Source organism: Pongo pygmaeus, chromosome 10 (genome assembly GCF_028885625.2).
Source record: "Pongo pygmaeus isolate AG05252 chromosome 10, NHGRI_mPonPyg2-v2.0_pri, whole genome shotgun sequence".
Taxonomy (NCBI): Eukaryota; Metazoa; Chordata; class Mammalia; order Primates; family Hominidae; genus Pongo; species Pongo pygmaeus.
The window spans coordinates 107,226,593-107,366,787 of NC_072383.2; the positions used below are offsets into that span (position 1 = coordinate 107,226,593).

Sequence of the window (140,195 nt, forward strand, 5' to 3'; positions counted from 1 at the left end):
CTCCAGAGTGGAAGAAAACAGGGGCTCCCCAGCTCACTGGGTCTGCTTGGACTGGGGGTGGCCAGCGCTGCTGGTCCCAGACCTGGAAGGCCAGAGGGCAAACAAATGTTAGAAATGTACTCCAGACTCCATGATTCTTCCTGAGAGGGTAGTGGCTGAAGGAATCCATGCCTCTGGCAGACATCCTCAATCACCTGGCCTCAAAGACCCCTGGGAAGGGGTCTTTAGGGGAGAGACCTTGGTGTTGTTTGAGGAGGCCAGGGGCCTGGCAATAGGAGTCCTGGGATATTTCGTGGAATTTAAGATCAGAAATAAAGCTGGACCTTAGGCATGGACTCGGGGAGCTACAGGGACCCAGAAGCCCTTTCTTCATCACTGTATACCTGCTCTGCCTGCATGGTCCCTGGCTTCCCCAACTCCCAGGCCCCCATAAAGGAAAACCCAGATCTGATGCCACTGACGGTGGCTCCAAGGGGCTCATAGGTCACCTGGAGTTGACTGTAGTCCGGGACAGTCTTATTCTGTGAGCAAAGTACTGCTGGGCAGATAATGCAATATGTGCTCCCATCCCAGATAATGTCTATATTTTCAACTATTCAGTCTTTCAGTAAGTACTGATTGACACATCATGCCAGATTCTGGGGATCCTGGTGAAGGAAACCAGTGCCTGTCCTCATGTGGCTTATATTCAATTCAGGGAAGGCAGTCAAAACTCCAATGAGATGATAGATCAGCTATCAGTGGTACTAAGGTGCTACGGGCACTATTTACGTATGGGGGTCAGGCGAAGTGCTGGGAAGGGCAGGCACTGGAGGTGGGGAAAGGATGGGCACTCCCAAGAGAACAGCACATGCGAAGCTCAGGGGTAGAAGGCCTCCTGAACACAAGAGAACATCAGGAGAGGGTGAGGGGCGGCAGGACAGGCAACTCGGGGCCTCCTAAGCCAGTGGTGAGGATTTAGTTTTTATTCTGAGTGGGATGGGAAACCATGGAGGGTTTGAAGCCTTAGATACAGGGGTCAATGAGCTTTTTCTTAAAGGGCTACACAGTAAATATTTTAGGCTTTGTGGCCATACGATCTCTGTTGCAGCTACTCAACTCTTCCAAGTATAGAGCAAAAGTAGCCACAGACAAGGCACGGTGTGTTCCAATAAGCTTTACTGATGGACACTGAAATTTGAATTTCATATCATTTTTACTTGTCGCTAAATATTGTTTTTTCCCCCAACCATTTAAAAATGTAAAAAACCTTCTTAGCTTGTGGGCTACACAGAAGCTTCCAGCAGGTTGGAGTTAGCCCATGGGCCTTAGCATGCCTTCCCCCGCCTTAATACCTGAAAAGGTGACTATGGCTGCAGCTCTGAGAACAGATTCCAGTGGGTGGGGGAAGCTGGATTAGGAAGCTGTGACTGTTAACCTTGTCAACTTGACTGGGCAATGGGGTGCCCAAATATCTGGTCACACGTTACCCTGGGTGTGTCTGTGAGGGTTTTCTGGATGAAATGAACACTTGAATCTGTGGGTTGAGTAAAGCAGGTTGCTCTCTCTGGTGTGGGTGGGTGGATCCATTCAGTTGAGGGCCTGAATAGAACAAAAAGGCTGAGTAATAAGGAATTCCTCGCAGGTGTGTGGCTCACGCCTGTAATTCCAGCACTTTGGGAGGCCGAGGTGGGTGGATCACCTGAGGTCAGGAGTTTAAGACCAGCCTGGCCAACATGGGGAAACCCCAACTCTACTAAAAATACAAAAATTAGCCAGGCGTGGTGGCACATGCCTGTAGTCCCAGCTACTTGGGATGCTGAGGCAGAACTGCTTGAACCCAGGGGGTGGAGGCTGCAGTGAGCCAAGATCGTGCCCCTGCATTCCAGCCTGGGTGACAGAGTGAGACTCCGTCTCAAAAAAAAAAAAAAAAAAAAAAAAGGAATTACTCCTGCCTGACTGCCTTCAAGCTGGGACATCAGTTTTTAACTGCTTTCCGACCTGAACTGAAAAACTCAGCTCTCCTGGGTCTCTCTGGTTTGTTGACTGCAGATCTTGGAGCTTAGCAGCCTCCATAATCATGTGAGTCAATTCCTTAAATACATCCCGATCTCTCTCTCTTCCCCCACGCAGACCCTGTCGGTTCTCTTCTTCTGCAAAACGCTAATAGAGAGGCTCTGTCCACGCAGAAATGATGGGAGCACAGGCTGGGCGAGTCACCGGGAAGGTGTGAGAAGTAGCTGGGATATGGACGCACTGTGAAACCAGAGCCTGGGTGTGGGATACGCGAGAAGAGATGGGAGTCGAGGAGGCTCAGAGGTGGAAGAGCATGAACTTCCTCCTGTAGACAAAAGGGATAATCACTTGTGTCTCCTTTAGAGACCTTGACAGAAAACATCACTCTAGAAGCAAAACAGGGAACAGGCGGTTGGAGGCAGAGAAACCAGCTACAAGGCTGTTCGGACACTAGACTGGTATCTACATAGGGAGGCACCTGGCAGGTGGCCAGATTCCCAGATGGAATCTCCACCTTGTGGTTTATGAGGCATTCTGGGCCACTGCCTCCTGAAGACACTGCTCAGGGTGATAACTCATTTTGCATTTGGGGAGCTGTAGATGGGGATGGTGATAAGCAGCCCAGGATTTTGTTCGCCAAGAGGTATTATTCCAACTTCCACAACCCAAATAGCATCTCTGCACGGAAATGAAGCTGCAACAGCTCCCTGTCATGGATGGGGCACTTCCCAGTTCTCAGACCTCATCACTAGAGCCCCCAAGCTTGGATGTTGTTGCCGAACTCCCTCAAGGCACTGAGCGTTAGCCTGAGCACCTCTCCTGGCTGGACCAGGGGTCACTTGCTCCATTACAGTTCTCTCCAGCCCGGTGACACTCTCACTATAAATGCAAGTTCTCACTCAGTGAATGCCAAGACGAATGCAACCCTACCTAGTGGGGGAAAGGAGATTAGGAAATGGGCAATGAGAGGCACAGGGCTCTTGGGAAGGGAGCCCTGCTGCTGGGGGCCTGAGAGGCACCCAGTGGAGAGGAGCCTAGACAAACTTGGCAACCAGCCCCCTGACCGCGTTCCGCAGCATTTCGGGGGCCAGGCACCGTGTGTGTGATCCCTTTCCACTGTAACCAGGCCTGCTCCCTGCTCTTCCCCTCGGAGACACATATGACTGCTCCTCTCTGGCAGCCCAAAGCTTTCTCTGCCCCTACAACTGCCTGCAGGCCTTTGAGCCACTTCTCCCCAGTTCTGCTCCAAACCCACCAGGAAGTCCTTCCCCAAAAGTCCACTTACTCTTTGAGATCGGTGTGAGGAAGCTACTCTAAGAACAAAACTAGCACCCAGTGGTGAGTGCCCAAGCTCAAGTGTGCAGATTTTTTCTGACAGCAGAATAGACCTGTCTACTTGCCTTCCAAGTTGAGTCCTGAAGTGGATAACTTCCTCCTCTGACTTCTGCCCTCAGGCTCCCTGGGCAATGGCCCTGATGTTGCTTTCTAGCCCCTCACCATGAAGCCTGTCAGGGAGCCGCATGCCTCACCCTCTATCTGCCCCTCACTAAACTCAGGATCCTAAAATCTGCCCTCTTACCCATTTTCGTTCACATGAATTAAACTCCAACTACAATGAATTTGAATGATCCCATCTGCCTCTCTAAACTCACGCCCCTCCACATTTCAGCCAATCCAACCAAGTCAGCAGCCACCTTATCCTCAAGGATCTTGGGATGCACAGTAATTCCCATCTCCCACCCAGCCCTCCTGACACTCGCCACAGGGGAACTTTCACCCGGCACACCACGGCCAGTGTCGCCTAGCGAACACACCCCCACCCCACCCCACCCCACCCCACGTCCCAAAGCTCGAAGTTGAGAATAAGCCATTTGCTGCTGGACTCGGTTCCCGCAGGAGGGACAAGGATGGCTGCCATCTGCACATCAGCTGCCTGGGACGTAACATTTCACACGTCACGTTTCAAACAGAGGCAGCAGCTGCAGCTGAGATGAAGCATATCAAAGTATACTTAGCCCTTACTATAATGGAAGAAAATGCATTTCCCAGTTCCGATGACCTTCATTTTCTGCCATATTAAAAGTCTTACATAATTTAATTTTTATGTAGCCAATCTGTCTTTTCCTTTGTGATGTATTCCATTGCTTTAGGGCTTACATTTTTTCTAGTCTGAAGTGTAGATTAAAAAGGACTTACTTTCTTCTAAATAGAAAAAGAAAAGGTTTTAACTGTGGACTCCATTAAGAATGTATATTGGTGTCCCTGCTGCCCCCACAGATAACCAAATGTTGCTGCACCATTTCAAACATCTCCACTGATTTATGCTTATCTTAATAATTATTATCACTAATACATTAATTTTAATAATGCCTTTCTGGGAATAAATACATTTATAGGAAATTTCTAAATTCAGAAAAATAGGATTAAATAGAAATTACACACAACTTTACCTCCCTATAGCAATAACAACATTTCTGGTATTTATTCTACACATAAGTATACATTGTATATGCACATATCCTTTAAAAAGTTTGTCACAAGCCATCTGTTTGGGGGTGGTTTTACATTTCTGTATTAGGAAACCTACACTTCTCACTAGAAGTTCTGGTCCAGAATGTTCTTATGAGGTCCAATGGACTTCACTTTCTTCTCCATTTTACTTCTGAATGGATAAGCCAACTAACATCATTTACTGCAGAGTGACTCCATGGGGTAGAGAGCTGATGAGAATTACTTTGTAAACACACTTTTACTTTTTATGCTGACATCAGCAACACAGTTCACTGTAAGGCACTTGGCATACACAGAAAAAAGTTGGTAGTGAAATCCACCACCCAGAAATAATATACTTTCATGTTTCAACCTAGGTAGGTATATATTTTAAACCCAAGTTGGAACTGACTTTATTTTACTATTTTTTTAATGTTTCCTATTCTATACTCTTTTTAAATGACTTTAAATAACGAAACAGTATTATAACATATGAATATGACAAGTAACTTACTGACCCCCTTCTGCAGAGTTGATTTTACTCTTCTAATTCCTGAATATACCTCCCACTAGTTCCCTGGGACAAAATTTCCAAAGGTGAGAATCTTGGGTCTTAAGAAAACGTTTAAGGCTTTTGATACACTTGCCAGACTGCCCTCTGGAAAGGCTGTCCACCCCGCACATACCCCCTTCTCACAGGAAAGGACTGCCACCCCTACATTCTTTGGCAAGGGACTTCTTTTTAACGAACAAAAGAGCACAAAGGGCACTGTCCAGCCTGGACATCAAGGGTTGCCCGTCTGAAGCAGGAAAGGCGTGCCCTTGACGGTGACTCACGTCCATGACCCACTGCCAGCACTGGGATACTTAATGTGCCCGCAGAAAGAGAAGGGGCCACTTAGAGTTAACAGATTCTTAAGAGCCAACAAAGAGTTTTTCTGGGTGTAGAATACCAAGTACAGCAAGGGAAGTGACCTTAAAAAAAAAAATGGAAGTTCCCCCCAGACGAGGTCTGGCTGGCTGTCTGGGGCCAGCATGCTGACCTTCAGGTCTTCTGGCAAAGAATCAAGGTGGCCTGAGTGAGAAAATAAGTTAGTCATAAACAGACCACCACGCGTCTCCCGGCTGACTGCGGGCACCTCGGGTCTACAGAGAGCCCTGCCAACTTCTACTTCCTGCAGCCACGAGTGGACCAAGAACATGGCAGCCATTCTTCTCATAGACTAAAGCAACTTTAAGATAAGGCATTTGAGGAAGGGGAGCTTTATGCTGACCATTCATCATATTCAGAAAAAGCAAACAGTGGGAAATTCTTGCTACAATCACTGAAATGTCACAAGACAATGTCATAATGCAAAAGGGAAGCCCTGCAATTCAACTGACCCTGGAAGCCTGCTGGAATAAAAGTCACAGCTGAGCCAAGAGAATTTTGCTTCTATTGAAGAAAAAGTGCTTTCAAAGACTGTCAGAAAATCAACTCATAGTATAATAGTAACAGTAGCGGCCACGCAGCAGGGGTTGATTGTGTGGCCACACAGGTATTCCTCTCATCTGAACTACATGGAATTATCATCCTCCTTTCAAGAAAAGGGACTCAGAAGCATTAGGAACCCCATCCCAGGACACACCGCTGGCAAAGGTCTGAGGCAGGATCCAAAGGCTCAGGTCTGTTGGAAGCCAAAACACAGTGCTTGGAGACCTCACTTGGAGACTGGCTTGGAGACCTCACTTGCACTTGAGCTGAGCCACCCACACGTGCTTCCCCTGTACTTACCCCCAGAGAGATGTATGGCACCGTGCTCGCCCACCAAAGTCAGAGAAGCTATGTCAGGCAGAGAGGTGGGGGCTGCCTCACAGACAGCCAAGGCGTGAAATAAACACAAACACCATTTTGTAATCAATGATTTTTATCTCTGAAAATGGAAGCAAGTGTTTTGACAGAACACTATGGCCACTCTATAAGAGCCGACCTAGGAGTAATTCACTGTCCTCTTCCGGGATGTCACGGCTTTAAAAAAAAAAAAAAAAAAAAAAAAAGACAAAACAGGAAAATAATCCACAATGCTTTGGGCGCCTACTCTGAGCTTGGCTGGGCATCCATTCATTAAATAAGTCATAAGCTACAAACTAAGATCAGGGTAACTTTCCCTTGCCCTCCTGCTTCTCTTCGAACCACATGCCCTACGGTGTTTCACCACCATCAACAACTTTACTTCATTAATTCAATATCAGAACGTTAAAACACTTCTGAATCTTAGACAAAAGGTCCTCAGCAGATTACATTGATAAAGAAACAAATACAGGTTTGAATATAAGTCACTGCCATTATTGTTTTCTTTACATCTCATGATCCACTTCAATATTAAACACACACATACACACACACAAAACCACATCAAACATTCAGATGCCCTGAAACTGTGGAGACAGCACTCCCAATATTGGCTGGATAAGAACATGGTCCTTTTTCTACACGGACATTACTCCAAGTCCGGCTGTCACCACACTCTGCCCTCACCCTGGCTCCCTGTATACAGACGTTTCCAGCCAGTCCCATGCCCACACCAGCACGAGCATGTGCAAGAATTCCCTTCGTGGTCCCAATGGCACTACACATTCCACGTTCAATCACAGACAGCCCTTCCAAAACAGAGGCTCCTTAAATCTTGTTTCCCAAAAATGCACTATAAGAAATTGGAAATGGGGCAAAGTTCCAGCTAACCGAGGAATGAACAGGCAACCAGAGCTCAGTCTCTGGCCCCCTCCGAGTCTGGGGAGCCTCTGTGCTTTGACGCAGCCTTGGTGCGAGATGGAGAGGCAGGGCAGGTTAGTTGTGCGGAGGGACATGTTTGTATGCATTAAAGCTACAGCAGAGGTCTGCGCTCCTGTTTCTGCTTCACTCTCTCATTCTCCTCGGTCTCAATACTCATTCAATCGCACCCTCTGGCCTTGTCTTAGCTTAATGTGGTTAGAGCTAAAAGGCAGGAAGGAAAGAAGGAATGGCTGGGGGAGCCCTGAGAGAGGTCGCAGCACATGTAAGGAAGAGGGTAGAGCAGGAGCTTTGCTGGTAGAAGGAGAGCCACTTCCTCCTCCAACACAGCATGGGGACAGCACGGGGAAACAGGATCACCCAGGGCAAATACCCCTCTCCACATGCCCACATTTTTAGTCCCCACCACTGTACTCAAGAGCTGGGCAGGCTGCTGAAAAGGGCAAGAAGGAACACTCAGCAGTACACGTCTTCCTGTCCTGGGCACCCTTGTCAAGTATTGACCAAAACCTGAAACATGATGTTTAAAGTGATGAATGCAATATGATCCTAGGTGTGTAACAAACTGCAGAAACACATGCTAGTTTGGGTTAGATTATAATCATCTGAAGCACAGGATAACCGAGAAGCAAAATTCCATTCTGGTACAAACACCCAATTTCTAGAAAAGAGAAAGGAAAGGAAGAAATACGATGTGAGCTTTTTTGATCAGAAGACTCCATGAAATGAGAGCGGTGGTAATATGAATCCACGTGATTTTTCAAGTCTTCCTGTTGTACAGTCATCAAAATGACCAGATTTGTGCTGCAAAGGAGCCAGCACCATGTGGCTACTGCTTTGATTGTTCTCAGGTGAATGTTTATACAAAATAATATCTTATCTTCATTTAGTTTATAAACATACACAGTGCTGTCCCTTTCAAATTAAGGAAAAAAAAAAACCACACACAAATACTGCAAAGTAGCAAAATACAAAGGAAAACAAAGCTACTTTTGGTTTTGGCAACATTAAAAAAGAAAGAAATATAAAAAGCAATGTGGCATTGGTCCCTATTCATTAAAAAAAAAGGGTACTTGGGCACAACACAATCAGAATTAGTTTGTTTTCTAAAATTCAGAGTATCCGGGATTTTAAAAGTAGCACTTTTTAAAAAGTTCAACAAGTCACATAACACTTAAAACATCAAAAAAGCTTTCTGATAAAAAGCTCAGCTTTTAAATCACGTTTTGTTTCTGCAAATTTGGGAGACAAATTGAGTTCTTACTGGAATGTGGCCTATCGCTGGTTGACAAATCTGAAATGGAATGTCTCCAAATGGCAGTGCCTCCCTTTCCGCCCTCCCTAGGACCACACCAACAACCAGCTCCCAAGCACAAGTTCTTGCTCCCATTTTTTTTGTAGGGGTGGGGGTGGGACCTTCAGGCTGCTATCTTTGCCATCTGCTGTTCTAACTTGGAAATACGCTCATCTTGATTGCAGATTGTGTCTTTTATAGATTTGATCTCTTTTAAAATCTCATCCAACTTGGCTTCATTTTGCTAAGAAAACAAACAAAAAAAGGAGGCAGTGATTAAAATGCAGTAAACAAAGTTCAACACTGTTCAAAACTTGTAAGATATAAAATGTAGTTTTCTATTTTGCAAACGGCAAGCCATAGTCACCAAGTTGAAAAGAGAAGTCAAAGCCCTACTGTGTCTGGGGCTTTGAAGGCAATGAGCACTGGCCGATCCATCTGAGATCCCGTGGCAAAACAACAGTGTGTCACAGTGTCATAGTGCCACTTCTGATCCCAAAGCCTGTGCATTTACTCAAACAAAGGGTCTCCTGGGTCACAGTTAGACTATAGGACAAAACAGGCTCCTTCAACAGTGTCCTACGTCCTAACCACCCCAATCATCCCATCAAGAGTAACTTCTATCTGACCAGAGAGAGGGATGACTCTCCCAGAGGCTACAGAGCTCCTGCCATCTGTGAGGGAGGCTCCTTCTTGGGAGGGAAACCCTTGCCCTGTGTGTCCACTCCTTCTCTCTTACTCAGGACCTGCTCTCCCGGCAAAAGCAGCACTCTCCAGTGGCCGCAGCGAGTCAAAGGCAGGCTTGATTCCCAATTCCCCACCCAAAGGGCTCTTGCCTAAATCCCCCTTGTTGCCAGCCCCACACTGCCAGATCCTTCTGTCATAGCCACTCAGCTACATCTGAACACGTGCCACTCCCTCCTTCCAGGGACCTCCTCTCCCTGGTGCCTATGACCCCACGCTCCCATGATATTTTATTTCTACCCAAATCAGAGAAGGGTTTAACTAGTTTGGCAAAAGACAGGAAAAACCCAAGAGGCTCCTGTTCACACTCAGAGATAGGAGGAGACTGATACCTATCCCAATCATGGTGGTTTGTGGCCACACTTGGCTCCTTTAATGGGGCTAAAGGAGCTTTAACTCCGTTAAAGAAGGCAAGTGTTGCCACAAAACACCACCAGCACGTGACCAAGGACCTTCTCCCACTTTTTCGTTTACTGAAAACCCCCGAGCACCCAGCTGGGACAGTACTCGCCAATGCCCTGGACCACAAGGGCTTTCTAGAGGATAAAGCCCGAACCAGCCAAGCACCCCTGCACTCCACTGGTCCTCACCACACTGGCCATGTCTGTGGTTTTCTTGGGGACGCTGATCAGGTCGCACTTCTTGTTTGCAGTGGGCTTGCTATCCAGAATGTTCTTCTTGACCACCTTGAGATCCCTGTTTTTGCCTGGAATGTACCCGTGCTTCAAGGAGATGAGGATTGGGTCTGCATTCTTGCCTTCGAACCACTCTTCCGCCTCCAGCGCGGCCTCTGGCCCCGCTGTGTCAGGATACAGGTCATCTTGGAAAAGGTCAGACTACAAGAGACATTTGGCACCCATGGGTAAGCAAGAAGAAAGGCCTGGGATTTTTGAATTTTATTTTTACATTTGTTTCAAATATGGATTGTCTAGAAAACTGAGCACTCACCTTCCTGGGAACAGTCATAATAATAGGTTCACACTTTCTCTCATGAAGTTTGAAGAATCTTCAGAGGGGAAATAAAGGCAAAGTTGCATTAAGCGAAATATGAGGCGGACTAACAGGATGAATAATGAGTTTTCTACAATGCTGTCTGAAATGTCAAGTGCTTCTTTACCCATCCCCACATCTGATCCACCCCGGGAATAGGCAGAATTTAGTGTTCCCGGTTGACAGATGAGAGAATGGAAGCCGAGAGTCACTATGCTAGGAAATGGCAGACTGGAGACAAGAACCATGAGTAGAGGTCTACGTATGATGATGACAAATGCCAATTATCTGGGGGGCAGACCAACTGTGGTGGAAATAATAGCAACACTGAAACTGACTCACTTGTGAAAAAATTACCATGTCAACATACAGGAGAGAACACACATCTGCTAGATTGTATCTACAACGCGGGTACAAGGTCTTCTGCCAGCTTGAGGTGGTTGAACATGTAAGTATAAATATGACTTTTAGAAAGCAAAAGAAAACAATCCTAGGATTATGATTTTCTCACCCTAGCAAACCACATCGTACATGACACTCAAGAAAAATGTGAAACTATCCAAAATGTGGAAAGAGAATGTAAAGCAACTTGCACTGTAATATTGGAAGAAGGGAGTAAAGAGCTCTGTAATGGGGAAAAAAGGTATAACATTTTTATTTGTATCCTACAAGAGAACTAAACAGACCAGAAACGACTTCTCTTATGATGACCCTGATAAGGTCAAGCCAATTTTCTTTTTCAGTCAAGACGGGAAACAACAAAAAAAGTCTCTAAAGCTCCTGGCAAGAGAGGTGGCCTTAGTGAGCATTCTGGCCAGATCAGCAGATCAAACGGCCCTTAGTGAGCATTCTGGCCAGATCAGCAGATCAAACGGCTAGTGTGCAAGGGGGGAGTTGAGTGTGGGCGTCAATGCTGCTGGGGAAATGTTTTCTGAATTCCAAGAGTTTAAGTCAGAGAAGACACTGTCACATCAAATATGCAAAACCATTTCTCCTGGAAACCTGCAGCCTTTGGCATCTGAAACTGGGCAGGAGTCCAATGAAGACAACCTGGCAGATACACTGCTCTAATGCATCCGGGGAACAAAAGCTGAGTAGAGCTCAGGGTGGTAAAGGTTTATAAAATCATCGTCCTCTTTAAAAGAAAGGTGGTGTCAAATGTGCCTGTTTACTATTTCAACCAAAAACTAAAAGAATCCCAGATAAACCAAAAACATTTTTTTTTTTTTTTTTTTGAGACTGGGTCTTGCTCTGTTGCCCAGGCTGGAGTGCAGTGGCACAAGCTCATTGAGGTCTTGACCTCCTGGGCTCAAGCAAATCCTCCCACCTCAGCCTCTGGAGTAACTGGGACCACAGGTACATACTACCACACCTGGCTAATTTTTTTTAATGTTTTGCAGAGACAGGGTCTCACTAGATTGTCCATACTGCTCTTGAACTCCCAGGCTCAAGTGATCCTCCCACCTTGGCCTCCCAAAGTGTTGGGATTACAGGGTGAATGAACCACCACTCCTGGCCCAAAAACATTTTTAAAGACTGATTTAATGAAAATTCTGTAGTTAGTACAGTGAATAAAAAGACTGACTTGGCTTTGACTTCCAGCTCTACTACCAAAACCCACGAGAGTGTGACAACCTGACCAAGCCTTAAGTTCTTCATCCATAAAATGGGGATAAAAGTTACACCTACCACATAGGATTGTTATAGAAAGTAAGAGGTAGCAAGTAGCATATTTAGCACAGTGCCTGGCATACAATAAATGCTCAAGGAACACTTCATAAATCGGAGACATTCCGAACAACTGTGTTTATAGTCTGTCGAACTTTTAGATGACAACAAATGTGTTTCGAAATACTGGATGTAATCATAAACTTGAATTCAGTCTATTTTGAACCACATTTTGATTAGTTTGGTTTAAACCACAATTTTCAATTATCTTTAACAGCTTTCCTTCATTATTCCAACTAAAAAAAAAAATCATGTAGAGAGTTTTGGTTTGTTTGTTCTTGTTTGTTTGTTTGAGATGGAGTCTCGCTCTGTTGCCCAGGCTGGAGTGCAGTGGCACCATCTCAGCTCACTGCAACCTCCGCCTCCTGTGTTCAAGTGATTCTCCTGCCTCTGCCTCCCAATTAGCTGGGATTACAGGCACCCACCACCACACACAGCTAATTTTTGTATTTTTAGTAGAGATTAATATAAAAAAGGGGCTTATAAAAATTCTTTTACTTTTATTTGGAAGACGTAAGTATCAATTCTTTAATTGTGAGACCAGAACAGCAAGCGTTTTAAAAGTCCATATAAACAGTGTTATGCAAATGTTTGTTATGACCTTATATGTGATGATGTAGTGCTAATTATTCTGTTGTTTGAAATGGCCAGTGGTCACTGAGTCTCAGAGCATATATTTGTTGACTAGCATGAGAAAAAAGCCTGTCCCTTAGGAAGCCTGCTAGCATTTAGAATATGAGTTTTTTAAAAATCAGAAGTAGTACAGAGAGGTAGAAATGATGTCATAGCTGAACTTCCTAAATCAAGCTAACCTACCGCCCCATTATAGGACCTTTGGTTCTATTTTAGGACCAGTGGGGCCCCAAATACAGTTTTGACTCTGGTTCTTCCACTCATAGGGTAGGAAAACCACCCACTTTTCCATCCCCGAGCCAGGCTCTCTCTACTTGCCCACCAGGGAACACTGACCACGGCCTCAGCTTGAAGATTAAAGATGCATGTTTCACTATTTCAGTAGGTGTGCAATACACCCCAGCTATGCTGTTTCATTGCTGCACTTCAGTTATATGGGCAGAAAATGAGGTATTAATTCCACAGTACACACAAGGATAGAAAGACTTGGGTTTCATAGAATTTCTTGTAGCTGTACTGCTCTGGTATCACCAGGCATTCAGGTGACGATAAAAAATGAGATGTGCCGGGTGTGGTGGTGGGCACCTGTAATCCCAGCTACTTGGAAGGCTAAGGCAGGAGAATTGCTTGAACCAGGGAGGTGGAGGTTGCAGTGAGCTGAGATCACACCACTGCACTCCTGCCTGGGCAACAGAGCAAGACTCCGTCTCAAAAAAAAAGAGTGAGATTTTTTTCTAATGAAGAAACTCAGTTTTAGTGATATCCTTAGAAAGTGCCATCTCATGGCAATGTGTACAATTCTACTACTTTCTTGCTCAGAATGGTCAGATATTTTTGAGATCTGAAGTATATGCTAGTCTAAGTACAAATAATTGTCACACAGTTACACCAACCTAGAATACTTGACAATCTCGATTCTTTACCTGGCAATCTCACATTTGTTAACATCAAGTCCCCTCTTGGGCATGTAACCCATCCCTCTCTGAGGCTCCTTGCTGCTGAATGTGTTGAGGTAGTGGACGTACGGGGATTCATCCGTGATCTCAAAATAGCGAATACTGCTGTCACCCTGTAAGAAACCAGAGACAAGTTTGTGTCTGACTGTTAACTGAAACATCTGGATTATGGGGTTGTCTCTCTCCTCTATAAACCCAGCATTAGTTGGGACCCCGCTTCAGTAGCTGACCTTTTCTTCCTCATAAAGAGGCTTGCCTAAAGCATATAACAGTTTCTTTTCCTCACAAAGTAACCCCTCACTTATCAAATGCTAGCATGCCTTTTAAGTGGTCTCCTCGGCCTCCTACCAAAGGATCTAATTTTACTCCCCTGAGCCTAGGCACCAGGCCAGGGTTAGGGGAAAAATGTTAATGCCTCTGCCAAACAGCTACATTGCAATTCAACTTTGAAAAACAAACAAACAAACAAAGACTAAGAGGATTGCTGAGAATGCAATTATTGATTTAAGTATTCATTTACTGGCACAATGCAATGCTGCTCACAGACCTAAGGGCACCAATACCAGGCATTGAGATGATGATAAAAAGTGAGATTTTTCTAATGAAGAAACTCAGTTTTAGTGAGTATCCTCAGAAAGTGCCATCTCATGGCAATGTGTACAATTCTACTACTTTCTTGCTCAGAATAGTCAGATATCTTTGAGTACTGCAGCATATGTTAGTCTAAGTACAAAGAATTGTCACACAGTTACACCAACCTGAACAATGACGGCAATCTTGTCTGGCAGAGAGGAGATATACATATATGTAAGAAAGAAGAAGACAAAAATAGCTAGGTGGTATCATGCCTCAACAGTGCTCCCAGTTCTCATGATTTCCATTTGTCTCAATGACTGAGATATCTAAAGCAATGGAAAAGAAGCTAAACCCTTACTAGTCATTTCTGCATGCCCAAAAGAATTTTCCATCTCATGTTACTAATATCTGAGTAACTGCTCATTTTGTTTGTTTTAATTCAGTCAAGGGCAACAATGGCAAGGTAAATGTACTTAACACCTGTTAACATCTGCAGTAAAATGGCTTTCAAGGAAACAGACAAGATCTCCATTTCTAAAACAATGACCTATAAAAATGTAAAGCAGGTCTGCAACATGCTCAATCAGCTATGAAAAGCAAACATCACCAGCTTTACCACCCAGCGAAGGGCTATCTAACAGGTCTAGGGACTACCTCAACAGCTCCACTGTTATTAATTCATTTATTTCAACTACAAAAAGTTCTAAGGGAAATTGAGCCTACAAGAAAAAAAAAGGGAATTATAAGGTTCCCATTACAAAAATGAAATAATAAAGCTACCCACAGTCTAGGTATGCTGAGCTCATAAGGCAGGAGGAAGGTTTTTAGAGTTCAGTGTGGAGTCTCCCTATAACTGTTATCACCCCTGAGCTTTAGTCAGGCCTCATATCTTCAAGCCCAGAGCCCTAGCACTGAACCCCAGGAACAAGAACCCTCTGGAGAGTCTCTGAGGCCCTCAAAAGTTTGCATCCACAAAGCACCATTCTCCTTCCAAGTCCATGGTATGTGTTACTAAATATACACATGCTCATCTAGGGTTATCCAACAAATTTCAGCATTAGATGTGGCCATCTGGCTGCCCATCCCTGACATAAGTACAGATAAATCTAAAATCACCAATCAGGTAGCACTGCTAGGTGAAGATGAAACACCAGTGTATCTTCCTTTTTTCACAAGAGCGCCCTGATTGGAGCATTTTCCCCAACACCCCAACCCAAACCCTGCTTCAGTCAAAAGTATGGAACATGGCGTGTTATCACTGCACAACTGGCAACCCGCACACAGTCCAGTCTCAAGACCTAAAAATACCAAATTATCTGTCCTTGGCTTATAACATACACACACAAATTAGAAAAATTAAACAGATACAACACATTGCCCGTCCTCTAAATCTCTGAAGGATAAATGTTTCCACTTACAGAATTTAACACCAAACATCAAAATTACTGTTTACCTTTCCACATAAGTAAATGATGCTGGTGTCAGGGTCATAGAAAGGCAGCAACACCCCATTGCTAGTGTCCATCTCATGAAGAGCAATTGGTTCCTGCATATTTTTCTGGGGGGAAGATAATAATAATACATATATGTGTGTGTATACATTTTTTTAAAAATAAATTTTTATAACCTTATTATATATTCTTCTATCCCAATTAAGCAAGCCATTTTCCTAGAATAATAGAAGTTTGAACTATGCACATACAATACTCATACATGGAAACAGCAACAGGGATGCTAAATGAGATCCAACTCACAAAATTTCACTGATTTGACAACATAATGCACGCATACATCAGCGTGATTTCATGACAATGATAAGAAAGCCCTTCTCCTTTGTTACTGTTTTCTTTTTTTTTTTTAAGACTGAGTCTCCCTCTGTCACCCAGGCTGGAGTGCAGTAGTGCTATCTTGGCTCACTGCAACCTCCGCCTCCCAGGTTCAAGCGATTTTCCTGCCTCAGCCTCGCGAGAGCTGGGATTATAGGCACATGCCACCACCCGTGGCTAATTTTTGTATTTTTAGTAGACACAGAGTTTCACCATGTTGGCCAGGCTGGTCTCCAACTCCTGGCCTCAAGTGATCCAGCCGCCTCAGCCTCCCAAAGTGCTGGGATTACAGGGATGGCCACTGCGCCCACCCTATTTTATTTTTTAAAAGTACTTTTTTAATTATAAAATATGTGTGCTTTTAAAAAGTTGAAAGATATAAAAAAGAACATAAAAATCATTCCATATTCCAAAATCCTACAGCCCAGTGGGTGGCAGAAGCTATTATCATTTTGATCTATTTCCTTCTGACACATGTACACACAGAGATTGAGATGATAGAATATATGTTGTATTTTTCCCCGCTTAAGCTAATTACGAACATCTTCCCAAGCATGACTATTTTGATTTAGACAACTGATCATATTATTTATGAAATATGAACTTATTTCCCAAATCCAAAACACTAGATTCTTCATTCTTTTTAAAAAATATAGTCAACAGCCTCTTCAGGAGTATCAAAAGTATGTCTTTGAAATACATTTACCAGTAAGTCTCCAACGAGGATAAGAACTTCACATCCAATCTAAGACAAGCAGGCATTTAGAAAACTACACTAAGAATCCCATAATCTACTTACTCACCGGAAGACCTGCTCAGAACAGAGAGAAACCTCAAGTGAAAGCAAGTGGAAAGGCTGGGGAGGGCGTACCGGATTCCAGAGAGCCAGCTGCCGCTCGCTCATGCGGCTGAACCCAGTGGTGAAGACATTGCCATCGGCCAGGAAGATGGCTCTCATGGGTCTTGCTCCTTCATGTGCTTTCTCCTTCTCCTGGAGAGCAAAAAGGCACATGCCACACATTGAACTGCAAGAAGACAAGGTGAGTGGGGAAACTCGGGCACAGATCCAACCTCACCAACTGCCATTCATGTTCACCTGGGTGTGGGAGGGAGGTCAGTGTTAACCATCCCCCTTCCCCAGATGAGGAAACAAGGAGATACTATGTGATCTGGTCAAGGTCCCTCCGTGAGGCAGCAAGAATGCCAGGATTTAACTCAGAAGCCTTGCTCTCTCCACCATATCCTGCTGCCAACCCAAGTCTATGTACTGCGAAAATAAAACACATGAAAGGACTCTGACAAATGTTTGTTTCTCAAGAGGATAATAACATAAGATTAGGCATGCCCTACCATTTCTACCAATATCATAGGGCAGAAAGAAGCCTTGTCTAGTTAACCCTTTCCTTGACCTCGGTAGTTTAATGAATGCACTAGGACCACCCTTGGAAGATGTCGGGTGGAGAAAACACTTAACACAGGGTTGGGCAAGTCCCCAGGGCTCAGTAAGCACCAGCTACTATCATTGCCCAACTCTTGAAAAGAAATGCTGCCAAAGAACAACCACATCTCAGGAAGGGCCTCAGAGTGTGGCAAATGAGGCCTTCTCAGACTTACTATGTGTAGTTTCAACACTGACTGAAGACCCAAATGTCCATCTTTTGTCAGGGTATGTGATTTTGTTGAGGTCCAGTTTGGGTGGCAGAAACTAAGACACTGAGCTGATGAGAGAACCTGTTGCTTTTCGCCCTGCACATTTATTTATTTATTTATTTATTTATTTTTGTATTTTTAGTAGAGACAGAGTTTCACCATGTTGGCCAGGCTGGTCTCAAACTCCTGACCTCAAATGATCCACCCACCTCGGCCTCCCAAAATGCTGGGATTACAAGTGTGAGCCACCATGCCCGGCCATCTGTTGCATCTTTAACAGCTATGTTTGGAAAAGGGTGAGGAATTCATTCATCAATATTCAATACTAAGCTGCAAAATCAGGAATGCAGCCAATTGGTTTAATTGATCAAGACTTATAAACTCTTAAGGACTCTAGTGAACTGATACAAACTACTTCTTTGTAGAAAAAGGCTACAAAGTGAGAGACTTGAGTAAAAGCTGGAAAATTTACAACTCTGGAGAGAAGCACAACTGGGGAGACAGAAGCCTTTATAAGCCTTCTCTTATTCACAGTTAGTGTCTACACACAACAGGGTCCCACTGACCAGTACTGCTGCCTGCCTGCCTGCCTTAAAAAGCAGAAAGCTCACACTCACTCAAGTGCTCCAACTACTGAGTTTTCATCCTAGGAATACTCACAGCAACAATCTCTTGTTTCCTGGGATCAATGACTCTCACTTTCTTGTCTTTGGAAGCTGTGCAGATCAGACTGCCATTCCGGTTCCAGCTCACATTGTAAATCATGTCTGAATGCATATCGTCCAAGTTTATAAGGGCTTCCCCTGTTCCCACATTCCAGATGATAATGGCATTATCACAGCCTAAAACAGGCAAAACCATCAGAGATTAGAAGATTAGAAACACCTATGTAACACACTCAGAAAACTACAGATACAGTGAGAATACATATATGTATATGCAGAGAGAGAGAGAGAGAAAAGATGCGGCTGATTGTCAGAGGCCCTACCAGAGGCCCTACTTACTAACAATGTTAAAAACTGAAGTGACAAAGAAAAAAGTTTGTATAAAAGAAATAAAAGTGTTAAAGTAAAAACACAACTTGTTAAGTTTGGGTTCATATGAAACAATCAACCAAACAAAAACAAAGAACCCCACCAAAACAGAACCTATTTTCTTTAAAGAGTTAACTGGGCTAGTAGACCCAAGTGACTTCAAGTTTCCCTTTCTAGTAAAACAAGCATCAGGGTGAATATAGCTTATTTCTCTGCCAAATAAACTAAAAATAAAAGGTTTAAATGACTGTTTAGGGCACTTAACAAAAACTCTCGGTGGCAGGTTATTCAAATCAGTGAGACTCTAAGACACAGCTTTGGGATATTAAAGATGGTACAACAGTGGAAGGGAAAAGCCAAGAGTAAGGCCTGTTTGCTCACAACAGATCTGTACCTTTAAATGAAGAGAAAAATAGGCCAAGACTACTCTGATCATAGTGAGAAGCCCAGACTGTAATCAAGTAGCTACATGGATTCAGAAACGGATTCTGAAAGAAGCCCACGATGTCAACTCATTCACCACCTCAGCTCACCAACTCCTTCCTTCCTTCAAGGGTCTGCCCCATGCCTCCAGGCCCCTTTAAAAAGAGGCAGCATGTGTTGCTCCTAGGATGTTAGTTCAAGGATGAAGCAAAATACGGGAAGGACATCCTAGAGGTGGATTCTTGCCAATAAAGCAATTTTGAAATCATTTAGAAAAAATAGCCACTAATATCCAGGATACTTAAGTTACCTAAGGGTTAGAAGTAGGAAACTGGCCAGGCATGGTGGCTCACGCCTGTAATCCCAGCACCCTGGGAGGCCGAAGCCAGCAGATCGCCTGAGGTCAGGAGTTGGAGACCAGCCTGATCAACATGGAGAAACCCTGTCTCTACTAAAAATACAAAATTAGCCAGGTGTGGTGGCGCATGCCTGTAGTCCCAGCTACTTGGGAGGCTGAGGCAGGAGAATCGCTTGAACCCAGGAGGCGGAGGTTGCGGTGAGCCGAGATCATGCCATTGTGCTCCAGCCTGGGCAACAAGAGCAAAACTCCAGCTCAAAAAAAAAAAAAAAAGAAAAAAAGAAGCAGGAAACTGGAGAAAAAAAATACACAGCAGTATCAAAAGTTGAAGCTAAACTCTGGGATGGACAATTGAACCTTCCTCTGCCTTCTTCCTCATAGGCAAACAGGTAACTTCAGCCCCGGCAGCTGGATCACATAGTCGAAAACTATGCACAACACGACAATCACCCATGCTCCTTCACATGTGAAAGGGAGAATGCAGACCAGTCTGCTGCTGCTTCCCTATGTTGGGCCTTGATGAGAAAGGTAGCAGGGAATTTTCCACGAAGGAATTCCAGCTCTGGAATTTTTTTCCTCTGCTTAATCAGACTGAGGTTCTGAGAGAACATCAAAAATGATTCCCAGGTATAGTCGATGGTGATTATAAAAAACATGGCATCTTTTTTGAAAAGTGGGCCTTCGTTTCAATAGGTACTTGGCATTATAATTTTTTGTTTCACTCACTGTGAATCATAAACATTCTGTATTCCCAGTTAAAAACTGAACTGCCTCTCCTTTTTACTGGTGAAGGGAAGACCTTTAAAAATCCTATCTCTAACATTAGCATCACTTTTTAAATAAACCACTTTTATTAAGGCATAACTTACATACAATGCACCTACTTTAAGTATATATTTGCTAAGTTTCAACAAATGTATAAACTCATGTAGCCACCACTATGATCAAGATATAGAATATTTCCATCACCCCACAAAGTTCCCCCATGCTCTCTGTATTGCTTTCATAAAAAAAAATGAAATCTCCAATTTTAGATAAAGGAAAAGATTTCTGTACAACACCAGTGTCCAGAAATAGGGGACTTATCAAGTAAAATGAGGTATATCCAGAAAATGGATTAGTATGAAGTCATTAAAAATAGGAAGAGAGCTTAATAGCACGTGAAAAGGGTCATAGCCCACCACCAAGTGCAGTTAGCAGCCCATGTGTAAAGTGTATGAACCCATCTCTTGTGTAAAATAATTTATGTACGTGCACAGAAATATCTTTCGGAAAGAAACATCAAAAAAGTAATAATGATCTTCTCTCTGAGTGGTGGGATTAAAAGTGATTCTTTCCTTTTGTTTATATATGTTCTCTATAGTATACATGTACTAATTGTATAGCAGGGGAAAATGAAAGTTTTCTTTAAAAAGGAAGGAGCGTATTTGCCTCATAGGGGTCTCCCAAAGCTGGCAGCAACACCACAGAGGGAACACAGGGCTTCTGGCTCCCAACAAAGTATACCTTCTACCATATCAGAAATAACCAAAACTATGGTTCATGGAGGGCCCTGGCAGGAACCATGAAACCTGCTAAAATTATAGCAGGAAATTCATAGCTTTCCTCAGGTTGTCGAAGTGGCCTTGAAACACACACATGTGCACACACACAAGTATGTGTGTGGGCTGGGGGAGCAGTGCACCCCAATACTCTTCACCATGGTTTCCTAATAATCTGCTTTAAAACTATATAACACACAACCAAAACACATTTGCTTCCCCCCACTCAGAGAGCCACAAGAGCGGAAGACAAGGGGAGGACCGCTGAGCTCAGCTCCCACCTGCGCTAAGAAGCACATTGCGGGCCGTTGGATGCCAAGCTACGATGCCGACTCTCTTTGAGTGGCCTTCCAAAATCACCACAGGTTCAGTCAGGGAAAGGGTGAGTCCATTTTCTGGGATCTGCCATACCTGTTGGAGAAGGAAGAAAGATGATCCACATGAAAGCTATTGCCTTTCATTATCACATTTACAGTGACCATCCACTATAAAGATTTGCTCTATATAAACAGAACATACAGTGATATTTGGATGAAAGGCAGAATGTTGTGAAATGACCGTGTTAGGCTGTTTTTTGTTTTTTTGTTCTTTTGTTTTTTGAGACGGAGTCTCACACTGTTGCCCAAACTGGAGTGCAGTGGCGCGATCTCGGCTCACTGCAACCTCCGTCTCCCAGGTTGAAGCAATTCTCCTGCCTCAGCCTCCCAAGTATCAGCTGTTTTTAAAATGTAATATGTTCTCGGAGATCAGGATACCAACAAGGACTACAAAACATTTCCTCTCAGCTTTTATTTAATATTATTTGGGATTTTATTCTAAATTCCTTGTTAAGTTCAAAACTCTCCAGTTAGAAGCATGCAAAAAATTGAAAGAAAACTACAAAATGATTGAAACACTCAAGAAAAGGAATGGGATGAAGACACTTAGCTAAGTCTGTGGTTCTTGATGGGATGACATGGTTTTTAAAACATATTTTCTATAATTTTACACTTGGAAAACAAAAATACACTTAATATTTTTATAACATGTATTATAGAAAATATTACAAAAGAAAAAGATGAATTAGACCTCATCAAAATTAAAAGCTTTTGTGCTTCAAAGGACACTATCAAGAAAGTGAAAAAACAACCCGCAGAATGGGAGAAAATAACTTACAAATCATACATTTGATAAGAGACCTATAGCCAGAATATATAAAGAACTCTTAGAATTCAACCAAAGGACAAATAACCCAATTTAAAAATAGGCCAGTCATCTAAATAGACATTTCAAGGAAGACATATAAATGGTGAAAAGGCACATGAAAAGATGTTTGGCATTATTAGTAATTGCAGAAATGCAAATCAAAACCACAAGCTCTCTCTTCATGCCCATTAGGATGGCTAGAATCAAAAAGACAGATAACAAGTGTTCACAAGCATGTGAAAAAATCAGAGCCTGCACACATGGCTGGTAAGAATGTAAAATGGTACAGCCACCATTTGGTGGCAGACTTTGGAAAACAGCCCGGCAGTTCCTCAAATGATTAAACAGAGTTATCATATGACCCAGTAATTCCACTCCTAGGGATATACCCAAGAGGATGGAAACTATGTGTCCATGCAAAAACTTGTACAAGAATGTTCATAGAAGCATTATTTGTAATAGCCCAAAGGCGGAAACAACCCAAATATCCATCTATTGATAAATGGCTAAACAGAATGTGACATATTCATACGCTGGAATATTATTTGGCCATAAAAAGAATGAAGTACTGATACATGCTACAACATGAGCAAACTCTAAAAACATTACACAAAGTGAAAGAAGCCAGACATAGAAGACCGCATATTGCAGGATTCCATGTATGTGAAATGTCCAGAATAGGCAAATCCGTAAAGACAGAAAGTAGAATAGTGGTTGCTTAGTGTTGGGGAGAGTGGAGGGAGGCAGGTGGAGGGGTGATAGCTAAAGGATTTGGGTTTCTATATGAGGTGATGAAAATTTTCTATAATTGTCTGTGGTGATGGTTGTGAATATTCTAAAACTCAGTGAATTGTACATTTTAAATGAGTGAATTCTATGCGAATTATATCTCAATAAAACTTGTTATTTAAGAAAATCCTCTTGACTAGTGAAGACATGCAGAAGACTCACCATATCTTAATTGGGGACATGCCTGGGCACAGGGGGAAAAAGGGACAGGGAAAGTATGAGTGGAAGGAATGAAAGACTTTATGTTTAACAATGAACAACAAAGGTTTCAAAAGGTTAAGAAACAAACAACCTCTAAGAAAAGGGCTGAGTTACAGGTAAGCTGAGTAGCATCAAGAACCCCACAGAAGACAAGATACTAAATAATATTTAAGTTTATGAAAAAGCTAAAGTTTAAAATCATTATCTTCTACATGAAGATTAAAACAAGTAAATTTACCACCAGAAAATGATTTTGAGGAACTAGCTCATGAAAAATTTAAGAACTTGTCAGTGAAAAATCATGTTCAACACTAGAACACGTGAGAAACAGAATTTTCCTTTGTGGGAACTTTAAAGAAGGAGACAAACAATTGTCTGTTTTCAATTGCTAGTGGAAGGCAGAGATCTAGACTGGATGAGTGTTTAGGGTTCAGCTCAGTTCTACTGTCCTGCAAAAAATGAGAACAAAAAGTTTGCCATTCTGAAGAGTGGGAAAAAGTCATGAGTTGAGTGATTTGTTCATTTTTACAGCTAAATTCTGCCCAGGCTAAATATAACCCCTTATGCAAATCATAACAAAAATAAACCTGCATTTTGAGGGCCCAAGCTTAGAACATCACCTAATTTCCCCAGAGCTCCACCATCATTCACCAAATTTTAAGCAAGGCAGGTGTGAACAAGCATAGAAGGAAAAGGATGACCTAGCCTGCCCTCTCCCTCCCTCTGCGGAAGAGACCTCTCCTCCAGCACTGCATGTTAGCTTTCATCCTGATATGCACTATTTTTATTCAAGAATTTATGATTAGTGAAACAATTCCACATTGAACTTGACTATCTGAATATAAAGCAGGACTGACACTTTGAACAGAACAAACAGAAAACAGTGACTACTAATTTGATCAAAGCATGAAGTCAACAGAAAAACAATTATGAAATGGGACTTCAGTGACTCAACAGGAAAAGCATTTTGCAAGATGCACTGTGACCCCACTTAGAACTGACAGAGTGGTAATACCACCTTCAATCTCCAGATGGCACCCCAACCATGGCCTGCTGGGTTTCCTTGCAAGGACTGAAAACACTTCTGTGTCTCACTCTGAGCATAGCTAGTGCATTTTCCAAACACTAATGAGACGTGGTTATAATCAGCATTTCCAACCTTAAAATATGAGGGCAGAAGCAGAGCTCATAATGGGGACTTAAACTTTTCATTTCTCTAGCTTCTCCCCATCATCTTTTCCTGGATTAAAAGAAAATTTTAATGATGAAGCAAAACATTTATTAATTTTTAAAATAAGGACTCTGTGTGTTCCTTCTTTACCTCACCTCCAGCTGGTTTAACGGTTCCCTCAGCTGGGTTTATTCACATAAGACAAGCACCTAATCCATTTTACTACCTTGGTTAACTCTTTCTTGTAACACATTTATTGAGTTACAATAAATTGTATTGTAACCCATCTAGTACTGGGTAACTAAATACATGCCCTGCTCTTGAGAAGTTGATGGTCTAACAGAAAGCAGAGACTTCTATCAGACTGAAAATCAAAGACAACAAATCCAAGTGGTGTGATACAGACAGTTAGAGAGTGAGCACCAGAGTCAGGCAGAGTCTGGTTCAAATCCTGCCTGGGCCACTACCTGTGATGATCCTGGCAAACATCACTGCATAGAGAAAATATTAGTACCTATGCCTGCGAGGTGTGCTAAGAGAATTAAGGAATTAATTAACCCTCAGCACAGAGCCAAACACACACACAGTGCCTCCAGAATGCAGAGACAGTACACAGCAGGGCTGAGATTATGGGCTCTGGCCAGACTGATGTGACTGAATTCCTGTTTCAGTCACATAGTGGTGTGACCTTGAGGACATTCACCTAACCTTTCCAGGACTTAATATTGAACCTGCCCTCTGTGAGGCGGTTTGAAGACTAACATGGTAACATGAAACTGACACATTTAGAAGAATGCCTGGCATAAGGCAGACACTGAGTGTTAGTTGGTATTATTGCACAGTGCAACCAATGCTATGCTGGCATAAGCCGACCGCACTACTACGAAATTAGCTTCCTGCTAACCAAGCTTGGTCCACCCAGGAGGGCTCCCTGAGGAGGTGACCTCTAAGGATGAACAAGACTTAGGTGAAAGTAGAGCAGAATATGAGGAGAAATTGAATATCCAGTCTCAAAATAAAACATGCAGATGTGTAGAGCAATTTTCTAAAAAGTGCATGCAGCATTTAAACAATGCCATAAAGAAGCTGGCTCAGGAGCTGCTAGGGAAAAAGCACCAGAGTGAAAAAGCTAATACTATAAGCACAAGGACTGCAATGCGAGAAGAAAGTGAGTGAAAAAGTCTGAAATGAAATGAGAAGACAACAGAATTCTTGTGTCCACTGGTAAAGAGGGGGTGGTGTTCTCTATGGTGGACTGTGGAAAGATCTTGGGGGTTGGGGGCGGTCTGTAGGTCTTTCCACACTCAGCATACACATGCTCTGGCTGGCGCCCACAGGCCCTGCTCACAGGCCTGTCATTATGTGGCTCTCTGCCCTCTTCAGGATTGTCTGCTACTCTGGGTGATGGCCTGCCCGGTTTGGACTGATGTTCCTGCAGCTCAGGGACAACAACAAACAGAAGCACCACTTGGTACATGTTTGGTCCTCTTGTGTGTAACATGGGATGCTGGCCTGGGTGTCAGAAGACACAGGCTCCTGTCGGAGCTGGGACACTAATTGGTCATGTTAGCATTAAGAAGGGATTTCACTTCTGGGAGCCTGAATTTCCTTAATACTGGGGACAGCTGTGCTTACTCAGGGGTTATTAGAAGGGTTAAATGAGCTCAAACATTTTGCATGCCCCAAAGCACTACCCTAATAGGAAATACTGCAAGTAGGGAGAAGAGCATGGGGCTTTCTTTGGAGCTAGACAGATCTGGGTCTGGCTGAGCCTTTTATCAGCTGTGTGACCCTTGACAAAACTGCCACTCTCTGAGCCTGTTTCCTAAGTTGTAAAATAGGCCACACTCATGGCTTACTGTGCTGATACAATAACTAAACATAATCATGCACATAAAGGCTTAGAATAGCGCATGGCAAAAAAAAAAAAAAAAAAAAAAAGAGCCTACCATATTTTCATGACGACTTTTCTTGCTGTTAATATGACCACTATGATGCCATATATATTTCTAGGTCTGAACATCAGAATTTCTTAGAATGAGTCTTGTCTTCAAATTAATTCAGCACTGTACCCAATTAATTAATACTAATTTACACCCAAGATATCGTTATGTGTGAAAGCTCTGGTTTATACCTAGGCCAATTACCACAGTAAGGACAGATCTGATCTCTGTGCAGGCTTGTTAGCTTTTCTTTGTTCTATGGCTACAGACTGGTACTGTAATACCAACCAGCTTTCTCAAAACTGTATGCAGTGAGTGCAGAGGAAAACAGACACAAAACACCCAGAGTAGGCATCTCAGTGCAGCAGAGAGTACAAGTTATCCCTACTCCCTCTTTTTTATTCTCTTAATTTAAATAATGCTGTGTGTTCCTAACATTTTCTGTTTGGACAACACATTACTATGGCAATGTTTTGTTTTGTTTTGTTTTGAAAGGACAAAAATGAAATCAGAGGAGCTGCGGTGGCTCAGGCCTGTTGTCCTGGTGCATAAGGAAGCGAGGCTCGGCGTTCGAGGCCAGCCTGTGCAACATAGAAACCTCTCATCTGTATAACCAAAAAAATGACATCAGTTCCAAGGGCTCCTACATGAAAAAGTGAATCCATCAGTAAAATCCCGTTGTGGTTCTGGAAAAAAACAGCTTTAAGCACATGTTCAGAACTACTGTACCATGGGCATCCTTTTCACATGTGAAAGCCTGGATATGGAAAAAGGACAACTCAAGAGAACAATCCCAACAAGAAAAAAGGAAAACTAAGACACTTGGGTTTTTCTCACGTGCTAATTTTACAGTACAATTAGTTAAATAGTTTTATTTTTCAAATACTGCTTTCCAGACACTGCTTCCCTATTTTAGTCACCCATCATCAACTTGCTACTGGGCTAGGACTAGAGTTACAGCCATAAAAAGGGTTACACCCCCAAAAGACCCTATTTTTCTATTGCTAAGGAAACCAATTCCAAAGGGGAAATGAAGAAAAGACATGAGACAGGAAAAAGCTTAAAGATGTGGTAGCAGCTGCAGACCAGCACAGCGTCCTACAGATGCCCACAAAGGCCTGCGTGTAGGGCATCAGGGCATTCCCAAATGAACCATGACGTGCAGAGCGGCACCGAGTTCGGGAAAACCAAGAACCGAGTGTTGGGTTCCGATCTGCCAGGGTTATAATATCCTCTGGCAAATGGCCCAGATGCAATCTGTACAAAATGGAATTAAGACAAAGCCCTCCCTGCTGAATGCCTGAGAGGAACCAAAACATCACTTCCATTTTTATTTCAGGGCAAAAACTACATTAGAAAGCATTAAAGCTCTTTTAAAATTTGTCTAGCAGGTTTTCCAGTCTTTGTCAAATGCCTTCCCACCCGCCAAAAAAAAAACTATATTAGGAAAATTTATAATGGAAGCAAAAATGGATTAGATAGGGTATTTTTGTTGATTTCTACAGAAGAATAAACTGATTTGAGAGAAGGGGGAAGCATCCTTTAAACTTAAAAATTTGGACTATTCTATAGCTGGAGACAATTAAGGCTATCATTTTGCAAGATCTTTCCATCTCCCAGACTCTGGAAGGAACAATTATGCAATCCCATTGTCCGAATTAGCCATTTTTTGCATTTGTATTTGATTACCACCCTGCAGATAAGGAACAATGTTGAATCAACATCATTCACTAAACTTAAGTTGGCTGCTCTTTGTATTATTTAAAGCCCTATTATTTTCTTGGAGCTAAAATTTCCCCCAAGTAAAATACTTAGGTAGCCACAATCTTAAAACTCTCTTTGAGAAGATATTGCTGAGGAAAAGAACTCACAGAGCCAACACTCTGCAAAAGCTAGGAGTGAAGTGTAGTTTCTGGGAGTAGGATTTACACAACTGCTGTGTGATAGTATAAAATGCTGTTTCACAAAGTAGTACATGAAAGGTAAACTGTGTCAATATAATTTAATTTTAGGCTGTGTAAAGAAGCCATGTCTAAAAAGTGGGGGAATGTATCTTAAAATTGGTATTCCCTCTCCTAAAACTGCAAAGTAGCTGTCACTAAATCAATGCCCACAAAATTAACAAATCAATGCTTAGGACTTCATGGATTTATACCATAAGTAATACAAAAAGCAGCTTTTTAAAAATTACTTTTATTCTGTTACAGTTCATTTGATAATCTGGTTCTACTGTATTTTTCTACGAAATGTCTATTAAAGGTACTCTTGCTGCTAGGAATCCACTATAGGTATACATCAAAATCCCCATTACAAAAAATAACAGCCCATTATACGTTTACAGCTTCCTTTTGACTCTCTCGATAGGCATAATTATTATTATCATACCTCCATATTATATGTAAGGCAATTGGGGCTGAGAGCGTTTAAGCGAAGCGACCTGCAAATGCTCAGAACTCCTACTCTCAGGCTCTCCTTGATATCCTTCTTCTACTAAAACTAGGCCTTATTATACTATTTACTATTTGTAGCTCATGAGCTACTACCAATAGCCTAGGCTTGAGAAACTACACAGAGCTTTTCTGTTAAAAAAAAAAAAAAAAAAAAAAGGTGGGGGGTGGCAGGGGGTGTTGTCTGAAACCATTTGATCTATAATACAGTGTTCTTTTACCTTCAGAAGAGCAAGGTGGAAAATAAGGTATTAAGAAGCAGGTAGGCTAGGAGAAGATCAAACATTTCTTTAAACTTTCATTTCAACTGCTAAGCTATACAAGCTTCAATTACTCCAATAATAACATGATACGGGGGATATTAAGTGATTAAAGCGTGATTTAAATATCAGTTCTATACTTAAAAGATTTTTTTAAAATTAGAAAGATTTATCCCAAAGCATTATTTAATTTACAAAATGTGCACTCCAGCAATGCCAATAAAAGGGCGACATTGAGGATTCTGGGAAGATGAGAGAATCTCAGTGGCAGCATTGTTTGGGGGTTTTTCCAGAGTCCCTTCGTAAAAATACAGAGCTAGCAGAAAACAAAACAAAACAAAAATCCAGGGACAACATTTACACAAACTAGGTGATATCCCCAAAATTTAAGCGGGTGGGAGCAAACACCAACAGCCACACGACCTGCATGTGATCAGCCTCGGGAGTGTGTGGGAGGGGACAGCAAGGGGACACCTGACAGACCTGAGGGCAGCAGGCCGGTGTGAGATCAGCAGCAGAAACTGGGAACAATTTTGCCTTTTCCAACAGAAGCTGGGCACACAGGTACTGAATTTAAAAGGTCTGAACAGGCAGGCACAATCTAGACCCCAGCACTCTCAAAATCACCCAGAGAGGGCTCCCTTCCAGGATGGGCCCACAAAGGAGACACTCCAGGAAATGAAATCGAATTTCAGCAGGATAGAAATAAGAGGGATAAAAGCATAAGAGAGGCTACATAAAACCCAGGCTAGGAAATATCAGAAAGCAAGGCACCATGTTTTTGAACACTATCTGAAGATGTCAGAGAGGGAGCTCTGTGAAATTAGAGCAGCTATCTGAACCAAGCCACCATTTAAAAAGCTTGGGAAAATTAAATCCACATAAAAATAAGCAAGAAAAAAAAATCAAGGTTGAACTCCAAAAATTACTGTCAGAAAAAAAGAGAGTAAGACACAGAATAACATCCCTTTAGACAATATAAGAATGCTAAAAAGACATGCTCAAAAGAGATAAAAACATTATAGTGATTCAAAATAAGAAAACAATATATAAAACATTATAAATCAGAACTTGAAAAACTCAAAAAATAAAGTGACAGAAATCAAGAAAAAAATTAGAAATAAATGAAGGCAAACCAAGAAAGAACACAAGAGCAAATAAACACAACAAATAATGCCCCCAAAAGAAATAAAAGGAAAGGAGCAAAATAATAATAATAATTAATAATAATAATAATAAAGTCTTAAAAAAATAACAAAAAAAATGGTTTGGGGCCTGGCATGGTGGCTCACATGTGTAATCCCAACACTTTGGAAGGCCAAAGTGGGAGGAATGCTTAAGGCCACAAGTTAGAGGCCAGCCTGGACAACATTGTGAGAAACCTCGTCTCTACAAAAAAATAGAAAATTAGCTGGGCATGGTGGTGAGTGCCTGTGGTTGCAGCTACTCGGAAGGTTGAGGTGGGAGCACTGCTTGGGCCCAGGAGGTCAAGGCATGATCATGCCACTGTACTCCAGCCTGGGTGACAGAGCAAGACCTTGTCTCAAAAAAAGAAAGAAAAGAAAGAAAAGGAGGGGAGGAGAGGAAAAGAAAAGAGGTTTGGAGAGAAACTGACAACGACTAAAGAGAAGTAAAGAAGACAAAGCATATGGATAACAGGAGCTTCTGATAAAGAAAACCAAAGCAAAGGAACAGGAAAAAAAAATTAAAAACTGTAATTCAAGAAAAAACAAAAGACTGGAAACTATATATTGAAAGAGCATACCATGGTATCTAGAGATACCAACTCAGAATGACCAACAATCTTCTAGTAAAATTAACTATATTTGAAGAAAAAAAGTCTTACGAACATTTAGGCAAAAAGAGCATACGATTTATAAAGGAAAGGAAATTAGATAATAATCTGACTTTAACAGCAACAACTATGCCAAAAGAAAATGGAATAAGGCATTTAGATACTCAAGGAAGAACTGTGAGTCAATAATTTTATTTATTTATTTATTTAGAGACAGGATTGGTCTCACTCTGTTAACCAGGCTGTAGTGCAGTGGCACAATCACGGCTCAATGCAGCCTTGATCTTCCAGGTCCAAGAGGTCCTCCCACCTCAGCCTCCCAAGCAGCCGGGACCACAGGCACTCACCACCACACCCAGCTAATTTTTTATTTTTTGTAGAGATGGGGTTTCACCATGTTGCCCAGGCTGGTCTTGAACTCCTGGGCTCAAACAGTCCACCTGCCTCGGCTTCCCAAACTGCTGGAATTACAGGTGTGAGGCACTGTCCCTGCCCAATAATTTTATATTCAGAAAAACTCACTTTCAAGTAAAAAGATCACAGATAAGTTATTATCAGTATACAAGAACTCAGAGAATATTGTTCCCACTCCTTCTTAAGGAATCCACCCAAGAACAAGCTTCAGATGATCCAAATGCCTGGTGTGAGATTGACACAATGATTGATGGAGTGTACTTCCATGTAGTTACTCACAGAACCAAGGGAGGAGAGACTGTTGAATGTAACAGCTATGTGGTCTTGAAAATACAGAATACATCATTTTTAAATGGAGGGAGAATAGACATAGCATGGGTTTTAAAAAGTTGTTTGGTTTTTTAACTAAAAGTCGTTTAGTTTTTTAACGATTTTCAGTATCATGGTATGGTGGTGGTATTAGTATTTTCACTCTGAGACTATTATATGTATAATGTGAAAAGACAAATGAGATAGATCAGGATATTCTAATTCTCCTTCTGTATCCCTAAGACCCTGCATTCTCTGTATGAAAGAAAGGAGATGCAGATGTAATTAATATTAAAGAGGTTAGGTAAATACAGGCATACCTCATTTTACTGCACTTCACAGATATTGTGGTGGTGTTTTTTGTTTTTTAAACGAACTGAAGCTTCGTATCAACCCTAAGGCAAGTCTATCTGCACCATTTTTCCAACAGCGTATGTTCACTGTCTCTGTCACATTTTGGCAATTCTTGCAGCATTTCAAAGTTTTTTGTTATTACTGTATCTGTTACAGTGATCAGTGATGTCTGATGTTACTACTGTAATTGTTTGGGGGCACTATGAACTGCACTCATATAAGACAGTGAACTTAATCGATAAACACTGTGTGTTTTCTCATTGCTCCACCACCTGCTCTCCCTGTATCCCTGTCTCTTCCTCTCCTTGGGCCTCCCTATTACCTGAGACATAACAACATTGAAATTAGGCCAATTAATAACCCTAAATGACCTTTAAGTGTCTGAGTGAAAGGAAGAGTTGCACATTTCTCACTTTAAATCAAAAATTAGAAATGATTAAGCTTAGTGAGGAAGCCATGTCGAAAGCTGAAACAGGCCAAAAGCTAAGCGCCTCTTAAGCCAGTTAGCCAAGTTGTGAATGCAAAAGAAAAGTTCAGGAAATTAAAAGTGCTACTCCAGTGGACACATGAATGATAAAAAAGCAAAAACAGCCTTTGTTTTAGTAGTCTGGATAGAAATACAAACCAGCCAGAAGATTCCCTTAAGCCAAAGCCTAATCCAGAGCAAAGTCCTAACTCTCTTCAATTCCATGGAGGCTGACAGAGGTGAAGAAGCTGCAGAAGAAAACTTGGAAACTAGCAGAGGTTAGTTCATGAGGTTAACGAAAGACACCATCTCCATTATACAAAAAGTACAAGGGAAAGCAGCAAGTGCTGATGCAGCAGCTGCAGCAAGTTATCCAGAAGGTCTGGATAAGATCATTGATGAAGGTGGCTACACTAAACAACACATTTTCAATGTAGATGAAACAGCCTTCTACTGAAAGAAGATGCCATCTAGAACTTTCATGGCTAGAGAGGAGAAGTCAATGCCTGGCTTCAAAGCTTCAAAAGATGAGCTGCCTGTCTTGTTAGAGGCTGACGCAGCTGGTGACTTTAAGTTGACGCCAATACTCATTTACCGCACCAAAAATCCTGGGGCCCTTAAGAATTATGCTAAACCTATTCTGTCTATGTTCTAGAAATGGAAAAACAAAGCATGAATGACAGCACATCTGTTTACTGCATGGTTTACTGAATATTTTAAGCCCACCATTGAGAACTACCGATCAGAAAAAAAAAAAGATTCCTTACAAAATATTACTGCTCATCAACAATGCACCTTATCACCCAAGACCTCTGATGAAAATGTACAAGGAGATTAACATTGTTTTCACCTGCTAACATCAATTTTGCTGCCCTTGGAACAAACAATCATTTTGACTTTCAGATCTTATTATTTAAGAAATACACTTCATAAGGCTACAGCTACCACTGATAGTGATTCCCCTGATGGATCTGGGCAAAGTGAATTAAAAACCTTCTGGGCTGGGCACGGTGGCTCACGCCTTTGGGAGGCCAAGGCGGGTGGATCGCGAGATCAGGAGATGGAGACTATCCTGGCTAACACGGTGAAACCCCATCTCTGTTAAAAACACAAAAAATTAGCCGGGCATGGTGGCACATGACTGTAGTCCCAGCTACTCGGGAGGCTGAGGCAGGAGAATCGCTTGAACCCAGGAGGCGGAGGTTGCAGTGAGCCGAGATTATACCACTGGCGCTCCAGCCTGGGCGACAGAGCGAGACTCCGTTTCAAAAAAAAAAAAAAAAAAAAACCTTCTGGAAAGGATTCACCATTTTAGGTGACAATAAAAAAATTCATGATTCGTGGAAGGAGTTCAAAATATCAACATTTGAGGAGTTCAAGACTTTGGTGGAAGAAGTAACTGTAGATATGGTGGAAATAGAGAACTAGAGAATAAAAAGTGGAGCCTGAAGATGTGAGTGAATTGCTGCAATCTCATGATAAAACTTGAACAGATGAGGAGTTGTTCCTTATGGATAAGCAAAGAAAATGGTTTCTTGAGATGGAATGTACTCCTGGTAACGATGCTGTGAACACTGTTGAAATGACAACAAAACATTTAGAATATTACTTACATAAACTTAGTTGATAAGGCAGCAAAAGGGTTTGAGAGGACTGATTCCAATTTTGAAAGAAGTTCTATGGTGGGTAAAATGCTATCAAACAGCATCACATGCTACAGAGAAAGCTTTTGTGAGAGGCCAAGTCAATCAACATGACAAACTCTACTGTCGTGGCCTCATCCAGCCCATCCTTCAGCAGCCACCACCCTCATCAGTCAGCAGCCATCAACACTGAGGGGAAACCCTCCACAGCAAAGATTACACTCTCTTTGGTAATACAGTATTTTTAAATTAATGTATATATATATATATATTTGTTTAGACATAATGCTACTGCATACTTAATAGATATAATTTTCCTTTAAAATAAACCAGGACTTCTGAAAGAAATGGCTTGGGCAGGGATGTCCAAAGTGAGCCTGAAACACCTCAACATATCACATAGCAAGGAATCTATCTATCAAAGACTACGAGGGTCATTTCAAAAGGATTCAGAAATCTTGAAGATGTTTCCATGGGAAAAGGCGAGAAAGTCAGCTTTGAGATAAGAATTATAATGGATTGAACCCATCAAATATGTTCAAATCCATAATTTCAAAATGAAAAGAACGGGGGAAAAAAAAACCCTAATTTGTCACCTTCTGAGGATGACAGAGAATCAATTCATTATCTTGAGAACTGGGTAAATAAAAGTTTATTTCCTAAATGAACTATACTATTTGGTAACTAAATAGTAAGTAAGTGAGGACATTATCTTATAAAATTTTACCAGCTAAAAATTGAAAACAAAATGACAGAATTTACTGTCACCATATTGCAACCCCTAGTGAATGACTGGATATAGGCACAGAATGCACAAATGGAAAAAGAATGAAACCCAGACATTGTGACATCATGTGCTTCCTAGCATATGGAAGAACATAACGTGAACAATACAGTCTTGCCAAAAGGACAGAACCTGAATCTGACCGCACTTCAGGTTCCAGCTGCCAATTTGCAGGAAATTCAGAGGACAGAGGAGCAAGTTGAACTGCAGCATGAGGGTACAATCAGCAAAATCCAGATGGTTGAAAAGCACAAGTCAAAGGTCAGGGCTTTTGAATAGATAAATTGTAGGGAAAAGAAAATGATGAAGGAGGAATCTTTATATTAAGACTTAAAAGACTATATATCAAGTTTTTAAAACTGGCAAGACCAATCTAGAGTCTAGAGGTATACACCTGAGTGATTACCACTACAAAGAAAGGCAAGGAAATGAGTATTACAAAAGTTAGGAGAGTGGTTACTTTGAGAGGGAGGAGGGGTGTTGTGACTGGGATGGGGCACATGGAGAAGTCTGAGGAGGTTGGGAAAGTTCTACTTTTTGACATGGAAGGTGGTTACATGGTGTTCGCTATGTCATAAATCACTTAACTCCCTGAGTCTGCTTAACTATTTTCACTTAACTATTTGGTGTGTTTTTCTGTTTTATAATACACACTGTTTTTTTTAAAAGGATAACGTGACCAGTAATGCTAGAGACAGGGAGAGCCAGAGATGGATCAAACCTGCTTCTTCAAAAGAGGTTCAGACTCTCCGTTTAAGATTCTGGCATCAGAGTTAGGTGTGGTGGCTCATGCCTGTAATCCCAGCACTTTGGGAGGCTGAGGCAGGCGGATCACTTGAGCTCAGGAGTTCGAGAACAGCCTGGCCAACATGATGAAACTCTGTTTCTACTAAAAACATAAAAATTAGCCAGGCATGGTGGCACAGGGCTGTAATCCCAGCTACTCAGGAGGCTGAGGCAGGAGAATCGCTTGAACCTGGGAGGTAGAGGTTGCAATGAGCTGAGATCACGCCATTGTACTCCAACCTGGGTGACAAAGTGAGACTCCATCCCCAAAAAAAAAAATTTTTGGCATCAGGTCTAAACAATATTCCTTTCTCTTAGCAAAATGTGTCCATAGCCATTAAAATGATCAATTTAGCAAGGCACATTAAACAGAACAATTCCCTTTCACAGCAGCTTATTTCCTTAATATGCTTTAGCTGCCAAAATTATGAGACCACAGGAGGAGACATTCCCAGCCAAAAGCCCATGAGGAAAAGCGGGTAAATGTTTAAATGACACAGTTCAGGAATTAATTTGTGTTTATGTAAAATAATTTTAATTAATAAAGCTTTCCAAACAATGTTTCAGTCCACAGCCAATAGACAGGAAAATAAAAGTAGCATGGTTCTCCAAGCTGTCTACCTGACATGTGCGAGACTGCTTACAAATTAATTAGAGACCATCTTCCCTTATTTCAGGGGCAGCAGTACTCCCATTTGTGCTTATGCCTAACCTTTTCAACCTATTTTGGGCTAGCATTAAAAACTGATCCAAACCAATAATCACATTTTCAAGTTAAAAATCATAACTAAGGACAAGAAATCACATTAAAAAGTATTCCAAAGCCTTGTTTCACACATAACCTACTTTTGGAAACTAAAGGAGGGAATGTAAAGTACTTAATTCACCTTTCACGTTTTTTGTTTGTATATCTTTATGAAAAGGACTTTCTTAACCAGGGTCCACTGGACAGAACACAGTTCTGCCATTAGCTTGGAAACAAGCAATTGCAAAAACTCTTTTACCACCTATGACACATCCCATTTTATCTGCATAACTTTGGCATCTTACGTCACCGTCTTGTACAGTCTGTGCCAGCAGTTTCAGTTTTTTCTCTCCTTTTGGGGCGAGGGGAAATTCATGTGGTCAAATGGCATTACAGAATTACTGAAAAGTCACTTTACTTTCCCTAAAAGCTTCCAACAGAGAACAAGTCAACTGTCAATAAGCACATACACAAACACACTCACAGAAAAGACTATAATCCCAGCACTTTGGGAGGCCAAGGCAGGCAGATCGCTTGAGGTCAGGAGTTCGAGACCAGCCTGGCCAACATGGTGAAACCTCGTCTCTATTAAAAACACAAAAATTAGCCAGATGCAGTAGCAGATTCCTGTAATCCCAGTTACTCAGGAGGCTGAGGCAGGAGAATTGCTTGAACCCGGGAGGTGGAGGTTACAGTGAGCCGAGATCATGCCACTGCACTCCAGCCTGAGTGACAGAGCCAGACTCCATCTCAAAAAAAAAAAAAAAAGACACTGCAGTACAACCTTTTGATTTAAGGGCTTGTTGAAAGGATTATCTGTAATTAAACTTAAACGTAGTAAATTACTGTAAAACCCAACAGACAGTCAAAACTGCTTTAACTTTCTGCTTTTCAAGCCTCTATACATACACACATACCCACACACATGGTTTTGAAAGCAGTAGGTGAGTCTCACCGGCCTGTGTGCACACAACACCCTGGGAGCTTACCATGACCGTGCAGTCCTCTGAACCGCTGGCAATCACCTGATCGTTATGTGGGCACCAGTCTATGTCCAGCACTGGTCCTGTGTGGCCACATACTGTAGGGTAGGATTTGTCAATTCGACCAGTCTGAAAGAAGAGAGAAACAAACCTATTATGTAACATCAACACCACAGACGTTATACATTTTCTTAGGCCCATTTCTCATTTATTACCTCCACCCAAAACTGTCAATTTTCTAGATATGATGACATCATATAGTCAATATGAACTTTCACTTCTAGAAAAAGCCACTACCAAGGACACGCCATCAAATTACAAGAATCCAAATCCCTAGAACCAAAAAGATGTAATCAACTGCACTAGCAGACACAGCAAAAGAGAATATGAAAGTCTTTTTACCAAAATACAATTCTAAATAGCCAAATTGTAAATTAAAAGGATGTTCCATGGCTTTAAAAAAAAAACAAAACCCCTAAACCTTGGTATTATTCAAAATGTTAATACAATAAGACAATATCCTCAAATATATAAATTACCAGTTCTGGAAATGAATGGCACTATTAAAATGTAAAGGCCGGGCGCGGTGGCTCACGCCTATAATCCCAGCACTTTGGGAGGCTGAGGCGGGTGGATCATGAGGTCAGGAGATCCTGGCCAACATGGTGAAACCCCGCCTCTACTAAAAATACAAAAATTAGCTGGTCGTGGTGGTGTGAGCCTGTAGTCCCAGCTACTCGGGAGGCTGAGGCAGGAGAATCGCTTGAACCTGGTAGGCAGAGGTTGCAGTGAGCTGAGATCGTGCCACTACACTCCAGCCTGGCGACAGAGCAAGACTCTGTCTCAAAAAAAATAAAAAAGAAACAAGAAAAAAAAAAAGAAAATTTAAAAAGTTAAAGTTAAAAAAAAAAAAAGAAAAGCTTTAGCTATCATTAGGGCCTAAAGAGCCTACTACATTTTAATGTCTCAGTCTCTCTGCTATCCTCAATCAACAGAAATGCCAGCCAGCCAATCTAGTTAACATCAACTTAGACCTCACCCATTAGCCAGTTCCACATCTGATTAAGAATAAAATGCTTAATGTTGGTCATAAATAGCTACCACAATTTGCTCATGTCACACATTTGAATCTAGCAAGCCAACCAGGGTTATCAGACCAATTTTGTGTCAACTAAGACAACTGCTATTGTTAACAACAGGTGCATGAAAGTGGTTTCCTTTTTAAAATAGCTTAATGCCAGTCCACGCTGAAGCTGTGTATGCTCTAAGAGCAGGTGCACAGAAAGGAATCACTGCAACGTATGGCTTAATCTATTTTTTGTTGTTTTTGCTCTTATATGGCAAATCATCCCAACACTGGAGCAGGCTTCTTAGCAATTTTTCAAGAACAGAAATTTCTACGATTTCTCCAATTTGACTTGACTGTGCAAATCTCCAGGGAAGCAGAACATTAACGTGTAAAGACCACAGACTCTGGAATCAGACAGGTAAGGGTTCAAATCCAGGCTCTACTGATTAAACAGGTGACTTCAGACAAGTCATGTAATCTCTCTAAGCTTCAGCTCATTCGTCATCTGTAAAATAGTTAACAATGATACTTAACTCCCACAATTACCGTAAGGATTAAATGAGAGAACACTTTTAGATAAATCATAATTCAGTATTATAATTATCTGTAAAATATGTAAAAAATTTAACCACAGTATCTGGAATAAAATATCCAATAAAAGCTGTCACATTATTAGTTCTTCTAGTACAATAATTTACTCCATCATTAAGAATTAACAAATGTGTTGTGAACTTTTATGGACCAGACATTGTGCTGAGTGCTGGAGATACAGACGTGAACAAGGCAGTCTGGTCCTGGCTAAATGTGGAGCCCCGTGAGAGGAGAGAGACATTTAAACAGCCAATTATGGTGCCACATAGGAACACAGAAGGAAGACATTCAAGCAGGTTTGTGGGGTCACAGTCTCTGGAGAGGTTTTCTTCTGGAAAAGGTAAGTTCTCAGTTGAGGCCTGAAGATGGCCCTGTTTACAGACCTAAGGCCTAGGTTTCTTCACGTTCCTCCACTTTCCCTTGCAACCCAGTTTGGATCTTCCAAAACGCATCACCAAAAAAGGACTTCAAAAAAGGAAATTCCAATGAACACCATATCATATAGAATCTGGGTGTCACAGGAAGGAGCCACACAGTTCATTTACAGGCGGCGAAGCATAAATGGCTGAGAACCAGAGTGTAGTCATGGTTCTGCCATCTTCTAGCTGTGAAGTCCTAGCCAAATTACTCCATCCTTCAACCTCAGTTCTTCGTCTATAAAACTAGAATGTTTAACAGTTTATTCCTTAAGAGCTGATGTGAGGACTAAATGAAACAATCAAGGTAAAGAACGTGGTACTGTCCCAGCACTTAAGTATTCAATAAACATTACCCAAAATTTAACAAATGCTGGAATCTACCACTTTCTGATGTTGTCTCTCCTTAAAGAATGACCAGCTACTAAGTCTAAGCCACGTGGTTTTGCTTATCTCACTGCATTCTCACAAAAATCATGCAGGTAAGATGGAGATTTCACTTGCATCCTTGAGTTACTACCCCAGGTAATATTGTTGCTTAAGCTGATGGTATTGGGATCACAGGTGTTCATCCTATTTTTCATAATTATTTAATAATTATTATATAATTATTAAAGTATAGATATAGTAACTCTTTTAAATGTGTGCTCTCTTTCTCCTTCCTTTCTTTCTCTCTCTCTCTTGTTCTTGTCTCACGTTGTCTAGGCTGGAATGCTGTGGCCATTCACAGGCACAATCATAGCCCACTGAAGCCTTGAACTGCTGGCCTCAAGAGATCCTCCTGCCTCAGCCTCCTACATAGCTGGAACTATAGGTGTGTGCCACCACGCGTGGCTTGAATGTGTGATATTTCATAACTTAAAACATACTAAGGCTGGAAGGCCAGAATGAAGTTTGACACACATTTAAATAGACAAACCAAAAGGAGAGAATTAAAAGAATGGAACAGAGGCAAAAATTAAAGAGATAATGGCTGAGAATTTTTCAGGTTCAATTAAATGCATAAGTCTTTAGATTTAAGAGGCACAAATCCCACCTCCGGCAGTATAAGTGAAAACAAATTCTTATCTATTCATATCCTAGTGCAATTTAGAACACCTAAAACAAAGAGAAGATCCCAGAAGCAACAACAGAGAAAGGACAGATTACCTACTGACAGAGTAATCAGACTGATTGTGAGCACACTTCTCAGAAGCAATCAGAGAAACAAAGAAATGGAAAATATCTTGGAAATGCTAAGAAAAGCCACCACCCTTGTATTCCATACCCAGAAAAACTATCATCCAAGAATGATGACAAGAAAAAAGCAAACAAAAGACACTGTAGACAAAAAGAGACAGAATTTACCATGGGTAAACCCTTGTTCAAAAAATTAAATTCTTAGATTTGGCTCAAAGAATTGCTATATTAATTTTGAAGAATTAAGTTTAAGGACTCATTTCAGGAAAAGAAAGTAAAGTAGAAAAACAGACTGGTATAGCAAAACAACAGTGAGCAAATAAATAAATAAAGCAAATACAAACAGGTACTATGTAAAACAGTACTAATAATACCTACTTGGAGTACAGATTTTACAAAGACAGAAAATATTAGACAACAATACCATTTAAGGTAAAAGGCACATGATCAGACTTAAAAATTGACTAATTTTAGACTTTAAATAAAGATGTCCAAATGCAGAGTAAATACGAAAAGGAAAGAGAGAGAATGTATAATTTCTGGGGGTGGGTGGGGGTGGAGGTGTACTAGAATAGCTAGAATTTAAAAACTGGCTTAATCCAATAGAAAGAGAAAATAAAAAGAAAAAAAGGACCAAAGAAAGTATGAATACAACTCAAGAAAAGCAGAGACAAATTTTTTAAGAAAAAAAGCATGAAAACTAGAAAGCACAAAGATGGTAGAAATAAAACCAACTATAAATCATGATTTGCAGTAAATGCAAGATTAAGCTCACTAGATAAGACAAGGCCTCTCAGATTAGATTAAATCCAGCTACAAAACATATTTTAAAAAAATAATGGCACCAAAAGGCAAATAAAGGAGGGGGGCATATTAAAAAGTATACCTGGTAGTTAATACCAGAACAAACAGACTTTAAGGTGAAATGCACTATTAGCAATTAATGTCACTACCTGACATCTAAAGAAACAATTCACTGGAAAGTTATATTGCCACTATAAACTGTAATTCATCTAACCATACAATTTCAAAATAATTAAGGCAAACGTTGACAGAACTTGAAGAAGAAAATGACAAAGTCGTAATCGTAAGAGATTTCAACAAAGATTTAAGAAATTAAACAGACAAAATTAATATGAATACAGAAGATTTTATAAAAATTAACAACTTTGATCTAATGAATATATATAACCTTGTACCTAACATTTAAAAATATACTTTTTTCAAACATACATTAAACATTAATTTGTTTTAAATTATCAATTAGGAGACCACAAAGCAAATCTCAAAAAATACCAAGGAGTCAATAGCAGGTAGAGCATGTTCTGAGTATAATGCAATACAATTAAAAATTAATAGAAAAATAAACCAAAAATCTCCAGTACATTTGAAAATATTTTAATTTACTAAATAATTCAGTTTTTAAAAAATCATAATGGATAACAGAATAAAAGTTAAAACTGAGCAATATACAACGTATCCAAATGTGCAAGATACAACTAAAACAGATCTTAGTGAAAAATGGACAGTCTTAAATGCATATAGTAGAAAAGACTGAAAATGAATGCATTGAGTTGCTACCTTGAGAAGTTAGAAAATGAACAGAGTACATCCAAAGAATGTAAAATTATTAGAAAAGACGCCAGGTGCAGTGGCTCATGCCTGTAATCCCAGCATTTTGGGAGGCCAAGGCAGGTGGATCACGAGGTTAGGATTTCGGGACCAGCCTGGCCAACATAATGAAACCCCGTCTCTACTAAAAATACAAAAACTTAGCCAGGCATGGTGGTGGGTGCCTGTAATTCCAGCTACTCAGGAGGCTGAGGCAGGAGAATTGCTTGAACCTGGGAGGCAGAGGTTGCAGTGAGCTGAGATCGCACCATTGCACTCCAGCCTGGGCAACAGTGCAAGACTCCGTCCCAAAAAAAAAAAAAAAAAAAAAAAAAAAAAAAAAAAAAGGAAGAAAAGAAGTCAGTGGAAAAAAATAAATATCAAAATAAATTTAAAAATCAACTAAACTGGATAGATCAGGAAAAGAGATAAGGCACAAATGAATACCAATAATTTTAAAAGGGACATAACTTACAAATAAAGTAGAAATTTACAGAGTATGAAAATACTAGGAATAACATTTGACAATATATATAAAATTGAATAGATGAAATACACAATCTCACAGAAGTAAAAGTAACATCAAAAGATTTTCAAGAATAAATAAATGTAAATTAGATCCATAACCATAAAAGATCAGTAGTTTAACTCTACCCATCACCACCTCCCAATAAATCAATCAATCAACAAACACCAAAAAACACTAGGCCCAGATGGTTTTACAGGTGAGTGTCACCAAATATTCAAGGAAGAGATCATTTCAAACAAAGCTTTCCAGAGAACAGAAAAAAGTGCCACTGAATTCATCATATAAGGAATGTAACACCTTGATACAAAGGACAGTATAAGGGAGAAAAATTGAAGCCTATATGACTTATAAATACTGATGCAAAGCTCCTCACAAACAGCAACAAAAGCAAACCAAATTCAGCAGTGTGAGTTGTTCTTTAAAAATGTAAATGAACAGACAAGTTACAAAGTGCAGGAAGAGGTATGCAACATACATACCCAACAAAATCAACAACCAAACAGAACGATGGGCAAATTACATGAGCAGAGAACTCACAGCGAAGAAAATCTGAAGACGCAATAGATGTGTGAAAAGATACTTCAATCTCACTGATAATTAGAGAACTGCAAATTAAAACAACATGGTCACATTTTATACTCATCAAAACTGGTGAAAATGTAAAAGTCTAAATATAAGTGCTGACAAGGATGTCAGGAAAGAGGAACTCATAAACTGTTTACAGAACACCTTGTTACAATTCCTTTCAAGAGCAATTTGGTAACAGGTAGAGGTGAGGATGTCCAGCCCAGCAATGCCACTTCTAGGTGGTCTGGGTGAGAGAGATGCTCCCATATTTTGTACAAGAGGAATATTTATTGCCGCATTGTTGGAAATAGTGGCAAAAGCAGAAGCAATTTCACTGTCCTCCAGTATGGGAATACATATTTACATAAAAGTTTAAGGCACACGAAATAAAAGTACATGTTACAGATAAACATATATGTAATAAAAATATGATACATATTTGAAGAAAAGATTACCTCTGGGGAAGGAGAAAATAAGTAAGAATGGTATTCTACCTGTATCTGTTATGCTTTATTACTTTTTTCAAAAAGGGGAGATATGAAACAAATATGGCAAAATATTAACATCTGTTTAATCTTGTGAATACGTGTGTCCTATTATTTTGATACATCTTATTTTGAAAAAAAGAATTTAAAATATAATAAAGTTAAGAAATACACCAATGCATTATTATTAAATTTGCATTAAAATTTTTTTTTACTCCCAAGGAAAAAAGCTTTTCTACCTGAATTGTTTTGTTTTACATCAGGGTCTTTGCATTCCTAGGCTCTGCTCAGGAAACCACATTTGGCATCCTTGATGGCCAAGTATAGTACTGAGCTCTCAACTTCCAAGAACACCAAATGCTTTTTTCCAATCTGGGCTAAGAAGCGCTTTTGTTCAAACACAAAGCAATTTTGAGGGGAATCTGGAAGTACTAGCACTAGTTGTTCTTAATTACATACTAAGAAGCTTCTTACTAAATGACTTCTTTTTTGAAGTTAAAATTAAATAACCCTGGCTAAAAGTTAATAGCTATTCACCAGTATTCTTCAGTCAAGATATCTGAGAACAATAATAAGCATTACTGCCATTCCCAGCTCAGCCCCAATAAATCCACAGCCTGAAAGTACTAGAGCTCAACATTTTCTCTGGAACCTGAATGTCACTGAAAGAGCAACTGCCACCTATTTCCGTCCTTTCTATCAAAACAAATAATAACAATGGCTAACACTTTTTAAGTACTTAAATTACAAGCTAGGAACTGTCTGAAGACCTTGATAACTTTGTCCTCATGACAACCTTTAAGATGTGGGAACTTTATTACCCTATTTTCCAAATAAAGAAACTGAGGCACAGAGAAAGTCAAGAAGTAAAGATCTAAAATATCACTGACCAACCATACTAGATTTGGATAGGGAAAGAAAATTTCCACTATGCCATGGGTTGTAAAAAAGGCACACAACTAACGTTAAAAATTATTGGCAATTGGCCATCAGAAACACAGAGTTAATAAAAAATGATATTCTACAAGCAGCTGCTTCCTCTGGTTGTGACATCATCATAAATCCTTAAATAAAACAGAGAAAGTAGTATTCTACTGTAGCACCAGAGAAAAGCAATTGACTAAATATCTGACAGTGATAAAAGAACAAAAATGTGAAGAGAGTATGGGGGTAGATGGCATTTTAAAGGTACACTGATTATTTGGCATGCTGGATGTTCACAAACACACAGTCAAGAATCAGCTATCCTGCTTTCAAGGGCTTATACCTCTAAGTATCTTCTTACTCATAATCAAATCAAAACAAAAGCACAACAACATATTTCACCAAATCAGCATACGTTATTAAAAATGCAAAGCTGGGCACTTACAAACTGCTGAGGGCTCCAGTTCATGGAGATTAAAGGAAACCATACTAATAACAGCCTTATATGGTAAAGATGAGGAAACATCATTCTGAAAGACATTTTGCACTAGGATCTAATGAGAACACAATTCTCATTCGTCTGCACGACACATACTCATTTATCATGTAGTGAATCAACCACAGAATCCATGTATAATTAGCTAGATTGTGAGGGGCCATTCAGAAAGACATCCACCACGTCATGGTGACAACACAGTTTACCTGAACCTCTAAGCAGCAAATTTAAATGAATGCAGAGGCTGAAAGGAAGATGTACAAGAATTAAAGCCAGCTTTTAGATATCTTTTTAAACTGAAAAATGAATTATTTAAGAAACTCTCACCAATCTTCTAAGGCTTAGAGATAGAAAAACTTTACTAACAGATCAGTCCACTATTTCACTAGGGATAAATCACCTCTGTTGCTTAATCTGGAATATTACTACTTTTCTGGCATGGAATTGAAGTAGTTTAGCTGAAAATGTAATAGCCATTTAGACTCCTTGCTTTAAATAAATTTTGATTCATTGATTACTTACTAGTCCCAATCACATGCCATAGGATAGCTTTTGTTATACCTTTCTAGCTAAAACTCCAAATGATTGGGATTACTAGCACGTCAACCCTACAAGTGGCAAAAATGGCCAGCACCAAGCTTCCCAAAGGCTCTGCTCCAGAGCCAGTTCATAAACTCGTGGGACACTGGTGAAATAGGTCAGGACACTGGCCCACAGACATTATTATCTGAAAGATCCAGTACAGCCTGCCCAGAGCCAAGCAACATGAGCCGAAAGGAAAATTCAGCTTCCAAAGCACGTATACAGCTGGCATAAGAGAGAGGTGTAATGGCACAATTTCCACGTGGCTGGCCAGAGCTGAGGGTGATGTCTTACGAGCATGTTCCAGCCAGCAACCTTCACCGTGGTGGAAACCGTCCCAGATACAAGCACTATCATTTGCTTTGGGGAAAACACTTAAAAATCTTGAAGTAGCTAAAACATAGCCGAGTTCCTGGAGACTGATACTTCAACTAAACTCACAGAGTTAGGCAACATTTCCTCCAATAGGCATTTTGCGGGGAGAAGGTGAATGAAAATCAAAATGTAAGCATCAGTAAAAATATAACTTTATCAAATTGCTATAAAAGGAAAGTTCATAACTTAAATGACTTAGCAAAAAACATTCCTCTTTAGGCACACTAAATTCAACATAAACCTTAAGAAATCCAGTGAAACCCTGTCCCTATAAACAAATATAAAAATTAGTCAGGTGTAGTGGTGCGCACCTGTAGTCCCAGCTACTTGGGAGGCTGAGGTGGGAGGATGACCTGAGCCCAGGAGGTCAAGGCTGCAGTGAACTATGATCACGCCACTGCACTCCAGCCTGGGTGACAGAGTAAGACCCTGTTTCAAAAAAATAATAATAAGGCCAGGTGCAGTGGCTCACATCTGTAATCTCAGCACTTTGGGAGGCTGAGGCAGGTGGATCACTTGAGGTCAGGAGTTCGAGACCAGCCTGGCCAACATGATGAAACTCCATCTTTACCAAAATTACAAAAATTAGCCGTGCATGACGGTGTGTGCCTATAGTCCCAGCTACTCAGAAGGCTGAGGCACAAGAATCGCTTGAACCTGGGAGGCAGAGGTTTCAGTGAGCCAAAATCGCGCCAGTGTACTCCAGCCTGGGTGACACTGAGAAAAAAGAAGAAATGATATTTCTTAGTTGTAAGGGTATTTCCTATCAATCTTACTGGAAAATCACAACAGCTTCCACTTATTCACAATGTATCCCCCCTGACCTTTTTTTTTTTTGAGACGGAGTCTCACTCTGTCAACCAGGCTGGAGTGCAGTGGTGCAATCTCAGCTCACTGCATGCAACCTCCGCCTCCCAGGTATGGGCGATTCTCCCGCCTCAGCCTCCTGAGTAGCTGGGATTACAGGCACACACCACCACGCCCAGCTATTTTTGTATTTTTTTTCACCATGTTGGCCAGGCTGGTCTCAAACTCCTGACCTCAGGTGATCTGCCCACCTCAGCCTCCCAAAGTGCTGAGATTACAGGTGTGAGCCACCGTGCCCAGCCCAGTATATCTTATTTATCAATCTCACATCTCCTTCTAAAAAGGAATCCACATTTAAGAAGTACACTCATCCTATATATTGAGGGCACTACTGAGTACAATAAAAAAACTGTTATGTACACAAACATGTACAGAAAATTTCTGACAGATGCGTCTCAATATTAAGTTCTGTGCTTGGGTGTGTTTTTAAAGCAGCTAGTGGTGTATTATACATGTACCGCAGCCATGTTCACCTTCCCAAACTCTCAAAATTCAACATTGGGAATTTTGCTTCCAATATGTCCTACATATTACAAAAGATCATTCAGAATGACTGTTTCTTCATGTAAGAATGATTCCTTACATAATTATTTCTGACCCACATATTGGTTTGTGGTTGAAGACACTACCAATTGGTGTTAAAATGGATCAATCTAAGCTGGGCACGGTGGCTCACACCTGTAATCCCAGCACTTTGGGAGGCCGAGGCAGGTGGATCACCTGAGGTCAGGAGACTAGCCTGGCCAACATGGTGAAACTTCATGTCTACTAAAAATACAGGCCGGGCGCGGTGGCTCACACTTGTAATCCCAGCACTTTGGGAAACCAAGGCAGGCGGATAGGTCAGGAGTTCATGACCAGCCTGGCCAACATGGTGAAGTCCCGTCTCTACTAAAAATACAAAAATTAGCCAGTTGTGGTGGCACATGCCTGTAATCCCGGCTACTCGGGAGGGCTGAGGCAGGAGAATTGCTTGAGCCCGGGAGACGGAGGTTGCAGTGAGCTGAGAGCGTACCACTACACTCCAGCCTGGGCGACAGAGTGAGACTCTGTCTCAGGAAAAAAAAAAAAAATTAGCCGGGCATGGTGTTGGGCACCTGTAATCCCAGCTACTTGGGAGGCTGAGGTGGGAGAATCACTTGAACCCGGGAGGTGGAAGTTGCAGTGAGCTGAGATCGCACCACTGCACTCCAGCCTGGGCAACAAAGCGAGACTCCATCTCTGAAAAAACAAAAAAAGATGGATCAATCTGATAATCACTGGTTCCTGCAAGAAAGGAAATGTAACATTATGTTAAAGTCGCACAACGCTTTACCCAGCAGGCTTACTCTCTCTCATAACTAATGTATGTTTTCACAAAGTAATAAATTCCCATGGTGATAAAAAGTGACACATTCATTTGAGTGATAAGTCAAATCAAATATTCCCCTTTAAGAAGCTCAAGGTATCCCACATACAATTTCTTTCAAGTTTGCATTCTGGAGTGTATCATATAAATCCACACCTTCCTAGGGTGCTGGATTCAGACTGCTTTCTACACGGTTTCCCTTATCTAATCCAACTCAGGCAGCTGTCTCACTTCTAGTACTTTTCCAACTCCTGATCTGCAGTCCTCTATGCCTATTATCCAGACTGGTTACACCACCCGAAGATGTAAGGGCCTAAGAGCCTCCAACCCATCCTGGGGAAGGCAAGCAAAGATACTTTACATGACCTGACTCAAGGAACAGTTAAAGATTTCCACATTGTTCAAATCCCTACCTAATATTCATCTAAGTTTTCATTTTAGGAAAAAATGAGTATCAAAATCACTTTATGTGCCCAAATTTCAATCATAACTTATTTTTGGCTTTGGGTGATACATACTGAGAATTCTTCAACTCAGCAAGGAGAATGTTAAGTCACACATGTGCTCAGAAGTAGAGGAAAAGTTTTCAGCCCAAGCATAAGGGCTCCATTCACACTGTGCAGAGTTCAAAGGAGTCAAAAGGATATCTATTGAAGTGGGTTTTCCATTTTTTTCAACTTCCTTTTTCTTATGACAGTATTATTTATGTGGATACATGTTTTGTTGAAATTTCTTAAGCCGCTGCTCCACGGGGAGGAGCTAGAGTGATTGTGGTCATGGGACAAGGGGACAGCGGCATGGGAATAACAGAGACTCAGCAGCAGACCAAAAAGACGGGTGCACACAATATATGACTTGTGCACAGGCTGGTCCCTGAGAGTGACAGCTCATGGCCCAGGAATAAAACATTCTGAGGAGGCTTTACTTTAAGTGAACCAGAAACACCATCCTTGAGGTAAAAGGAGGTGCTCTGGAATAAACCCTACAGATTGAGTTACTCTGTAAGGTAAAGTAAGCTAGAAACAAAAGCTGCTGGGGAGAGGGAGTATGGGCCTACAGAGACTTCACCTGCCTGTGAGTAAAAAACAGCAGTCTTTTTGGACAGAAGTGAAAATGCCAAGCAAATAATTTTTGCATCACAGATCCTCTCTAAAAACTGGGTTTAATACTGAATAGACCATATTTTAAAAAATCAATTAAGAACTTGAGGAAGTTATTGTAAAACTACAAACATTTTATTATCAGAAAGCAAAAACACGGAAAAGTTAACATTTCCTTACTCAACCTTGCCCAAATATGCGATAGCAACCAGAGTAGCTGTATTTCCTAACTTCCTGACTTAAAGAATTTATAAAGTGAAAACCTAATACTTTCTGCTCATTATTGCAGACAAGTAATTCCATATGATGCTTCTGGGCTGAGAACAAATAAAAACTTGGAACCCAAGATGAGGTAGAATCTAGTTAAAATAAAATTGAGCTAGAAAGCAAAAGCTGAAAAGCAAAAGAACTACAGATGTAAATGCAATATGGGAAATTAAAGCATTCAATATCAAATCAGAAAATAGAGAAACTGGTTGTCTAAGCCCTCGTAGTAAGCAAATGACACTGGAGATTGATCTACTGAAACCCTCTGTGAACGGTGAAGAACTCCAGGGCTAACCCTTCCCATTGCAGCTCTGTATTGGTTTAATCCACAGGCCTCAGAATGACAATCCACCCTCCTTGAAGTGGAGATGAAAAACAGAAAAATATTACAACTTTTTTTGGGGGGTGGGGGGGGCTAATGCCTTGGGCTCCATGGCTTAGTCAGTTCACACAAGAGGACTGCAGTATAGACTCAATTCAGTCAGCCAGAAATGAAACCCAAGTCACTGTTCCTCCAAGAAAGCAGACATGTGTCCCACCACACGCCCTCTCAGCTCAGTCTTCCCCAGACTCAACTCAGGTCCCACCCCCAACTGGCAAAGACACTCAACTTGGCAGGAGCAGATGATTTGCTACATGTGGTTTTAAGGTGGCTTCTGGGCAAAACCGTAACTCCAGAAATGTGTTCATGACACCTTGAGTTTATTTCAGAGTAACGTGTATTTAGATACCTTTCTTTACCGGAGATACAGCAGCTTTCCCAGACTGGGGTTACCATGTCTACACACTGAGGGCTTCTGCTGGCAGCAATTGCCAGCCTGCTTAGCACAGACCGTCACACTCCACAAACCCAGGAAAGAGTTAAACGTTCTTTGCACTTGACTCAGTGGCTTCTCTTCACCACACACTCCCAGATCCCACCATTCTCTGAGCCACCCGTGCAGCCAATCAAAGCAAAGGAAGGAAATTATCCTGGCCGGCTGACAGCCACAGCGCTCTGATGGCCATATATGGTAAAAACCACTGTCAGAGCCCTGTCAGGCCTGCGGGCCGGCTGCTGTGGACATATCAGTGAACTGCAGCAGCAGGAGAAGCTGGCCAAGAAAACGCACAAAGGCTGCCTGCTCATCTCCAGGGGAGGGGGTGGGGTGGAAACCATCATCTGCCAGGGCACACACTCAGTGAGTCACAGCCACTCACTGTCATCAAAAATAGCCCTGGGGTACATTGGGAAGTTCCTTCTGCCAGGACTCTGTGCTCCATTGTTAACTGGGGGTGAGCAGGGTGCCCACCCCACCCTTCCCAGCAAAACTGTGGAAAACACAGTCACTAGGAGAAAATGAAAAGGCCCTTCTGTGGCACTTCATGTGGTAATGAGGCCAGGCCGCGCTCGTGTGGCTGGCAGCTCGTGACATAATTTGGAAGTCATTGTTCTGCACCTGGTGCCCTCCCCCTGCATCCTCCACCCCTCCCAGTCCTGCCCCCAGCTTTTCATGGCCCATACACTTGGCAGTTGAAGGTGCTCCAGGCATCAGACAATCTATTTCAGGAGGCAGTGAATGGGCATCCCACGACATGTCAGGACACTGGCTGGCTCTGAACAAAATCCTCTGCCCCTAACACCAAAGCTACCAAGTGCCAAATGTCCACATCTGTACAAAGGGCTACCGGCACTGCCACTGTTGTCTAAAACAGAGTACCGCAATGTGTAGAAATGGAAATTGCCTGTCAGCAATGCACAGTAAGGCGGACATGCAGCCAATGCAAATCCAGCAGGTGCTGGCAGAGACTGTGGATCACACAGAAAAGCACTGTCAGGAGACTGCCATTCCCTCTCAAGTAGCCCATGAAAGAAGGCACTTATCAGCACGGCGCCTGGCACTTAAAGGAAGCCCGCAACAAATGTGAACTGCTGCGATTTCATCACTGTCACTGTGTCCTCACAAGGCATGGTATAGACCAAGTACTTTCCAAACCTAAGACAATTCTCTGAGCTGACAGAATGAAAGCCCTGACAAGTTACTGTTTTTGTTATTAAACTCTCTAATCCCAGAGAAAGAATGCAAAGGATTCAGTGTCCATTAGACCACAGTTTCTTTTTTTTTTTTTTTTTTTTTGAGACAGAGTCTTGCTCTGTCGCCCAGGCTGGAGTGCAATGGTGCGATCTCAGCTCACTGCAACCTCCGCCTCCTGTGCTCAAGCCATTCTCCTGTCTCAGCCTCCCAATTAGCTGCAACAACAGGCATGTGCCACCATGCCCAGATAATTTTTGTATTTTTAGCAGAGACAGGGTTTCACCATGTTGGCCAGGCTGGTCTCAAACTCCTGACCTCAGGTGATCCACCTGCCTCAGCCTCCCAAAGCGCTGGAATTACAAGCGTGAGCCACCGCGCCTGGCTAGACCACAGATTCTATACCCACCCCTCAAAAAAAAAAAAAAATTCGTTCATACTCAGTAGAAAAAAAATTAATAAAAATATACATGTACAAATCAAATAAGGACTCAGCAACCTAAGTTCTAATCCACAAACAACCTCACAGTCTTGGACAACCACTCAATTTGAGTTTCAATTTCTACAACTGTAGAACAGAGGAATGATCCCACCCTACCAAGTGAAAAAAAGGAGACACTGTTCATGAAGGGGACTATCCATGTACGATCTGCTGACATTCTGCAGTCTCATTTCTATGAATGTGACAGAAGTCACTGCTTTCTCCTAAAGATGATACAAAGGAAAGACGCCGTGTTGATCTAGTTAAAACAATGATTCTAAAATATAAAACAGTGCTTATTCTAGTTCTTTTCCCCATAACAATCAAGGAAAATACCAATTTTGCCAAATTCACACTGAAAGTGAAAGAAAGGGTCAAGAAATGTAGGATTTTCTACCAAAAAGCTATCCTTCAGCTTCTTTTGACTCATAATGTTAGTTCACACTATGCATAAATGATTTGTTTCCCTTCCAATCAAACATTCTATTTCTGCAATACTATAAAAATCCACCTAAACTAGAGATCCTGGAGTCTGAAGGAGGAATGTGCCTACCACCTACTTCTTTGCCCTTCTGGGGACAGAGCCCCTCTACTAACTTAACAGTTTAAAAGTTGGGATGGCTCCTCTTCTGTTTCATCTTTAGCTCGTACGCAGAGAAAAAAAAACCTGAATTCAAACTGAACCTTCTCTGTGATGTCTTCCTTACCTCCTAAGCCTAGGGTGAAACTGATCTCTCACACCCCAGTGCTAAAGCACTTCATGCACAAAGCACCCCCCTGGAGAGATCAAGCACAGTTGTTGAAGCTTCTTAAAAGCAAGAACCTAGCCAGGTGTGGTGGCTCATGCCTGTAATCCCACTTTGGGAGGGCAAGGCAAGAGGATCAGGAGTTCGAGACCAGCCTGGCCAACACAGTGAAACTCTGTCTCTACTAAAAATATAAAAATTAGCCGGGCGTGATGGTACGCACCCGTAGTCCCAGCTACTCATGAGGCTGAGGCAGGAGAACTGCTTGAACCTGGGAGGTGGAGGCTGCAGTGAGTCAAGATCGCACCACTGCACTCCAGCCTGGGGAACAGAGCAAGACTGTCTCAAAAAAAAAAAAAAAAAAAAAAAAAAAAAGCAAGAACCCACCACAGGCCCCTGCACATGCAGGCACTAAGGAATGAGTATGTGAATGAATGAATATGATTTTTCTAAAGTACTGTGTTAAATTTCACAAATATTTAAGCAACAGTTAGCTCTTTATATGTACTCTGGTAATATGACTGATAATATTTTTCAAAATCTCAATATGTAATAAGTTCATTGTAAAAAAATATTTTTAAGTGCAGATAATTATAAAGAAGAAAATAAAACATCACTTTATTCCCATCAATGTTAACATTGCACATTATTTCCTAAAAACTAATAACACAATTGAAGTTAAGTACGAGATAATGACTATGATCTTATAACACATTTTTTAGGTTATATGAAGGTACCATGGATACAGGATAACAAAATCTAGCCACATAACATAACTTTCTCTTGCTATTGAAAGGAATCCCTCAATTATTCACTTAGGACTTAAGAATGTTTATATGTATATAGATATTATATTTCTATGTAGATTTTTCTTAAAGGCTAGGTGGAAATATAGTGTTCAAAACTACCAGAAAGCCTTTTAGGTCACTCTGAATTACTCATATATGAATTGTGTGAACTAACATTATGAGTCACGTAATACAGTCTAAGAATATATGTATTAGTTATCAACTGCTGATTAACAAGTTATCCTAAAATTCAGCTGATTAAAACAATAAACATTTATTACTCACACAGTTGCTAAGGATCAGGAATTCAAAAACAGCTTATCTGGGTGGCTCTGGCCCAGGGTTTTTCACGAGATAGTGTCAGCCAGGGCTGCAGTCACCTGATGGCTTGACTAGGGCTGCAGGATCCACTTTCCAGATGGCTCATCACATGGCTGGTTGAGGTGGTGCTGGCAGTCGTCAGGAGGTCCTATGGACCTTGCTACAGGGCTGCTGGAGTATCCTCACAACATGGCAGCTCCAAAAGAGACAAAGTAGAAGCCAGTGGGCTTTTATGACCTAGTCTCAGAATTCACACTCCATCAATTCCACCATACCCTATGGTTACACGGGCTAGCCCTATTCAGTGTGGGAGGCCACCTACCACAATATAGTAAGGCAAGTTTTTGGAGAAACTGCACAAAAGGCTACCATATACACAGCCACCCAGTTTGCATCCTCTATCCAAGTGAGTCAAGAGATCAAGAGCATATAATTCTAACCACTCCCTCCGTTAAGTGAATAATAATTTTAATAATGTGATAACGCAGGCTGTGGTACCAGTGGTATGAAGAAGCAACTAAGAGAACCCAATGGATGAGTTCCTCTGTTTCAGTAAATAATCAAAGGCAACATCTGAGCTGGATAATGAACAGTAAGAAAAGACCACCAAGTATCATCATTAGTGGAATACTGACTGAAATGAATCAAGATCTCTTCCTCAACAAACATGACAGAAACATTCTAAAGCAGCCCTCATCAACCTAGGTTCTATAAGAAATAAAGTCCTAATGCTCTAATATATGCTATTATAGGCAATGAGCTCTTAATCCTATGCATCTAGAAGACTGGCTATGTATCAGCCTGGGGAGAAGAAACCCTAGATGAAAAACTGCAAAATGAGTTGAAAAATGGTTCACAGATGTAAATAAAGCAAGATCCCAAATATTCCCACACACAGATCCTAAAATAAATGGGAGAAACACAGTTGCGTATAAGAAAGTACCACACAGCTACAACAAAGGAGCTCATGGGAGAGAAGAAGAGATCATGACCCAAAAACCTAACAGAGACCTGGCCGTACCCATCCTATCCTGGCCAGAGCAGCGCTCTTGTCCCAGGTAGTTTCTGTGAGGGTGAAATCAGCTATCATTCCAATTCACCAAAGTTGCTTCACAGTACTTCACAATACTCAAGAAAGGAAGGGAGAAAGAAAGCAATTTGGGAAGACAGGAGCCATCTAGTTCGCATCCTCCATCCAAGAGAATGTCAAGAGATCAAGAGCATATAATTCTTACTGATTCCTCCCCCTCTTACTTGTTTAAGGCAGGATTTACAGGCTTGTTGTGATATGAAGTGTGTATGTGGTGGGGGGGGTATGTGTATCTATCCAGAAACACTGGTGTGTATGAGCCTCCATGGTTCACAATAGGGAGGGAATGTCTCAGTTCTATCTACATCACGAGTGTAGCTGCTCCACAAAGGAAAGGCTTATTCATGCCAACGTGGTAGATTACACAGAGGGCTGAAAACCTGTGTGCTCTTGAGACAAGAGCTTGTGCAGTTGTGGCAAGAAAAAAAAGTATTCCTCATAGTCAAAACCACAAAGCCAACTTATGTTCAGCAAGACTTGAAGGACTAAAGAATAAGTCAATGCGCTAAGCCACACCTTGAAGAGTCATGGCAGAGTCGCAAGCCACAGCTTGATGGAAGCATTACAAAAGAGAGTGGGAATCACGTGTGCTAATCTAAATCACCCCACCTCAGGACTGAGGACTTTCCATATTCCTCCGGCAGTGACCTCTTCAAAAATCCCACTTTCCCTAACAAAACCTTCCTAACAAACACCTCATAAACCATATGCTTAAAATAAGCATACATTCATTCTTAAGTGTGCTGCTTGCTGCATATGTGTGTGTCTTTGTATATGCATGTGCTTTGATGTATTTATCCCTATTACTCTTTTCACTTCAGATTTTAAGTCCTGGAAGACAGAGACTATTTCTAACTTATTTTACATTCTCCCAGAATCTAACCACAAGCCTCATGAGGTTGCAATAAGAAGCCTTATTTACTGCTGACACTAAATAGCTTTCAAAAGAAATTCATGGAAAACCATGTTTTCAAATGGGAGCCTTTCTGAAAGGGTCATAATCCACCTTAATTCCAACGTGTACATATTCAATATTATTATGTACAGAGTCCCAAATGCATCACCAAAACTAACCTGCCTGTCTATAACCAGAAACAAAAAAGGGAAAACATTCTCAGAAGCCCATGAGATAATTATTAAAAGCCATACCCATCTTTTAAGATTCGTGTTTAAAATCATCCGAGGCTGCTATCAACATGTATTGGAGCCTAACACACATCTAAACATCATTTCTTGCTATCTTGATTTCAAGCATAACTTCATATTATAATTGGGAATTTAGTTTTTCTTTGCCTTTAAACCAAAGCAACACCTCATGATAAAACCATTTCATAGTTGCCAAGACACTAAAGTTGTAGGAGTCTCTTTTCCAGGGTAAAGAGCCCTAGTATTACAAAGCCCTGTACTAAAAAGGGATTAATGGGTTCACCATGTAGTTGGAGTCCCCATCATATTTCTTCTTCGAGGCTGTACTTCTAACGAGGAGACAAACACCTCAGTACCAGCAATCTGCTAGGATGCTTTCTTAGACACAAGGGCTCCTGAAGGGCACAGATGCTGGCACACAGCAGATACTCAGCTTATAGACAATCAAACCAACTAATCATATATGAAGACTCACTCATATTGTGTAAACAATCAAATATCAACTGTAAAATGTATAACCATTATTCAAATATTCATGACTATACCAAAATTATAAGGTAGACATCAAGAAGGCAGTCAGCCCCATAAAGAAATGTAGGTTTTCTGATAACATGGAAGATGGTTCTATTTTCTACCAGCTACTGATGCCTGGTAACCAGCCAGCATCTCAGGCAGGAACAGCAACTTAGAAGAAAAGAAAGGCAAGTGTCACCTGACGCTCCAGGGCTCATGGGCCAAGCCCTGCCACAGCAGATCCTACTGAGAACTACCTAGGCACATGACTGTCATGAGGGACCACAGGACCACTCCTCTTTGCTGGGCTCAGCTTTGCCTTAGTGAAAAAGCAGCCAGGAGTAAAAAGGCATCTACTTGCCAAAGTTATACATTGAATTAGTGGGACAAAAACGGAACAAAAGTGTTTTCTTTGCTGAATTTTGAGTACACACCAACTGCACTGGAAATCACTTCATAGCTGAGAACCATGGAAGGTGAGAAGCATTTCTGACATGATCTAGAATTTCCAAGGCAGAAAATAACTTTTTTTTCTTTTTGAGACGGAGTCTCGCTCTGTAGTCCAGGCTGGAGTGCAGTGGCATGATCTCAGCTCACTGCAACCTCCGCCTCCTGGGTTCAAGGGATTCTCCTGCCTCAGCCTCCTGAGTAGCTGGGACTACAGGTGTGCACCACCACGCCTGGCTAATTTTTGTATTTTTAGTAGAGACGAGGTTTCACCATGTTGCCCAGGCTGGTCTCGAACTCCTGACCTCAGGTGATCCACCTGCCTCGGCCTCCCAAAGTGCTGGGATTACAGGCATGGGCCACTGTGCCCGGCCAGAAAATAACTTTTATACACAGCTGCTTATGTTACAGAGAGAGAAACAGAGGAGCGGAAGGATAAAGAGACACATCCACGTCCCACTACAAGTCAGTGAGTAAGCCAGGACTGAACTCCACAGCTCATCAATTCCCAGATTTGTGATCTTTCCTCTATGCCACACTGACGCTAAGAGCTAAATACACACACTTTAATACACAAAAATCTCACATAGTACACATGAACCTATCAATTATAGAAACCCAAGTATTGATCTTATTTCCAATGGCTGCCACAGGGCTTAGCTTATACCAATGTCACCTCCTCTAAAACAAACTCGTATTTAAGGAGCAAAGCTACACAGACAGTATTATAGCCTGGGAAAGACCCTCGATGCTCCTCTAAAAAGCAACACCTCATCTAAACACGACAATTTGTAAAGCAGCCTATTCTATCCTAGTTCCCATAATGCTGGTTAAAGAACGAAATACGAGGACATATTCATTAAGTGTAGGTCACTGAATGCAAGGAAAAACCAAATCATAAGATCAGTTAGCTGGGGCACTGCATACAGGTCTCCCTCAAATGGGATAAGTGAAACTCAGTTTCTCATGGTCTATAAAAGCAAAGATGAACTCACAGAACCTTTGTGGATGTGAAAGTTGAAAGGAAATGTCTGAATTCAGAGGAAGATTAGCCATTCATTATGTCTATTTTGTGCTTCTTAATTGGCTTGTTCCATTTCTTTGAAGGAAAAAAAATGTCTTACATTTATCCCTCAGTCTATAAAAGGGGAAATAAAAACTCGTAACTCCAGAACAAATCATGGTGCTCCAGTGTCTGACCTTAGCTAACAAGCTATGGCTGTCTTCTCAGTTGGCTGCCATAAAGCCTACCAGTAAAATGTCAAGTTTCCAAATGCCCCTTGCTCTTGGTGAAGGAATAAGCTAAAACAATGTGGAGACCAAATGCAACTGGCCTTGAGTTCAAATCCCCACTCCAAAACCATATTAAGAACACTTATAACAGTGTAGTGTACTTATCTGCCACTGAACGACAATTTTTTGAACAGAAATAAAAGTATCTAAATAAAAAATAAATTTTCAACTTAATGAAAAGATTCATCTTCATCAATAAGAAGGTACATTTGAAAACACGCATCAAATTTGTTCCCCAAAGGCACCCATCTCCCTTCTTCGGTTAGGAGATGGTTCTACTGTGTTATCTATCTGGCCACTGAAGTAAAAATTAGATGTTATAATAAAACAAATTAGTCACCAGCATCTCTGAAGCAAAAGTCCAAGAGAATTGGACATTTTCCCAATTAGAGTTTTCCCAAGGAAAAAACATCAACATACAATGGGAAACAACCCTTTGACAGAAATTCACTTTATTGTAACCACTCTCAGAATCACATGGTCCATTGTGATGAGATGTACCCTGAATATAAGGGGCTCAGACACAGCGGGGATCCACTTCCCCCGCTGTTTTCAGCAGAGTGGAAACAGCTGTCATACGACTCAACATCTGCATCCTCACCAGCACCGAGCCCTTATCATTGGAGCTCAGGACTCACCAAACTCATTTTCTAACTAGAAAACAACTGTTTCTAGGCCCTCTTCACAGCTTTTTTTCTTCATTATTTGCAATTCTGGGATTTGCTGATAAAGTAACAATAGATTTTGATCTGCAGTATTCATGATTGGTCAGCAAATGCACAAAATTCCTATCTAATCTCCCACCTTGGAGCAGGCTTTCTGGGAGGATAAAGGAAGGAGGAGGGCTTGGAACCCCACTGAAGTTGAAGAAAACATAGAACCATTCCCAGTAAAGATCCTTTATTTCTACCACTTGTTAACACTGTTTAAATCCTATGCTGAAACTTACTATTGTCCAGAATTGAAATCTGTATTGAGGACATTTTCTTGAGTTCTTGTTCCATTTCCTACTCAAAAAAAAAAAAAAAAGGAAAAAAGAAAAGAAAAGAAAAAGGGCTCATCCTTATGACTTCAAAAAAAGAGAATATTATCTTACAAATTTCTGCCCATTTGAAAATGTAACTGTTTTTAAAACTTTACTTTGGAGTAAAAGCCAGTTTTTAAAACTGCACTCTAAAAGAAAAATTTTTGTGAAAAGCAGATGATTAAGAATGAAATCTTAAAATTCCTATGCCTGCCCATGCTCACAACATCATTATAATAATTTTTTCATCCATAGAGGGCATTCCCAGAACAGAGGTCACTATTCTATTTAATGATTCTCTGTTAGAGAAAAACTGATGTGGTTAGTAAGGCGTGTGGAACTTAACCTCAATTACATCAGAGTCTAATGGTTTCACAAATACAATTCTTAGTGAACTGTCAATCTATTAAGGAAAAAGTATGGAGACTATCAGAGGGTGTCTACCAGAATGGAAGATCAAATTACCTACCTTGTGCAGAGGGAGGACAAGGAACGCTCCTCCCCCACTTGCCTCTATGATTATGGCAACAAATCTGGGATTGACAGCACAAAAGGAACTATCCCAGGTCACACGAGAAACCCGGATGTCATCATAGCACTGGTCATTTTTCACCGCTTGCCCAAATACATGCCGAAACTTGCTCTGTCGTACCACTCGCCTCATCGTGTCTGCAAAGGAGGAGTGAGAATTATGTTAGAATTATGCACCAAACTGAAAGCTTTACTTTTACAAATGAAATGCTCCAAGTAGGAAAAACAGAATGGTATGGCATTTTGTCTGCTCTCCTAAAAAGTAGCCAAATTGCAATCCAAATTTCTTTTAGCAGCACATACCCGGGGACAACTGCAAAATGCGTCAGGGAAAGAATTACAAAGAAATGAAAAATTCCTAATTCAAGATCCAGAAACAGCTCATCAGTTTTAATTTCAATGGAAAGATTAAGGGAAAGAATTAAAGAAAATTAGCCTTTCAGGGTTGGGTGGGAGCTGACAGACAATGTACTTCAACCCTTCCCCTTTTACAGATAAGAAAACTCTAAAGTGAAATTCTCTGGTAGAGGTGAGGCTGAAGAAAGCCGAAAAACAAGTTACAATTTTGTGGCTTTGTCCTCAGCCTGCCAAGGTAATTTTTCAGATTGTAAACATTTTCCCTAGACATCAACACTCTGCTGTCTGAGAATTATGTCTATTCCCCAGAGTGTTTCAACAAGAATAACTATGGGAGGAATTCAAAAGACACAGCCATCACCCTTGACTTCAAAAGCCTTCTAATCTCCTTCTAACACAGACGTAATAATCAGAGCAACTCACCACCAAACCGCCTAGTGCTAAGTGGTACACAGTGAGAAACAGAAAAAGTCAGCCTAAAGCAGCCTAACGGGTAAGAGCCAGGTCTGGGAAAAGCAGAGCAAAAGTATTTAAATGGAAAGCAATGTGATCAAAGTGATGTTTAGGATGACAGTAAATGTGGCAGAAGCACACTGGATGGCTTACACAGGAACAAGCTCAAAGCCAGGTACTGGGCTAGGAAGCTATTTGACAGTAAACCAGACTTGAGGAAGGCCTGGAGTGATACAGCAGTTGGGACCTAGGAAAGGAAAAATGCAGGGGCTATTGTGGGGGGGGAAACAAAACCAGGCTGGGTTTTCACTGAGCTGATCATCCACCACAGCCACTTCCTTAGTAAACCAGGGACTCTGAAGGGGAAGGGGAGGTGACACAGAGCTAGGTTCCTAAGCTGCCTTATGTGTCATTTCAGACTCCAAATTCGACTAAATCATCTGATAGACACTGAAAGCTTTGTGCTTTCGGATCACCAGGCCCTCCCTGATTAAGATTTCCTAGACTGCACCCAATGTAATTTTCCTATGTGCTACTGCAGGACATTCTGTTCATGTTGGTTAGATAGAAGGAGCCTGGATAAAAATCTAAGTGGAAATGGAACATGGTTCAACATCGACAACTCAGCTGAAAATCAGATCCTCATATACAGAGGAGAGCTAACACCTGTCCACTCATGCCAGACGAGACACATGGTGGGCTGTTGCTAATTCCTTTCCTCTAATTCCCTTCCTCATGGCCCTGAGCCCACTGCTAAATGCAGAGAGACGAATTTATTTTTGCCAGAGTCTCTTACCCTTCCAAGGCATTTGTGAAAGTGGCCTCTCTCCAATGCTAGGGGCACGTAGCTGGGCTGAAGTAAGAGACCCTTGGCAGGCAATTGAGCATCCACGTTCCTTAGCCCAGCTGTTACTGCCAGACTGTCCCAGCTGACTACCAGGGCCGTACATTTTGAGTCTTTGGTAGAGGAGATGGCAAATGATTCATGGCCAGGGTCCTTCATTTTGGAATCAATATGAATACTTCTCAAGCATGAGTTAGATAAGACAGCTTCCATGAGGTGGTGAAAAGCAAAAGGAAAGCACATCTATACAAAAGCCAACATACAGCCAGCTGGTCTCGGGCTCCACTTCCCCACACAACCATCTGCAACCATCTGTACAAGTTATAGAAGCTGCAATCCCTACCAGCATCTTCAAGCAAGTGTTTCAAAAGTAAGCTAATGTAGAAGAAAAAAGGATTGCACCATGTCAGAGTTAACATCCTTCATAAATAAAACGTTCTTACAAATTCATATAATTAAAACCCAACAGAAAATTAGACAAAGGATATGAAGAATTTACAAAAGAAACACAAACAGCACTTATCTCCACTCCTTCCTAAAATCCTAATAAAATGAAAGCAAAAAATAAAAGCAGGTAAAAAAATAAAAGGACAAGAGGACTGGAAAAGAGCCTACAAGAGAGCAAATGTGACAATAAACTTTCAAAGATGGAAAGCTGTCGTGCATGTGTAACTGAAGTGTGAGTGTCCTCTACTCAGCTGAGTCTCAGGAGGAGCGCACAAAAAGGACATCAAGGCCCACTGTGAATCCCCAGAACACTCTAAGGAGAAACTGTGTGTCTCCAAAGACAGGGATGTGGGAGAGGGGCTGCAGAGAAAATGACTGAAAGCCTGAATTAGGAGCAGCTGGACACCCACATCCCCTCCATCCAGGGTTGCACAACCAGGGTACTGGCCTGCCCTCTCCCCAGAAGCCAGGAGAGGCCTGACTACAGGCCCTGGACTGGATGACACCCAGCACAGGTGTGAACAGGTGCCTCACGGACAGCCTGGTTCTATACAGTGGGGCCTCCAGCCCCTTGTTCCTCCTGGCTCCCAAGATACCGCCTGCCCCACCCCACAAGAGATCAGATATCACTGCCCTCAGTGAGGTCCACCATTCAATGTGCCCCTCCACTCACACAGGCATAAGGTCAGCTTTTAGAACCTCACTTTTAAATGTGAATGGATATTTGAGGAAGGCCTCTCACTTGAAAAAGACAATTTTTCCTCTTCACTCAAATAGGCCAGATACCATCTAACCTCATAAAAATATGAAGATTAATATAAATATGTAAAATGCTTTGTCTTCACTGAAAGATACTATACAAATCTTCTGGCTGACATACATACTAAACTACCTTAAAAAGTGATTTCCACCAGGCGCGGTGGCTCACACCTGTAATCCCAGCACTTTGGGAAGCTGAGACGGATCACGAGGTCAGGAGATCAAGACCATCCTGGCCATGGTGAAACCCCATCTGTACTAAAAATATAAAAATTAGCTGGGTGTGGCAGCAGGCACCTGTAATCCCAGCTACTCGGGAGGCTGAGGGAGGAGAACTGCTTGAACCTGGTAGGCGGAGGCTTCAGTGAGCCAAGATGGCGCCACTGCACTCCAGCCTGGGCGACACAGCAAGATTCCATTTCAAAAAAAAAAAAAAGTTATTTCCATATTATGCATACTTATTTTCGTCCTAAATACATGTGGATAGAATGATATAAAAGCTCTTTTGCTACAATCACAGAGTAGAATGTTAGCTACAGAGCAAGAAAAGCCAGTGCTTCCGCAGTGCTGTGCTGAGTCAGGCATCTCTAAGTGGAGCTTGAAGGGTAGTGTGAGCCCATTCACTTCCAAGGTCAAATCTGATCTGGGCTCAGCTGGGTACATATGGCATAGCTGCTTTTCTTGCACAGAATGTCTCAGGCCCTCCAGGCACACAATAGAGTATAGCAATTAAGAGAGCAAACTCCAGAGTCAGACAGCCTCGTAAGTGAGAAGCACAGCTGTACTATTTACTTCCTGGCTGTGGTACAGTACAGCAAGTCACTAAGTCTCCCTTAAGCGTAAAATTCTCTATCCAAAAATGGGTACAATGCATATAAAGGTGAAGTGATCATTAAATGATCAATTGGTGATGAGATGGTGGCAGGAGATTCTTATGCTATAATAGTACCTTGTATGGTTAAATACACAAAATTAATCACTCAATAAATACTAGCTACTATTGTCATCCTAGTAACTGACATAAGATAATTTGGATTTAAATCTGAGCTCTGCAACATATTAGCAAATTACTTAACCTCTCTGAGCCTCAGTTTCCCATCCACAAAATGAAGGGAATGATACCTGTAATAAGAATGTAGGCTGGGAATGGTGGCTCACGCCTGTAATCCCCACACTTTGGGAGGCCGAGGAAGGCAGATCACTTGAAGTCAGGAGTTCGAGACCAGCTTAGGCAACATGGTGAAACCCAGTCTCTACTAAAAATACAAAACTTAGCCAGGAGTCCCAGCTACTAGGGAGGCTGAGGCATAAGAATCGCTTGAACCTGGTAGGCAGAGGTTGCAGTGAGCGGAGATCATGCCACTGCACTCCAGCCTGGGTGACAGAGCAAGACCCTGTCTCAAAAAAAAAAAAAAAAAGAATGTAAACCAACCACAGACAAGAAAGCCCAGGCCCAGATGACTTCACTGCTAAAGTCTATCAAACATTTAAAAAATACCAAGTACTCACAAATTTTTCCAAAGATAAAGAAGGGAACACTTTCAAACTAATTGTATGAGGCCAGTATTATCCTGATACCAAAACCAAACAAAGACATCTCAAGAAAATTACAGACCAATATCTCTTATGAATACAGATGCAAAAAATCCTCAACAATACCAGCAAACGAAATCAAGCAACACAGAAAAAGAATTAGAATTATACACCACAATCAAGTGGGATTTATCCTAGAAATGCGAGGTTGGGTCAACATCTGAAAATCAATTAATGTAACACATTATGTCAACAGAAGAAAAAAAAATCACACAATTATCTCAGACACAGAAAAAGCATTTGAGGCTGGGCACGGTGGCTCATGCCTGTAATCCCAACACTTTGGGATGCTGAGGCAGGGGGATCACTTGAGATCAGGAGTTCAAGACCAGCTTGCGCAACATGGTGAAATCCCATCTCTACTAAAAATACAGAAGTTAGCCAGGCATGGTGGTGGGCACCTGTAATCCCAGCTACTCGGGAGGCAGAGGCAGGAGAATTGCTTGAACCTGGGAGATAGAGGTTGCAGTAAGCCGAGACAGTGCCACCACACTCCAGTCTGGGCAACAGAGTGAGACTCTGAATCAAACAAACAAACAAAAAAAGCATTTGACAAAATTAAATACTCTTTCATGATAAAACACTCAAGAAACTAGGAATAGAAGGGAATTTCCTCAACCTGATAATGGGCATCCATGAAAATACCACAGCTAACTCAATATTCAATGGCGAAAGATGCCTTCTCCCTGAGATCAAGAATAAGATGAGCTCATCCACCCTTGCCACTTCTATTCAGGATTGTAGTACAGGTTCCAGCCAAGGCAATTAGGCAAGAAAAAGGAGTAAGAGACATTCAGATTGGAAAGAAAGAAGTAAAACTATTTCTGTGTGCTGAAGACATGATCTTATATACAGAAAATCCTAAGGAATCCACTAAAAGAACTAGTAAGTTCAGTAAGGTTGCAGGATACAAGATTAATATACAAAAATCAATTTTTTCTTTTTAAGATGGACTCTTGCTCTGTCACCCAGGCTGGAGCGCAGTGGTGCAATCTCGGCTCACTGCAACCTCCGCCTCCAGGGTTCAAGCGATTCTCCTGTCTCAGCCTCCCGAGTAGCCGGGACTACACCGCACCCAGCTAATTTTTGTATTTTTAGTAGAGACCAGGGTTTCACTATGTTGGTCAGACTGGTCTCGAACTCTTGACTGCAGGTGATCCTCCTGTCTTGGCCTCGCAAAGTGCTGGGATTACAGGTGTGAGCTACCATGCCTAGCCGTATTTTTATAAACTCATAACAAACAATCCAAAAGTGAAATTAAGAAAACAATTCCACTCACAATACATCAGAAATAAAATACTTAGAAATAAACTTAATCAAGGAGATGAAAGACTCATACTCTGAAAACTCAAAATACTGTTGAAAGAAATTAAAGACACGAATGAAAAGAAATTCCACGTTCAAAAATCAGAAGACTTAGTGTTGAGATGGCAATATTCCCCAAACTAAGATATAGATTTAATGCAATCCCTATCAGACCCCCAGAAGAATTCTTCGTAGAAATGGATGAAGGGATTGATTGGAACTGCAAGGGATCCAAAAATACCCAAATGACCTTGGGGAGAAAAAAGAGAAAAAGTTAGGAAGACTCCTATTTCCTGATTTCAAAACTTAACCTCACTACAAAGCAACAGTAATCAAGACAGTGTGGTACTGGAATAAGGACAGACATTTATATCAATGGAATATAATTAAAGTCCAGAAGTAAACTCATACATCTTTGGTCAACTGATTTTCAACAAAAGTGCCAAGACAATTCAATGGAAAAACTCTTCTCAACAGATGGTACTGGGACAATACATAAAATAGCTAACTCAAAATAGATCAAAGACCTAGACATAAGAGCTAAAACTATAAAACTGAGAAGAAAACATAGGAGTAAATCTTCACAGCCTTGGACTGGGCAAAGGATTCTAAGATATGACACCAAAAGCACAAGCAACAAAAGAAAAATTAGGAAAACTGGATTCCATCAAAATTTATAACCTTTATGCCTCAAAGGACACTATCAAGAAATCAAAGACAACTCATAGAATGGGAGAAAACTTTTGCAAACCTTATATCTGATAAGACACTTGCATCTAGAATATAAAAAGAACTCCTACAATTCAATAATAAAAACGTAGTCCAATTTAAAAATGAATCAAAGGACTTGAATAGACATTTTCCAAAGAAAATATACAAATGTCCAATATACATGAAAAGTTGCTGGACATCATTAATCAATGGAGAAATGAAAATCAAAACCACAATGAGAGACTATTCCATACCCACTAGGATGGCTAAAATAAAAAAATCTGAGAATAACAAGGGTTGATGAGAATGTAGACAAATCAGAACCCTCATACACTCCTGGTGGGAATGCAAAATGTTGCAGCTGATGTGGAAAAGTCTGGCAGTTCCTCAAACAATTAAACAAAGCATTATCATAAGACCCAGCAATCCACTCCTACGTATACACTCATAAGAACGGAAAACAGGTAGTCAAACAAATACTTGTACATGAGTCTTCATAGCAGCATTATTTACAATAGCCAAAGGGTAGAAGCAACCCAAATACAGACTATCCATTGTATCCAATGGATAAACAAAATGTGATTTTACCTGTACAACAGAATATTATTCAGCAATAAAAAGGAATGAAGTACTAATACATGCTACAACTTGGATGAATCTTAAAAACATTACAAATGAAAGAAACCAGTCACAAAAATCGACATACTAATTTATATGAAAGTCCAGAATAGGCAAATCTAGAGACACAGAAAGTAGATTCATGGTTGCTTAGAGTTGTTTTTTTTTGAGACGGAGTCTTGCTCTGTTGCCCAGGCTGGAGTGCAATGGCTCAAACTCGGCTCACTGCAACCTCTGCCTCCCAGGTTCAAGCAATTCTCCTGCCTCAGTCTCCCAAGTTGCTGGGACTACAGGTTCCCGCCACCACGCCCAGCTAATTTTTGTATTTTTAGTAGAGACAGGGTTTCACCATGTTGGTCAGGCTGGTCTCAAACTCCTGACCTCAGGTGAACTGCCCACCTTGGCTTCCCAAAGTGCTGGGATTATGGGCGTGAGCCACCATGCTCGGTCTATTTATTATTTTTTTAGAGACAGAGTCTCACTCTGCACTCAGTGTAGTGGTTCAATCACAGCTCATTGCAGCCTGAAACTCCTGAGCTTGAGCAATCCTCCCACCTCAGCCTCCCAAGTAGCTGGGACCACAAGCGTATGCCACCACACCAGGCTAATTTTTTTTTGGTAGAGATGGGGGTCTAACCATGTTGCCCAGGCTGGTCTCTAACTAATTGCTGGCTTTAAGGAATATTTCCATCTCAGCCTTCCAAACTGCTTGGATTATAGGCATGAGCCACCATGCCTGGTGTATTTCTTTTAAGGTAATGAAAATGTTCTAAAATTGACTGTGTTGATGGTTGCAGATTATTTGATTATATATATATACTACAAACCACTGAACTGTACACTTTAAATGAGTGAATTGTATAGTATGTGAATTATATCTCAAAACTGTTTTTTTAAAAAAACTATAAAGTGCTCAGCATAGAATCTGAAGCATAGTACATACTGTCTAACAAATGTTGGCAATTATTATTTAAGAGCCCAGTAATAGTCTTCCCTATCCAGGGAGAAAACCTAAGCAAGTCCCTACTGATTATGGGCTAAGAGTAGAATTTTCATATAAAAGAACCGGCACCACTTATCAAGGACTCTTTACAGAATTTTATGTTCTCCCATTTCAGCATGGTATTTCTACAGTTTAATTTCTCTGCAAACAAAGGAAAAATTGGGAACTATCCCAAACACAAAAACTTCCTCTTCTTAAGAGAGCTGTCTGCATTGTCAAATGGTATTAGTGTTTTACCACTTTAAAAATTGTTCAGTTATAAACTTCCTAATCAAGATGGCATATCACCAAACTTAGGAGTTCTGTTATCAGCTATCTTGTCCCAAACTGATCAAATTGTAAATTAGATGACTAAAATGTCCCCCTAAAACTAGAGCATTTTATAAAGGGATCTAATTCTCAAAAAAAAAAAAAAAAAAAAAAAGAGTAAATGAAAAAATCCTGAACTAACACAATAGGCACAAATTCCAAGGAAATACTAGGTATGATTTTAAATGTCCTGTGAGAGAGTGGTTCAACTTTGGAAAAGCTGCTTGCTCATTAGGTCTTTTAAGTACAAATTCTTAAAACTGCATAGGCTTTCCCTTGCTTGCAACAGTAAGATCATCTCAGTAATAAAGAGGAAGACGATGTAGCAGTAAGTTATTCACTAAGCAAATCAAAGGAATATTTACAAGTTTCAAAATAAACTTACTTTCAATGGGAGACAATGCAACAGAGTTTTTAACCTCTACAAAACATGGGAAATACAAACCTTACTTGTCTTTTTAAGATGTTATTTATCACTCTCCTCCTATTTTCCAATACGACAGCAACTATTCTAGAATGGTTTTTATTATAATAAAAATTGATACACCTTTGAGACAATGCAGGAATAGATTGAGAACACAGGCTCAACTATGAGATGCTCTCTCTGGGTGTTGGTTGAAACCTCTATCTTAGAAACATGGACAGTTGTCTCCCTCACCAAGTTTTCCAGGTGATACTGAAGGCCAAAAAGGAGGATTACGGGCTGCTCTGCCTACAGAGTAATCATTCTTTTATTCCTTTACTTTCTTAATAAACTTGTTTTCACTTTAAAAAGAAAAAAAAGGATTACGGGACAGGTTTTGACTATCCAGCAACTGTCATAATAAATTTTTAATAAGGAGATAACACACTCCTCTTTTTATCTTCAAATAAAATGTAAAAGCTGATAACTAATATTCATAATACTTAACATCTAAGGAAACAAAAAACAATTATTTCTTTTTTTTTTTCTTTTTTTTTTGAGACACAGTCTCCCTCTGTCACCGGGCTGGAGTGCAGTGGCACAATCTCGGCTCACTGCAACCTCCACCTCCCAGGTTCAACGATTCTCCTGCCTCAGCCTCCCAAGTAGCTGGGACAACAGGTGTGTGCCACCACACCCTGCTAATTTTTGTATTTTTAGTAGAGATGGGGTTTCACCATGTTGGCCAAGATGGTCTCGATCTCTTGACCTCGTGATCTGCCCGCCTCGGCCTTCCAAAATGCTGGGACTACAGGTGTGAGCCACCGCGCCTGGCCTAAAATTTTTCTTACATGTTGGGTGAATACTTTAACCAAGAACAAGTAAAAATAAGGTCTACCTCTATGGTTTAAAGGCTTTATGTGTCTGGGAAAATTTGTACTCTTGCAATAAAACCTTCATCTTATTAGTCAGCTGATAATCCTCAACCTCTAGGAGAGTGTAAAGGCATGCTTCCTATAATACTACCATGTGAAGTTAAATGTACAAAATTTATATGCCAGGCACAGTGGTTCATAGTTGTACTCCCAGCATTCTAGGAGGACAAGGCAGAAGGATGACTTGAGTCCAGGAGTTCGAGACCAGCCCAGGCAACATAGCGAGACCCCACATCTACAAAAAATAAAAAAATTAGCTGGGTGTGCGGTCCCAGCTACTCGGGGAGCTGAGGTGGGAGGACTGCTTGAGCCCAGGAAATCAAGGCTGCAGTGGGCCATGATCATGCCACTGCACTCCAGCCTGGGTATCAGAGCAAGACCATGTCTCAAAAAACAAAATACAAAAGAAAGAAAAGGGCCGGGCATGGTGGCTCACACCTGTAGTCCCAGCACTTTGGGAGGCCAAGACAAGTGGATCGCCTGAGGTCAAGAGTTCAAGACCAGACTGGCCAACATGGCGAAACCCCATCTCTACTAAAAATACAAAAATTAGCTGGGCTTGGTGGTACATGCCTGTAATCCCAGCTATTCAGGAGGCTAAGATAGGAGAATTGCTTGAACTCGGGAGGCAGAGGTTGCAGTGAACCAAGATCGCATCACTGCACTCCAGCTTGAGTGACAGAGCAAAACTCCATCTCAAAAAAAAAAAAAAAAAAAAACTTATAAGCTATATAGGAAACATGTAGGGTGTTAGGAGGAAAAAAATGCAGACAAGACAGGGTATTTATATTGCAACAGCACCAAATAAAATACACTCAAAACACCTGAGTAAATGTTACATGCTCTCTATTCTACTTCCATCTCATAAAAAATGACAATTTTGACATTTTTCCTGTTTATTGAAAAGCTATCTGTTTAAAGATTCCAGCAGATGTACTTCTATGGTTCATACGAAAGGAAACACATCCTGCTAGGAACACATACAGGAAAACCCCTACTAGTAGCAAAATCCTGCTCAGCCCATTTGCTGAGACCATTTCAGGGCGTCAATTACTCAAGCGTTCAGTGGGCAGAGAATGCTCCCTCAGCCAGTGGCAACCACAAGAAGACTCTAAAATGTCCCATTAGAGGAAAGACCATGTTTCCTCCAAGCCACTGTTACCTGTATGGCAGGTACTTTAATGTAGAACAGATCCGTTGTGTTATTTAATAGAAAAAGGCAGGTAAGACAGCAGATGAGGAGACAAATATCCTAAACTCAGTTATTTAAATGACAATGCCAACAGTTAAAAATTCCTTTTAAGAAGATGGAGGCCGGGCAAGGCAGCTCACACCTGTAAATCCTAGCACTTTGGGAGACTGAGACAGGTGGATTGCCCGAACTCAGGAATTCGAGACCAGCCTGGCCAACGTGGTGAAACTCCATCTCTACTAAAATACAAAAAATCAGCTGGGCGTGGTGGCAGGTGCCTGTAATCCCAGCTACTCAGGAGGCTGAGGCACGAGAATTGCTTGAACCCAGGAGGCGGAGGCTGCAGTGAGCCAGGATTGTGCCACTACACCCCAGCCTGGACAACAAGCGAAACTCTGTCTCAAAAAAAAAAAAAAAAGAAGTTGGAAATGTAATAATATATAAGCCTACACAGAATACATATTCACGAGAGAGCAGACACCCAAAGCAAATATAGGAGGCACTCTGATTAAATATAAAAATTTGGCCGGGCACGTTGGCTCACGCCTGTAATCCCAGCATTTTGGGAGGCTGAGGTGGGAAGATCGCTTAAGGCCAGGGGTTCAAGACCAGCCTGGATGACATAATGAGACACCGTCTCTAAAAAGGCTGATGCAGGAAGACTGCTTGAGCCCAGGAGTTTGAGGCTGCAGTATGCTATGAACATGCCACTGCACTCTAGCAAGATCATGTCTCTTAAAAAAAAATTCATCATTTCTGAATATGAGATAGCTGAGCTTTTTCAAATTTTCTAAATTAAATCCAGCAGTGACACTCAAAGAAAGAATTTACCTAACGAATTGCATATTTCTACTGCATGCAACTCTTTAACAGATTCATACATGAGACATTCCAAGAAAAAAAAAACATGCCTTACCTATTTTAACAGAAGCTGTTTAAAAAAGGAAGAAAAAAGACCACATGCAACATTTGCTATAAAGCACAGCAAAATGTCAGATACACAACAGATCTCCTCATACACAGCAGTTTTGGCTGAAAGAGATTTGTATTCCACTGCTGATATGGACTTGTTGAAAAAAATGTTTTTTCCAGAAAAACTATTGACCACTTAGCATGGCCGACTGACTGCAAGTATGAATAGCCTTGATGTTGGTTCAATTGATTATGACACCAGGAATGGTAAAAATTAAGGGAAAAAAATTCACATGCATTATAGCCTTCCAAATAGTTTCATCCCATCATTGTTAATCCAGGTAACAGGTAAGATGCCAAGAATGAGGCATACCAGTAAAAATGCATTTTGTTTCAATTCAATAACTCAATATCATTTAGTTTTTAAAGTTTCTAAGAATAAAGAGAAAATGCAAATAAGATCTACCAAGAAGCCTCCAGGCTCGGGCGTCACAGAGCTAGGACTGGAGAGAGTTCCGAAGTTCATCAATTCCAGGCCCATCACATTTCAGCCTGGAGACGTGTAACTCCTCCAAAGATAAAGAACTTCTGAGAAAGATGCAGTGACCTTGAACTACAAAGTACGGAGCAGTTCCAACTTTTCAGCCTGTGAACTGTCATACTTTTCCAACAATCAATCCCGAATCATATATACAATTCAGTTTCTCCACATCAGCCAACAATGGTACTTAGAGCTCTGTCCTGTGGGTGCTGCTTTGACAGCCTCCAGTCCAGTTGGCCAGTTTGTGTAACACTTTAAATGTGAAACTGCACTTTGCCTATACTTTATAAATATGAGTAAAAATGGAAAAATCAAACTACAGAAACCAGCTGTAGGCATTCAAATGTACTGAGACAAACAAGAGGGTATCTGTTATGACCAAGGAAGCAAATCTTACTTCTCACTGAAAATCCTTAGCTTAGCCAGAGGACTATGTGCTCAGTTGTCCAAGAAAAGAACAACCTGGGCTGGGCACAGTGGCTCACACCTGTAATCCCAGCACTTTGGGAGGCCGAGGTGGGCGGATCACGAAGTCAAGGAATTGAGACCATCCTGGCCAACATAGTGAAACCCCATCTCTACTAAAAATACAAAAATTAGCAGGGCGTGGTGGCACACAACTGTAGTCCCAGCTACTCGGGAGGCTGAGGCAGAATTGCTTGAACCGGGGAGGCAGATGTTGCAGTGAGCCAAGATCACGCCACTGCACTCCTCCAGCCTGCAGCCTGGCAACAGAGCGAGAGCCAGTCCCAAAAAAAAAAAAAAAAAAAAAAGAACAACCTGAAAGAGCATGCATAAAACACCAGAAACACACACACACACACACACACCCCAAGGATAGTATCTAAAAGGTGAGACATTACAGGTGCGGTGGTTCACACCTGTATTCCCAGCACTTTGGGAGGCTGAGCTCAGGAGTTGGAGACCAGCCTGGGCAACATGGCAAAATTCCATCTCTACCAAAAATACAAAAAATTAGCCGGGCATGATGGCGCATGCCTGTGGTCTCAGCTACTCAGGAGGCTGAGGGCAGGAAGATCACTTGAGCCCGGGAGGCAGAGGTTGCAGTGAGCCGAGATCACGACACTGCACTCCAGCCTGGGTGACAGAGTGAGACCCAAAAAAAATAAAAATTAAAATTAAGGGTGAGGTATAATAAAGAGGTATCATACTTTTTAAAGTTTTCAAAGAAGAGCACTCATATATTTACATTTTATAATCTATACTCATTTTAGGAACTTCTTACAACCACCTAACGTCAAACCTAAGCACTCACTGGCAATGTGAAGCAGAAAGCAGTGAGCACATTGCAGAGCGGAATGTGACGCTATGAAAATGACTGCCGAAAATCAAGTCTGACAAGAAGTAAAATGAGCAGCAAAACAGCAACACATAATGAACCTGAAGACAAAAGATAAAATTCCTAAAACTGGGCTGGGTGTGGTGGTTCATACCAGTAATCCCAGCACTTTGGGAGGCTGAAGCAGGAGGATCCCTTGAGCCCAGGAGTCTGAGGCTGCACTGAGCTATTATTGCACCACTGAACTCTAGCCCAAAAGACAAAGCAAAACTGTGTCTCTTAAAAAAAAAACAAAACAAAACAAAAAAAACTGTAATTCTCTCACACCTTATTAAAGAGAGACCCTTTTATGAACTAAAAGATGCCATAATGAGGCCTGTAACTCACTTAAAATATAATAGAAATGACACTACAGAAATTTTGCAGTTACTAAAATGTGAGAATATATAAGGACTTCGAAATCATCTCTAGCTCTTCAATGGCAGAAATATATATTTCTATTACAGAGATAATGTGCAAGGATGACATGTTTACAACCCTCCACATCTCCCAATTTTCTGGTTATCACCAGCATCTTTATAAACACAACCACCTCTTTTGGTCCCTGGAGCTTTGAAAAAGCACTGCCGAAGAAACGTCCCTTGGGAAGACAAAGGCAGGCACTACCTGACCCCCCTCCGCCCCAGGATACTCGCAACACTGCGGAACCATATAAAATCGCCTGAGGCAGCAGCCATCTCCCTAAGGTGCACCACAGGAGACCAGACTCAGAAGCTGAATTCTGTGTCTCTCTTCAAAGAGTGGAACACAACTCAAAGAGGCAAATTAATCCCAAGAGGTCTCACACCAACTGCAAAACTTTTATAGACATGAGTGACCTAGCAATCTCACTTAAAAATTAATCCTTGAGGCCGGGCGGGGTGGCTCACACCTGTAATCCCAGCACTTTGGGAGGCCGAGGCGGGTGGATCACAAGGTCAGGAGATGAGACCATCCTGGCCAACACGGTGAAACCCCGTCTCTACTAAAAATGCAAAAATTAGCCAGGCATGGTGGCACGCACCTGTAATCCCAGCTACTCAGGAGGCTGAGGCAGGAGAATTGCTTGAACCTGGGAGTCGGAGGTTGCAGTGAGCCAAGATCGCCACTGCACTCCAGCTTGGCAATAGAACGAGACTCTGTCACCAAAAAAAAAAAAAAAAAAAATTTATCCTTGAATATGTTTCTAAACATTCTTTTACATATTGATGACCTACTTTTCTTATCAACAACTGGTAAAAAACACACTGTGTATAACTGTTCAAACTTGTTAAGTCTGTTTTTCACTACTTAAGTCATATGGAGTAGACAATAAAATTTTATTAATTCTTTGGCAATACTGTTATACCAGGAAATGAAATTACTGGATGCTCATATCTTAAAAAGGGATGGGGGATATTTTTATTAATAACTTCATAAGGCTAGTCACAGGCAAAACTAGCAGTGTCAAAAAACCAAATAATCACCTTCACCTGAAGAATTTCAGCCCTCCCTTTTTAACCCATACCTTGGGCAAGCAGAGATTAAGTGGATTAAATGAACATGTACTCCTGACAGTGTTTCAAAGGAACATTAAGGAAAAGCAGGAAAATCTCTGGCTTGGATGTCAGACACAAATTTATCTTGACATAGTCACCTACCCAGCTAGATCATTTTGGTCCTCTGGTTGTTTGTTTCTTCATCTATAAAATGGAAGAACTAAAATAAATGATTTCTAGGGTCCTATCAGAGTCTACAAGAAATCCTTCTTTCACTGGGATACAGTCCACATCCTACCCAGTAAAACAGACACAATTCACTGAAAACCACATTACTTACTAACATCCACAGGGTTATACGTATTACATATATACTCAACTATGAATGTTGAATAGGTCCTTAATCCCAGTCATTCTTTTATTCAACAACTATTCACTGGGCTTTGACCATGCGCCTAGCACCATACTAGACATGAGACACAACTGTGAGCAAGCAGACCTGGCCCCTGCTCTCATGGAGCTTACAGTCCACTGCAGGAGACACAACACAATCAGATATTCGTGCAAACATTAGCATGCCGCTGTGGCAAGTGCTGGAATGCAGAAGAACATAAGGTAACTGAGTCAATAATCAGGGGGAACAGAACCAGTCAGAGAAGTGACACTTAAGCTGAAATCAAAGAATGAGAAGTCAACTGGGCAATAAGAGAAGAAAAGTGAGTCCCAGCTGGGAGGAACAACAAAATATCAAAAGTCTGTATCAAAAGCAAGCACTTGTCAGAATCTGGACTACTTAGCCCGCAGAGGCTGGAGCCCAGAGAGCAAGGGTCGAAGAGGCTGGGAGGTCAGCAGAACCCGGATCACAGAGGGCTTTCTAGGCCATGTTAAGGATTTTATCTTTACTTGCAGTCTTGGGAGCCATAGAAAATTTTTTAAGTATGAGTATGTGACATAATTAGATTTGCATTTTAAAAGCTCACACTGAATGAAGCTGGAGAACGGATCTGCAGGTGGGAGCATCTGAGAGGATTCAGGGAAGCTAGTTAGGAAGTCACTGCACTTGTCCAGGCCACAAGTCACAGTCCCAGTAGAAACAGAGATGATGGAGTCAAAAGACTTGAAGTCAACTGAATTTAAAACTGTTTTAGATATGAAGGGTGCATCAACAGTGATGCCTAATTTGACTCATGCAACCAGATGGTTGGGGGTGCCTTCCCACCTTCTCTTTGGTGTGGAGACTTACTTACTACCTCTTAGTAGTAGCTTCAAAGAGCCTTCTGTTGACAAGTAAGGTATCTGAAAAGAGTAAAACCATGGGAAAAATACTTTAAAACTTATTTTTTAAAACGTAATTACCTTTTCACATTAATAATTGGATCCATGGCTTTAAAATTATGTACTTTTGCGAGCAAAAGTGTCTGGAGCTTGAAGAAAAACATATTGAGCATGCTATTTGAAAATGAAAACTAGGCCGGGCACAATGGCTCACACCTGTAATCCCAGCACTTTGGGAGGCCAAGGCGGGCAGATCACAAGGTCAGGAGATCGAGACCACCCTGGCTAACACGTCAAAACCCCATCTCTACTAAAAATATAAAAAATTAGCCAGGCGTGGCGGTGGGCGCCTGTAGTCCCAGCTACTCGGGAGGCTGAGGCAGGAGAATGGCGTGAACCCGGGAGGCATGAACCCGGGAGGCGGAGCTTGCAGTGAGCTGAAATCGCACTACTGCACTCCAGCCTGGGCAACAGAGTGAGACTCCGTCTCAAAAAAAAAAAAAAAAAAAAAAAAATTAGTGGGGTGTGGTGGCACACGCCTGTAATCCCAGCTACTCAGGAGGCAGAGGCAGGAGAATCACTTGAACCCAGGAGGCAGAGGTTGCAGTGAGCAGAGATCATGCCACTGTACTCCAGCCTGGGCAACAGAGCGAGACTCCACCTCAAAAACAAAAAGAAAGAAAGAAAAGAAAAGAAAATGAAAACTAACACTGTTTAAAATAAAAATTTCCCTATGTTTCTGGAATTTTCAGACATCCTATAGAAATAGGAAAGTATAGTGCTTACAATCTTACTGCACCTTAGGAAAAATAATTTTGTCTGCCTGATCCCTTTTGGTAAAATTAAAAATATTTCCTTATCAGCATATGCATCTTCTAAAGGGAAGGAAAAAACAAAACAAAACACTCAATATCGGTATCTACTATAGAGTACAAGAAACTGTAAGAATTTAACTCACTGGAGAAAATGTAGTTACTACCAAATACTTTACCACCATTCAATACCTTTAGAAGAAGGTCTCAGGCTCTTCAGGAAGAAAACAGCACACATTCAATTTCACCAATAAAATGAAAATATCTCTAGGGAAGTGAAGACAAATAAATAAGGCCCACTTTCAGAAGGAAACATTTGGGCTAAATATTCTAAGAGCGAATACTCTACTACAAAAAGCTTTTATCAGCTGTAGCTGGTAAAACTGTAGCCCTAATTCTCCCAAATCCATCTTCCTTCCAAACTGTATCAAGACTTGAAAATTATAATCTTTAATTCTCTATGCTAAATTAATTGGACATCACAATAGTAACTAAAAAGAAATTACCTATTCCTCAAATGAAAGTAGGACAAATAATTTTAAGTAGAAGGCCAGCAAAAAGATCCAGGGGCTTCCTATCCCTAATACTTTTTTAAACAACTACATTTATGGTTTATGGTACTCTCTAAAAACTACCAGAAATAACACACACACATATACACACAAATGCAATTACAAAATAATTCATTTTTTGTGACCACTTATCGTGAATACAATATAAATCAAAGTCTACAGTTTTTCAAACTTTAACATGTATAAATGAACTCCTAAGCGATTAGATCATTTTAACAGTTGTAGTGGTGCACAATTCACCCTATCTTAACTTACTCGGTCCTTGTCAAATTCTCAAGTCAAATGAATTCTCAAATACATTAAATCCTTGGGGCTCCAGGAGTCACTCAAATGCCCTAAGGCCTGCCCTATGATTTCTCTGGTGCTGGGCAGGGCACACCTAGAGGTTCACTGCGGACAAACCTCCACCTTCACCTCCTCCTCCAGGGAGAACATAAGGCAATGACAATAGCGCATTAAAGGATGAGAAACTCAAAAAGAAAAAGATAGTGAAGGAAAACAGCTTTTTCAATGGCTACCTTAACTTTAAATCCCCTTGACAGAAATTATGGTTCTTCCTATATCTATCTTCATTGTTAAATGAAAGCATGCTTCCACTGGGATATTACTTCATTGACTCTAAAATCAAACTTGCTAACCAGGCCAGGCACAGTGGCTCATGCCTATAATCCCAGCACTTTGGGAGGCTGAGGCGAGAGGATCACTTGAGTCCAGGAGTTGGAAACCAGCCTGAGCGACACAGTGAGACCCCCTCTCTACAAAAATATTAAAACATTAGTCAGGCATAGTGGTGTATGCCTGTAATCCCAGCTACTCGAGAGGCTGAAGTGGGAGGATCACTTGAGCCTGGGAGGGCGAGGCTGTACTGAGCCTCAATCACACCACTGCACTCCAGCCTGGGTGACAGAGCAAGACCCTGTCTCAAACACTCATACAGACACACACACACGCACACACAAACTTGCTAACCAGAGCTATAAAATACAGCCATAAGAAACCCATGCTGCCAATATTTTTAATTTATTCAAGAAATCAATTAAGTAAATTTGTGATGAGTACCAAAATGTTGTTATCCTGCTTTTTATCAGAATATATGCTTTAAATAATCAAAACCCCAAAATTTGCTTTACAAATAAAGCATGTTTCAATAAAGGAATGTGTATATGTCTCTGTGTGTGTAAATTTATACATATAAACATCTTGCTAACATATTTATTTATAATAAAAATTATGAAGTTAGCTTATAATAACATAATAAGTTTTTTGTTTTTTTTTTTTTTGTTTGAGATGGAGTCTCACTTTGTCGCCCAGGCTGGAGTGTCCAGGCTGGAGTGCAGTGGTGCGATCTCAGTTCACTGCAAGCTCTGTCTCCCGAGTTCACGCCATTTTCCTGCCTCAGCCTCCCGAGTAGCTGGGACTACAGGCGCCCGCCACCACGCCCGGCTAATTTTTTGTATTTTTAGTAAAGATAGGGTTTCACCATGTTAGCCAGGATGGTCTCGACATCCTGACCTCGTGATCCGCCCGCCTCAGCCTTCCAAAGTGCTGGGATTACAGGCACGAGCCACCGCACCCGGCAAATATTTACAATTAGTAGTCCTAGACCATAGAAAACATCTTTATTCCTTTCATCTTCTAGGAAAATGGAAAGACTGACAATATCACAAGTGTATCATGCAAAGTTGAAATTCAATTACTCAATTAACATTTATTGAGCGGCTACTATGCACCAGGCAATATGCTAGGAAATGGAGGCACCAAAAAACGTAAGATATCCTCTACCTTTAAGGAACATGGAATATAGCAGTATTATAAGGTGTTCACTTTCACAAACTAGAAAATAATTCTGTACTCAATTTCTAGTCATTTAATCCCAAATGTAATTAGTATTAGCATAGAAATCACTAACAGTAGTGACACCCACAAATTACACTTTCACCTACCTTTATAACTCCATAACCAAACTATATTTACATTTTACTCTAACATATTGTATAAATGCATAACCTATTATCATCCCTTTCCACAATCAGGGCCATCTCATCTACCCATCTTACACTACTCTTCCCTAATTACACCAGTTCTGAGTCAGCCCAGTACTATTAGGCACGCCCTCAGGCAGGATCTCACTCCCAGTGTCCCACAAACACTGACTCTCCAACGCCTGTCTCCTGAATTCCCACAGAGCTCACAGTCTATACTGCAGAATTCACCATCAAAGAGTCATGTGCTTGAGGGCGGAGGAGGCTTGTAATGTATTTTTTAAACTTTTACATAATTTAAAAGTAAATCAAAACATTAAGCTTGCCATAACAGACTTCGTGAATATGAATTTTTTAAATGACACCAGAAAAATCAAGTCCCTAATATATTTTGCATCATAAAATGTTTGAATGAGAAGAGTTCTTTGAAACCAGTAGTTCAAACCCTTCACAGAGGCACTAACAGAATGGAGAGGTCAATAATTTCCCACTGTTTGATGAAAAAAGTGGCTTTTTGATAAGTTTATAAGATAATAGAAAAATAGACAGGACCAGTGCCCAGCTCTGGCCATTATAAGATACCCCAATTTACAATCACTACCATGCCCCGATCAACTTTCCAAAGGTCACAGAAACCAAGCCACTTTGCCAAAACCTAAGACCCTTTCAAGCTGTGAAGTTCCCAAATGGAAAACGAAAAAAAAAGATCAGAAGTATTTTGAAAAAAAATTTAGCAGAGTCACTTGTTTTGGAGTTAACAGGAAGAACCTTTCTAAAGCAGGCATGGTTTCTTCCTGATTCCAGGTATCAGGACTAGCCTCCTTACATGGGGTCTGCCTGACTTCACATGCCTCTGCTCAACTTTCCCCTTGAAACCTTGCTGCAATGACTGAATGCAAACATTTCAAAGAGACAATCTGTTTATCAGTAAGGAACCTCCTCTTTAAAAATATTAACACTGTACACCTCTAAAAGGGTTAAAGAACATGAGTGAAATGACATGAATAAAGCCTGTAGTCATCCCAACCCTGAATAACAGTGGTAGTCTAGCAGGGAAATGAATTTGAACCATGTGCTTTGCTACCATGATTTAAAGAAAGTGAGCTTAACCAGGGGAGTAGAAGCTTCAAATTAAGAGAGAGATGAAGGAGGATGAAGAACAAGAAGGGCCAGCACAGATCTAGGGCTGCAGTGGCATGAGACCTCTGGACGCCACACAGCCTGCACAGGGAGGCTCTTGGGGCATGGGGCATGAGTCCTTACTTCTCTTTCACATGAGTACCAGCTCCCAAGATCCAGAATTCCACTATCACCATAAACAATTTCAAAAACTGCTGTGAATTAAACAGATTCCTTCAGTCTAGGCTGGGAACGTACCCACCACTTACAATGCTGAATCAACACAATAGATAGAAACTACTACTAGTAGATCTGAGTTCCAAATAACTGAGTTAGACTCTGGAATACAACCCAGTCTTGAGTTGGGGACCAAATGTACACACTGCCTGCCTCCAAAACAGAAATTTCATCTGGGCTCTTGCTCATTCACTTTCAGAAAAACACACAGTTCATAACCATCCTTTGAAGGTATGATATGTTATTTGTTCCACTTGATAAAAGTAATTCAGTCCACTGCACTCAAGACATTGTCATAATGCATAAAAAGATCAAACTAGCAGTCTTAGGAAGAAAAAAGACTTCCAACTTATCTTTTCCTACAGTAGCACTGTAAAGCAAGTGGCCCACAGAAGAGAGAGCCTGAAGGACAGTTACTCTATTTCTAAAACAGACAACGTGCATCTTATTAAATATCACCCCCAAAGAACTGTGGCCAGCCCTCATTGGCTCCAGCCTCTCTCTTGCTTGCCAAGAAAAACTAGGATGACAATGTTAAGCTAAAGACACTACTAACCACAAAATTAATTCACCATCTAGCTTTCAAAGTGACTAGTTTCCTAATAAATCCCTCTGCTTAACAGAGATGACAGCACACGTTCACATGTGTTCCTCAGTCCCCACTCCAGCCGCATTTGAGTTTTTATATTAATAAATCAGTCAATTCTTTAAGTTCCTAAGAATGAAAGGAATCAGAATCTTTAACTAGGAAAGAATGCTTGACCATTACGAAAAGGAATTTAAGTATCTTTCCTGTGAAGTAAGCAAATAATGGTGATTAAACATTTGTCGTAAGGAAGGGGTGCTTGTGAATTTTGTCATGCACCCCTATGATATCAAGAGTGGAAAATACAGCCTGATGGCTTCACTCTCCTAACACTTCCTTTCCCATGTATGTCTACTATGGTCTCTCATGAAAAATCTACAGCTTTCTTCATCCAGAATGAAGGCCTCAGCAGTTGTTGAGACATGGGGACACACACCCAGTTCCACAATGGAGCAAGAAAGACTCTTACACCAAACCACCATGTGACCAGACTTGTAGTCTGTCTTGGTTTCCCAAAGACAGAACAACCACATTGTGAAACAATAATCAACCTTTGCTAATCCTAAGTGGTTTTCATTATGTCTGTTACAATCTATATATTAATAGTTCAGTACTGGGCCTGTGTTGTTTCTGTCTAAACTTGGTGTTTTCAAACACAGACGGCCTACTAATGCCAATTTTTCTGGCAAGATGCAATGCAAGGGCACCTTTGCAATAATAATCGGTCTTCCAAATACCAGACAAATCTTTAAAACCACTGCTTACTAGTGCTCAGATTATAAGATTGAGGAAATTTAAAAGGATCAATAAAATACTGTCAAGGAGCTTTACATTAAAAATAGAAATCAAGTTTACCAAAGGTTTATCCAAGAGATATCATGTATTTTTCAAGTTTCCTAAAAATGCATCTAAAAATCCTCCTAAAAACCTGGACCAAACTTCACAGTTTAATACATGCACAACCTGAATATGTGGGAAAAAGCAACAACGACAACAACATAGGTACGTGCTACCAACTGTGGTGATTAACTGAAGAAAACCCTGTGAATAGGCTCAGTTTGCAGATCTGGCAAAAGAGCATGACGAAAGGTTAAGCGAATGGAACTGCTGCACTGGGTCAAAGACTAAAAAGGGAAAGCCATGTCAGGTTCACATTGTTAAATAAAAAATCCACACTATACTATAAATCCACACGACTAACTATAAAAATTAATTCATACCACACAAAGGAAGGGGCAGTTAAGTTCCTGATCTTGGGTAAATCTGTCAAGCTCCTGCCACCAAAGTCTCCTCATCTATAAAATGAGGAATAGACCAGCCCACAGTGCTTCCTGTTCTGGCTGTGATTCAGAGTCACCAGGGAACTCACACCCAGGCAGCTGGATTCATATAGGTCCACAGATGATCATCACAAGGCAGTCAAGAATGAGGACCTCTGTACCTGAGCAATAATCTCCCAAATCTCCCAAAATAATATATCCTTTAAAAGATGGTGAGATATTGGTGCCAAATATAATCCATTATTCATAGATTTTTAAGAAGAAATGTAGATCATTGCCTGACCAAAGGGGAAAAAATATAACTGCCTTCCACATACAATCTATAGGCCTTCCTACTCCCATTTATAGTCTCTCTCACTCTGACCTTTGCATTATATTAATTACTCATTACTGCAGCAAAGGAGGAACGGTGTTTTTGTTATTAATGTAAGATCCAAATGACAGGCCTAATTTAACACACCATAAAACTATAGAGGCTCTTTTCCCACACAGGATGTTACACTTTATCACATTGTAACCAGAAGAGTATCTCAAGCACTGCAGTGCAATCTCCATCAAATCCTAAAAAAATCCATCTTTTGCCAGGAACTTTCCTTAAAATGGACAGATAGACACACAGACAGAGAGACTGAATACACAGACCTGAATAGAGAAGACTGTCTGAATAGACATTTCCAATTCAGACAGATGCAAAAACACTGGAGGTGTTTTTAAGACCGCCTTCCCATCCTAAAATTAGACATTTTTTGCCCTCTTCAGTGACTCAACTTTGATTCAAAGTCTAAAATCCTCAGGTGGGAGTATGAATCCATACCCTTAATAGCTTAATGTCAGATGTAAAATGTATTAAACTTACTCTGTTTGCTTCTCTGCAGTTCCATTCATTAACAGACATTTAAGAGTGAAGAGAGGGAACAGGAATGTATTCAGTACCTACCCTGTATTAAGCACTTCATATAATTTTCCTTGCTTAATCTTGCCAATGACCCTGCAAGGTAAGCCTTTTGCATCTCCATACTACAGAGGAGGAAAGTGAAGCTCAGGGAGGTGAGGGAACTGGCAAAGTCACAGCTAGCAAGAAGCGGAGCCAAGAGTGAAGCCCAGCTCAATCTGGCCCTAAAGGCCTGCACCCTCACGGCCTCAGTTCCCCTAAATACAAAACTCTCTTAGAACCAGAACTACAGAAGGTACCCATAGCTCACTGTCCCTAATTAGACAAAAAAGTTGACATTTTTCTTTCTCTTCTGTACTACCTTGCCACAATCCAAGCTTTAACGAACACACAAAAAAGAAAAGGTATCCCGAAATGGCCAACTGGTTTCTCCTAATTCTCAGAAAGGTGCTAAGTGAATTTACTTATTTATTTTTTTTTTTTTTTAAGACGGATTCTTTCTCTGTCGCCCAGGCTGGAGTGCAACTCTGTCGCCCAGGCTGAAGTGCGATGGCGCAGTCTAGGCTCACTGCAGCCTCTGCCTCCCAGGTTTCAAGCAATTCTCCTGCTTCAGCCTCCTGAGTAGCTGGGACTACAGGCGCGTGCCACCACACCCAGCTAATTTTTGTATTTTTAGCAGAGACAGGTTGGCTGTGTTGGCCAGGCTGGTCTCAAACCCCTGACCTCGTGATCTGCCCGCCTCAGCCTCCCAAAGTGCTGGGATTACAGGTGTGAGCCACCGCGCCCGGCATGAAATATTTTTAATTAAAGTATTTTAAAAATAAACATAATCTGGGAGGCCGAGGCGGGCCAATTATGAGGTCAGGAGATCGAGACCATCCTGGCTAATACAGTGAAACCCCATCTCTACTAAAAAATACAAAAAAATTAGCCGGGCGTAGTGGCGGGCGCCTGTAGTCCCAGCTACTTGGGAGGCTGAGGCAGGAGAATGGCGTGAACCCGAGAGGCGGAGCTTGCAGTGAGCTGAGATCGTGCCACTGCACTCCAGCACTCTAGCCTGGGCGACAGAGCGAGACTCTGTCTCAAAAAAAAAAAAAAAGATGAACATAAGAACACAAAATATAACTAAAGAATACTAATTTGAGTCAGACATCCCAAGAGAGGAGAGCATGAACAAAAGAATGAAGAGGCTGGGCATGGTGCATCACGCCTATAATCCTAGCACTTTCGGAGGCTAAGGTAGGAGACTTGCTTGAGCCCAGAAGTTCAAGACCAGCCTGTACAACATAGTGAAACCCCATCTCTACAAAACATTAAAAAAAAAAAAAAGAATGAAAAGGAAGTACACACCCTTAAAATCCAATTTACAACCATTCTCATGAGTGTGACAGGGGTAGTTCCAGTACTAACTGATCAAATACTATCAGGGTCAGCCTGTATGCATTTGGTGTGACTAAATCGTGTTCGCTGGCCATCTACCCTACTGAGAAGACTGTGCGCCAGTCATTACTGTTCATCGGGGGAAAGAACCTGGACGAGAATGTTCTGCCATTGGGGAAATGTTTTAAACACTCAGTTTTATATTTGAGCACTTTTTGGTAAGAGCTGGACTTGGATGCCAGAAAGGCAAACGGGAGTTACCCCATTCATGTTATTTTAACATAGGCAATAAAGACATTCATGATAATCAGAGAAACCCACTGACCTCAGGATCTTTCCAGTTAACTTCAATAAATAATCATTCATTCAGCGAATATCCAGTAGGCACTAATGACCAAGCCGTGAACAAGAGAATCTCAGTCTGCCTTCCATGTGAATTGCTCTATTGCATTCTGCCTTGTATGGAAAGGCACCTTTCAAACTATAAGCTCAAATTCAGGTCCAGTTCTTTGTAGCAAACAGTCCTGATGAATGTACAATACATGAGGGCAGGGACAAATGTCTGCCTGTGAGATGAGGAAGTTTTCATGGAGGAAAAACCTCATGACCCATGTCCCAAAGGACAAGTGGGATTCTAGAAGTAGAAAGGGGATGAAGTAATAAGTTCATCACAAGATTTGAAAGCTGGGATGTTTCAGGGAGTGACACTAGAGATGAAGACATGGGAAGGGGAATAGTGAGAAATAAAGCAGGCTGAAATCAGAGCCCACCTTACTCCACGCCTCATTAAGAAGTCTGAACTTTATTTTGTGGGTAAAGGTGAGGTCACTAGAGGATTTGAACAGGTGAATGGCATGTTCCCTGATGAATCCTTTTTGATCTATAGCATACCTTAAAATATATTAATTCAAACCTTTCCCCAGTCCTTTCACATTTGGGTTTCAATTTATATAACCAAAATATTGATGAGGTTTAAGGTCTAATTTCTAACTAGTAAGACCCCACTATTTATAAATTGGAAATCAACAGAATTTAAAATGTTTGTTCCTAAAAAGGGGCACCAACAAGAAAATGAAAGAACATGCCAGAATCCAAGAAAATTTTTGCAAATCATACAGCTGATAAGGCACTTGAATCTAGAATACATGAACAACTTTTATAACACCAATAAAAAGACAACTCATTAAAAAACGGGCAGAGCATTTGAATGGACATTTCTCCAAAGATTACACATACAAATGTTCACCAACCACATGAAAAGATGCTCAACATCATTAGCCATTAGGAAAACATAGATGGCTAGAATCAAAAAGTCAGAGAGTAACAAGTGTTGGCAAGAATGTGGAGAATTTAGAACCTTCATATACTCTTGGTGAATACCGTAAAACGGTGCAGCTGTTTTGGAGAAGTCTGGCCATTCCTCCAATAGTTAAATATAGAGTTACCATACAACCCATCGATTACATTCCTAGGTAAATACTCAGGAGAAATGAAAATGTATATTCACGGCATTATTCATAATAGCCAAAAAGGGAAAACACCCAAATGTTCATCAACTGATGAATGGATAAACAAAATACGGCATATCCAAACAATGGAATATTATTTGACCATTAAAAACAAGAATGAAGTACTATACAATACTACCACATGTATAAACCTTGAAAATATGCTAAATAAGGGCAAGACACAAAAGACCACATAGTGTATGATTCCATTTATATGAAACGGGAGGACTTCTAAGGGGTATGGGGTTTCTTTTTGGGGGGGATGAAAATGTTCTAAAACTGATTGTGGTGACAGCTGCTCAACTCTGTGAATACACCAAAAACCACGGAACTGTACACTTTAAATGGGTGAACTGTACAGTATGTCTCAATGAAGCTGTTATAAAACAAAAAAAGTTCCATTCTGCACTCTAGAAATACAAAGTACTCAGAAAGGAGTACAGAATCTTGTTCACTCACTTTAAAGGATCTGAACTAGGGCAAAGAAAACCCAGAGAGATTCTATTACTTAACATTCTAGGTACTAGGTCATACTGAAATATTCATGAAGAATTCTATGTTTTAATACAGAAAAGGTATCTTAAGTTTAAAAAGACATACAAGTGTCAGAAAAGAGTTTTCATAATTCAAGGAGACAGTAACACAGAGAAGTCATAAATGGAAAACAAGCTTAAGAGGTTTTATCACACGGATTTGTACCTTGAAAATGCAAGTAGCTCTCAAATTTATTATTGCCCCACCCCTGGAAAAGAGGTCAAAGGTAAAAACAGTCCAATTAATAATATGTTTCTAAAGTACCAGTTTGTGACAAATCAAAATATGAGAAATTAAAATTTTGCCATCATAAAGAAGAGACTCGTCGACATACCCACTTATATAACTAAGAATTGATATTTATCCTTTTGAACATTCCATCTCATAGTCGTTAGAGTGACTCTCTTCCTCATGGTTGGAGTGGATCCCATAAGTGACAGATAAGTTAAACATAAAACTTCTATCAAAAAATCCAACAGTGTTTAAAAAAATGCTATTCACTGACACCGAATCTAATCCTAAACTATATATAAATAAGCATAAATGCTGATTAGCACAATCTGCAGGCAAAGTAACAAAGGATCATGAAAAAGTCAATATTGTGTGCAGTTATGTTTCATCGGTATGTATCTATTAAAATTTATCAGGCTTTAATGTACCTTCCACAAGTAATCAAAATAAATATGGACAAGATAGGTTCTATATTTGTCAAAAATGTGTGCTCCTGACGTTTATACCAAATCTTTGTCCAATCCTCAGTACACAGGACTAACCTCCACCACGAAACACTGCACTTCAAGACCTAAGGTACAACACAATTCTCAGTTTTATTTCACTTTTTTGCCTACTTACTTATGCGATTTCTCAGATCCAATGTTTACTATTATGCTTCATAGCCAAACATTATGACTGTGAAACATACCTCCAAACCAAAAATATTAGTTTCCTTAAATCATCTGAAATGTACAGAACCAAGTCCAAAATAGACTTTGCACATTTCTTCAGTTTTACAGGGAATGAAGAAAGTGAATTAATATTAAACAGGTATCTATTTGCCTTCACAACTGAACAGACGGTACAAAGCAACTGCTTATACTTAATCATGTTTCTGTCTATTCCAGCAGGCCCTGGTGTCAGGAGAACGTTCTGCCAGATAAGGACAATGAGATGCATTATTATATAGAGTGACTAAGAGCCCTACAAGTACTGTTTTAGAATGTAATCCCAGGCAGAAAGGCTGCGGTAAGAGGGCCTAATATTTTGTGGTAACTATTTCCAAAAGTAAATATATTCGCCACCCAGGACCAGTTTATTAAACGCACACTACATTCAATTCTTTTCAAATGTCTTACAGGAGGGAAAAGCCTTTGTATCTTACTATGCCGGGGGAAATGAACAACTTGCAATTTGCTTCGCACTCTGAATCCCACGTTTGCAACATGTAGAGCAAGCACTTTAGACACCACAAAACAAGGGCAGCCTACATTACGGCCAAATATAGGATGTGTTTCTAAACCGTGATGCAGTAAAGCCTACGATTCCTTTTCCAGCGTTCAAAATCCTTTGAACACTCCCAAAAAAGGATGGCAGGGCCAGCGCCTCCCTCCAAGAGGAAGCCCCTTTCTTCTCGGCTCTCACCGCAGCCTGCCACTTCCCCCAACACATTCAAATCATTTGAGAGACGAGAGCTGGGGAGCGTGCGCCGGTGGGGACAGGCGGGAGAGCTCGGTTTCTGCATTCCCACCCTCCACGTCTGACCTCATCCTCAGTCATTTCGGCGCAGCGGGGCCCCACCTGCACCTCGCTCCTTTTTACTGCTTCCCTCACCAGCTGCCCCGCTATTAGGGAAACACACCTCTGAATCACCCAGTTCACTCGGACACCCTGGGCCCCCGATACGACAGCCTTCCTGCTTCGTTCCTCCCCTCCCAACCCCCAGCCAGTCCCAGCCCTCTGCTCCCTTGGCCGGGCTCAGCCTCTTCCCAACCCGCCCCCACCCACATTACTCCAGCTCCAGCTCTGCCCCGCCCTGCCTGACCCCCAACCGAGATCTGCAGGGCCCAGAGCTGGTCTCGCACCCGAAGCCAGGAAACCCGCAGGCCAGGCGGCCGCCCTCGCCCCTCCCGACGCAGGGCCCAGCTCGCCCCGGCCCCACGTGAGCCCGGCCCCTGCCCGCCCCCACCCACTCGTTCCCTGGGGCGGCCCAAACCCAGTCCCCAGGCCTGGAGCCCCCAGGCTCTGCGCCTCGCCCGAAGCAGCCCTTCCCTCCCAGCACCTCGCCCAAGCAGGCGATCCCTGACCCCTAAAAGCCTTCCCTGGGCAGCCTCGTCCCACCTCGGCCCGCGCCTCCGCACCCGGCCAGGAGCGTTCCGGACCTCGAAAGCCTCCTTCCTCCCCACAGGGACCCTGCTTCACGCTCCCCACGCCACCTGGTTCGGTCCCCAACTCCCTTTCCCCGAGCCCCCGACAGCAGCCCCCGGCCCTAACCCCTTGCAACCCAGCCCGTGAACCCGCGCCCCGCGCGCCCACCCAGCCCTGTCCCCTCCACCCAGCCCTGCCCCTCGCCCCGCCGGCTCCTGTCAGCCGGCGCAGGCACATGCTCAGAGGACAGGTCCGCCCTCCCGACTCGCTCTCAGGCTGCCCCCGCCGGGCGCGCGCAGCTCACCCGGGCCGAGGTGCCTGAGGCGCCGCCGCCGAAGTCCCCGCTGCAAAGCCGGGCGAAGCGTCCGACCGCTGCCGCCTCCCGCCTGGCACTAAGCGCCGTGCGGGGGAGGGGCGCGGGCAGCCGCCACCGCCCCCGCCACTGCGCGTAGGCCCCGCCCCCGCGCCGCGCGGGGCCCAACCAGGGCTGCCGGGCCGCTGTGCGCCACGCCCACTTCCGGAGGGGAAGCCCGCTTCCCACCCCACGTTCCACGCCTCGCTACGCCCCCTCTGGTCGCGCCGAGTGATGCAGGCGGTGCCCAAGCGCACGCCCCGTTCTCCAGTCATCTGAGTGGTAGAGGGCCACGCCCACAGGCGCCAACGAGCCACGCCCACTGCTCCTTAGACCCCGGAGGGGGTTCTTAGAGCCCCGCCCACTGACCCGCTAGGCTTTGCAAGGCCACGTCCCCTGGCTCCTCAAAGATTCCCCCAGAGCCCCTCAATACAGGAACATTAGCTCCTCTGAGCCCCGCGCACTGCCTATCCAAGTCCTTAAACCAGCCTCCTGGTTGCCTAAGCCCGGCTCCCCTCCCACTGCTTCAGAACTCGCCCAGCGGCCTCACAAAGCCCCGCCCAAGGACCGCAACCCTATTCCTAGCATCTCAAGCCCCGCCTACTACCCCATCTCAACGTTTAAACCCCAAGCCTCCGCCCCGAATTCGCGAATCCACGCCTCTGGCTCCCGAGGCTCCGCCCTGGCTCCGTCACACCCTCCCACCACCTCCCCTGAGGACTGCCGACGTTCCAGCCCTCCCTGAACCGTCCATTGTCACATTCCTAGTGCACAGTGGCCGCCCCTGGGCTGGGCCACACCCACGTAACCCCAAAGAGGGCCCGTGATTGACCCCATTTCGCAGGTGAGGGAATGGAAACTTCAGGGTTCCTCCCTTCCTTTCCCTGGCCAGAGTCCCTTAATAACTCGGCGGCCCAGGCCTGATAGTCGGAGCACGGGAATTTGAGCCTCAGCTCTGCGGCCGTCAGACTGTGTGACCTGGGACAGTTCTCTTACCTCTCTGGGCCTGAGTCCCCTAATCTTTAGCATGAAGAAATTGTCCTGTTAATAGCCAAAGTCCCTTTCTGAAATACCAAGCTCTGAAATACCGAGATTTGAGGAAACAGAGCCTGGGGAACCGAACTGACTGTGGGGTAGGGCTATTTACTTCCCAAAGCAAGGCATCTTTGCCATTCACAGGGGGATTTTTTATTTTAAGCGTCAGCTTCAGAAACGTGTGTTATTTAAATCAAGCTCGACCTGAACTAAGACAGCTATCACAGCAAATTACTTATCCTCTCTAAGGGTCAGTTTCTTTATCTGTAAAATGGGGATAATAACAGCCCCTCCCTCACAGGGTTCCATGAGATCATATTAGCAGCCATGATCATGGCATTACTTTTTGCCATTAAAAGGAATGGCAAAAACCGCGATTACTTTTGCACCAGGATAATAGTAATATACTTAGAAGGGTTCCTGGCTTGTGATAAACGCTCGACAGTACCCGTTGCTGCTACTGCTGGGACTCAACAAAATGGAAGGATGGGTTTTATTTTGCCTTCAAGCAGCCACTCCTAATAGGAGGAATTCAGCACCCTTCCTGCGGTAAGATTTGCCACTCACTTTATTTAAATGAGATAAACGTGATGAAACACCTATTGCAGTGCCTGCCATATGGTGAGGCTCAAAAACAATTCACTTGTTTTTGTTTGTTTGTTTGAGACAGAGTCTTGCTCTGTCGCTCAGGCTGGAGTGCAGTGGGGCAGTCCACGGCTCACTGCAGCATGGACCTCCCGGGCTCAAGCAATCCTCCCACCTCAGCCTCCCACGTAGCTGAGACTACAGGCACGCGCCACCATGCCCAGCTAAATTTTTAACATTTTTTTGTAGAGATGAAGTCCTGCTATGTTGCCCAGACTGGCCTCAAACTCCTGAGCTCAAGAGATCCTCCCACCTCGGCCTCCCAAAGTGTTGGGATTACAGGTATAAGCCACTGTGCCCACAATTCAATAGTTTTGAACAATAAAAGTTGTTTTTTTTAAATTCACTAGTTAATAAATTAAACAGGGGCATTGATAGCAGTGAATTCTGAGTGCTTTGGGGAAAATGAAGATTGGTAAAGTGCTTTGAGTTCCTTTTTTTTTGAGACGGAGTCTCACTCTGTGGCCCAGGCTGGAGTACAGTGACGCGATCTCAGCTCGCTGCAAGCTCCGCCTCCCAGGTTCACGCCATTCTCCTGCCTCAGTCTCCCGAGTAGCTGGGACTGCAGGCACCTGCCACCACGCCCGGCTTATTTTTTGTATTTTTAGTAGAGACGGGGTTTCACCGTGTTAGCCAGGATGGTCTCGATCTCCTGACCTTGTAATCCACCCGCCTCGGCTTCCCAAAGTGCTGGGATTACAGGCGTGAGCCACCGCGCCCGGCCGAGTTCCAACTGGAAAACACCGAGTAAGCTAGCTTATTCTTTGGAAACAGATTATTGCTAACATTTATCCATCACTTACACATGCTAGGCACTATCTGAGTGCTTTACATGCAGAATCTTCTGAAATTGCTCAACAATCCTATGGCCACAGAAATAATTCTTTTTTTTTCTTCTTTTTGAGACGGGTCTCACTCTTTTGCCCAGGCTGGAGAGCAGTGGCTCCATCTGGCTCACTGCAGCCTCAAACTACCAGGCTCAAGCAATCCTTCCACCTCAGCCTTCGAAGTAGCTAAAACTGCAGGTGCACACCACTTTGCTCACTAATATTTTTACTTTTTGTACAGATGGGGTCTTGTTTTGTTGCCCAGGCTAGTCTCAAATTCCTGGCCTCCCAAAGTGTTGAAATTACAAGCATGAGCCACCACACCCAGCCCAGAAGGGATTCCTAATCCCCACCTATAAAGGTGAAGAAACTGAAGACTCAGAGAAGTTAAATTCCTTGTCCAAGTCACATGGCTTGAACCACGTAGAACCCACATCCATCTAAATGCAGAGCCTGCACTCTTAGCCAGTTAGTCATTACACTAAACTGCCTCTGTGGCAGCATGACAGAACAGAAAAACTGTGGACTTTGGATTCTGGCCGGTTTAGGTTTAAATTCAGGCTCCACCTATTACTGATTGTGTGACGTTCAGCAAGTCACTTCCCTTCTGAGCTGAGCCCTATTCTCCTGCCTATATATTACTGGGAATCATGTAAATGCTTCAGGAAGTGGTTTTGAATATTCAGGAGTTTAGATTCAATGAATTAGGACATGGCAAAGCACCCAACACAGTGCCCAGCACAAAATTGGTGTCTTAAAACATGTTGATATTCCGGCCAGGAGTGGTGGCTCACACCTGTAATCCCAGCACTTGGGAGGCTGAGGCAGGCGGATTGCTTGAGGTCAGGAGTTCGAGACCAGCCTGGCCAACATGATGAAACCCCATCTCTACTAAAAATACAAAAATTAGCCAGGCATGGTGGCACGCGTCTGTAATCCCAGCTACTTGGGAGGCTGAGGCAGAAGAATTGCTTGAACTCGAGTTTGGAGGTGGAGGTTGCAGTGAGCCTAGATAGCCGCCACTGCACTCCAGCCTGGGTGAGAGTGAGACTCTGAAAAAAAAATAGAAATAAATAAAAATAAAAAAATCTTGGGGTTCCATGAGATCATAGATAAATGATGAAATTAGAAGTGATGAAATGATAATGATGAAATTAGAAGAATTCCCCCCGCCAGCTGATACCACCAGAAAACAGCCATGGAATATGCTACGAAAGATCCCAAGGCCTTCATCTTCTGACTGCCTCTTTCAGTTCCTAGTTTGAGCCCTGCATTTGAGGAGGTGATTCTTGCACAGGAAGCACCCGGTGCCAGAAGCAACGCCACGTCGCTCTCACTCCATACCTACCCCAAATGTGGTCAGCTGAGAGCTGCTTACTTCCAGAAACAGGAAAACTGCATAACTCTGCTGGGAGAAAGCCCCATCATCTCATTGTTCTTGAACCTACAGCAATTGCTTTGTGGGCCTGAAAGAAACCTTGGCTCTGTCCAAGCTGGCCCTAAAGGGAGGGATCCAGGTCCAGGTGAGATGCTGGATTTAAGAGTTTCTTCCTGCTCTCAAAAGCTGGTGATTTCTAAAGTGGCCTAAGACAGGTGCTAGATGGAGAGGAATTTAATGATCAGGAAAAATAAAAATGATTCCAAACCCCACATGATATAGATGCCAGCTTATGTATGAAGAGGAAAGAACTGTGGGCCCAGCATCCAGGGGCTCCTTAGCAAATCATTTTTCTAATTTTTCTGAGTACCAAATGGGGACATTTGTTTTAGGTTGCTAGGGCAACCTAGAAGCTCAGTGAATTACCCTGTGGAAGCATTAACAAATAATAATATTATTACATAAATGAGACTGGAAGTCCCTAGAGTAATCTCAGTAGACAAGACCCCTAACTGAGCGACAGAAGACAACAAAATTTGAAGAGCACTAAAATTCACTCTACATTGATAAATCTTCATTCTCACTGCTTTGAGTACTTCTTTCTGCAAAATAGAGACTGGAAAAATACTGAATGATTGACTGGCTATAGACAAATGCCTTTTTTAAAATTAAAATTTTAATTTTGAGATAATTATAGATTCACATACAAGTGTAAGAAATAATACAAAGAGACCGGGAGTGGTGGCATGCACCTGTAATGCCAGCTACTTGGGAGGCTGAGGCACAAGAATCATTTGAACCCAGGAAGTGGAGGTTGCAGTGAGCCAAGATCACACCACTGCATTCCAGCCTGGGTGACAGAGCGAGACTCTTGTCTCCTTAAAAAGAGACAGAGAGAGAGAGAGAGAGATCCTGTGTGGGCCAGGTGCAGTGGCTCACGCCTGTAATCCTAGCACTTCGGAGGCCAAGACAAGTGGCTCACTTGAGCTCAGAAGTTTGAGACCACTCTGGGCAACATAGTGAAACCCCATCTCTACAAAAAATTTAGCAAAAAATAACAAAAAAGAGAGAGATCACATGTACCCTTTACGCAGTTTCCTCCAGTGGTAACATCTTGCAAAACTGTAGTACGTTATAACCTGGATATTGACATGGATACAGTCAATGTCAATATAGATACTGAAAATATTTCCATCACCACAAGGATACCTCATGTTGCCTTTGATAGCCACACCCACTTCCACCTTCCATTCATCCCCTCCTTAAGCCCTGGCAACCACTCATCTGTTCTACTTTTCTATAATTTTTTTATTTCAAGAATGTCACGTAAATGGAATCATATAGTATGTAACCTTTTAGAATTGACTCTTTTCACTCTGCATAAATCTCTGGAGAGGCATCCAGGTTGTTGCATGTATGAGTAGTTTGTTCCTTATTATTGCTGAGTAGTGTTCCATGGTACAGATGCACCACGGTTTAAATATTCACCCATTGAAGGACATATTGTTTGACCTATTCACCCACTGAAGGACACAGGTTGGAGCTATTATGAATAAAGCTGGTATAAACGTTATAAACATTCATGTACAGCTTTTTGTGTGAACGTATGTCTTCATTTCTCTGTGAAAAGTTCCCAGGAGTCCAATTGCTGTGTTATGTGGTAGTCGTATGTTCAGTATTTTAAGAAACTGTCAAACTGTTTCCCAGAATGGTTGACCCATTTTACATCCCCACCTACCAGCAATCTATGAGTGCCAGTTTCTTTGCATCTTTGTCAGCATTTGGTGTTGTCACTATATTTTACTTTAGCCATTCTGATAGGTATAGAGTAATACCTCATTGTGGTTTTAATTTGCATCTTCCTGTTGGCGAATAATGTTCAAAATCTTTTCATGTTCTTATTTGCTATTTATTTATTTATTTTTAAAATTTTATTTTATTTTTTTTTTTCTGAGACAGAGTCTCACTCTGTCACCCAGCCTGGAGTGCAGTGATGTAATCTCAGCTCACTGCAATCTCCGCCTCTTGGGTTCAAGTGATTCTCCTGCCTCAGTCTCCCGAGTAGCTGAGATTACAAGCACCCGCCACCATGCCCAGCTAATTTTTGTATTTTTAGTAGAGATGGGGTTTCACCGTGTTGGCTAGGCTGGTCTTGAACTTCTGACTTCAAGCAATACACCTGCCTTGGCCTCCCAAAGTGCTGGGATTACAGGCGTGAGCCACCACACCTGGCTCTTATTTGCTATTTATATGTCTCTTCGTGTCTTGCTAATTTTCTTTTCTTTTTTTTTTTTTTTTTTTTTTTTTTTGACAGGGTCTCACTCTATCACCCATGATCATAGCTCACTGCAGCCTTGAACTCCTGGGCTCAAGTGATCCTTCTGCCTCAGCTTCCCAAGTAGCTGGGACTACAGGCACACACCACCACATCAGTTAATTTTTAAATTATATTTTGTAGAGACGGGGGTCTCACTATGTTGCCAAGGCTGATCTCAAACTCTGGGCTAAGCAATCCTCCCGCCTTGGCCTTCCAAAGTGCTGGGATTACAGGCATGAGCCACTGCACCCCGCCAATAGCACTATATTTTTTATTACAATGTCCATGAGTTCATGGCTAGTATATTGGAATACAATTAGTTTTTCTATGTTTACCTTATATCCTGGGGCCTTGTTGAACTCACCTTTTAGTTCTACAAACTGTTTTATAGATTCCTTGGGATTTCCTGCAGAAACAATCGTGTCACCAGAAAATAGAGATGATTTTAATTTTTTTCTTTCCAATCTGCGTGTCACTTACGCCCATTTCTTGCCTTATTGCACTGGCTAGCACCCCCAGCACTATGTTGAATAAAGAGTGAAAGCAAACATCTTTGCCTTGTTCTTGACCTTTGGCAGGAAGCATTCAGTCTTTCACCATTAAATATGTTAGCTGCAGTTTTTTTTTTTTGGAGATGCTCTTTATCAAATTGAGGAATTTGGCTGGTCTGAAAGTAGTGAGTTATCTCAATGGATTTTTTACAGTCAGTTACAAATCAAACTCCATGTACTACTCTTCCCCTCTCCCCCCACTTCTCACTACTGCACTTGATTCTTCTTTAAAAAAAAAATCAAGGAATATCCCCTTCATTCCTATTTTTAAGAGATGTTTAAATCATGAATACCTGTACTACACTGAATGATATATGATTTTTCTTCTTCAGCCTGTTAACATGGTGCATTACACTGATTTCTGAATACCAAGCAAGACTTGCATCCCTGGAATAAATCCCACTTGGTAAAGGTAGACAATTCTTTATACAGATTGCTGAATTCTGTTTGCTAATTTATTGTTAAGCATTTTTGTTTCTTTTTTTTCTTTTCTTTTCAAACAGGGTCTCACTCTGTTGCCTGTGCTGGAATGCAGTGGCACAATTTCGGCTCACTGCAGCCTAGACCTCCCAGGCTCAGGTGATCTGCCCACCTCAGCCCCCTGGGCAGCTGTAACTAACTACAGGCATGCCACCACACCCGGTTAATTTTTGTATCTTTTGTAGAAATGGGTTTTCGTCGTGTTGCCCAGGCTGGTCTTGAACTCCTGGGCTCAAGCGATCCTTCCACTTCAGTATCCCAAAGTACCAGAATTACAGGCATGAGCCACCATACTCAACTGCATTTTTGTTTCTATACTCATGTGAGATATTAATCTGTAGTTCCACCTTGTGTCTTGCTCTGTCACCCAGGCTGAAGTGCAGTGGCGTCATCTCAGCTCACTGCAACCTCCACCTCCTGGGTTCAAGCAATTCTCCTGCCTCAGCCTCCTGAGTAGCTGGGATTGTAGGCATGTGCCACCACACTCAGCTAATTTTTCTGTATTTTTAGTAGAGACAGGGTTTCACCATATTGGCCAGGCTGGTCTCAAATTCCTGACCTTGTGATCTGCCCACCTCGGCCTCCCAAAGTGCTGGGATTACAGGCATGAGCCACCGCGCCCGGCCCGGTAGTTCCACCTTTTTGTAAAACTCTGGTTTTAACATCAGAGTTAACACTCGCTTAGTAAAATGGGTTGGAATATGTTTCCTTCTCTTCTATTTTCTGGAAGAGATTTTGTAGGTAACTGTTAATTCTTTAAATGTTTGGTAAACTTCTCCAGGGAAACCATTTCAACCTAGAGATTCCTCTTTGGGGATCTGTTACACTACAAATTCAATTTCCTTAATAGTTACAGGGCTATTCAAACTGTCTATTCCCTAGTGGGTCAGTTATGGTAGTTTTTGTTTTTAAAGGAATTGGTCGATTTCACTTATCAAGTTTGATGTCTGCAGTGATAGCCCCTCTTTCATTCCTGATACTGAAAATTTGTGTCTTCTTTTTCTTTTCTTTTTTTTTGAGCCGGAGTCTCGCTCTTTCACCCAGGCTGGAGTGCAATGGCGCAATCTCGGCTCACTGAAACTTCTGCCTCCCAGTTCAAGTAATTCTCTGCCTCAGCCTCCCGAGAAGCTGGGATTACAGGCACCCGCCACCATGCCCAGCTAATTTTTCTATTTTTAGTAGAGACAGGGGCTTCACCATCTTGGCCAGGCTTGTCTTGAACTCCTGACCTCATGATCCACCCGCCTCGGCCTCCCAAAGTGCTGGGATTACAGGCGTGAGCCACCATGCCCAGCCAATTTGTGTCCTCTTTTTCTTTCTTGGTTAGTCTTAGCAAAAAATTGTCAATTTTACTGAAACTTTTCAAGAACTAGTTTTTATTTCATTGATTTTTCTCTATTGTTTTCTTGCTTTCCGTTTCATTGATTTGTGCTCTTTATTATTTCCTTCCTTCTGTTTGCTTTGGGTTTATTTTGCTCCCCTTGGCTATGTTCTTTAAGTGGAAGCTTAGATGATTGATGTGGGACTTTTATTTTCTTTCTTTCTTTTTTTTGAATGGAGTCTTGCTCTGTCACCCAGGCTGGAGTGGAGTGGCATGATCTTAGCTCACTGCAACCTCTGCCTCCCAGGTTCAAATGATTCTCCTGCCTCAACCTCCCAAGTAGCTGGGATTACAGGCTTGCACCACCATGCCTAGCTAGTTTTCATATTTTTAGTAGAGACAGGGTTTCACCATGTTGGTCAGGCTGGTCTTGAACTCCCAACCTCAGGTGATCCACCCTCCTCAGCCTCCCAAAGTCCTGGGATTACAGGTGTGAGCCACCGTGCCTGGCCTGATGTAGGACTTTTTAAACATATGTATGTAGTGCTGTGAAGTCCCCTCTCAGCCCTTGTTTACCTGTGTGCCACAAATTTTGATATGTTATATTGTCACTTTCATTCAGTTTAATGTATTTTTTAATTTCCTTTGAAACTTTCTCTTTGAGACATGGGTTATTTATAAGTGTGTTGTTTAGTTTGCAAGTGTTTGGAGACTATTCTGTTATCTTTCTGTTCTTGGTTTCTAATTTGATTCCTTTGTGGTTGAAGAATACACTGTGTATGATTTTAATTCTTTTAAATTTGTTGACATTTGTTTATGGCCTAGGATATGGTCTATCATGGTATATGTTCTATGGGCACCTGAAAAGACTGTGTATTCTGCCGCTGTTTAGGGGAACGTCCTATATATGTTGATCAGATCCCATTGGTTGATGATGTTGAGCTCGTCTATATTCTTGCTGATTTTCTGTCAAGTTGTTCTATAAGTTATTGAGAGAAGGGTATTGAAATCTTAAACTATAGGGCCAGGCGCAATGGTGCATGCCTGTAATACGAGCACTTTTGGAGGCCGAAGTGGGTGGATCACTTGAGGTCAGAAGTTCAAGACCAGCCTGGCCAACATGATGAAACCCCGTCTCTACTGAAAAAATACAAAAATTAGCCAGGTGTGGTGGTGGGCACCTGTAATCTCAGCTACTCGGGAGGCTGAGGCAGGAGAATTGCTTGAATCCAGGAGGTGGAGGTTGCAGTGAGCTGAGATCCAGCCTGGGTGACAAAGCAAGGCAATGTCTTAAAAAAAAAAAAAAGAAGAAGAAGAAAGAAATCTTAAACTATAATGACGGATCTATTTCTCTTTTTAATTCTATTAGTTTTTGCCTCACATATTCTGCAGCTCTGTTGTTTGGTGCATACATGTTTAGGATTGTTAGGACTACTTGGTGGATTGCCCTTTTGTCATTATACAATGTCCTTCTCTGTCTCTCAGTTTTCTTTGCTCTGAAGTATACTTTATCTAATACTAACATAGCCATTCCTGCAATCTTTTGATTAATGTTTGCCTGATATTTTTTCCCATCCTTTTACTTTTTTTTTTTTTTTTTTTTTTTTTTTTTGAGGAGTCCTGCTCTGTCGCCAGACTGGAGTACAGTGGCGCGATCTCGGCTTACTGCAGCCTCCACCTCCTGGGTTCAAGCGATTCTTCTACCTCAGCCTCCGGAGTAGCTGGGACAACAGGCACATGCCACCAGGCCCAGCTAATTTTTGTATTTTTAGTAGAGGCAGGGTTTCACCTTGTTGGCCAGGATGGTCTCGATCTCTTGACCTTGTGATCTGCCCATCTTGGCCTCCCAAAGTGCTGGGATTACAGGCGTAAGCCACTGCACCCAGCCACCATCCTTTTACTTTCAACCCACTTCTATATTTGAAGTGAGTTTCCTGTGGACAACATGTAGTTGGTTCATGCTTTTTCAGTCTACTCTGCCAAGTTCTGTCTTTTTTTTTTTTTTTTTTTTTTTTTTGACAGTCTCACTCTGTTGCCCAGGCTGAGTGCAGTGGCATGATCTCTGCTCACTGCAACCTCTGCCTCCTGGGTTGAAGCAATTCTCCTGCCTCAGCCTCAGCCTCAGCCTCCACACGCCACCACAGGCACATGCCACCACAACCGGCTAATTTTTTTTGCCATGTTGGCCAGGCTGGTCTCAAACTCCTGACCTCAGGTGATCCGCCCACCTCAGCCTCCCAAAGTGCCGGGATTACAGGCATGAGCCACCACACCCAGCCATAAGTTCTGTCTTTAATTAGTGTGTTTAGACCCTTTACATTTAAGGTAATTATTGATATATTAGAGCTTAAGTCTGCTGTTTTATTTTGTGCTTGTGCTTGTTCTCTCTATTTCTCATTTCTGTTTCCTTTTTACTGCCTTCCTGTGGGATTTTTAGAGTTTCTTTTGATTTATCTATAGTGTTTTTGAGTGTATCATTTTGCATTGCACTTTTAGTAGTTCTTCTAGGTACCACATCATAGATGGATGGATAGATAGAGATATACAGGTAGATATCCACAAAAAATAGAAGATATAAGAAAGAACCAAATGGAAATTTTAGAACTGAAAAATATAATAACAAACTAAAAGAATCCAGTGGGTGGACTCAACAACAGAATAGAGGGGGCAGAGGAAAAAAATCAATGAACTTGAAGACAGAACTATAGGAATTACCCAATCTGAAAACAATAGAAAGAAAATAGACTTCGGTCTCCAAAAAAAAGATAAAATAGACTTCATGTAGTTCTATGAAGTCTTTTCTCAGCCCTTGTTTAGCTGTATGACACAAATTTTGATATGTTGTATTATCACTTTCATTCAGTTTAATGTTTTTTAATTTCCTTTGAAACTTTCTCTTTGAGACATGGGTTATTTATAAGAGTGTTGTTTAGTTTCCAAGCATTTGGAGATTATTCTGCTATCTTTCAAAAAACTACACAGAACCTCAGGGACCTTGGGACTATAACAAAAGACTTAGCATTCATGACATCAGAATTTCAGAAGGACAGGAGAAAGAGGGTGGGGCTGAAAAAGTACTTGAAGAAATAATGGCCAAACACTTCCCAAATTTGGAATAAAGATTCCAAAAATCTACAGAAGCTAAACAAAACTCAAACAGGATAAACCCATAGAAGCTCACGCCAACACACATCATAGTCAAACTTCTGAAAACTAAAGACAAAGAAAAAATCTTGAAAGTAGTGAGAGAGCAACAATACCCTACCTATCGTAGAAAATCAATTTGAACGACAGTAGGTTTCTTATCAGAAACCAAGGATCTCAGAAGAAAGTGGCACTGCTTTTTTTTTTTTTTTTTTTTTAAGATAGGGTCTGCTCTGTCTCCCAAGCTGGAATGCAGTGACATGATCATAGCTCACTGCAACCTTGACTTCCTGAGTTCAAGCAATCCTTCTTCCTTAGCCTCCCAAGTAGCTGGGACTACAAGCATGCACAATCACACCCAGCTAATTTTTAAATTTTTTGTAGAGACGGGGTCTTGCTGTGTTACCTAGGCTGGTCTCAAACTCCTGGACTCCAGCAATCTTCCAACCTCCACCTTCCAAAGTGCTGGGATAATAGGCATGAGCCACTATGCCCAGCCAGGACAACATTTTTTAAGTGCTAAAAGAAAGAACTATCAACCCAGAAAACAATATCTAGTGAAAATATTCTTCACTAGTGAAGAGGAAATCAAGCCATTCTCAGATGAAGGAAAAGTAAGAGAATTTGTCACCAGTAGACCTTCCCTAAAAGAATGGAAAGAGAGGCTGGGGGCAGTGGCTCATGCCTGTAATCCTAGCACTTTGGGAGGCCAAGGCAGGTGGATCACAAAGTCAGGAGTTGGAGACCAGCTTGGCCAATATGGTGAAACCCCGTCTCTACTAAAAACATAAAAATTAGCCGGGCGTGGTGGTATGTGCCTGTAATCTCAGCTACTTGGGAGGCTGAGGCAGGAGAATCACTTGAACCTGAGAGGCAGAGGTTGCGGTGAGCCAAGATTGCACCACTGCACTCCAGCCTGGACGACAGAGCAAGACTCTGCCAAAAAAAAAAAAGAAAAAAAAAAAAAGAATGGAAAGAGGAAGTTCTCTAAACAGAAAGGAAATGATAGAAGAAGGAACCTTGGAACATTAGGAGGGAAGAAAGAACGTGGTCATCTGAGGTGTAAGTAAATACAGACTTTCCTTCTCTTCCTGAGTTTTCTAAATTATGACCAATGGTTAGAGTAAAAATTATAACACTAATCTGGTTCTAAATATGCAGAGGAAATATTTAAGACAATTATATTACAAACAGAAGAGTATAAGAAAATATAAGGGAGATAAGACTCTCTATACTTGAACTGGTAAAATGACAACACCAGCAGACTATGAAGATAGATAGATGATTGATAGAGAGAGAGAGAGAGAGAGAATAAACATCAGATCTGATTCTGATGACTTTCTATTTTCTTACATTTGTTTCAGTCACGTTTGCAATTGGTTGCTGAAGCATTTCTATGATGATTGCTTTAAAAACATTGTCAGCTAATTCTAACATCTCTATTGTCTTTGCATTGGCACATATTGATTGTCTTGTTTCATTCAGTTTCAGATCTTCCTGGTTGTTTGTGTGAGTTATTTTCAATCAAAACCTGGACATTTTAGGTATTATGTTATGAAACTCTGGATCTCATTTAAACTTTTTTTTTTTTTTTTTTGAGATGCAGTCTTGCTCTGTCACTCAGGCTGGAGTGCAGTGGCATGATCATAGCTCACTGTAATCTTGAACTCCTGGGCTCAAGGGATCCTCCTACAAGCCTCCTGAGTAGCTAGGTCTACAGGTACCAATATACCTGGCTTTTAAAAAAACTTTTTTTTTTTTTGAGATGGAGTCTTGCTGTGTCACCCAAGCTGGAGTGCAGTGGTGCGATCTCAGCTCACTGCAACCTCCACCTCCCGGGTTCCAGTGATTCTCCTGCCTCAGCCTCCCGAGTAGCCGGGATTACAGGCACGCATCACCATGCCCAGCTTATTTTTGTATTTTTAGTAGAGATGGGGTTTCCCCATGTTGGCCAGGCTGGTCTCGAACTACTGACCTCAGGTGATCCACCCTCCTCGGCCTCCCAAAGTGCTGGCATTACAGGTGTGAGCCACTGCGCCTGGCCTAAAAAAATTTTTTTATAGGGACAGGGTCTTTCTATGTTTTTCCAGGCCGGTCTCGAACTCCTGGCCTCAAGCAATCTTCCCATCTTGGCCTCCCATACATCTTCCATCCATTTTATATGGTGCTACTTGACACCACTACAGCAGAGTGGGGGCGGGAGTTCCTCCTCATTAATGCCAGGAGGGGTGGAAGTTCTCCAGTCAGCCTCTGATGAAAGCTGATGGGCAGGGTAGGAGACTTCTCTTATTTCTGGGTGGAAGTGGGACTTGTGGTTCCCAAGTGCTCTGCTGATACCTTCCTGGCTGGGAGAGGTAGAAGTGCCTCACTAGTGTTCCCCATGTGTTTTCCTTTGACACCATGGGAAGGTGTTCCCAGGCAGTGGTGACAGTCCCAATGCTCCTTGCTGCCTCCCCTGACAGCACCTGATAGGGGAGAGGGAGGAGCACATCGTTCCTGTCCGATGGGAGTAGAAATGCACACTCCTCACGTGATGGCCACTGGAACCACAGGGAGAGGCCTCATGACCACCTGGTGGGAATGGAAGTCCCTACTCCCCACTCCGCCTTCTCTGATGCCACCTCATGGCATTGTGGGAGCATCCATGAGGAAATGCAGGTTGCACACTCGGCTCAGGGCCCACCATATGCTGGGGGCTGAGTCCATGCATGGTAGCATTGAGCTAATGCCAGAAGCCCTGGTGTGATGACCAGTCCTGCCATATCCTGGCTTTGTGATCTTGGTCAAGTTATGCCACCTCTTTGGGCCTCTGTTTCCTCATCTCTTCAGTGGAGAGAAATGATGCTCATCTGAGATTATGTCTGTGAGAGCACCTGCCACTGATCCTTAATACAGATAAATACTACAGTCGAGCTGGTACTTATTAAGCATTTACCGCCCACCAGGCCAGTGATACCAACTTCCCGGGCATTAACTCAATGAAATGGCTTTTTTAATCCCCATTTTACAGAGGAAGAAACTGAGGCTCAGAGAGGTAAAGCCTCTTGCTCATGGCCACACTGCTGGCCCCACCGCACTGAGTCTGCTTCTTGATAGAGTGTGCCACCTTCTCCATGTCTAAGAATAAGGGGAACCATTAAAAGTTTAAGAAGATTTGATTCACCAGAGAAAACCTCTGGCTCAGGGATCTGCACAGCTCCTACTCTGATTAAATATAAAAAAATCGGCCAGGCGGCCGGGTGCAGTGGCTCACACCTGTAATCCCAGCACTTTGGGAGGCCTAGGCAGGTGGATCACGAGGTCAAGAGATCAAGACCATCCTGGCCAACATGGTGAAACTCCGTCTCTACTAAAAATACAAAAAAAAAAAAAAAAAAAAAAAATTAGCTGGGCATGGTGGCGTGTACCTGAAATCCTGACTACTCGGGAGGCCGAGGTAGGATAATCGCTTGAACCTGGGAGGTGGAGGTTGCAGTGAGCCAAGATTGCACCACTGCACTCCAGCCTGGAGACAGATCAGAACTCCATCTCAAAAAAACAACAACAAAAAATCGGCCAGGCGTGGTGGCTCATGCCTGTAATCCTAGCACTTTGGGAGGATCAGTTGAGCCCAGGAGTTTGAGACCAGCCTGGGCAACATAATGAGACCCCATCTCTATGAAAAAAATACGTAAAATAGAAACATAAGATGTTAATACAGAGGTAACTGGGTGTGGGGTTATATGGAAACTGTACTATTTTGCAACTTTTCTGTAAATCAAAGTCTATCCTAAAATAAAAGTTTCCTTAAAAATACAGTGCCTGACAGCTACTCAGGAGGCTGAGGCAAAAGAATTGCTTAAACCCGGGAGGCGGAGGTTGCAGTGAGCCAAGATCACGCCATTGCACTCCAGCCTGGGTGACAACAGCGAAACTTCATCTCAAAAAAAAAAAAAAAGAAAAAGAAAAGAAAAAAAAGAAAACTACAGCATCTGGGCTGGGTACAGTGGCTCATGCCTGTAATCCCAGGACTTTGGGAGGCTGAGGTGGGAGGATCACTTGAGCCCTTTGGAATATATCTTTGCAGCTCTTTTCATCAAGAGACAAAATCTGTTTCCCAGTGCTTGAATCTGGACTGGTCTAAATTGCTTTGGCCAATAGGATGCAACAGAAATAACTTTCCTGGCATTTCTAGGCTTAGGCCTCAAGAGATCTTGGACATTTCCACTAGCTCTCCTGGAACCCTGATGCTGCCATGTGAACAAGCCCAGGCAACCTTACTGGAAGAAGAGAAGCATCAACTCCAACACATGAGTGAGGTTATCCTAGACCAGCCAACCCCCATCAACCACAAACATGAGCAAGCCCTGCGGAGACCCACTGAGCCCAATCCAGATCAACCAAACCTCCCAGCCTGCTTTAAACTTGTGAGTAAATAATAAATACTTCTTATTTCAAGTCACTGAATTTGGGGGAGGTTTGTTACACAGTGAGAGCTACCTGACACAAACCCAAAAGACATCAGAAAAGGTGTTCCACTTAGACCCAATAATTTCACTCCAGAAATGTATCCTAAAGTAATTCTCATGATCACATACACAGACAGAGTCAGTTCTCATTATTCATGGTACTTATTCTACAAAGTCACCAAGAACACGGAATTAGCAAATACTAAACCATTGCTCCTAGGGGAAATACATGGTTAGGTGCCTGCAAGCTTTTGGTCACAACATTTTAGTCAACCAGTCAATATATAACCTTTTTTTATGTGTGTTTCTGTTTAAAGACACCGCCCCGCTTATTATTATTATTATTTTTTTTTTTGACAGGGTCTCACTCTGCCATCCAGGCTGGAGTGCAGTGGAGCAATCATGGATCACTGCAGCCTCAACCTCTCCCAGTTCAGGTGATCCTCCCACCTCAACCTCCTGAGTAGCTTGGACTATAGGCATGTACCACCATGCCCAGCTAGTTCTTCTGTTTTGGGTAGAGACGGGATTTTGCCACATTGCCCAGGCTGGTCTTAAACTGCTGGGCTCAAGTGATCCTCTCACCTCGACCTCCCAAACTCCTAGGATTACAGGCATGAGCCATCACACCTGGCCAAAGACACCATATAAAGTATTCTTGATTAATATATATTGTTGGGCCGGGAGCGATGGCTCATGCCCGTAATCCCAGCACTTTGGGAGGCTGAGACAGGTGCATCACCTGAGGTTGGGAGTTCGAGACCAGCCTGATCAACATGGAGAAACCCCATCTCTACTAAAAATACAAAATTAGCCGGGCGTGGTGATGCATGCCTGTAATCCCAGCTACTTGGGAGGCTGAGACAGGAGAATTGCTTGAACCTAGGAGGCGGAGGTTGCGGTGAGCTGAGATCATGCGATTGCCCTCCAGCCTGGACAACGAGAGCGAAACTCCATCTCAAAAAAAAAAAAAAAAAAAAAAAATATATATATATATATATATATATATAGGATTCATTCACATCAGACTCACAGCCAATACCATAATACCTCATGTTTGAATGAAGTGTATCTAACACATGTATTTTCCCCATAAGGCACATCACAACCTTCTTGTGCTTAGGGATACTAGATAGACAGTACTTCAGCACTACACTTGGGGATCATTTTAAACAGAAAAGTCATACCAAAAAAGCACACAAACATTAAATATGTGGCAGTAAACATACTGTGAAAATGTACACTATGGTCCGAAAGTTTGTGTCCCACGCAAATTCATACACTGAAATCTTTAATCAGCCAGGCATGGTGGCTCATGCCTGCAATCCCAGCACTTTGGGAGACCAGGGCAGAAGGATGGCCTGAACCTAGGAGTTCCAGACCAGCCCTGGCAACATAGTGAGACCTCATCTCTACAAAAAAATACAAATATTAGCTAGGCATGATGGTGCGCAGCTGTAGCCCCAGCTACTTGGGAGGCTGAGGTGGGAGGATTGCTTGAGCCTGGGAGGTTGAGGCTGCAATGAGTCGTGATCGTGCCACCATACTCCAGCCTGGGTGACAGATCAAGACCTTGTCTCAAAAAAAAAAAAAAAAAAAAACGAAACACCACAAACTTTGGGCTTATGCAAATATGGAGGCCGAGAAGTGCCACAATCTGCCATCTGCAAACTGGAGACTCAGAGAGGCCAGTGGTGTAGTTTAGAGGCCTGAGAACCAGAGGCCCGATGGTGGAGATTCCAGTCCAGGTCTGAAGGCCTGAGACTCTGGAGCTCCGAGGGCAGAAGACTGACGTCCCAGCTCAAACAGGCAGAGGGAGAGCGCATCCAACCTTTCTCAGCCTTTTTATTCTCCTCAGGGCCTCAATGGGTTGGATGATCCATATTGGAGAGGGCCACCTGCTTTACTCAGTCCGCCGATTCAAATGTTAATCTCTTCCGAACACACTTTCCCAAGCACACCAGAAATAATGTTTAATTAGATATGTGGGCATCCTGTGGCCCAGTTACATTGACACATAAAATTAACCACCACTGGCCTGGTACCGTGGCTCACGCCTGTAATCCCAGCACTTTGGGAAGCCGAGGTGGGTGGATCACCTGAGGTCAGTAGTTCGAGACCAGCCTGGCCACACAATGAAACCCCATCTCTACTAAAAATACAAAAATTAGCCGGGTGTGGTGGCATCCACTTATAGTCCCAGTTACTCAGGAGGCTGAGGCAGGAGAATCATTTGAACCCAGGAGATGGAGGTTGCAGTGACCTGAGATTGCACCACTGCACTCTAGTCTGGGTGACAGAGGGAGACTCCGTCTCAAAAAAAAAAAAAAAAAAAATTAACCATCACAATGGGTAAGTTTCTTTTTCATATCTTCCGTTCTGTATTTTCTAATTTTTCTGCAAAGTACATTCAGTCATTGGAAATCAGAAAAGTTATTGTCTTTTTTGTTTTTAAATTTTTTTGTTTGTTTGAGACAGAGCCTCACTCTGTCACCCAGGCTGGAGTGCAGTGGCATGATCTCGGCTCACTGCAACCTCTGCTTCCCAGGTTCAAGCAATTTTCCTGCCTCAGCCTCCCGAGTAGCTGGGACTACAGGCGTGTGACGCCATGGCCAGCTAATTTTTGTATTTCTAGTGAAGATGGAGGGTTTTGCCAGTTTTGCCATGTTGGCCAGGCTGGTCTCAAACTCCTGACCTCCTGCCTCAGCCTCCCAAAGTGCTGGGATTACAAGCATGAGCCACCATGCCTGGCCAAGTTATGTCTTTTTTAAGAGAGGAAGGAATTCTGTAAATTCAAGGTATTGTATCAAGATCCTGAGCCCAATGTCACCCTTTGACAAACTCAGTAGAACTCCAGCTGGAAAAATTTCCAGATAATGCTCTCGTGCAGATTTTTCAAAACTTAGGTATGAATCTTGGCACAAAATGTGCCCGCTCATCCATATAAATCTCATTACTGAGGCAATAAACCTTGCAATTGCTTGTGCTGTCTGCAACGGCAAGAGCTGCAGTATCCAAAGCCCAGCCTGGCCAAACTCCCCTCACAAATCAGATATTCAGCCTCACAGGAAAAGAGAATTACTGCTAATTAATAACAACAAAGGATTAGGCCAGTGGTTCTCAACCCGGGACAACTTTACTCCCCACCTCCCCTCAGGGGACATTTGGCAGTGTCTGGAGACAGTATTTGGTTGTCATTGACTAGGAGGTGCTCCTAGCATCCAGTGGATAGATCCCAGGAATGCTGCTGAACATCTTACAATGCATGGGACAGTCCCCACCCCGCCCCACAGCAAAGAAGTATTAGTCCCCAAATGTCAATAGGAGTGAGGTTGAGAAACCCTGGCTGTTCAGACATATGGAGCCTTATTAGATCTTCCTGGGCTAAGAGCTTTACAGGAAAGATCTCATTTAATCCTCACAGCAATCCTAGGGTATAGGGCCTATTATCATGCCCATTTTACAGAAAAGGAAACTGAGGCTAAGAATCACATACCATTTCTAGGCCGGGCGCGGTGGCTCACGCCTGTAATCCCAGCACTTTGGGAGGCCAAGGCAGGTGGATCACCTGAGGTCAGGAGTTTGAGACCAGCCTGGCCAACATGGAGAAACCCTGTCTCTACTAAAAATACAAAAATTAGCTGGGCGTGGTGGTGGGCACCTGTAATCCTAACTACTTAGGAGGCTGAGGCAGGAGAATTTCTTGAACCCAGGAGGCAGAGGTTGCAGTGAACTGAGATCGCACCACTGCACTCCAGTCTGGGTGACAGAGCAAGACTGTCCCAAAAAAAAAAAAAAATCATATGGTATTTCTGACTTCAGGGCTTGCACTCTGCTCTCCTCCATGCCCAGATTGTTGAGTTATTGCTCTGTTGTTGTTTTGAGATAAGGTCTCAGTCTGTTACCCAGCCTGGAGTGGAGTGCAGTGGTGCAATCAAGGCTCACTGCAGCTTCAAATTCATAGCAATCCTCTTGCCTCAGCCTCCTGAGTAGCTTGGAGTACACAACCACATGCCACCATACCTGGTGAATTTTTGTATTTTTTGTAGAGATAGAGGTCTACGCTGTGTTGGCCAGGCTGGTCTCAAACTCCTAAGCTCAAGCAATCCTCCCACCTCGGCCTCTCAAAATGCTGGGATTACAGGCATAAGTCACCAGACCTGGCCTGTTGTTTTTAATTATGGAAATTTTCAGATATAAACAAAAGTAGAGAAACCAATTGAACAAGCCTGCATGGTCCCTCTACCCAGCTTCAGAGCTGCAGGCTAGAACCTCAAGCACAACGTGCTTCTCTGCAATCAAGAATCCCTCAACAAGCCAAGATGAATCACACCAGGCCTGGGCCCTTGGGAACACATGAGCTCCTCCTTCAGGTGGCTGGAAATGCGTTCCCTTTTCCTTTGCAGGTTTGGATCATATCCCCCATCAGCTGTTGCCTTTCCCAGCAGAAAAGTTAGATGTAAGATCATCTGTTCTCTCCCTACATTAAGTGTCACCTCCTTTTCTGAGAGGTGAGAAAATAGTTTTCTCCCTAAGGAAAGCTGAGATGGGGAGAACATATGCTCAGAAACAGATAATCTTGCCACCAAAATTGTTAGTAGCAGGGAGGAGCTAGTATTTGCAATGTGGGGTGCAAAGCAGCTCCCTCCACGTCTGCCTGCATACATAAATCCTTATGGGAATAGGTGGCAATTTCTTTTATTCAAACAAATGCTCTCTAGTTGCTGCTTTGTGCGAGGCTCAACTGTGCTCAATCCTGGAATACAGATGACAGGCAAAACAGTCAGCTGGCTTCTTTCAAATGAAGTCAGGCCTTCATGAGGGATGGAGAAACTGGGCTTGCATCCCAGATAGGGGCTTCTATTAATCCCTATTAATGTTGGAACTGAATTGCATGTGCTGGGAGGCAGCAGAAGGGATTGCTGTGAACATGAACTTTGGAATTAGACAGCTCTGGGTTCCAAGTCCAGCCCTCCCACTAATTAGCTGTGTGACCCTGGGTAAGTCATTCAACCTCTCTGAACCACATTTCCTTGCCTGGAAAATGAGGACTGTTCATGCAAGATGTTGGAGCCCCTATTACGTTCCAATTAATGTTTGTTATTATTTTTATTTTATTTTACTTTTTTAAGATGGAGTCTCGATCTGTTGTCCAGGTTGGAGTGCAGTGGCGTGATCTCGGCTCACTGCAACCTCTACCTCCTGTGTTCAAGTGATTCTCATGCCTCAGCCTCCTGAGTAGCTGGGATTACAGGCGTGCACCACCACACCTGGCTAATTTTTCTTTCTTTTTTTTTTTTTTTTTTTTTGAGACAGAGTTTCACTCTTGTTGCCCAGGCTGGAATGCAATGGCACGATCTCAGCTCACTGCAACCTCCGCCTCTCGGGTTCAAGTGATTCTCCTGACTCAGCCTCCGGAGTAGCTGGGATTACAGGTGCCTGCCACCACACCAGGCTAATTTTTCTATTTTTAGTAGAGACAGGGTTTCACCACGTTGGCCAGGCTGGTCTCGAACTCCTGACCCCAGGTGATCCACCTGCCTCGGCCTCCCAAAGTGCTGGGATCACAGGTGTGAGACACCATGCCTATGCCTGGCTAATTTTTGTATTTTTAGTTGAAACAAGGTTCCAGCTGGTCTGGAACTCTTGACCCTCAAGTGATCCTCCCACCTTGGCCTCCCAAAGTGCTGGGATTATAGGCATGAGCCACCACGCCCAGCCAAATGTTTGCTAATATTTTTATGACTACTCAGAACCCTACCATTTTTCATTTGTTCTTCCCAAAATCTCTGCCTGGGACACTGTGGTCAATTGCAAAAATAGCCACAAATTATTCTCCTATATGGAGCCCTGTGGCGTTGCCGTCTACCCTGACTCTGGCCTTGACCATGGGCCATACCTTGGCCAAAGAGATATCAGTGAACGTGACACAAACAGGGGCTGAGAAAGAGCTTGCATAGGGAGCTTGTTATATCTTGCTACACTTGAATCCCAGCCACCAACTGAAGAAGCTCAGGCTCTTCTGCTGGAGGATGAGAGTCCCAATGCCCAGGCATACCCCATCACCCCAGCCCACAGCTGTCAACCACCAGACATGTGAGTGAGGCCATCCTAGACCACCCAGACATGAGCTGACATTCCAGCTGACACACTCACAGCCAAGCCAGACCCCAGAATGGTGAGCTACATAAATGCTATTGTTTTAAGCCACAAACACCTGGGGATGGTTTGTTAGACAGCAATAGATAAGAATACAAATACGTAATCTTCCCACTTTAGGGATGAAGAAACTGAGGCTCAAAGAGGCTTGGCCAAGACCACAGAGCCAACACTCAATGTCTTTCCCTCTACCATGCAGCGGGCTCCCCTCTGCCATCTCCAGTCGCCTGAAGCAGGGCCCGGCATGAATGAGACAGCTGGCAGAGTGACAGCTGTGCTCACCACCTCAGCTCAGTGGCCCCCTGGGAGAGCCGGGCCATGACCTTGGCCTCATTACTGCATCAGACCTGTAATCAGATGCTTAGAAGGTCTGCAGAGATCCACCCAGCCTGGATCATGGGGTAGAGACCCGCATGGCAAGCTGGAGGATGTAGCCTCTTTGAAGTCACACCATTCACTGGGGGACTTTCAAGGGTTCATCACACTCCACTGGGTCCTGGCCATCTGCTCTGTCCATTTGATGGCCAGCAAAGGGGGCTAGGGATGTATGACCTTTCTAAAATATGTATGAATAAAAAACACTTTCTTTAGACAAGACAGAATAAGAATAGCAAAAAATACCCAGCAGCTCCCTTTACCGAGCATGCCCTGCATTGGAGACACTTAGGTCACCACTGTACACCCGTTGTACTTTTTATCCTCCCCCAAACCCCACTGGGTGGAATATAAAGCTGCAGAGACAGCCAGGCACGGTGGCTCACAACTGTAATCCCAGCACTTTGGGAAGCTGAAGCGGGCGGATCACCTGAGTTCAGGAGTTTGAGACCAGCCTGCCAACATAGCGAAACCCCATCTCTACTAAAAATAAAAAACAATTAGCTGGGTGTGGTGGTACACGCCTGTAATCCCAGCTACTCTGGAGGGTAAGGCACGAGAATTGCTTGAACCTGGGAGGCGGAGGTTGCAGTGAGTCAAGATCGTGCCACTGCACTCCAGTCTGGGAGACAGAGCAAGACTCTCTCTCAAAAAAATAAAAAATAAATAAAGCTGCAGAGTTAAAAGTGAAGAGCACTGATTGAGAACTCAGGCTGCCTGGGTTTAAATCCTGGCTCGGCTATTTACCAGCAAGTGATTTGACTTCCCTGTGTCACATCTTTCTCATCTGTAAAATGGTGATATAACAATAGCACCTAGTTCATGGGGCTGTTATGAAGAGTAAGGAAGCTAGTGAATGTGAGTTACTTGCCGGGCGTGGTGGCTCACGCCTGTAATCTCAGCACTTTGGGAGGTTAAGGTGGGTGGATCACCTGAGGTTGGGGGTTTGAGACCAGCCTGACCAACATGGAGAAACCTCGTCTCTACTAAAAATACAAAATTAGCCAGGTGTGGTGGCGCATGCCTGTAATCCCAGCTAATCGGGGGGCTGAGGCAGGAGAATCACTTGAACCCGGGTGGCGGAGGTTGCAGTGAGCCGAGATTGTGCCATTGCACTCCAGCCTGGGCAACAAGAGCAAAACTCTGTCTCAAAAAAAAAAAAAAAAATAGTGAATTACTTAAAACAAGATCTGGCACACAGCTGACCCTCAGTGGATGCTAGCTGTCATCATTAACATGATTTTACAGACGAGGAAACTGAGGCTCAAAGGGTGACTTCACTGATAAATTTCACTTAGCTAAGTCAGTGGTAGAGCTGAATTTTGCACCCTGGTCTGACAGATACTTTTTTTTTTGAAGAGATGGGGTCTCGCTGTGTTGCCCAGGCTATAGTGCAGTGGCTATTCCCAGGTACAATCACAGCACACTGCAGCCTCAAACTCCTGGGCTCAAGCAACTTTCCTGCCTCACCCTCCTCAGTAGCTGGGACTACAGGTGTCTACCACTGCACCTGTCTCATTTGGTCTGACAGGCTCTTTATTTTATTTTGTTTTTATTTTTTAGAGGTGGGATCTCACTGTGCTGCACAGGCTGGTCTCAAACTCCTGGCCTCAAGCAATCCTCCCACTTTGGCCTCCCCAAGTGTTGGGGAGGCATGAGCTACTGCTCCTGGCCTGGTCTAATAGACTCTTCATTACAACCCCATGGCTTCTGGAAGTTCCAGGACTGTCTGTCCACAGCACAGGATCCTGTCTCTGCAGGCCAGAGTTCCTGCACTAAAGTCAAATGAGGATTTCCTCTTTAAGGTCCTGGCTATACAACTGGATTGCAGTCTGATTTCTCAGAAATCACATCCAGGTCTTAAAACCCATGTAAAGGGCCGGGCATGGTGGCTCATGCCTGTAATACCAGCACTTTGGGAGGCTGAAGCAGGCAGATCATGAGGTCAGGAGATTGAGACCATCCTGGCCAACATGGTGAAACACCATCTCTACTAAAAATACAAAAATTAGCCGGGCGTGGTGGTGGGTGCCTGTAGTCCCAGCTACTCAGGAGGCTGAGGCAGGAGAATCACTTGAACTCAGGAGACAGAGGTTGCAGTGAGCCAAGATCGCACCACTGCACTCCATCCTGGCGACAGAGCGAGACTCTGTCTCAAAACAAAAAAAAACCTGTGTAAAGACTTTTGCTACAACATTCATCATACTGTGTTGCAATTATTTGCTCTTCTGATTGTCTTTCCTACTAATACAAATGCTACCTGTGTGCTAAGTGTCCGTATATATACATTGCCCCGTCTAATCTGCACAAACACTCAGCAAGGACATTGATTAGACCTATTCTACAGATCAAGAAACTGAGGCTCAGAGTGGTGAAGGCATTTGATCCCCAGAATGCAGTTGAAGTGCAAAGATGGGTCTAATTTTGTCATGAGCCCATCCAGCACACCACAGGACATTTTCCTGCTAACAATAATAAACTCAGCAGTTGTTAAACACATGCCACATGCTAGGCCAGGTACTAAGTGTTTCACATGCATAGCTCATATTTCCTCAAAACATCCCAAATAGATAGAGACAATTATTCTCTCCTTTTAAAAGAGGCTGGGCATGGTGGCTCGTACCTGTAATCCCAGCACTTTGGGAGGCCAAGGCAGGAGGATTGTGTGAGCTCAGGAGTTCAAGACCAGCCTGGGTAACATAGCAAGACCTTGTCTCTATTAAAAATTTTAAAATTAAAAAAATAGTTGAGTGTGTTGGTACATGCCTATAGTCTCAGCTACTTGGGAGGCTGAGGCAGGAGGATCACTTGAACTGGAGAGATGAAGGCTGCAGTGAGCTGTGATTGCACTACTGCCCTCCAGCCTAGGCAACAGAATGAGATCCTGTCTCAAAACAACAACAACAACACAACCCCCCCACAACACATACACACACACACACACACACACACACACACACAGATAAAACTGGTTGGGCACAGTGGCTCTTGTGTAGTCCCAGCACTTTGGGAGGCCAAGGCAGGCAGATTGCTTGAGCTCTGGAGTTCAAGAGTTGCCTGGGTAACATGGCGGGAACTCATCTTTACAAAAAAAAAATACAAAAATTAGCCAGGTATGGTGGTTTGAGCCTGTGGTCCCAGCTACATGGAAGGCTGAGGTGGGAGGATCACCTGAGCTCGGGAGGTCGAGGCTGCAGTGAGCCGTGATCGCGCCACTACACTCCAGCCTGGATGAAAGATGAGGCCCTGTCTCAAAAATAAAAAATAAAGAGAAAGAGAGCGAGAGAAAACTAAGGCTCAGAGAGGTCCAGGAACCTATCCAGGGTCACACAGCTTTTAGAAGATGCCGCCGGGATTTTTTTTTTTTTTTTTTTTGAGACGGAGTCTCGCTCTGTCACCCAGGCTGGAGTGCAGTGGTGTGATTTCAGCTCACTGCAACCTCTACCTCTACCTCCCAGGTTCAAGTGATTCTCATGCCTCCGCCTTCCGAGTAGCTGGGATTACAGGTGCACATCACCACATGCAGCTGGGATTTGAACCTACTTCAAACTACAACATCTGTGGACTTTTTACTCCATTTACTGCCTCTGTAAACAACCTCAAGTGCAGGGACCACCATGATTTCCATTCATCTGAATTTTCCCAAAGCCCAACAGGGTTCACCAGGTGATGAAATATTTACTGGGCATATTAGTGATGAAAGGAATGGAGCCCTGGATATGTCTCTACGTGCCCATGCAGGTTCCCTGGGTCTGCACATCACATGGGGCATCTGTTCAGTACATGAGCTATGAAAATGGAAGCTGACTTCCTCATTATAACCCTTATTCCGGTTGTATGGCCTCTGATGAAGTATTACTTCTTTCTTTTTTTTTTTTGAAATGCAGTCTCACTCTGTTGCCCAGGCTGGAGTCCAATAGCGCGATCTTGGTTCACTGCAGCCTCCGCCTCCCAGGTTCAAGAAATTCTCCCACCTCAGCCTCCCCAATAGCTGGGATTACAGTCGCACACCACCACACTCAGCTAATTTTTGTATTTTTTTTTTTTTTTGAGATGGAGTCTCGCTCTGTTGCCCAGGCTGGAGTGCAGTGGTGCGATCTCAGCTTACTGCAACCTCTGCCTCCCGGGTTCAAGTGATTCTCCTGCCTCAGCCTCCTGAGTAGCTGGGATTACAGGTGTGCACCATCATGCCTGGCTAATTTTTGTATTTTTAGTAGAGACGGGGTTTCACCATGTTGGTCAGGCTGGTCTCGAACTCCTGACCTCATGATCCGCCCGCCTCAGCCTCCCAAAGTGTTGGGATTACAGGCGTGAGAGCCACTGTGCCCGACCTTAATTTATGTATTTTTAGTAGAGACAGGATTTCACCATGTTGTCAAGGCTGGTCTCGAACTCCTGACCTCAGGTGATCTGCCTGCCTCAGCCTCCCAAAAGTGCTGGGATTACAAGTGTGAGCCACCGTGCTCAGCTGAAGTATTATTTAATAAGCCAGCTGTTTTTTGCTTGTTTGTTTTTCCAGAGATGGGGTCTTGCTATGTTGCCCAGGATGGTCTCAAATTCCTGGGCTCAAGCGATCCTCCCATCTCAACCTCCCAAAGTGCCTGGATTGCAAGCATGAGCCACCAACCCGGCCCAAGCCAGCTGTTTTTGCTTATACTCCTTTAAAAGCTTTTGAGGATCCAGAGAAAGCAAAGACCAATTAACTTATAACAGGCTGAGCTTTCTCTGCTGCCTGGCTTTGGCTATTAGATGGTTTAGCTGGGCACAAGTAACAAACTGTGAACATCCTGCCCTGGAAGATTCACAGCCACAAATAAAAAACAAATCTTTCTATGGGAATAGCGAGGAAATTCCCATATGGCAGAAGTGGACAGGCACAGTGGCTTACGCCTGTAATCCCAACACTTTGGGAGTCTGAGGTGGGCAGATCACCTGAGGTCGGGAGTTCCAGACCAGCCTGACCAACATGGAGAAACCCCATCTCTACTAAAAATACAAAATTAGCTGTTGGTCACACATGGGGCTTTGAAAACACATCCCACATCCCCAGAGCTGACAGGAACTCCTATCAGGAGATCACCTTAGATCATGCAGGCCAATTACATGTCAGAATAAGAACTGACAATCTTGCCAGGTGCAGCAGCTCAAGCCTGTAAGCCTAATACTTTGGGAGGCCAAGATGGGAGGATCACTTGAGCCCATAAGGTTGAGGCTGCAGTGAGCCGTGGTCACGCCACTGCACTCCACTATGGGTGACAGAGCAAGACCCTGCTCAAATACAACAATAACAACACAAAAGGAGAAAACAAAAAAAATAACTGACAGTCTGGTGATATGAAAAGAGAAGTGGCTGGGCGTGGTGGCTCACACTTGTAATCCCAGCACATTGGGAGGTCGAGGTGGGCAGATTGCTTGAGTCCAGGAGTTCGAGACCAGCCTGGGCAACATGGTGAAACCCTGTCTCTACTAAAAATACAAAAAACTAGCCGGGCATGATGGTACATGACTGTAGTCCCAGCTACTCAGGAGGTTAACATGGGAGAATCATCTGAGTCCGGGAGTTAGAGGCTGCAGTGAGCCGAGATCGTACCACTGCACTCCAGCCTGGGCAACCAGAGCAAGATTCTATCTAAAAATAAAAAAAGGAAAATAAAAGGGAAGAAAAAATGGAATTCTAGATCATGAATCTTAAGAATGCTCTGGTCTTTGATCTAGTATTATTAGCTCCACTGCTATGGGACAAATCACTCAGAACATACTGGCCTAAAACACCAAAGTCATTGATTACTTCTTATCTCCTGTGGGTTAGGAATTTGGGAGTAGCCTGGCTGTGTGGCTCTGGTTGAAGGTCTCTCATGAGTCTGTAATTGGATGAAGGCTTGACTGAGATCCCACGTCCACTTCCAAGGCGTTTCACCCACATGGCTGACAAACCGGTGCTGGCTGTTGGCAAGAAGCCTCAGGTGGGCGTCTCCACAAGCTGTTGGGGTGTCCTCAGCACGGCAGCTGGCTCCTCACAGATTGAGCGATTCAAGAAATTCAAGGGAGAAGCTGCAATGCCTTTAATGACCCAGCCTTGAAAGTCACACGGGGTCACTTCTGCTATATTCTTTTTTTTTTTTTGAGACGGAGTTTCACTCTTGTTGCCCACGCTGGAGTACAATGGCACGATCTCGGCTCACCGCAACCTCCGCCTCCCAGGTTCAAGTGATTCCCCTGCCTCAGCCTCCTGAGTAGCTGGGATTACAGGCACATGCCACCACGCCCAGCTAATTTTGTATTTTTAGTAGAGATGGGGTTTCTCCACGTTGGTCAGGCTGGTCTGGAACTCCCGACCTCAGGTGATCTGCCCACCTCAGCCTCCCAAAGTGTTGGGATTACAGGCGTGAGCCACTGTGCCTGGCCACTTCTGCCATATTCTATTGTCTACTCGGGCTAGCCTGGTTCAGGGTGGAAGGTGACTGCACGGGGGCAGTGTCTTAGTCCTTTGTAGCTGCCATAACAGAATATTGCAGGCTGAATGGCTTAAACAACAGGAATTTATTGCTCCCAGCTTGGGAACATGGAAGTTTGAGATCAAGGTGCCAGCATGGTTGGGTTCTGGTGAGGGACCTCTTCCTGGTGTACAGATGGCCACCTTCTCATTGTGTCCTCACATGGTGGAGAGAGTGAGCTCTGGCCTCTTCAGCCTCTTACAAGGGCACTAATTCCATCATGGGGACTCTATGCTCACGACCTCCTCAAACCCAGTTACCTCCAAATCCACCACATTAGGGGTTAGGGCTTCAGTGAGAAGACACACAAGCATTTGGCGCATAACAGGCATGAGTATGAGACGACATGGGTTGTTGGGGCCATCTTGGAGCTACATTGCCAGTTCTGAGAATCCAGCCTAAGGATGGACAGCAGGTGCTACCAACGTTTTAGGCAAAAGATGTTCATTACAGCATTATTTCTAATAGTAAGAAATTTGAGACATCTATATGAGATTGGCTGAGTTAACTCCAGCACAGCCATGCAATGGAATAATGGATATATCCATGCAGATGTCCAGATAAAGGACCGGGAAGACATCACCACACTTTGAGCAACAATTATTTCTGTGGCTGGGCATGCGATTGAGTAGTATATGTAGAAAACTGAGGCTCACGGAGTCCCAGTGTGGGACCAAATGCAGGAAGGAAAGAAGTAGGTTCTTAAAATCTATTCTGCCACAGTTGCGTCCTCCTTAACCCCCTAGAGAATGGAAGCTGGGGGCTGGGCGCGGTGGCCCACGCCTGTAATCCCAGCACTTCGGGAGGCTGAGGTGGGTGATCACTTGATATCAGGAGTTCGAAATCAGCCTGACCAACATGGTAAAGCCCCATTTCTACTAAAAATACAAAAATTAGCTGGACATGGTGGCGCGTGTCTCTAATCCCAGCTACTCAGGAGGCTGAGGCAGGAGAATTGCTTGAACCCAGGAGGCGGAGGTTGCAGTGAGCCGAGATCACACCACTGCATTCCAGCCTGGGTGACAAAGAAAGACTTCATCTCAAAAAAAAAAAAAAAAAAAAAAAAAAAGAAAATGGAAGCTGGGCACTTTAGCTTCTGAATACCCACTACCACATGACTAAAACATCCCTTTAACCAAACTGTGTCTTTTCAAATCAGAGGCTTAGCAGCCACCAATGGGGTTTGATTCTAAGCAATAGCCTGTCCAGCTAGATGCCAGGGATTGACTCTCATCCACCCCTCTAATCCTCTCTGTCACCTACACCAATTAGGACACTGAGCACTCCAGACAAAGAAAGACCATGGGAGGCCAGGCACGGTGGCTCACGCCTGTAATCCCAGCACTTTGGGAGCCCGAGGCAGGTGGATCACGAGGTCAGAAGATTGAGACCATCCTGGCCAACATGGTGAAGCCCGTCTCTACTAAAAATACAAAAATTAGCCGGGCATGGTGGCAGGTGCCTGTAATCCCAGCTACTCCGGAGGAGGCTGAGGCAGGAGAATTGCTTGAACCTGGGAGGCAGAGGTTGCAGTGAGCTGAGATCATGCCACTGCACTCCAGCCTGGGTGACAGAGCGAGACAAGGAAGGAAGGAAGGAAGGAAGGAGGGAAGGAAGGGAGGGAGGGAGGGAAGGGAGGAAGGGAGGGAGGGAGGAAGGAAGGAAGGAAGGAAAGAAGGGCGAGCCATGGGCTACCCCTTCTCCTGTTGATGATAAACAGGTGTTCATCCTCTTCCTTCTTCCCCTCCCCCAGTTCAGTGGGAAATCACCAGCCATTTTTCTTGACCTCAGCACATTCATTATCTAGGGATTGCAAAGAAAAGGAGACCATTTCCGGAAGAAATATATGGCTCCATCTGTCCCTGTTTCCCTAAGACTCCTAAGTTTCAAAAAGCTTTTTGCAGATGAAAATACAGGTTTGTCTCTCTTCCTTCTTTTCTTTTCTTTCTTTCTCTCTCTTTCTTTCTTTCCTTTCTTTCTTAGATGGATCTCACTCTGTTGCCCAGGCTGGAGTGCAGTGGTAGGATCTCGGCTCACTGCAACCTCTACTTCCCAGGTTCAAGTGATTCTCGTGCCTCAGCCTCCCGAGTACCTGGGATTACAGGTGTCTGCCACCACGCCTGGCTAAGTTTTGTATTTTTAGTAGAGACAGGGTTTCACCATGTTGGTCAGGCTGGTCTCAAACCCCTGACCTTCAGTGATCCGCCTGCCTTGGCCTCCCAAAGTGCTGGGATTATAGGTGTGAGCCATTGCAGCTGGCTGAAAATACAGGTTTCTTCCAGCCAGACTGCTGCAGTCCCTGCAGACCCAATGGCAACCTTTTCTGGGGTTTAGGGCAATTATATCCCTAAGGAAGAAGAGGCTGATCAGCTGATAGAATGGGATGCTAACTTTCCCCCCACCTCAGTCAGCAAGCCAGATGTGACAGAATAACAAGGCTTTCTGCTATGATTTTAACACTAATAAAGTAGTTTGACAGATGGGTACAAGCTGTGGTGACAAACAGACCCTGCTTTGACTTCCATCTCTGCCAAAGATGTACTGTGTGCCCCTGGGCAAGTCACTTCACCTCTCTGTGCCCCCATTTGCTAACTTAAAAAGGAAAGAGTAATACGGCCTACCTCTCATGGTTGCTGCGAGAGTTAATGAGATAACACTTAAATGCTTAGCAAGGTATATAACCTAATAAGAGTATTAAAAATAGTTGCTACAATTACTATATTATTGCAAATTCAGAAGACATCCTATTGGGGAGGGAGATGATGGCAGGATGTAAATGTTGTAAATCCGAAAATACCGCAGTACTGTGAGCGGCTTCCCTTGCTCATGCTCTCTGGCTAAATTATTTCCACTTGGGAATTTTGGTGCTTCTTTTCTATCACATCATGGTTTTGTTTTTGTTTTTATTAGTACTTCTTTTTTTTGACATGGAGTCTTGCTCTGTCACCCAGGCTGGAGTACAGTGGCATGATCTTGGCTTACTGCAACCTCCGCCTCCCAGGTTCAAGCAATTCCCCTGTCTCAGCCTCCCGAGTAGCTGGGATTACAGGCATGTGCCATCACACCTGGCTAATTTTTGTACTTTTCGTAGCGTGGGGGTTTCACCATGTTGGCCAGGCTGATCTCAAACCCCTGACCTCGAGTGATCCACCCGCCTCGGCCTCCTAAAGTGCTGGGATTACAGGCGTGAGCCACTGCGCCCGGTCACTTTGTGGTTTGTTTATCCAGAAAGGAGGAAAAAGCCAGGCATGGTGGCTCATACCTGTAATCCCAGCACTTTGGGAGGCCAAGGTGGGTGGATCACTCGAGGTCAGGGGTTCAAGGCCAGCCTGGCCAACATGGTGAAACCCGTCTCTATTAAAAATACAAAAAAAATTAGCCAGACATGGTGGCAAATGTCTGTAATCCCAGCTATTCGAGAGGCTGAGGCCGGAGAATCACTTGAGCCCAGAAGGCAGAGGTTGCAGTGAGCAGAGATCTCACCACTGCACTCCAGCCTGGGCGACAGAGGAAGAGTCTGTCTAAAAACAACAACAACAACAAAAAACAAAACAACAACAATAGCAAAATAGGAAGGAGGAAAAGCATGGGGACTAATCCAGGAGCAGAGCCTAAGGAACCAGATTCAAAACCAGACCCTGCTGGCCTGGATGAAGTCTTTGTGCACATTATGAAAAGCTGCCCAGTGTGACTATGGGGAAACTGCTGAGCCACGCTGGGCCTCAGTTTCTTCATCTCTGAAATGGGGATAAATAAGAAGATTCTATCTCACTGGGATATTCAGAAGATCACTGTACGAACTGGTGCACACTCTCAAGCATGCTGGGTTTTTGTTGGTTGGTTGGTTGGTTGGTTGTTTTTTTCCTTTTTGAGACAGTCTCACTCTGTTGCCCAGGCTGGAGTGTAGTGGCACGATCATAGCTCACTGCTGCCTGGACCCTCTGGGTTCAAGTGATCCTCCTGCCTCAGCCTCCTGAGTAGCTGGGACTGCAGGTATGTGCCACGACGCTTTTGTATTTTTTGTAGAGAAGTGGTTTCACCCTGTTGCTCAGGCTGGTCTCAAATTCCTGGACTCAACTGATCCTCCCACCATGGCCTCCCAAAGTGCTGAGTTACAGGTGTGAGCCACCTCAGCCTACAAGCATGTTACAAATACCGTTTATGAGCTGATCGTTCCCTTAGGCAATGCCCCCGACACACACACATTTTCTGTTAACCTGTGAACAGGTCAAATCTTTTCCATCTCAAGGGAAAAATTATTTCCCATAACCTTGCATCAACCTTCAGTACCAGTGTTAACCCCTTCACCAACAAACTTTTCAAGAGTTGCAGCCCACTCGCTGCCTCCTCCTCTTCGCTTCTGCTTTAGCTCTTTCTCTCTCCCCACCCTGAATCTTCTCTTTCCAAGGCCACTGACAAATTCCTAGGGCTGGATCCAGGGCCTCCCAGTCTGGGTTTACAGGCCTGCCTGGTGACCCTGACACGGCACTGCTCTCTGCTGCCTTCATTCTTTCTCCCTCTGGCCACCTCTCCAATGTTCGTGTCCCCAGGGCCCTCCCCCTGCCCCTTCTTCTTGCAGTTTCATCCTCTCCTGGGCAGGCCCATGCATTCCCAAATCCGCTGGGCCCACACCTCCAGGGCCGAGCAGCCAGTGGCCTCCCAGACATCTCCATGTGGCAGTTCCACAGGCCCCTCAGGTGGGAGCTTATCCCCGTCCTGACACCTGACTTCCCTCCTGGGTTCACATTTCAGGAAACACCCCGCTGTCCATTCAGCTGCCCAAGCCAGACCGAGGTGCTTCCCTCATCCTTCACCAGTCACCAAGGCCCATCAATTTAGGCTGGGTGCAGTGGCTCATGCCTGTAATCCCAGCACTTTGGGAGGCCCAGGTGGGCAGATCACGAGGTCAAGAGATCGAGACCATCCTGGCCAACATGGTGAAACCTCATCTCTACTAAAAATACAAAAATTAGCTGTGCGTGGTGGTGCATGCCTGTAGTCCCAGCTACTCAGGAGGCTGAGGCAGGAGAATCGCTTAAACCCTGGAGGCAGAGGTTGCAGTGAGCTGAGATCGTGCCACTGCACTCTAGCCTGGCAACAGAGCAAGACTCCGTCCCAAAAAACAAACAACAACAAATTTAGCCTTCTGAAGTTCTCTTGCCATCATCCTCTCACCTCCATCCCACCATCCCACTCTAATCCAGGCCATTCATCCATTCAGTGGTCTTTCATTGTGCACCTACTGTGTTCTAGGGACCATGCAAGGCACTGGGCACGTACATCTCTCCCTGAATCCTTGGAACCCATCCTCACTGGTCTCCTCCACAAAACACTTCCCACCCAGAACGCTGCGTGAACGCTAGCACTGTGCTGTCTATAAAACTTTCTGCAATGCTGGAAATGTTCTCTATCTGTGCTGTCCAATAGGGTAGTCACAAGTAGCCATTGAGCACTTAAAACAGGGCACGTGTGACAAGGGAACAGAATTTCTCATTTAGTTTTATTTAAATTATTTAATTAACTGTTTTAATATTTAATTTATTTAAATTATTTTAGTTTTATTTAAATTTATTTAACTAGTGGCTGCCACATGGGACAGTGCAGCTCTAGAGGGAAAAGCTGACCACACCTCTTTGCAGTTTGCAACCCCTCCTTGGCTCCCCAAGCCCTCAGGGTCAAGTCCAATGACCTACAAGGCCTGGCATGGTCTGCGTCCTGCCCACTGCCCCACCTGGCTCTCCACCTGTGACACTGGCTGCTTAGAGTTTGTGGAAGCCAGGGTGCTCACCTCTACCTTCGGGCCTTTGCACCAGTTCTTTTTTTTTTTTTTTTTTTGAGACTGAGTCTCACTCTGTCTCCCAGGCTAGAGTGCAGTGGCGCGATCTCAGCTCACTGCAACCTCCACCTCCTGGGTTCAAGCAATTCTCATGCCTCAGCCTCACGAGTAGCTGGGATTACAGACACCTGCCACCACACCCGGCTAATTTTTGTACTTTTAGTAGAGATGGGGTTTCCCCATGTTGGCCAGGCTGGTCTCGAACTCCTGAACCTCAAGTGATCCGCCTGCCTCGGCCTCCCAGAGTGCTGGGATACAGGTGTGAGGTGAGCCACCACACCTGGCCCACCAGTTCTTCTTCTTCTTTTTTTTGAGATGGAGTCTTGCTCTGTCACCAGGCTGGAGTGCAGTGGTGTGATCTCAGCTCACTGCAACCTCTGCCTCCTGGGTCCAAGTGATTCTCCTGCCTCAGCCACCCAAGTAGCTAGGACTACAGGCTTGCGCCACCACGCCCAGCTAATTTTTTTTTCTTCCTATTTTTAGTAGAGATGGGTTTCACATTGTGGCCAGGATGGTCTCCATCTCTTGACCTTGTGATCCGCTCACCTCTGCCTCCCAAAGTGCTGGGATTACAGGCATGAGCCACCGCACCTGGCCTCACCCATCAGTTCTTTAGTCTGGTAGGAACACTCCCACACCCAATTCCCCACACAACCCCCATTTCTTCTCACTCTTTCACGCCCAATTCAGGGGTCCCTGTTGGACTTCTGTGATGGGGGCCCTCCTCCGTTCCATTTGGAAGCTTTGGGTCATGGCATGAGGCTGTACCAGTGATGCCCTGTCCACATCAGCTGAGAGGTGTTCCCCAGGGATCCCTGAAGATCCTTCAGGGCAGTGGCCTCAGAGAGCTGATGGGTGGCACCAACAAGAGCAAGGACCCCTGGCCATTCCTGCTGAGAATCCAGCCTGTGTGGCTTTCATGGAGACAATCTGCATTATTAGTGGAAAAAAGCACGGGGCTTTGAAGTCAGACAGGCCTGGAAGGAGGGTGGACCTCTCCTGCAACTTGAACCCATTCACTATAAGCTCAGTTTTTGTTTTTTTTGTTTGTTTTTTGTTTTTTGAGATAAGAGTCTTGTTCTGTCTCCCAGGCTGGAGTGCAATGGCGCGATCTTGGCTCACTGCAACTTCCACCTCCTGGGTTCACGCGATTCTCCTGCCTCAGTCTCCAGAGTAGCTGGAATTACAGGTGCCTGCCACCACGCCTGGCTAATGTTTGTATTTTTAGTAGAGACAGGGTTTTACCATGTTGGCCAGGCTGATCACAAACTCCCAACCTCAAGTGATCCGCCCACCTCGGCCTCCCAAAGTGCTGGGATTACAGGCGTGAGCCATCGTGCCCGACCTCAGTTTTCATTTCAATAAAATGGGGTAACAGCATTTTCCAGGGAGGATTCTTGTAAGAGTTAGATATTGTAACCCTAGAAGTAGCTCCGTAGCTAGTTTTTTTAGGGAAAGGGAAAAGATTTGTATGGCCCAGATGCTGTCCTTATAATCCCACAGGTGGAGCCCTCCTCCCACAGAAATGAGGTCTTGTCTTCAGTTTTAAGAGTGAAAAACCAAAGTCCGATCCCTTTATCTCTGGTGGCAGAGATAAAGAAGCTGAGGGTCAGAGAGGGCCAGGAGTTTGCCAGAAACCACAGGGCAGTGGACAGCAATACTGAGAATGCAGACCCACGGATGCCCCCCGGGATAACTGTGCCTAGAATCTGTGGGTCCAATGGAGGGAAGAAAGCCCCCGAAAGGTGCTCACCTTTTCGGGTGGGGTTTTCTGCCTTCTTCCTGTTGGACCTTGGGACTGGCCGGTCCCCTCTAGGGGAATCGGAGGCAGAGGCGCCTCCCGGAGTCCCCTGGGGGGCGCTCTGGAGCCTGTGCACCTGGAGGCCGGTAGACACTCCGGGCCTGCAGCCGGGACCCTCGGAGCTGAAGAGCTCCAGGAGGTGCAGGCAGCGCGCCACCTCCTCCAGACGGTACACGACGGGGCGTCGCGCCTCCAGGGCTAGGCCGGGAGGATGGAGGGGGTCCCCGGAGCCCGGGGGAAGTGGCGCGGTGGGCGTCTGCATCGGCTCGAAGGCACTTGCGCCGAGGTCCAGCAGGCAGTAGAGCACCTTGTGGGCGTGGTCGCGGGAGGCAGCGCCTGGCATCCCCATCTGGCTCAGAGCGTCCCTGCCCTGCCCCCTAGGGCTGCGGAGGCCACCTCCACGCTCATTTGCCATCCCTGAGCCGCTTCTGCGACCTGTGGGGGGTGGGGCGAGGGTGACAGGGCTTTCTCTTCCCCTTTCTTTGGAAGTTTCTATGACATCCCAAGCCCAGGAGCTGCTGGCATTGTGTCCTCCTCTAACCTGTCATCTGGGGGTCGGGGAGACAGACTGAACTCACCAAACCACAGAGCTCGCTGTGCACCCCTGAATGGGACACTGTCTCTTCCTTCATTCAACAGACAGATCTGGGGCTGGGGTCAAGAGCCTCCCTCTTCCCATTGTGTGCTTAGGCAACTCTCTGAACCTCAGTTTTCTCATCTGTAAAATGGGAATGCTAAGAATAATACCATTTTAATAGTGTTTTCAGGATTAATAAGAAAACAACCAAAGTGTTTGGCATCCCGGAGGCCTGCAGCAAAGCGGCTGTTTCTGGTTTTGTTTTGTTTTGTTTTGAAACAGGGTCTCGCTCTGTCACCCAGGCTGGAGTGCAGTGGCGCCGTGCAGCGGCGTGATCTCGGCTCACGGCAGTCTCTGCCTCCCAGGTTCAAGCGATTCTCCTGCCTCAGCTTCCTGAGTAGCTGGAATTACAGGTGTGCTGCATGCCCGGACATTTTTTGGATTTCTAGTAGAGAGGGGGTTTCACCATGTTGGCCAGGCTGGTCTCAAACTCCTGACCTCAAGTGATCCGCCTGCCTCGGCCTTCCAAAGTGCTGGGATTACAGGCATGAGCCACAGCCCCCCACCGGGGCTGTTTTTGTTGAACCCTTCCTTCACCCCTACCTTCCTGTCCCCTCAGCCCAAGGGAACCCCCTGCCTGGTCCACCCAGGAGCCCATCCCTGCTGAGCTTTGGGTTGAGCAGGGAGAATGGCTAAGGCCGAAGCTGGAACCAGCAAGAGACAGGCTCTGTGGCCTTGGACAAGTCACTGCCTCTCTCTGGGCCTCAGTTTCCCCATCTGTAGAAGACAGGTGCTATACTGCAACAAGTCAGAAGGGCAGCAATGACCGGTACATTTATGGAGCACTTACTGTATGCTTCACGCTTCACCTGCTTCCTAACAACCCTATGAGGCCACCAGCCCCACGGTACAGGAAGCAAGGCTCAAAGAGGTGGAGCAAGGCGTCTACGGTCATACAGCTATAAGTAGGGTTGGTAGGCTTGAACCCCAGCTCTCCTTTCTGAGTAGCATGTTCCCCTGGGGGCCTTGGGCTAACTTTGGAGGGGGCTTCCACCTCCCCAGCCCTCCCTTCCTTCCCAGCCTCCATAGGGAGGCGCTCCCCTGGAGGAGCAGCTGCCGCTGGCCCCCACCAGGCTTGGCACAGAAGGCCAGGGCTGGGCTGCTGCTCTGCCTCCAACTAGCTGGGAAATGAGATGGACAAACACAGGAGAGTCGGCCTGTTGAGGGAGGTCATTCTGGAAACCTGCCCTGGCTCTCCAGGTCTGCACCCAGTAGCCACAGAAATGGAGACTCAGTTCCTTCAGCAATCTGTGCCCCTACTATGTGCCTGGCACTGAGCAAGGTTCTGGGGTGGGGTGGAAAAAATGGGACACCTGTCTGTCCTCCAGGAGCTCACCCTAAGTCACAGAAGCCCGTGTTTATGGAGGATTTACTATGCGGACTGCCTCCTTTAGTTCTTACTACAGCCAAGTAATTGGTGCTAATATTATCCCCAAGTGAAGTATTTGGAAGACGAGGTCCAGAGAGGAAAAGTGATTTGTCCGAGGTCATACAACCCGGTCAGTGTTGGAGCTGAGGTTTAAACCCCAGACAGGCTGACTCCAGGGAGGACCTGAACTGTCTCTCTACAGGGCTGTTCATAGAGTACCTACTATGTGCCAGTCATTGTAGGTCCTCTCCAACCCTCCCACAGACTGTACCCCTATTTTGCAGAGAGGGAAACAGAGGCTCAGAGAGGCTACGTAACTGGGCCAAGGCAACACAGCCAGGAAGTGGCAGAGCAAAGATTCAAACTCAGACTTGCCTGATTCCCCAAACTTCTCAGGACCCAAGAGGAGAAAAGAGATCAGCCCTATCATTCATTCATTCATTCAGTCAGTCATTCAACAAGTATTTATTGAGCACCTATTATATCAGGTATAGGGCAGACAGCAATCAACCTGACCCAGCTCCTGCCCTCAGGGAGCTCACAGTCCTGGGCATATCCATGGGGTACTCATACTAAATAGTTATCTCTTCAGCGTTTAGGGGAGGGGCTGTCAGGAATGGCTTCCTGGAAGAGGCAGCTCTGGAATTCTGTCTGGGCCATCTAGGTAAGACATTTAACTTCTGAGTTTTTTCATCTGTAAAATAGTAATAATAAGCCTCACCTTGTCCAGTGTGGCTCAAGAAACGTCATCCATGCCCGGTGCAGTGGCTCACATCTGTAAATCCTACCACTTCGGGAGGCCAAGGCAGATGGATCACTTGAGCCCAGAAGCTCAAGACCAGCCTGGGCAACATAGGGTCATCTCTACAAATAATAATAATAAAAATTAGCTGGGTGTGGTGGCACATGCCTGTGGTTCTAGTTACTCAGGAGGCTGAGGTGGGAGGATTGTTTGAGCCCAGGAGTTCAAGGCTGCAGTAAGCTGTGATCGTGCCACTGTACTCCAGCCTGGGTGACACAGCAAAACCGTCTGTTAAAAAAGGAAATGGCTGGGCGCGGTGGCTCACGCCTGTAATCTCAGCACTTTGGGAAGTCGAGGCGGGTGGATCACGAGGTCAAGAGTTCAAGACCAGCCTGACCAATATGGTGAAACTCCGTCTCTACTAAAAATACAAAAATTAGCCAGGTGTGGTGGCACACACCTGTAGTCCCAGCTACTCAGGAGGCTGAGGCAGGAGAATCGCTTGAACTCGGGAGGCGGAGGTTGCAGTGAGCCAAGATTGCACCACTGCACTCCACCCTGGGCGACAGAGCAAGACTCCATCTCAAAAAAAAAAAAAAAAAAAATTCTTTCATTCATGATTACTGTTCTAATCCCAGTGAGCCCCTACCACAGGGCACAGAAAGTGGACAGGGAGAGAAGAGGGGTGATATCCCAAAGTCCATGCTTTGGGAGAGGACAAGCAGAGAGTTCCCAAGACCCTCAGAGCCCAGGAATATAGGACAAACTAGTGAAAAGAATCCCCAGTGGCTTCAGACAGGGTGTCGCCTCTGTGGATCTGTGGCCAAAACTGTGACCTCAGCCAGGCCCCTGGGGCCTTCAGCAGGAATGAGGTCAGGGCTGTGGCTGGGGGAGAGAAAGGAGCAACAGATGTTCAAGAACTAAGGACAGCTGCATAAAGGGTGGCGGAGGGGGGAGATTCTGAGCTTAGAGCTTTAGCATTGGTGTAACCTGAGTTCAAATCCAGGTAGGACACTCATCATGTGACCTTAGGCAGGTGATGTCACACTCCAAGCCTCACTTCCTCTTTTAGATATTGTGTTATTAATACCTGTATCACTACCTTGTCATAGAAAATCAGATCATTCTGACAATTACTTTATTGATTAATTGATTGATTGATTGAGACAAGGTCTCTCACTGTATCACCCAGGCTGGAGTGCAGTGGCACAATCATGGCTCATTGTGGCCTCAATGTCCTGGGCCCAAGTGATCCTCCCACCTGAGCCTCCTGAGTAGCTAGGACTATAGGTGCTCATCACTGCACCTGGCTAATTTTTGTATTTTTTGTAGAGACAGGGTTTCACCGTGTTGCCCAGACTGGTCACGAACTTTTGAGCTCGAGCAATCCGCCTGCCCGACCTCCCAAAGTGCTGGGATTACGGGTACGGTGTAGAGCACTTACCAGGGCCAGGGGCTGTTCTAAACACTTTCTACGTATATTTGGTTAATGAGAGGGATGTGGCACAGCAGCTGGCTCATGCCACATAAGCACAGCTGTTATCACTCCTCTGCATCATGTGATTTTGTTACAATCACTGTGTTTTACTAATCAGGAAAAACACCAGCAATAACAACAACAGGGAAAGTGAATTCCATTTTGGGAGCAGGATAAGGCCTTGGACGATTCTGTGGGCCTGGCTGGGACCTAGATGAGGGCAAGAATTTCAGAGGGCCCAGTCCCTCTAGGGCTATGCACTTGAGGTCTTGTCTCAGGAACTTCAGGAAAAAAAATGCAGAATTAGAAACCTTTCCTAGGAAGAATTAGGAACTCGTGTCCTAGAAGTCCAACTTGCCTCCTAAATAGAGCATGTGTGCATGTGTGTGTGTGCATGTGTGTGTATGCATGTGTGTATGTATGCGTGTGTGTGCGTGTGTGTATGCATGTGTGTATGTGTATGCACATGTGTATGCGTGTGCGTGTATGTTTATGTGCACGTGCATATGTGTGTATGCATGTATATGCATGTGTGTATGCGTACGTGTATGTGTATGCGCATGTGCATGTGTGTGTGTGTGTCTGTATGTGTATGTGCACGTGCATGTGTGTGTGTATGCATGTGTATGCGTATGTGAGTGTATGTGTATGTGCACGTGCGTGCGTGCGTGTATGTGTATGCACACGTGCGTGTGTGTGTATGCGCACGTGCGTGTGTGTGTGTGTGTGTGTGTATGCGTGTGTTTGGGGGTATCGGGGCGTTTTCCCAGATCACTGCCCAGCTCCTGGACTTGCTCGGTCTTGAACCCTTTCCAGCCCAGCCTCTGGTGCCCAGCCCATCCAAGCCCTGCTGCCAACTGCCAGTCCCAGCTGTCTGTTGTGGCAGATGTTTTTGGCTGTGCCATAGCAACGCCAGAACAGGATGTAACTTGGATCACAGCAGGGACAAGCCCACGCGCACAGGCCGCCCATGCCTTTCCCCTCCCTGAAGGCCTGTTGGGAAAGACTGGTCCGGTCCAGGTCGAGGACAAATGGTGTTTGTTGTCTGGAGAGAGGCAGACCTGTCCTCTTGGGGTCAGTGGCAGGGGAGTGGGAGGACACAGTGCAAATCCTAGCTGAGCGCCTCCTTCAATGAGCTCGGGTTTGCATCCATTGGCTCTTCCAGGAGATGCTAAGGGAGTTGCCAGGCAGGACGAGAAACCACCTGTCAGCAAGGCCTGGCCTGTGGGGGCCGGCCTGTCTTCCCCACGATTATAGCAACTACTCATTGAGGGATTACTTTGTGCTACTTATGCTAAATACTTTCTATAAACAAAGAATATAAAGATTCAGGGGCATTTACTTTGTGTTAATTACACAGTGCTACCCTGTTTTTTTTAAGGAGCGAAGGTTTAATAGGCAAAAGAAAAAGAAAGAGAAAGGAAAACCGCTCTGTCTCTCTAGTGAGAGAGAGGAGACTTCTAAGAGGAAAAGAGCCACCAGCGGAGGATGCACTGGATTTTATAGTCAGGTTTGAGGAGGCGGTGTCTGATTTATATAGCGAACAAGATTACTTCCCTGAACTGTAAACTTCCCGCACATTGCATACACAGAGAGGATAGGAGATCCTTGCTCTGTCGCCCAGGCTGGAGTGCAGAGGCGTGATCTCAGCTCACTTGCAGCCTCCACCTCCCGGGTTCAAGCAATTCTGTCTCAAACAAACAAACAAAATGCAAAGTTGGAGATCCCGTTGCCAAAACCCCATTGGGCAGTTGGAGGCCTGGGTCAGTCTAGAAGCTTTTGGATAACACCAAGGGGTAGCCCCAGCCAGAAATCCTCACTTGCTCCAGAACCTCTTCCAGCCCCACGTGACGGCTAAGTTCTCCGTGAAAGGAAGTTGGTTCAAACATGTCCAGCAAACCATGGGTGCTGGAGGATTCTCCATGTTCTCCCCAGTAAGACTGACGTCCGAGTCTTTAAGAATGGCAGCCACACTAATCGTGTTTTTAACTGGCTGATGGATACCCATTATTGATTTGACTTCGTTCTAAAATGGAGGCTGAGAGCCCTGAGATCAAAGGTCAGAGGTGGAGTCCGCTCCTCTACTCACCGTTTTGATGAATGTTGTACCTTGGTATCTGGACAAGGTCCCTATTATGAAGCGGCTACATTATCTGGGGTAAATACCTGGGGTTCGTCATCTCGCACCAGGAAAATTTAGGACATGGACACACATGAAGAGTTTGGGAGCGGAGGTTTAATAGGCAAAAGGAAGAGAAAGGAAAACAGCTCTCTCTCTAGTGAGAGAGAGGGGACTTCGAGAGGGAAAGACCAACAGTGCTAGTCTTTATAATACCACTAGGAGGTTATTCCTGTTTTCCAAATGGGGAAACTGAGGTGGAGAGAGATTCAGTCACTTGTCCCAAGTAGCTGAGTGTGTAAATTAAGGAGCTGCGATTGGGACCCAGGGCTGTCTTGCTCCAAAACCCTTGATCGAATGGTAATGCTGCCAGGACCAGCTACATAATTTACTAGACCCAGTGGAAAACAAAAAGGCCACGCTCTTGTTTAAGAATGATGAGAAATTTCAAGATGGTGACAGCAGAACATGAAAACCAAGTGCAAGGTCTTCACAAATTTAGAGTCTTATGCAACTGCCCTGAAGTCAGCCCTGGGCACTGTACTTCCATTGTCACACCACGCAGTTCCCTTGCCACCCTCAGGCACTCAGAAGGGTGGGCACAAGCAACCTGGAGCAGCTGACAGCCCAGGACAGTAAGCCCCTGCCTGGCACCCGAGAGCTACAGTGATCCAAAAGTACTCTGTTCCTGGGGACCCAGGCAACCCTGTCAAAGGGAGGGAAGGAAAGAGCCTTCCACAAAAATACTCTACTGAGTTTCCTAGAGCCATGGGCCTGGGAGCTTAGAGAGCAAATTTTAGCTCAATTTAAAAAAAAATTCTTTTATTAAATCTTTACTTTTTTTTTTCCAAGACGGAGTCTTGCTCTGTCACCCAGGCTGGAGTGCAGTGGAACAGTCTCGGCTCACTGCAACCTCCACCTCCTGAGTTCAAGCAATTCTCCTGCCTCAGCCTCCTGAGGAGCCAGGATTACAGGTGCCTGCCCCCACACCTGGCTGATTTTTGTATTTTTAATAGAGGCGGGGTTTCATCATGTTGGCCAGGCTAGTCTCGAACTCCTGACCTCGTGATCCGCCCACCTCGGCCTCCCAAAGTGCTGGGATTACAGGCATGAGCCACCTCGCCCAGCCACATTTTTTATAAGCTTTTGTTTTGTTTTTTGTTTGAGACGGAGTCTCACTCTGCCGCCCAGGCTGCAGTGCAGTGGTGTGATCTTGACTCACTGCAAGCTCTGCCTCCCAGGTTCACGCCATTCTCCTGCCTCAGCCTCCCGAGTAGCTGGGACTACAGGCGCCTGCCACCACGCCCAGATAATTTTTTGTATTTTTAGTAGAGACGGGGTTTCACCGCGTTGGCCAGGATGGTCTCGATCTCCTGACCTCATGATCCACCCGCCTCGACCTCCTAAAGTGCTGGGATTACAGGCGTGAGCCACCGTGCCCGGCCACATTTTTTAAATTATGAAACTAACATAATCCTGAGGCCGACACGGGCAGATCACTTGAGGTCAGGAGTTCGAGACCAGCCTGGCCAACATGGTGAAACCCCATCTCTACTGAAAATACGAAAAGTTAGCCGGGTATGGTGGCATGTGCCTGTAGTCCCAGCTACTCAGGAAGCTAAGGCAGGAGAATCACTTGAGCTCAGGAGGCAGAGGTTGCAGTGAGCCAAGATTGAGCTACTGCACTATAGCCTGGGCGACAGAGAGAGACTCTGTCCAAAACAAAAAAGCCAGATGTGGTGGCTCACACCTGTAATCCCAGCACTTTGGGAGGCCAAGGCAGGTGGTCACCTGAGGTCAGGAGTTCGAGACCAGCCTGGCCAACATGACAAAACCCCATCTCTACTAAAAATACAAAAATTAGCCAGCCGTGGTAGTGCATGCCTGTTATTCCAGCTACTCGGGAGGCTGAGGCAGGAGAATTGCTTGAGCCCGGGAGGCAGAGGTTGCAGTGAGCCGAGATCACACCATTGCACTCCAGCCTGGGCAACAGAGCGAGACTCCATCTCAAAAAAAAGAAAAAAAAAGTAACATAATTCTGTTGCAGAGATTTTGGAAGATAGACAAAAGAAGGAACAAAATAGCCTTGAATCCTCCCTGTCTAACCCATTGCTGTTAGCAGGTGGTGAGTTTTCTTTCTTTCACAGAAGGCTTTCTGTCAGGATTCCCGGGATGACACAGACTGCCTCTTCTCTTCCCCAGTGCCTGGCCCACAGCAGGGGCTCCATGAACCAGAGAGGAATGCCAGAATGAATGGATGTTATAAAGGGGCTTGGCTTGGTTGACCTTCCAGATTCTTCTGGACTCTGAAAAACTCAGGCTTCTTTGATTCACAGCAAATGCCTGGCATCGACCTGGGGTTCAGTCCCAGTATGCCAGGCCCTTGCCAGTCTCAGAAGTGACTGAGACATGGCCCCAGCCCCAGTGGAACTTGGTTTAGGCAGTCCTGGGTGTCCCCAAACGTTCCAAGCTTTGTCAAATGAAGCAGGGGCTCCTTTTTAAAAAAGATCTTTATAAAAAATCAAGTCAACATGAAATTGGAATACAAAATTAATATAACTGAGGTTTTCCCTCAAATCCTATGCTTTTAAGCTAATGATTCTACAGTCCTAGAACCTTTTTTTTTTTTTTTTAAGAGACAGGTTTTACTTTGTTGACTAGGCTGGAGTACAGTGGTGCCATCAAAGCTCATTGCAGCCTCCAACTCCTGGGCTCAAGCGATCCTCCTGCCTCTTTAGAGTAGCTACAACTATAGGCACATGCCCCCACACCCAGCTAATTTTTAAAGTTTTGTGGAGATGGGGTGTTGCTTTCTTGCCCAGGCTGGTCTTGAACTCCTGGCTTCAAGCAATCCTCCCACCTCAGCCTCCCAAAGTGAGGGGACTGCAGGCATGAGCCACTGTGCCCAGCCTGCAACTAACACTTATGGTTATCAATACTCCCTCCCTTAGTTAACTGTCTCAGATATCATAATAGCCTTTCTTATATGTATCAAAACTCATACTGAACAACAAGTTCTTGGTTGCAAAAGGAGATTTATTGTTTGCACCTGTCTATAAGTACTTGCCCACAAGTTAAACAAACGCACACCTAAGTCCATAGGGGCTCCTTTTCATGGCATATCTCATTTACTCCTCACTCTCTCAGCATCTGTTGAGCATCTACTGCCCTCTAAGCATTGCACACATGCATTAGGGACTATTTTCCTTGGGGAGAAGACAGTGGGGTAGAAATCGCATGAATTTGGAATCAGGCACTCCCAGCCTCTGCCCCTTCCTGGCTGTGTGTCCCTGACCCACGTTACCTAACCTCTCTGAGCATCCACCGCTTCCTTTGTAAAACAGAATCATATCTGCTGTGAGGATTAACTTGGTAATACGTGTGAAACCCTTGCAACTAGGAGATGCTCAATATATCCTCCAATTCCAACAATAACAACCACCGTTTATTTATTAGGTAGTGTGCCAGGCAGAAGGGGATCTGCATGCATTATCAGTGAATTCTCCAATGGCCCCATGAAGTAGGTAGCATTGTCAGTTTGTTTTGATCCAATTTCAAGAACCAGAGGGAGGTCTACCACCACCACCACCACCACCACAATGTACCATTTGTGGGATAATTTGTCTTTTTAAAATCTTTTATTTTTATTTGTTTTTGAGACACAGTCTTGCTCTGTTGCGTAGGCTGGAGTGCGGTGGTTCGATCTCGGCTCACTGCAACCTCTGCCTCCCAGGCTCAGGAGATCCTTCACCTCAGCCACTCAAGTAGCTGGGACCACTGGCACACCACCATGCCTGGCTAATTTTTGTATTACTGGTAGAGGTGGGGGTTCACCATGTTACCCAGGCCGGTCTTGAACTCCTGGGCTCAAGCAATCTGCCTGCCTCGGCCTCTCAAGGTGTTGGGATAACAGGCGTGAGCCACCGTGCCCAGACAAATTCGTCTTTTAGAGTCGGATGCTGGAGCATCCTCTCCTAGGCTGGGAGGTTGCTAATGTAAATGCCAACACTTTATTTGCTGAAGTGGTTTACAAAAAAAAGGAATTTCAGGCTGAAAATGGACTCTTAACAAGGTACTTCAGGATGCACAATTTCCATTTAAAGGCAAAATATGGTGAATATGATCTACAGGAGAGAAACACACCTTGTGTCACCCCAATAGCCTTTGGAGCAAGAAGTGGGTCCAGTTTCCCAGGGGCTGGGGGCTTCATCTCCAACTCATCTGCTTTCTTGCTGAAATCACAAGGGAGATCAAGACGCATCTTCGTCTGGCTTCTTTCTGCTTCTGCGGTGGGAGAGACAGCTCTGGGAAAGGTTTCAGATGATGAGGGAGCAGTTCCTATCTGGCTTCATCAATTTTTAGATGTACCTGTAGGCAAATTACTTCCACTCTATGTGCCCGTTTTTTCATAAACTGAGAATAATGCCAACAAGGCAGTAAATAGAAGGATCCCAAGGTAGTCCAAAGAGTTCAAGAAAGTTAGAAGGAAAAGGACTCTCCTCTACCTCTCTCTTTTTTTTTTTTGAGACGGAGTCTCACTCTGTCACCCAGGTTGGAGTGCGGTGGTGCAATCTTGGCTCACAGCAACCTCCACCTCCCGGGTTCAAGTGATTCTCCTGCCTCGGCCTCCTGAGTAGCTGGGATTACAGGTGCCTGCCATCATGCCCGGCTACTTTTTGTATTTTTAGTTGAGATGGCGTTTCACCATGTGAGCCAGGCTGGTCTTGAGCTTCTGACCTCAAGTGATCCACCCGCCTCGGCCTCCCAAAGTGCTGGGATTACAGGCGTGAGCCACTGTGCCCAACCCTCTCACCTCTTTTGAGATACGCATCACAGACCGCAATGCCCAGTTTGGAGGATTCCAGGGGATTCTTTATGTAAAGCACATAGAAGGTATGTGATAAACATAACCTGGTTTTAGGAGGCAAGGATGCGTGGGTGGGTGGTGTTTCCTGGGTGGGGCTCACTTTGTGCACTATCAGTGGAGCTCTCCTTTAGAAAGGGCTTCTTTACCATAAAGTGAATCCCCCTAAGTTCCAAGTTGTCCTCCAGCTGCCTTTGGAGACTCTCCCGAACATCTTGCCAAGAGGGGGTTCCCCAGGCATAAACACAAACAAGCATGCGGATCCTCCCCAGCAAAACCACCTCCACTGTAGGTGTGATCTGGGATCGCGCCCAACCGCGAGACGGTTACTCTGAGGAGGAAATCAGGGCAAAAGCAGCCAATTACAGGAATTGTCCTAGGGCCCTGAACAAATCAGTATCGGATGAGTTTTATGAACACACATTGTTAGGATAGTGTGGGTGTTGTCTCAAAAAAGCATGTGTGCAATATGATTGTAACTAGCAAAGCGTGAGCCTACTCAGTTGCATCATATTCTTATTTTGATGGTTTCTAAACTTGGCCATCAGAATTCCCAGGGAATCTCAGAGACATACAGATTGCTGGGGCCCATCCCACCCCATTCATGGCTGGAACCCAAAGAGAATTTGTTAGCTATCTTCAATCTTGCCAGAGAACAGTGTCTTGAACCATGACCCTCAGTGATTTGTTTTTAAAACATTTTACAGAGAGGGCTCATTATAGCTTGATAACACTATTAGAAGCATCCTGTGGCTGGGCGCAGTGGCTCATGCCTGTAATCCTTGCGCTTTGGGAGGCCAAGGCGGGTGGATTACCTGAGGTTGGGAGTTTGAGAACAGCCTGACCAACATGGAGAAACCCCATTTCTATTAAAAATACAAAATTAGCCAGGCGTGGTGGCACATGCCCGTAGTCCCAGCTACTCAGGAGGCTGAGGCAGGAAAATCACTTGAACCCAGGAGGCGGAGGTTGCGGTGAGCTGAGATCACGCCATTGCACTCCAGTCTGGGCAACAAGAGCTAAACTCCATCTCAAAAGAAAAAAAAAAAAAGAAGCATCCCACTAAACTTTTAATGTTCAATAAGCAATTCTTAACCAAAATTTGGCACCCCATAGAGATTTACCTAGAAGGGGCTGGGCACAGTGGCTCATGCCTATAATCTCAACACTTTGGGAGGCTGAGGCAGGAGGATCATCAGAAACCAGGAGTTCAAGACCAGTCTGGGCAACATGGTGAGACCCTATCTTTTAAATAAATAAATAAATAAATTTAGCTGGGTGCAGCAGTGTGTGGCTCTGGTCCCAGCTACTTGGGAGGCTGAGGCAGGATTGCTGGAGCCCAGGAGATCAACGCTTCAGTGAACCATGACTGCCACTGCACTCCAGCCTGTCTCAAAAAAAGAAAACTTACCTAGCAGGACTATATGTGCTAATCAGCATGTGAGTAATCTGGTCTGCTTGATGATTATAATTCTTTTGGTAAAGTAATAAACTTGCATTCTGGTTTATTCATCAGTCTTTTGAGTCCAGTTGAGAGACAGAGCAAGTCCAAATGAACTGAACAAAATACTTCCTGGCTCTGCAGGCACTGGAATTTAGGGGTCACGCCCAGGTACTTGCGGCAGTCAGTGCTCACCAAATACATGTGCCCCATACATTTCCCAGTCTCCCTGGCTGTTGCACTGGGACCCCGTGACTGGGCCTTGCCCACTGGAAAGCGAGTAGAAATGATGTATCACATCCAGACAGAGGAGACTGAGTGAATGTCACTCCTCCCTGACTACACAGCAGAAAGCAAAGAACTCTAAGGAGGCAGAATTTTAAGATGGAAGTTGAGGGGGCTCACACCTGTAATCCCAGCACTTTGGGAGGCCAAGGTGGGAGGATCACTTGAAGACAGGAGTTAAAGACCAGCCTGGGCAGCAAAGCGAGACTTCATCTCTTTAATAAATTGTAAAAATTAGCAGGGCAAGGTGGTGCACGCCTGTAGTCCCAGCTACTGGTGA

General features: G+C 43.6%; 1 protein-coding gene and 2 non-coding genes across 3 annotated transcripts; 1 reads left to right on the forward strand and 2 right to left on the reverse strand.

Annotated features, from left to right (window-relative positions):
- Positions 1 to 6,374: 6,374 nt before the first annotated feature.
- Positions 6,375 to 90,275, reverse strand: CORO1C (coronin 1C). The gene is made up of 11 exons (XM_054442996.2): positions 90,123 to 90,275; positions 60,020 to 60,219; positions 37,290 to 37,412; positions 21,290 to 21,419; positions 18,313 to 18,494; positions 16,874 to 16,993; positions 15,630 to 15,734; positions 13,568 to 13,713; positions 10,242 to 10,299; positions 9,884 to 10,129; positions 6,375 to 8,793 (listed from the first exon to the last, which is right to left on the reverse strand). Exons 2-11 carry the CDS (start codon positions 60,212 to 60,214, stop codon positions 8,674 to 8,676), a joined length of 1,425 nt encoding a protein of 474 aa, XP_054298971.1. The 5' UTR covers positions 60,215 to 60,219; positions 90,123 to 90,275; the 3' UTR covers positions 6,375 to 8,673.
- On the forward strand, positions 27,655 to 27,715 carry LOC129011042 (U7 small nuclear RNA). Its single transcript, XR_008493176.1, has one exon. It is a non-coding gene; the product is annotated as a U7 small nuclear RNA (small nuclear RNA).
- A 46,021-nt stretch (positions 90,276 to 136,296) lies between the features above and the next one.
- Positions 136,297 to 136,424, reverse strand: LOC129011075 (small nucleolar RNA SNORA40). Its single transcript, XR_008493203.1, has one exon. It is a non-coding gene; the product is annotated as a small nucleolar RNA SNORA40 (small nucleolar RNA).
- Between the last annotated feature and the right edge of the window lie 3,771 nt (positions 136,425 to 140,195).

Excerpts from the sequence above, each read along its gene's own strand:
- CORO1C (XM_054442996.2), bottom strand. The coding sequence starts at position 60,214 with ATGAGGCGAGTGGTACGACAGAGCAAGTTTCGGCATGTATTTGGGCAA. Across the intron at positions 16,994-18,312 it reads GGAAACAAGAGATTGTTGCT|GAGAAGGAGAAAGCACATGA; the intron begins GTGAGTATTCCT and ends TTTGCTCTCCAG. Across the intron at positions 8,794-9,883 it reads CCACAGACATGGCCAGTGTG|CAAAATGAAGCCAAGTTGGA; the intron begins GTGAGGACCAGT and ends TTGTTTTCTTAG.